This window comes from Petromyzon marinus, chromosome 67 (genome assembly GCF_048934315.1).
Source record: "Petromyzon marinus isolate PM22_M1 ecotype Great Lakes invasive population chromosome 67, UKy_Petmar_22M1.pri1.0, whole genome shotgun sequence".
In the NCBI taxonomy this organism is placed as follows: domain Eukaryota; kingdom Metazoa; phylum Chordata; class Hyperoartia; order Petromyzontiformes; family Petromyzontidae; genus Petromyzon; species Petromyzon marinus.
Window position 1 is genome coordinate 874,971 of NC_133733.1, and position 129,793 is coordinate 1,004,763.

Sequence of the window (129,793 nt, forward strand, 5' to 3'; positions counted from 1 at the left end):
GTCGTAGTGCGTCTTTAACGTGCTTAATCTCTCTCACTAGACTCTCACCATCTGACACTGTTTTAGCCCGGACAGAATGGCTACAATAATGCTCAAATTAACAGAGCACTGAATGCCAAATCACGATCGCAAAGCAATACTGCTGAAAGCGACCAGATTGTTAAAACAATAAAAATTCCGTATATCTCAGGAGAAACTGACAAATTAGCCCGTGTTTTGCAAAAGCAAAACATTACAGTAAGATTTGGTACAGTACACAAAATTCAAAAACTAGTATCTTGCACTAAAGACTCATTACCTAAATTATCAACAGAAGGTGTATATCGGATTAATTGTTTATGTGGCAGCTGCTACATTGTGCAGACGGGACGTAACATCAGTGTAAGACTAAAAGAACATCAGAGAAATATTTAATTATCTCAAACACAACTGTCGGCAGTGGCAGAACATGCTTGTCAACAAGGACACTCAATTGATTTTGACAATGTTGCAGTGGTGTGTAAAACTAATTATTACTGGCAAAGACTAATTAGAGAATCCATTGAAATTGAGAGGAACAAGAATAACTTTAATCGCTCTGACAGCTACAGGCTTAGTGCGGCCTGGAAGCGTATTATTAAATAATACACATTACATTTTGATTAAAGAATTACTAATCTACAACTCATTACTAATCATAACCAATGACTGATTACTAATCGATTATATAATTACAATACCCCCCCCCCTCCGCCTCTAATCACTGCACCTGATATGAGTTAAGTGATGACGTCACCCTGCTGCTCTATATAAAACCGGGAGCAAGCGAGGGCTTTACCATTCTGGCGAATTGCCCGATGATGCTGGATGTATTTACCAGCGAAACGTCGTACTCAAACTGTAAATGTTGTGGATTCACTCTTCAACACACCGGTGGGCTAAAGTAGTGAATTATTTGTCTTTTGTCAACGTGACACTTTTTTTGCTGATTGGCCGTGTCAGGTGGTGGAGGGTTACGACACATTTATAAATAAACGCGATCTAACCCAAAAACCTTTATTATGAATAATATTGGTCGCGAAAGCCTACGTGTTAAATTGTGCCATGATGTTTTCCTGGCTGAGGGATTTTCCCTCCCCCAGGACCTCACAGAAATGCTCAACAAATCTGCAAAACCTGTTCCTGGGGGTCGGAGATTGGATCACCGTTTTTTCCTCTAATGATGGTAATAGGTGTGGCGCTGTAGGTTACTTTTTTAATGGAGTTAAATAGAGATTTGTGATCACGGGCCACTGAGGCAGACTCCATCCCCTCAGCAACCCGCGACCACCAACCATCCTTGCAGCGCCTCACGGCTCTCCGAACCTCCGAGCGAAGGCTGCGGTAAGCCTCCTCATTCTCTGACGTGGGATTCTGTAGCCGATGACAGTGGGCCTGTCGCTTTTTCTCAACCATCCTGAACACCTCCTCTGTCAGCCAGGGTCTCTGGGGAGGTCTGGACCGCGTACCTAAAGCAGCCATTGCAGCTGCATGAGTCACAGTCCTAAACCTCGCCCATTTACCCTCGACATCAGGAGGAGTCGGGGACGATGCCAATTCCAGCCGCAAGCGATGATGAAATTCTCGCTTGCAACTTTCATCAGATAACTGAGACCAGGCCACTTTAGGTCGGAATGGGGTCCTGGGTGTACACCCACCACCGGAGTGGAAGAATGGCAGGCGCATCGTACAGATGACTAGTCGATGGTCAGAGGGCAGATCAGCTCCACGGTAGGTCCTGGTGTCAAGGACATGGGCTCGCATCTGCTGGTCCGTCACTATGTAGTCCAACAGATGTTTTTGCTTGGACCCGGCATGCATCCATGATGTTGTGTGGATGCGCCGATGCCGGAACAGCGTGTTGGTAATTACAAGCCCATTGGCGGCACAAAAATATTGCAGCCTCCTACCGTTGTTATTGAGCTGATCTGGCCCATGCCCTCCAATCACTCCAGACCAGGTGCCAGTATCATGACCAACTCGGGCATTGAAGTCACCCAACATGATGACTCTATCCCGAGGGGCCACTTTAGCCAGCACCTGTGATAGGAGGTTATAGAAGGCATCTGACTCATCGGCTTTACCTGCATCCCTCCACGGATGTTCATCTTCGGTGGGGGCATAAGTAACCATGACCACTATTCCTCGCCTCCGGTTGATGGGAAGGCGAGCCCAAAGTAGCCTGGGGCTTACAGCTTCCCACACCTCACCGCCACGCTCCCACGCCCCCTTCATTCTTTTGTTCAAAAGAAGAGCCACACCCTGTTGTTTGGCAGTCTGCTGCCCCGAGTAGAGGACTGTCCACCCCTCATGGTGGCAGGAGCCAGAGCCAGTCCACCGGACCTCCTGAATGCCGCATAGTTCCAGGCGGTACCTATCCAGCTCCCGACAGAGGAGTGGCAGCCTCTCCTCCGCAGTGAGCGTTCGAACATTCCACGTAGCCACCCGTAGTGGCTTTTCGTTGTTTCTGGAGTAGGTATTCAATCTCCTGGCTCCGCAAATTGGGGTTTGGCCCGGAGACGTCATAGACGCCTGGCCCCCCGGGGCCTCCGGCACAAGCTTATTAGTTGCATATTTCAGTTTAACTCGTGGTTTCGTGGTAATTAATTGAAGGTGGAGGGGTTACCAGCCCCTCGCACCCGTCCAGAGCCCCCGTTTAGCCCCTGTGGTGGACACATATGCCATGAGGGGAGGAGCCAATCAAAATTGGATCTCGCCCCACAGCACTGTCCACGACAGAGTTGCCCATCCGGCACCGCGAGGAGGTAGGGGGTTGTTTTGCCGGACACACTAAAACACACACACACACCCACTAAAACACACACACACACACCTGCAATGCTTACAACTCTGCCGCATGCAACGGAGTCATTTATATTTGGGGCAGTCCATAAATGACGTCACGCACCTAGGGGTGGTGGGGGCGGGTTTGAGAAACGTGACGTCACATCAAAATGCGCAACTTTATAAATAAATATAGACACAACACGTTCTAACTTAATTAAACAGACTTTGTAATAAATGTTCTCTCCTACAACATCAAAGTGCAGCAGCGCCGCATTAAACACGCGACTACAACGACAACAATAGTTTAAAGCGATTTGAAGCAAGTTTTATTCATTTTTTTTGGGGGGAGGGGGCGGAGCTTTGTGACGTCATATGTGAGGGGGGTCTGGCTGTGACATCATGTGACTAAGAGGGAGGGGGGAAGGGTCAAAAATCATCCAAACTCGCGTGACGTCATTTATGTACGACCCCAAAGACAAAGACTCCCCTCCCCCCCCAGTGTAGCCTCTAGCTGTAGGCGGGGCAAGTGCTGTTAGCGAGCGGCACGGTACACGATGGGGGTGGGCGGGTGGCTACCAGCACCACGCCCGGACACAGTTCCATAGTTTTATTTATTTATGTTGGTAGAGCCCCTGTGAGCCATTCGGCTCTTGAATCGGGTGCAACCGCAACAAACACAAAAACGACAAAAACACGAACAATAAGAAACACCTTAAAGTGACTTTGTGTGTGACTGTGTGACCGTGCAAACAGAAAATCCAGGGGGGAAAAAAGAAACCAGCAAAAATATTCCTGGAAAAAAATCACCGTACACCACTAACGCTGTGTGCAAAAAAATCCCAGTGGGATGCAAGTCAAACAATAACCACAACAAGAACCACAAGACAACCAAGATTAACTCCGTACTACAATAAACAAAAACACGGCCAAAAACCCCAAAAAACGTTTTCGAAATCACCAAAATAAAAGCCGTAAATGCAACGTAGCAGTGATCACAGGGACCGTGACCGAATTTTTAAACAATAAACTACGTAAATAAATAATAACACCAAAATCTAGAGCCATATTTCAGGCCACTGAATAGCGGCGGCAGCTAGGTGTGTAACAACTCCTCTAGAGCAGTTTTGAGTGAAGATCTCTCATAGGTATTTACATTATGAGACCTCCTTTGCCAGAAACAAGATATAGGAATAGGTTTTACCCTTTTAACTGGCACAAAAACTGACACCTTTATTCAAGGCATCATGTCTGCAATAACCACAACACAAGCAGTCAAAATGCAAACAAAAAAGACAACTCTGATAATGATATTGGCACTGTCCTTGAATTTGATTGGTCCACACCAGAGACGGCTTTTCTTAGAGCCCTTAAGTCTCCACTGGTGTTGGACCAGAAGACGCCAAAAGGCGTACAACTCAAAAACAGCGCACTATCAGAGTATTGAGGGCTCGGGGTGAGCATTTACATTATGAGACCTCCTTTGCCAGTAACAATATATAGGAATAGGTTTTACCCTTTTAACTGGCACAAAAATCTAATTCAAGGACAGTGCCAATATTATTATCAGAGTTGTCTCTTTTTTGTTTGCATTTTGACTGCTTGTGTTGTGGTTATTCCAGACATGATGCCTTGAATAAAGGTGTCAGTTTTTTGTGCCAGTTAAAAAGGTAAAAACCTAATACTATCTCATAGGTAGCGATTCAAGTTGCAGTTTATTGGCGATAGCATTCCAGACCCTGGGGGCATCAATAGCAAAGGCCCTTCCTCCGGTTTTTGTACGGCAATAGGGAATGTGAAGCTGGTAAATGAGCGAAGACCCGAGGTCAAATTTGCCTCCCACGTGACTCATTTGAGGCTGAGTCCACCTTGGAGGAGGCCCAGGACCGGTGCAGATTTTTCCTCGGGCTCACGGGCAGCAATTCGACAGGAATCGATTAACCGGTGACTCCAAATGAGTCACCGATTAATCGACAATTCAGTTCGAAGCGAACAAATGGAGCGATTAATCGGCGATCCGATAGGAATCTATTCATCGGCGAATCGACAGGAATCGAATTTTCTAGCAACGCAGTGTGGAGAATCGAGTCGCGCGGCGATCGATTTCCGCCCGCGCGCTGTCGTGGATCGATTCGCGCGGATCGATTGCAGGGGTTGCGTTCGGTTGTCCTGAATCGAATCGAGACGCGCGATGGCATCGACGCACCCGGTTTAGTGATTTTGGAATCGATAGTCTGCCAGCACAATGAGTTCAGCGCAGTGAAGAATGGGCATGGCCCGAAACGTCGCCTATCGCATTCGTTTTGTTCATAATGACTGAGCACGGAGCGCGTCGAGGAGTTATTTTCAGTGCAGCTGCAGCGGGTTGGAGACAAAGCAACCCTCGGGGAATCGAAAACCTGAGCAGATTTTATATAAGGCATCGGAGTCGACGAATCGATACGTGGGTCATTTGCATAAACTACGCAACTTCCGGGGAGCTCGTGCGCTCGCTCCACGTGTGGGGAGAGAGCGGAGAGAGTGGAGAGTGGGGAGTGTGGGGAGAGTGGAGAGTGTGAGGAGTGTGGGGAGAGTGGAGAGTGTGAGGAGAGTGGGGAGAGTGGAGAGTGTGAGGAGTGTGGGGAGAGTGGAGAGTGTGAGGAGAGTGGGGAGAGAGAGGAGAGAGTGAGAGGAGAGAGACTGGGGAGAGAGCGGGGAGAGTGGAGAGAGCGGGGAGAGAGAGGAGAGTGAGGAGTGTGAGGGGAGTGGGGAGAGGAGTGTGAGGAGTGTGAGGGGAGTGTAAGGAGTGTGAGGGGAGCGTGAGGAGTGTGAGGTCTTTAGAAATGCGCCGCACGGTGCCCGGGACGCGACGCGGGGCCCGAGGGAAGCCGCGTGAGTGAAACACTCTCACAGTGAAACACTCTCACAGTGAAACACTCCCACAGTGAAACACTCCCACAGTGAAACACTCGCACAGTGAAACACTCTCACAGTGAAACAATCCCACAGTGAAACACTCCCACAGTGAAACACTCTCACAGTGAAACACTCTCACAGTGAAACACTCTCACAGTGAAACACTCTCACAGTGAAACACTCTCACAGTGAACACTCCTAGTGTAACACTCTCACAGTGAAACACTCTCACAGTGAAACACTCTCACAGACTAACGCTGAGCCCTGTGTGAGCCTCACAGACTAACACTGAGCCTCACAGACTAACATTGAGCCTCACAGACTAACACTGAGCCTCACAGACTAACATTGAGCCTCACAGACTAACACTGAGCCTCACAGACTAACACTGAGCCTCACAGACTAACACTGAGCCCTGTGTGAGCCTCACAGACTAACGCTGAGCCCTGTGGGAGCCTCACAGACTAACACTGAGCCCTGTGTGAGCCTCACAGACTAACACTGAGCCCTGTGGGAGCCTCACAGACTAACGCTGAGCCCTGTGTGAGCCTCACAGACTAACACTGAGCCCTGTGTGAGCCTCGGACTAACGCTGAGCCCTGTGTGAGCCTCACATACTAACACTGAGCCCTGTGGGAGCCTCAGAGTCTTGCTCTATGAGCCCCTGTGATGAAGAGATCCTCGCTAACCCTGGACACTGTTTTCCTGCAGTGAGTTCCCGTCATGGGAATGTGGACAGCTCAGAAGAGGACGACTCAAGCTCCGAGAGTGAGGAGGAAAATGTGGTAAGAGCTTCGTTGGGATTTCTGTCGGATGGCCAATCCCACTGCCTGAATGCATAAGGGTGGGTGAGTGGGTGATTGGGTGGGTGGGTGAGCAAATGTGTGGGTGAATTGGTGAGTAGATGAGTGGTTGAGTGAGTGATTGGGTAAGTGTGTGGGTGAATGGGTGAGTGGGTGAGTGAGTGATTGGGTAAGTGTGTGAGTGAATGGATGAGTGGGTGAGTGAGTGATTGGGTAAGTGTGTGGGTGAATGGGTGAGTGGGTGAGTGAGTGAGTGATTGGGTAAGTGTGTGAGTGAGTGATTGGGTGTGTGGGTGAATGGGTGAGTGGGTGAGTGAGTGATTGGGTAAGTGTGTGGGTGAGTGAGTGATTGGGTAAGTGTGTGGGTGAGTGGGTGAGTGAGCTACTGAGTGGTTGAGTGAATGATTGGGTAAGTGTGTGGGTGAATGGGTGAGTGGGTGAGTGAGTGAGTGATTGGGTAAGTGCTTGGGTGAATGGGTGAGTGAGTGATTGGGTAAGTATGTGGGTGAATGGGTGAGTGGGTGAGTGAGCTACTGAGTGGTTGAGTGAGTGATTGGGTAAGTGTGTGGGTGAATGGGTGAGTGAGTGATTGGGTAAGTGTGTGGGTGAATGGGTGAGTGAGTGATTGGGTAAGTGTGTGGGTGAGTGATTGGGTAAGTGTGTGGGTGAATGGGTGAGTGGGTTGCGGCATTGGTGAGTGGGTGGTTCAGTCATTGGGTTAGGTTAGGGAGCTGGGTGAGTGGGTGATTTAGTGAGTTTGTGTGGTTGTAATAGTGAGTGGCTGAGTCGGTGAATGAGTGGTTGATTTGGTGAGTGGGTGAGCGAGAGGGTGGGTGAGCGATTGGGTAGGTGAGCGAGTGGATCATGGGTGGGTGAGTTAGCGGGTGGGTGAGCAGGTAGGTGAGTGGATGAGTAAGTCGTTGATTGAGTGACAGGGTGGGTGAGCGAGTGGGTGGACGTGTGGTTGAATGCGAGTGGGTGAGTGAGCTGGTGAGTGGCTGGTCGATCGAGTGGGTGAGTGGGTGGGCGTGTGGTTGAGTGGATGGACGTGTGGTTGAGTGAATGGGTGGGTGTGTGGTTGAGTGTGAGTGGGTGAGTGAGCTGGTGAGTGGCTGGGTGATCGATTGGGTGGACGTGTGGGTGAGTGTAAGTGGGTGAGCGAGCTGGTGAGTGGCTGGGTGATCGAGTGGGTGAGTGGGTGGACGTGTGGGTGAGTGGGTGGACATGTGGTTGAGTGTGAGTGGGTGAGCGAGCTGGTGAGTGGCTGGGTGATCGAGTGGATGAGTGGGTGGACGTGTGGTTGAGTGGATGGACGTGTGGGTGAGTGGGTGGACGTCTAGTTGAGTGTGAGTGGGTGGCTGAGTGAGTGGCTGGGTGATCGAGTGGATGAGTGGGTGGACGTGTGGTTGAGTGGATGGACGTGTGGGTCAGTGGGTGGAGTCTAGTTGAGTGTGAGTGGGTGGCTGGGTGATCGAGTGGATGAGTGGGTGGACGTGTGGGTGATTGGGTGGACGTGTGGTTGAGTGTGAGTGGGTGGCTGAGTGTGAGTGGGTGAGTGAGCTGGTGAGTGGCTGGGTGATTGAGTGGGTGAGTGGGTGGACGTGTGGTTGAGTGTGAGTGAGTGGCTGGGTGATCGAGTGGGTGAGTGGGTGAACGTGTGGGTGAGTGGGTGGACATGTGGTTGAGTGTGAGTGGGTGGCTGAGTGAGTGGCTGGGTGATCGAGTGTTTGAGTGGATGGACGTGTGGTTGAGTGGGTGGGTGTGTGGTTGAGTGTGAGTGGGTGAGCGAGCTGGTGAGTGGCTGAGTGATCGAGTGGGTGAGTGGGTGGACGTGTGGTTGAGTGTGAGTGGGTGGCTGAGTGATCGAGTGGGTGAGTGGATGGACGTGTGGTTGAGCGTGAGTGAGTGGCTGGGTGTGAGTGGGTGAGTGGGTGGACGTGCGGTTGAGCGTGAGTGGGTGGCTGGGTGATCGAGTGGGTGGCTGGGTGATCGAGTGGGTGAGTGGGTGGACGTGTGGTTGAGTGTGAGTGGGTGGCTGGGTGGGTGGCTGGGTGATCGAGTGGGTGAGTGGGTGGACGTGCGGTTGAGCGTGAGTGGGTGGCTGAGTGAGTGGCTGGCTGGGTGATCGAGTGGGTGAGTGGATGGACGTGTGGCTGAGTGCGAGTGGCTGGCTCAGTGAGTCTCCCTCTGCCCCAGGTTTTCTCACCCAAGGTGGAGCGACAGTTTTACCGAACTCTGTCCCTGCTGAAGAAGCGAGACCCCCGAGTCTACGAGCAGAGCGAGCGCTTCTACGATGACGAGGCCGAGGATGAGGGTGGGTTGAGTCTGCGTGCACGTGCGCGTGCACCCACACTAAAACTCGCCTCATGAAACTATTTTGTTCTTATGCGGTTTTATTTAACTAACTCACTCTCTATGAGACCTCCTTTGCCAGTAACAAGATATAGTAATAGGTTTTACCCTTTTAACTGGCACAAAAAACTGACACCTTTATTCAAGGCATCATGTCTGCAATAACCACAACACAAGCAGTCAAAATGCAAACTAATAAAGACAACTCTGATAATAATATTGGCACTGTCCTTGAATTTGATTGGTCCACACCCGAGACAGCTTTTCTTAGAGCCTAGTCTCCATTGGTGTTGGACCAGAAGACGCCAAAAGGCGTACAACTCAAAAACAGCGCACCATCAGAGTATTGAGGGCTCGGGGTGAGCATTAACATTATGAGACCTCCTTTGCCAGTAACAAGATATAGGAATAGGTTTTACCCTTTTAACTGGCACAAAAAACTGACACCTTTATTCAAGAAAAGCCGTCTCGGGTGTGGACCCATCAAATTCAAGGACAGTGCATATTATTATTATCAGAGTTGTCTTTTTTGTTTGCATTTTGACTGCTTGTGTTGTGGTTATTGCAGACATGATGCCTTAAATAAAGGTGTCAGTTTTTGTGCCAGGTAAAAGGGTAAAACCTATTCCTAACTCACTCTCTTGGTATACTTATGTCATGCTGATGATGACAATAACTATATTATATCATTAAAAATAAAAAAAATACATTTAAACATTATTTTGTATACATTATGTCCACGCTCAACTGACGTTGGCTTTAAATGACCACGGTCCCCTTACGTCGTGGCGAGCTTCGGAGTCACTTCCTGGAGTCGTGGAGGTCGCCATTACTCGTACGGTACATTTCATTAAGGCGTGTTTTTAATGAATAATTTCTAAATAATACTTTTTTTTTTACCATACAAGTTCCTCCACTACGACCTGTCACATCGCAAACGATAGCTGCTTAACGAAGTGGCGGCGTATCATCATCAGCATCATCAGCATCATCGTCGTCGTCGCGTGGAAATTCACATCAGCTGCCGAATACTCTTGAACGGGTGGCAAATGTTGATTTTAAATGTGGAGGGGACAACCCAGAGGGACCCGGAAGACCATTTACGACCTCCTGCGCACCAGGCGAAGGAGTTAACATATCCTAGCCACCGTGATGATGATGATGATGAGAATCACAGACTCCACATAGACCTCCTGTAGACCAGGCGAGGTAGTTAACATCTCCTAGCCACCGTGATGATAATGAGAGAGGCACAGACTCCACATAGACCTCCTGTAGACCAGGCGAGGGAGTTAACATCTCCTAGCCACCGTGATGATGATGATGTTTGGAGTCACAGCGCTGCGTTTAGGGTGCCGGGCAGTGAACCCGGCAGACACCTGAGTTCGATTCCCACTCGCGGCCACCGCCAAAACGAGCGCTTGCCCCCAACAGTAGTGGAGGCTACACGGTTGGTCTTTGTGTGAGCATTACCGTCAGAACTTCGATCCATTGTCGATTTTCTGGGTTAGACCATGTGACACTGACCTGGCCGCATTTGTGTTGCAAGACCTCCACCACACGACACAGCCATACAAATCGCAGCGCACGAAGCGTTTTAAACGGCTCGGTGATGGAGAGGAACTCGCAGATTTATTAGTGAACAATCCCTCACCCATTCAACCATTCACTCACCCAATCACACAGTCACCCACTCAACCACTCGCTGTTGTGTCTGTGTGTGCGTGTGTCTGCGTGTGTCTGTGTGTGCGTGTCTGTGTGTGCGTGTCTGTGTGTGCGTGCGTTGCAGACAATGACATGAAGGCCGATAGCGAAAAGAGGAATTCCAGGCGTGCAGAGCGAACTCCCCTGTACATCCACGATTACGAGAGGAAAATCATCCTGGAGCAAGAGGGGTGAGTCCTTTATTTAGCCAGGTGGAGCGGCTCCCACTGAGATTCACTGTCTCTAGTGACTGACGTCCTTTATTTAGCCAGGTGATAGCCCACTAAGATTCACCGTCTCTAGTGACTGACGTCCTTTATTTAGCCAGGTGATAGCCCACTAAGATTCACCGTCTCTAGTGACTGACGTCCTTTATTTAGCCAGGTGATAGCCCACTGAGATTCACCGTCTCTAGTGACTGACGTCCTTTATTTAGCCAGGTGATAGCCCACTAAGATTCACCGTCTCTAGTGACTGACGTCCTTTATTTAGCCAGGTGATAGCCCACTAAGATTCACCGTCTCTAGTGACTGACGTCCTTTATTTAGCCAGGTGAGAGCCCACTGAGATTCACCATCTCTAGTGACCGACGTCCTTTATTTAGCCAGGTGAGAGCCCACTAAGATTCACCGTCTCTAGTGACTGACGTCCTTTATTTAGCCAGGTGATAGCCCACTAAGATTCACCGTCTCTAGTGACTGACGTCCTTTATTTAGCCAGGTGAGAGCCCACTAAGATTCACCGTCTCTGGTGACTGACGTCCTTTATTTAGCCAGGTGAGAGCCCACTAAGATTCACCGTCTCTAGTGACTGATAATCCTTTATTTAGCCAGGTGATAGCCCACTAAGATTCACCGTCTCTGGTGACTGACGTCCTTTATTTAGCCAGGTGATAGCCCACTAAGATTCACCGTCTCTAGTGACTGATGTCCTTTATTTAGCCAGGTGATAGCCTACTAAGATTCACCGTCTCTAGTGACTGACGTCCTTTATTTAGCCAGGTGATAGTCCACTAAGATTCACCGTCTCTAGTGACTGATGTCCTTTATTTAGCCAGGTGAGAGCCTCCCACTAAGATTCACCGTCTCTAGTGACTGACGTCCTTTATTTAGCCAGGCGATAGCCCACTAAGATTCACCGTCTCTAGTGACTGACGTCCTTTATTTAGCCAGGTGATAGCCCACTGAGATTCACCGTCTCTAGTGACTGACGTCCTTTATTTAGCCAGGTGATAGCCCACTAAGATTCACCGTCTCTAGTGACTGACGTCCTTTATTTAGCCAGGTGAGAGCCTCCCACTAAGATTCACCGTCTCTAGTGACTGACGTCCTTTATTTAGCCAGGGGATAGCCCACTAAGATTCACCGTCTCTAGTGACTGACATCCTTTATTTAGCCAGGTGATAGCCCACTGAGATTCACCGTCTCTAGTGACTGACGTCCTTTATTTAGCCAGGTGATAGCCCACTAAGATTCATCGTCTCTAGTGACTGACGTCCTTTATTTAGCCAGGTGATAGCCCACTAAGATTCACCGTCTCTAGTGACTGACGTCCTTTATTTAGCCAGGTGAGAGCCCACTGAGATTCACCGTCTCTAGTGACCGACGTCCTTTATTTAGCCAGGTGAGAGCCCACTAAGATTCACCGTCTCTAGTGACTGACGTCCTTTATTTAGCCAGGTGATAGCCCACTAAGATTCACCGTCTCTAGTGACTGACGTCCTTTATTTTGCAAGGTGATAGCCCACTAAGATTCACCGTCTCTGGTGACTGACGTCCTTTATTTAGCCAGGTGATAGCCCACTAAGATTCACCGTCTCTGGTGACTGACATCCTTTATTTAGCCAGGTGATAGCTCACTAAGATTCACCGTCTCTAGTGACTGACATCCTTTATTTAGCCAGGTGATAGCCCACTAAGATTCACCGTCTCTAGTGACTGACGTCCTTTATTTTGCAAGGTGATGGCCCACTAAGATTCACCGTCTCTGGTGACTGACGTCCTTTATTTAGCCAGGTGATAGCCCACTAAGATTCACCGTCTCTAGTGACTGACATCCTTTATTTAGCCAGGTGATAGCCCACTAAGATTCACCGTCTCTAGTGACTGACGTCCTTTATTTAGCCAGGTGATAGCCCACTAAGATTCACCGTCTCTAGTGACTGACGTCCTTTATTTAGCCAGGTGATAGCCCACTAAGATTCACCGTCTCTAGTGACTGACGTCCTTGATTTAGCCAGGTGATAGTCCACTAAGATTCACCGTCTCTAGTGACTGACGTCCTTTATTTAGCCAGGTGAGAGCCTCCCACTAAGATTCACCGTCTCTAGTGACTGACGTCCTTTATTTAGCCAGGTGATAGTCCACTAAGATTCACTGTTTATCTTGTTAGTAATTGGCGATGTTTATTGAACTGGGTTTGTCATCTCAGGAAATACAAAGATGAAGAAGATGAGGATGACGATGTTGATGAAGTCATGAAGCAGGTAATTGGGTGAATGGATGACCGTGTCTCTGGGTTCATAATGACCGTGTCTCTGGGTTCACAATGGCCGTGTCTCTGGGTTCACGATGGCCGTGTCATTCGTCCTGGGTCTGCCCACCCACCCCCACATAGTTGCTATTCGCCGACAGCACTTCCCCAACAGCCTTGATACGTGGCTGCATAGGCGATGTTCTGTACATGTTCTGGACCTGTGCGTGTACGTGTTTGCGTGCGTGTTCGTGTGTGCTTGCAGAGGAGCGCCTCGCCCACCTACATCGAGGAACAGAAGCAGCTGAAAGCCAGGTGAGGCTCCCCCGCTACCCCCACAGACTCGTTAAATCCGCCAATTCGTTACTAGTTCAGCACGCCGGTGGTGTTGGAGAATCCAGGATTCTCACGCGAAGAAAAAACACGGCGTGGACAAAGGGTACGCGCAAATTAAAAAAACCACGCGCGTTAAATAAATCGTCATCATCATGGGATATTGTTGCCGGCATCAAAGGGTGTCCAATAGGAATAGGTTTTACACTTCCTGGCGATTAAAACAGGTGTTACGGTGTTCAAACGGCAACCTTTTGCAACCTATTCGTGTTTTTCATTCCTTTATAATGGCAAAAAGATATCTGCTCGACCTGAGCTAAACGTGTTCTGATACTTGCATGGTCTTTGTAGGTTTCACCCTTCAGCGTTATCTGGTCTGACACTGGTAGTGAGACACTAGTCCAACAAAGAAGGTTGTCTGGTGTAGGACAATCAGTTTAAAAGATGATGCATATCTTATTGGACCATACATTTAGATTCAAAGCTTTCGTGACTGCAGGGATTCATATTCTTGGTTTTATCGATAAAGTCACCACCACGTAGAAGGGAAACAATAAAATAATGAAACAATACAATTATCACAACGTTTCGATTGCAACACAAGCGCAATCCTCATCAAGTGTGAAAACCACAGCAATATTTTTTTAAAGAAAGTACTTTTTTTTTTCTTAACGTTAGCACCACGGACAGCAACTGGCGGTTGTTCAGGACGGACGAGTCCATCTATGAACGGAGGAGGGGGGGGGGCTATAAAGAGAATGGAATGTGGTCTGAAAGTCACCGTGAGCATGAAGACAATCAATTAAGAACCCCAGACCATGTTTGTTTGCATGTTCACTTCAAGTACGTGTGGTTAATGCTGACTTGATGAAGGTATCGATTTTGGTGTTAAAACAACTCCTGTTTATATTGCCAGAAAGGGTGAAATCTGTTATTATTATTATTATTATTTTCCCCTCTAAAGTATTTTATTCACAACGATTCAGGTACAAGCAGAGGACATGAAATGGGGGTTAAAATCTAATCTAATTTTTCATCATTTTTGGATACTGCGAGCATAATTCTCATATATCAAAGTACTCGTATATCAGTTGTGATCACGTGACGCTCGTCAGTACAAAGCGTGTACACGCACTACTACTCGTATTGCAAGACCTCGCTCGTATATCAGTTGTGATCACGTGACGCTCGTCAGTACAAAGCGTGTACACGTACACTACTAGTATTGCAAGACCTCGCTCGTACATCAGTTGTGATCACGTGACGCTCGGCAGTACAAAGCGTGTACACGTACTACTACTCGTATTGCAAGATCTCGCTCGTATATCAAATTAATATTTAATTAACATTTTTGCTCCTCTGGCAAAACACTCGCAGGCCAAGTTACTCGCAATCCAAGGTTTTTACTGTATGCCAATTCAGCCGTAAATAATAGTACAGGGACTCCTCAACTTACGAATGAGTTAGTTTCCAGAGGTCTCTGTTCATAAGTCGATTTGTTCATGAGACCAACTTTACTCCCGTCGATTCCAAACATGTTGTACGACATGTACACTAAACACGGGGAATGGCTTTAAAAGTTGTATAATAGCCTGCATATGTAGATGCCACTGGTTCTTCACGTTCTGTAGATGTAGATGCCACCGATTCTTCATGTTCTGTAGATGTAGATGCCACTGGTTCTTCACGTTCTGCAGATGTAGATGCCACTGGTTCTTCGTGTTCTGAAGATGTAGATGCCACTGGTTCTTCGTGTTCTGCAGATGTAGATGCCACTGGTTCTTCATGTTCTGTAGATGTAGATGCCACTAGGTCTTCATGTTCTGCAGATGTAGATGCCACTGGTTCTTCGTGTTCTGCAGATGTAGATGCCACTGGTTCTTCACGTTCTGCAGATGTAGATGCCACTGGTTCTTCACGTTCTGCAGATGTACATGCCACTGGTTCTTCACGTTCTGCAGATGTAGATGCCACTGGTTCTTCACGTTCTGCAGATGTAGATGCCACTGGTTCTTCACGTTCTGCAGATGTATATGCCACTGGTTCATCACGTTCTGCAAATGTAGATGCCACTGGTTCTTCACGTTCTGTAGATGTAGATGCCACTTGTTCTTCACGTTCTGCAGATGTAGATGCCACTGGTTCTTCACGTTCTGCAGATGTAGATGCCACTGGTTCTTTGTGTTCTGCAGATGTAGATGCCACTGGTTTTTCACGTTCTGCAGATGTAGATGCCACTGGCTCTTCACGTTCTGTAGATGTAGATGCCACTGGTTCTTCACGTTCTGCAGATGTAGATGCCACTGGTTCTTCACGTTCTGTAGATGTAGATGCCACTGGTTCTTCACGTTCTGCAGATGTAGATGCCACTGGTTCTTCACGTTCTGCAGATGTAGATGCCACTGGTTCTTCACGTTCTGTAGATGTAGATGCCACTGGTTCTTCACGTTCTGTAGATGTAGATGCCACTGGTTCTTCATGTTCTGTAGATGCCACTGGTTCTTCACGTTCTGCAGATGTAGATGCCACTGGTTCTTCACGTACTGTAAACGTAGATGCCACTGGTTCTTCACGTTCTGCAGATGTAGATGCCACTGGTTCTTCACGTTCTGCAGATGTAGATGCCACTGGTTCTTCACGTTCTGCATATGTAGATGCCACCACCGCCATCTACCGCACGATGGCTGAACTTACGATTCTCGGTTTAATCGGGCAACTGGACATACGGGCAAGTGTCTTCATGTTTCTTCAAGTTCGTGAGTCGAACGTTCCTAAGTCGAGGAGTCCCTGTAATTGAGAGTGGACCGCAGGCCGATGAAGCTGTGCGTCGACTTTGGCGACCGAGAGGAGGAGCCTTGTTGCATGCTCAGTGCTCTGCCTGTGGCCGTTTGCCAAAATCTACCGCTGCCTCTTCCGCTTGCGACAGCTTCAAGAAGTTCATAGATGGCAGCGATGACGACGACGATGCCAGTGGAGGTGGAGCTGATGAAGAAGCAGGAGGAGGAGATGGTGGATTCCTGAAGAAACGCGTCAAGAGCAACGAGGAGAAGGTGAGAAGGTCAGAGGCTCGGAGCCCCGTGTCGTTCCTCCCCACTCCCAGCACCGTCCCCGCCACTCCGTCTCCCTCTCGGTCGCTCTCTGCCGCTGGTTGCCATTCCCCTGTGGTTGCCGTTGAGCTTGACCCGATGTACGTTGGGCTTCTGTCGCACGGTACACAGCCATCCGTGCTAATTGGAGTGTGGGTGAGTGGCTATGTGAGTGGGTGAGTGGGTGAGTGACTATGTGAGTGGGTGAGTGGCTGTGTGAGTGTGTGTGTGTTGAACGTCTATCGCACCATATATGTCTATGGGTCACTATGTGTCTCTAAGGATCTCTATATGTCTGTGTGTCTCTATGTATCTCTATGGGTCTCTATGTATCTCTATGGGTCTCTATGTATCTCTATGGGTCTCTATGTATCTCTATGGGTCTCTATGTATCTCTATGGGTCTCTATGTATCTCTATGGGTCTCTATGTATGTCTATGGGTCTCTATGTATCTCTATGGGTCTCTATGTATCTCTATTGGTCACTGTTCTGCTATCATCCAATCAGTGGGCAGAGTTTGATTGATGTTGATTGGCTGTGGCTCTACGATCACCCAATCAGTGGGCTGAGTTTGATTGATGCTGTTTGGCTGTGGCTCTGCTATCACCCAATCAGTGGGCTGAGTTTGGTTGATGCTGATTGGCTGTGGCTCTGCTATCACCCAATCAGCGGACTGAGTTTGATTGATGTTGATTGGCTGTGGCTCTTCGATCACGGGGTTTGGGGTGGATCTTTGTGTGTTCACGTGTGCAGGAGGAAGAGGAGCTTGATTACCGATTATGGCTGAAAGGCCAAGCTGAGCAGGCGGAAGGAGTGGAGGACATGGTGACTTGCACACAACAACAACAACAACCGCCATTCGCCATTAATTGGCGGTGACGTCACCACCACCACCAGGCCACGTGAAGTGTCGAATGCCCGCTGGCAGGAGGTCACGGGGCAGACCTAGATGCCACGGGTCGACTGACTGAGATGACTGAGATGACCGGCTGATGCACCACCTTTGCCCCCTATTGTGCCAGCCTGCTGTGCTTTAGCCACCCGGCGCTCCGCTCGTTGTGAGCGTCGCTCCTCCGCCCTCCGTTGTTGTTGGAGGGCGACTGCCTCCAACTGCCCAATAGCAGCGTCCTTCACGAGCCTCCTCCACAGAGGCCGATCTTGACACCGCTGGTACCGGTCATCGGCAAGTCCACTCAGCTCCACGTCCTGTACCACGTCACTCCATCTCTTCTCTAGCCCGTGCCACGCCCGTTTAGCCCCCTTGATCTGGCCGAACAAAAGCTGTTTCGGCATGCGGTGGCTGGGCATGCGGGCTACATGACCCAGCCAATGCAGCCTTGCCTACCGGAGGAGCTAACCGATGGGACCTTGCCCAGATCTTTCAAGGATTTGTGAGCTCCTTACACAATCCAGCCTGGTTAAACCCAGGATGGATCATAGGCAGGCCAGCCTAAATGTTTCTAACCGGCGAAGATGTTCCATTATGGAGGTCCACGTTTCGCAAGCGTAGAGAAGGGAGGGAATGACTGTGGCCGAGAAGACCTGAAGCTTCGTGCGGAGCGACAGACCAGGTAGCTTCCATGCAGCGTTATGCAACCGATAAAAAGATATTGCCGCTCGACTGATTCGGAGTGAGACCTCTGCTGTTAAACTGGAGCCGGTCATGAGCACACTGCCCAGGTATGGGAAACTCTCCACTCTCTCCACAACTGCCCCATCACCGATTGGGAGTTGTGGGGGTGGAGTTCCCGATGGTACGAAATACCCAGGCAGGTGCTTCGTTTTAGTGGGGCTGATGGTAAGGCCCCACTTCTTAGTGGCATACTCCAGTTTCAGCAGCAGCGCCTCCAACTCCTCTGAGTGAGCCGCAATTACCAAATCATCGGCATATCTAACGTGGTTTAGCAATAGGGAGCCATCCCTTGACCGCACCCGGGCATCGATCAGCCTCCCATTATATCTGTACCATATGGAAATTCCTCCAGTACAGCTATTGAAGGCTTCACAAACTACGTGGTCGAAATAGATGTTAAATAATGTGGGAGCCAGAGGACATCCCTGTCGCACCCAAAGGTGAACAGGGAATGGCTCCGACTCCCGGCCATGTAGTTTTACCCGGGCTTGCTCACCATCATGAAGGTCCTTAATGATCGTGAGCAGAGAGTCAGGGACTGAAAGCACGAAGAACAACCCAGAGCCCAAGCTTACTGATGGTATCAGGCCTTGACCAGGTCAATAAAGCAGAGATGTAGGTCTTGTTGGAATTCCCTACACCTCTGCTGTAGCAGATGGACAGAAAATATGGCATCTGTGCAGGACCGCCCTTTCCTGAAACCGCATTGGGGCTCCGCAAGCCTCTCCTCAGCGTGCCTGGCAAGGCGATGTTGAATAATCCTTGCCAGGACCTTTCCCGGCACACTGAGGAGTGAGATGCCCCTGTAGTTGTTACAGTCTATGCGGTCCCCCTTCTTAAAGAGGGGGACCACCAGGGCATCCTTCTAATCCTGCGGAACCCGTCCAGTGGTCCAGACTGTTATGATGTCATTTAGGGCAGTCTGTGCACAAACGCCACCCTCCCTCAGCATTTCGCTTGGGAGATCATCTCTGCCCGGTGCCTTTCCTGGTCTCAGACTCTGGATCGCCTTTAGTACTTCCTCAAAAGATGGCACCTCAGCCAGCCACTCACAGGGGGTGACTTCTTCCAAGATTTGAGGCACCGCAGCCTCAGCAGGGTCATCCTCACGTTGTGCCACGATGTTTTCCTGGCTGTGGGATTTCCCCTCCCCCAGGACCTCACAGAAATGCTCAGCAAATCTGCAAACCTGTTCCTGGGGGTCGGAGATTGGATCACCGTTCTTTCCCCTAATGATGGTAATAGGTGTGGCACTGCAGGTTACTTTTTTAATGGAATTAAAGAGCGATTTGTGATCGTGGGCCACTGAAGTAGACTCCATCCCCTCAGCAACCCCCGACCACCACCCATACTTGCAGCGCCTCACGGCTCTCCGAACCCCCGAGCGAAGGCTGCGGTAAGCCTCCTCATTCTCTGACGTGGTATGCTGTAGCCGCTGAGAGTGGGCCTGTCGCTTTTTCTCAACCAGCCTGAACACCTCCTCTGTCAGTCAGGGTCTCTGGGCAGGTCTGGACCGCGTACCCAAAGCAGCCATTGCAACTGCATGAGTCACAGTCCTAAACCTTGCCCCTTTCCCCTCGACATCAGGGGGAGTGGGGGACGATGCCAATCCCAGCCGCAAGCGATGATGAAATTCTCGCTTGCAACTTTCATCAGATAACTGAAACCAGGCCACTTTAGGTTGGAATGGGGTCCTGGGTGTACACCCACCACTGGAGTGGAAGAATGGCAGGCGCATCTTACAGATGACAAGTCGATGGTCAGTAGGCAGATCAGCTCCACGGTAGGTCCTGGTGTCAAGGACATGGGCCCGCATCCGCTGTTCCGTCACTATGTAGTCCAGCAGATGTTCTTGCTTGGACCCGGCATGCATCCATGATGTTGTGTGGATGCGCTGATGCCGGAACAGTGTGTTGGTGATTATAAGCCCATGGGCTGCACAAAAATCTAGCAGCCTCCTGCCGTTGTTATTGAGCTGATCTGGTCCATGTCTTCTAATCACTCCAGACCAGGTGCCAGCAGACCAACTCGGGCATTGAAGTCACCCAACATAATGACTCTATCCCGAGGGGCCACTTTAGCCAGCACCTGTGACAGGAGGTCATAGAAGGCATCTGACTCAGCGGCTTTGCCTGCATCCCTCCACGAATGTTCATCTTCGGTGGGGGCATAAGTAACCACGACCACCATTCCTCGCCTCCGGTTGATAGGAAGGCGAGCCCAAAGTAGCCTGGGGCTTACAGCTTCCCACACCTCACCGCCACGCTCCCACGCCCCCTTCATTATTTTGTTCAAAAGAAGAGCCACACCCTGTTGTTTGGCAGTCTGCTGCCCCGAGTAGAGGACTGTCCACCCCTCATGATGGCAGGAGCCAGAACAGGTCCACCGGACCTCCTGAATGCCACAGAGATCCAGGCGGTACCGGTCCAGCTCCCGACAGAGGAGTGGCAGCCTCTCCTCCGCAGTGAGCGTTCGAACATTCCACGTGGCCATCCGTAATGGCTTTTCGTTGTTTCTGGAGGAGCCCCGAGGGTAGAGATTCAATCTCCTGGCTCCGCCAATTGGGGTTTGGCCAGGAGACGTCATAGACGCCTGTCCCCCCGGGGCCTCCGGCACAAGCTTATTAATGAAAAATTTCTGTCGTGGTTTAGCGGTAATTAATTGAAGGTGGAGGTGTTACCAGCCCCTCGCGTCCGTCCAGAGCCCCCATTTAGCCATTGTGGTGGTCACAAACGCCATGAGGGGAAAGGCCAAACACAGACAGACACACACACAGACAAAGATCCCCATTATAGCCTGTAACAGACTGTAGGGGCAAGTGCTGTTAGCGAGCACCTATGAAGGCCGGAACGGTACACGAGGGGGTGGGTGGCCAGCACCACGCCCGACCGCCTTTGTCTCCCCAGTGGCGATGTTTACACACCGCACCAGGTACTCATTTGAGGCTGAGTCGACACACAGACACACACAGATACACACACTCGCGTGCAACAGTGCGTGCACACAAGTGATCCGGCCATGTTGAACTCTGCCCAGGACTTCCTGCACACCTACTGGAATGACCCGAGTCTGGACGAGGGCGAGAGATTCCTCAAGGACTACGTTCTCAACCGCAAGTACATCGACCGCGGCAGCCGTGGCGACGAAGATGGTGATGACGGTGATGACGGTGATGGTGACAGTCAGCAAGGGTAAGGTGGCAGTGACGATGATGGTGGTGGTGGTGACGATGATGGTGGTGATGGTGATGGTGGTGATGGTGACGATGATGGTGGTGATGGTGACGATGATGGTGGTGATGGTGACGATGATGGTGGTGATGGTGACGATGATGGTGGTGGCGACGATGGTGGTGGTGGCGACGACGACGATGATGATGGTGGTGGTGGTGATGATGACGATGGTGGTGGTGACGATGATGGTGGTTGTAATGATGGTGGTTGTGACAATGGTGATGGTGGTGACGATGATGGTGGTGGCGACGATGATGGTGGTGATGATGGTGGTGGTGGTGATGATGGTGGTGGTGGTGACGACGTTGATGGTGATGATGATGACGATGGTGGTGGTGACGATGGTGAGGATGATGACGATGGTGGTGGTGACGATGGTGGTGGTGACGATGATGGTGGTGGTGGTGACGATGCATTCTCCAGAACACGCAAGAAGCAGCAGCAGGAGCAGCAGCAGCAGGAGGAGGAGGATGGTGCCGACTCTGAGTGTGAGGAGGAGGGAGAGGAGGAGGGAGAGGAGGAGGCCTTCCTCAAGAAGCAGGAGGAGTTTGAGAGGAAGTTCAACTTCCGCTTCGAGGAGCCTGACGCTCACCTGGTGAGCAGCTAGCACCAAGCGGCCAGCAATGAGCAGCATTGCCACATGATGACTGCTAAACTTTAAACTATTTTAGATTTGCCAGGTAAGGCCCAATTGAGCTCTTTTTCACAAGCGACCTGGCTAATCACAACCGATAGCTCAACTTAGAGGCTCATCATAGAGACCCGTAGAGATACATAGACACATAGAGACACATAGAGACATACAGAGACACATAGAGACACATAGAGACACATATAGACACATAAAGACACATAGAGACACGCAGAGGGACTTAGATACATAGAGACACACAGAGATACACATAGACACACATAGAGACACAGAGACACATAGAGATGCATAGGGACCCATAGAAACCTGTAGAGATACATAGAGACACATACAGTGAGGGAAAAAAGTACTTGATCACCTGCTGATTTTGTACGTTTGCCCACTGACGAAGAAATGATCAGTCTATAATGTTAATGGTAGGTTTATTTGAACAGTGAGAGACAGAATAACAACAAAAAAATCCATAAAAACGCATGTCAAAAATGTTATAAAATTGATTTGCATTTTAATGAGGGAAATAAGTATTTGACCTCCTCTCAATCAGAAAGATTTCTGGCTCCCAGGTGTCTTTTATACAGGTAACGAGCTGAGATTAGGAGCACACTCTTAAAGGGAGTGCTCCTAATCTCAGCTTGTTACCTGTATAAAAGACACCTGTCCACAGAAGCAATCAATCAATCAGATTCCAAACTTTCCACCATGGCCAAGACCAAAGAGCTCTCCAAGGATGTCAGGGACAAGATTGTAGACCTACACAAGGCTGGAATGGGCTACAAGACCATTGCCAAGCAGCTTGGTGAGAAGGTGACAACAGTTGGTGCGATTATTCGCAAATGGAAGAAACACAAAAGAACTGTCAATCTCCCTCGGCCTGGGGCTCCATGCAAGATCTCACCTCGTGGAGTTGCAATGATCATGAGAACGGTGAGGAATCAGCCCAGAACTACACAGGAGGATCTTGTCAATGATCTCAAGGCAGCTGAGACCATAGTCACCAAGAAAACAATTGGTAACACACTACTACCTGCGTCTGCCCCGTGACCTCCTGCCAGTGGGCGTTCGACAATTCACGTGGCCTTAACGTGCACCTAGCCTGGCACAAGCGCCGTGATAACGTGACCGCCACTTAGTGGCGAATGGCAGTTGTTGGTGCGTGTATGTGTGTGTACGTGTGTGTGTATGTATGTGTGTGTGTGTGTACGTGTGTGTGTGTATGTGTGTGTACATGCTTTCTATGACCTCCTGTCACAGGTGCTAGCTAATGTGGCCCCTTGGGATAGAGTCATCTTGTTGGGTGACTTCAATGCCCGAGTTGGTCATGATGCTGGCACCTGGTCTGGAGTGATTGGAGGGCATTGGCCAGATCAGCGCAATAACAACGGTAGGAGGCTGCTAGATTTTTGTGCAGCCCATGGGCTTGTAATTACCAACACGCTGTTCCGGCATCGGCACATCCACGCAACATCATGGATGCATGCCGGGTCCAAGCAAGAACATCTGCTGGACTACATAGTGATGGACCAGCGGATGCGAGCCCATGTCCTTGACACCAGGACCTACCGTGGAGCTGATCTGCCCTCTGACCATCGACTAGTCATCTGTAAGATGCGCCTGCCATTCTTCCACTCCGGTGGTGGGTGTACACCCAGGACCCCATTCTGACCTAAAGTGGCCTGGTCTCAGTTATCTGATGAAAGTTGCAAGCGAGAATTTCATCATCGCTTGCGGCTGGTGTTGGCATCGTCCCCCACTCCTCCTGATGTCGAGGGTAAATGGGCGAGGTTTAGAACTGTGATTCATGCAGCTGCAATGGCTGCTTTGGGTACGCGGTCCAGACCTCCCCAGAGACCCTGGCTGACAGAGGAGGTGTTGAGGATGGTTGAGAGAAAGCGACAGGCCCACTGTCATCGGCTACAGAATCCCACGTCAGAGAATGAGGACGCTTACCGCAGCCTTCGCTCGGAGGTTCGGAGAGCCGTGAGGCGCTGCAAGGATGGGTGGTGGTCGCGGGTTGCTGAGGAGTCTGCCTCAGTGGCCCGTGATCACAAATCTCTATTTAACTCCATCAAAAAAGTAACCTGCAGCGCCACACCTATTACCATCATTAGGGAAAAAAACGGTGATCCAATCTCTGACCCCCAGGAACAGGTTTGCAGATTTGCTGAGCATTTCTGTGAGGTCCTGGGGGAGGGGAAATCCCTCTGCCAGGAAAACATCGTGGCACAAAGTGGGGATGACCCTGCTGAGGCTGCGGTGCCTCAAATATTGGAAGAAGTCACCCCCTGTGACTGGCTGGCTGAGGTGCCATCTGTTGAGGAAGTAATGAAGGCGATCCGGAGTCTGAGACGAGGAAAGGCACCGGGTAGAGACGATCTCCCAAGCGAAATGCTGAGGGAGGGTGGCGTTTGTGCACAGACTGCCCTATATGACATCATAACGATTGGAAGGATGCCCTGGTGGTTCCCCTCTTTAAGAAGGGGGACCGCACAGACTGTAACAACTACAGGGGCATCTCACTCCTCGGTGTGCCGGGAAAGGTCCTGGCAAGGATTATTCAACATCGCCTTGCCAGGCACGCTGAGGAGAGGCTTGCGGAGCCCCAATGCGGTTTCAGGAAAGGGCGGTCCTGCACAGATGCCATATTTTCTGTCCGTCTGCTACAGCAGAGGTGTAGGGAATTCCAACAAGACCCACATCTCTGCTTTATTGACCTGGTCAAGGCCTATGATACCATCAGTAGGCCTGGGCTCTGGGCTGTTCTTCGTGCTTTTGGAGTCCCTGACCCTCTGCTCACGATCATTAAGGACCTTCATGATGGTGAGCGGGCCCGGATAAAACTACGTGGCCGGGAGTCAGAGCCATTCCCTGTACACCTTGGGGTGCGACAGGGATGTCCTCTGGCTCCCACATTATTTAACATCTATTTTGACCACGTAGTTCGTGAAGCCTTCAATAGCTGTAACGGGGGAATCTCCATATGGTACAGATATAATGGGAGGCTGATCGATGCCCGGGTGCGGTCAAGGGATGGCTCCCTATTGCTCAACCACATTATGTATGCCAATGATTTGGTAATAGCTGCTCATTCAGAGGAAGAGTTGAAGACGCTGCTGCTGGGACTGGAGCGTGCCACGAAGAGATGGGGCCTTACCATCAGCCCCACCAAAACTAAGCACCAGCCTGGGTATTTTGTACCATCGGACACTCCACCCCCACAACTCCCAATCGGTGATTGGGCAATTGTGGAGAGAGTGGAGAGTTTCCCATACCTGGGCAGTGTGCTTATGACCGGCTCCAGTTTAACAGCAGAGGTCTCACTCCGAATCAGTCGAGCGGCAATAACTTTTCATCGGTTGCGTAACACTGTGTGGAAGCTACCTGGTCTGTCTCTCCGCACTAAGCTTCAGGTCTTCTCGGCCACGGTCATTCCCTCCCTTCTCTACACTTGCGAAACGTGGACCCCCCTAATGGAACATCTTCGCCGGTTAGAAACATTTAGGCTAGCCTGCCTACGATCCATCCTGGGTTTAACCAAGCTGGATTGTGTGGGAGCTCACAAATTCTTGAAAGATCTGGGCAAGGTCCCATCGGTGAGCTCCTCCGACAGGCAAGGCTGCGTTGGCTGGGTCATGTAGCCCGCATGCCCAGCCACCGCATGCCGAAACAGCTTTTGTTCGGCCGGATCGAGGGGGCTAAACGGGCACGGCACGGGCTAGAGAAGAGATGGAGTGACGTGGTACAGGAGGACGTGGAGCTGAGTGGACTTGCCGATGACCGGTACCAGCGGTGTCAAGATCGGCCTCTGTGGAGGAGGCTCGTGAAGGACGCTACTGGGCAGTTGGAGGCAGTCGCCCTCCAACAACAATGGAGTGCGGAGGAGCGACGCTCACAACAACGAGCGGAGCGCCGGGTGGCTAAAGCACAGCAGGTTGGCACAGTAGGGGGCACAGGTGGTGCACCAGCCAGTCATCTCAGTCATCTCAGTCAGTCGACCCGTGGCACCTGGGTCTGCCCCGTGACCTCCTGCTCGCGGGCGTTCGACACTTCACGTGGCCTGAAGGTGCACATGGCCTGGCACAAGCGTCGTGGTGACGTCACCGCCACTTAGTGGCGAATGGCGGTTGTTGTTGTGTACATGTGTATGTGTGTATTTGTGGGTGTGTGTGTACGTGTGTGTGTACGTGTGTACGTGTGTGTATGTGTGTGTACGTGTGTATGTGTAGGTGTGTAGGTGTGTGTGTGTGTGTGGCGAATACCGGTTGTTGTTGAAGCATCTGAAAGCGCGCAATGCGGTGACCGTCTTTGTTCGACGGTTTGCAAACGGCCGCCGCTGCTGCGTTGAGTTGGCGTGGTGATGACGGTGTCTCACGAGAATCACAGGCAGCTGGTCCTCTCCACAGGTGATTCACCTGTGGAGAGGACAGTTGTCGTTTGTTAGGTTTGTGCCGTGCGATGAGCGCCACTTGACAAACAAATCGAACAACACGCTCATGTCCAAGCAGGCCGTTTGATTAACCGTCGCCCTCCATCCCCCGTGACCAGATCAAGTCCCACCCACGTGCCGTCGCTGCTTCTGTGCGTCGCGCCGACGAGCGTCGCAAGGAGCGCCGGGCCACCGTGAAGGCACGCAAGGAGGAGGTCGGTGCCCCTTCGGCTATGAATTCAACCATACTTATAAACTATAACTAAGCTGTGAAACATAACCATGAACGATAACTTTCAACTATAAATGAAGGGACCTTTTTTGCCAGTATCAAGAATGGATCTCCCCGTGTCTCCCTGCATCTCCCTGAATCTCCCCGTGTCTCCCTGCATCTCTCCTTGTCTCCCCACGTCTCCCGGTGTCTTCTCGTGTCAACCTGCATCTCCCTGAATCTCCCCGTGTCTCCCTGAATCTCCCCGTGTCTCCCTGAATCTCCCCGTGTCTCCGTGCATATCCCCGTGTCTCTCCGCATTTCCCCCGTAACTCTCTGTGTCTTCCCGTGCTTCCCCGCATCTCTCCATGTCTCCCCACATCTCTCCGTGTCTACCCATGTCTCCCTGGGTCTCCCCGTGTCTCCCCACATCTCCGTTTCTCCCTATCCCCCTTGTCTCCCCGTGTCTCCGCCCATCTCCCCACGTCTCCCCACATCTCCCCGTGCATCCCTGTGTGTGCCCGTGTCTCCCCGCGTCTCTCTGTCTCCCCACATCTCCCCGTGTCTCCCCGCATCTCCACGCGTCTCCCCGCGTCTCCCCGCGTCTCCCCGCGTCTCCCCGTGTCTCCCTGCATCCCCCCGTGTCTCCCCGCATCCCCCCATGTCTCCCCGCATCCCCCCGTGTCTCCCCGCATCTCCCCCGTGTCTCCCCGTGTCTCCCCGCGTCTCCCTGCGTCTCCCCGCGCGTGCCAGGAGAGACGCCGCAGGCTGGGGGAGGTGGTGCGTCTGCGCTCACTCAAGCGGCGAGCCGTGGAGGATCGCCTCCGCACGATCCACGCGGCGTCGGCGAACGCACGGCTCGGCTCGGAAGGGAATGCGTTGCTCCACGGGGACTTTGACCCGGAGGCCCACGACGCCATCATGGCGGTGGGTTTCACAATTGCCGTGTCGGTTTATTTACAAAGCAATGGCCGTGTCTCTGGGTTCACCGTGTCTCTGGGTTCATAATGACCGTGTCTCTGGGTTCATAATGGCCGTGTCTCTGGGTTCACAATGACCGTGTCTCTGGGTTCATAATGACCGTGTCTCTGGGTTCATAATGACCGTGTCTCTGGGTTCACAATGACCGTGTCACCTGGTTCATAATGACCGTGTCTCTGGGTTTATAATGGCCGTGTCTCTGGGTTCACCGTGTCTCTGGGTTCATAATGACCGTGTCTCTGGGTTCATAATGACCGTGTCTCTGGGTTCACAATGACCGTGTCTCTGGGTTCATGATGACCGTGTCTCTGGGTTCATAATGACCGTGTCTCTGGGTTCATAATGACCGTGTCTCTGGGTTTATAATGACCGTGTCTCTGGGTTCACAGTGACCGTGTCTCTGGGTTCACCGTGTCTCTGGGTTCATAATGACCGTGTCTCTGGGTTCATAATGACCGTGTCTCTGGGTTCACAATGACCGTGTCTCTGGGTTTATAATGACCGTGTCTCTGGGTTTATAATGACCGTGTCTCTGGGTTCATGATGACCGTGTCTCTGGGTTCATAATGACCGTGTCTCTGGGTTCATAATGACCGTGTCACCTGGTTCATAATGACCGTGTCTCTGGGTTCATAATGACCGTGTCTCTGGGTTCATAATGACCGTGTCACCTGGTTCATAATGACCGTGTCTCTGGGTTCATAATGACCGTGTCACCTGGTTCATAATGACCGTGTCTCTGGGTTCATAATGACCGTGTCTCTGGGTTCATAATGACCGTGTCTCTGGGCTCATAATGACCGTGTCTCTGGGTTCATAATGACTGTGTCTCTGGGTTCACCGTGTCTCTGGGTTCACAATGACCGTGTCTCTGGGTTCATAATGACCGTGACTCTGGGTTCATAATGACCGTGTCTCTGGGTTTATAATGACCGTGTCTCTGGGTTCATAATGACCATGTCTCTGGGTTCATAATGGCCGTGTCTCTGGGTTCATAATGGCCGTGTCTCTAGGTTCATAATGACCGTGTCTCTGGGTTCATAATGACCGTGTCTCTGGGTTCACCGTGTCTCTGGGTTCATAATGACCGTGTCTCTGGGTTCATAATGACCGTGTCTCTGGGTTCACAATGACCGTGTCACCTGGTTCACAATGACCGTGTCTCTGGGTTTATAATGACCGTGTCTCTGGGTTCATAATGACCGTGTCTCTGGGTTCATAATGACCGTGTCTCTAGGTTCATAATGACCGTGTCTCTGGGTTCATAATGACCGTGTCTCTGGGTTCATAATGACCGTGTCTCTGGGTTCATAATGACCGTGTCTCTGGGCTCATAATGACCGTGTCTCTGGGTTCACAATGACCGTGTCTCTGGGTTCACCGTGTCTCTGGTTCACAATGACCGTGTCTCTGGGTTCATAATGACCTTGTCTCTGGGTTGATAATGACCGTGTCTCTGGGTTCATGATGACCGTGTCTCTGGGTTCATAATGACCGTGTCTCTGGGTTCATAATGACCGTGTCTCTGTGTTCATAATGACCGTGTCTCTGGGTTCATAATGACCGTGTCTCTGGGTTCATAATGACCGTGTCTCTGGGTTCATAATGACCGTGTCTCTGGGTTCATGATGACCGTGTCTCTGGGTTCATAATGACCGTGTCACCTGGTTCATAATGACCGTGTCACCAGGTTCATAATGACCGTGTCTCTGGGTTTATAATGACCGTGTCTCTGGGTTCACAATGACCGTGTCTCTGGGTTCATAATGACCGTGTCTCTGGTTCATAATGACCGTGTCTCTGGGTTCATAATGACCGTGTCTCTGGGTTCATAATGACCGTGTCACCTGGTTCATAATGACCGTGTCTCTGGGTTCATAATGACCGTGTCACCTGGTTCATAATGACCGTGTCACCTGGTTCATAATGACCGTGTCTCTGGGTTTATAATGACCGTGTCTCTGGGTTCACAATGACCGTGTCTCTGGGTTCATAATGACCGTGTCTCTGGTTCATAATGACCGTGTCTCTGGGTTCATAATGACCGTGTCACCTGGTTCATAATGACCGTGTCACCTGGTTCATAATGACCGTGTCTCTGGGTTTATAATGACCGTGTCTCTGGGTTCACAATGACCGTGTCTCTGGGTTCATAATGACCGTGTCTCTGGTTCATAATGACCGTGTCTCTGGGTTCACAATGACCGTGTCACCTGGTTCACAATGACCGTGTCTCTGGGTTCATAATGACCGTGTCTCTGGTTCATAATGACCGTGTCTCTGGGTTCATAATGACCGTGTCTCTGGGTTCATAATGACCGTGTCTCTGGGTTCACAATGACCGTGTCACCTGGTTCATAATGACCGTGTCTCTGGGTTCATAATGACCGTGTCTCTGGTTCATAATGACCGTGTCTCTGGGTTTATAATGACCGTGTCTCTGGGTTCATAATGACCGTGTCTCTGGGTTCATAATGACCGTGTCTCTGGGTTCATAATGGCCGTGTCTCTGGGTTCATAATGACCGTGTCTCTGGGTTCATAATGACCGTGTCTCTGGGTTCATAATGGCCGTGTCTCTGGGTTCATAATGACCGTGTCTCTGGGTTCATAATGACCGTGTCTCTGGGTTTATAATGACCGTGTCTCTGGGTTCATAATGACCGTGTCTCTGGGTTCACCGTGTCTCTGGGTTCATAATGACCGTGTCTCTGGGTTCATAATGACCGTGTCTCTGGGTTCACCGTGTCTCTGGGTTCATAATGACCGTGTCTCTGGGTTCACCGTGTCTCTGGGTTCATGATGACCGTGTCTCTGGGTTCATGATGACCGTGTCTCTGGGTTCACAATGACCGTGTCTCTGGGTTCATGATGACCGTGTCTCTGGGTTCATGATGACCGTGTCTCTGGGTTCATAATGACCGTGTCTCTGGGTTCATGATGACCGTGTCTCTGGGTTCATGATGACCGTGTCTCTGGGTTCATAATGACCGTGTCTCTGGGTTCATAATGACCGTGTCTCTGGGTTCATAATGACCGTGTCTCTGGTTCATAATGACCGTGTCTCTGGGTTCATAATGACCGTGTCTCTGGGTTCATAATGACCGTGTCTCTGGGTTCATAATGACCGTGTCTCTGGGTTCATAATGACCGTGTCTCTGGGTTCACAATGACCGTGTTTCTGGGTTCACAATGACCGTGTCTCTGGGTTCGCAATGACCGTGTCTCTGGGTTCATAATGACCGTGTCTCTGGGTTCATAATGACCGTGTCTCTGGGTTCATAATGACCGTGTCTCTGGTTCATAATGACCGTGTCTCTGGGTTCATAATGGTCGTGTCTCTGGGTTCATGATGACCGTGTCTCTGGGTTCATGATGACCGTGTCTCTGGGTTCATGATGACCGTGTCTCTGGGTTCATGATGACCGTGTCTCTGGGTTCATGATGACCGTGTCTCTGGGTTCATGATGACCGTGTCTCTGGGTTCATAATGACCGTGTCTCTGGGTTCATAATGACCGTGTCTCTGGGTTCATAATGGCCGTGTCTCTGGGTTCATAATGACCGTGTCTCTGGGTTCATAATGACCGTGTCTCTGGGTTCATAATTACCGTGTCTCTGGGTTCATAATGACCGTGTCACCTGGTTCATAATGACCGTGTCTCTGGGTTTATAATGGCCGTGTCTCTGGGTTCACCGTGTCTCTGGGTTCACAATGACCGTGTCTCTGGGTTCACAATGACCGTGTCTCTGGGTTTATAATGACCGTGTCTCTGGGTTTATAATGACCGTGTCTCTGGGTTCATGATGACCGTGTCTCTGGGTTCATAATGACCGTGTCTCTGGGTTCATAATGACCGTGACACCTGGTTCATAATGACCGTGTCTCTGGGTTCATAATGACCGTGTCTCTGGGTTCATAATGACTGTGTCACCTGGTTCATAATGACCGTGTCTCTGGGTTCATAATGACCGTGTCACCTGGTTCATAATGACCGTGTCTCTGGGTTCATAATGACCGTGTCACCTGGTTCATAATGACCGTGTCTCTGGTTCACAATGACCGTGTCTCTGGGTTCATGATGACCGTGTCTCTGGTTCATAATGACCGTGTCTCTGGGTTCATAATGACCGTGTCTCTGGGTTCATAATGACCGTGTCTCTGGGTTCATAATGACCGTGTCTCTGGGTTCATAATGACCGTGTCTCTGGGTTCACAATGACCGTGTCTCTGGGTTCATAATGACCGTGTCTCTGGGTTCACAATTACCGTGTCTCTGGGTTCATAATGACCGTGTCTCTGGGTTCATAATGACCGTGTCTCTGGGTTCATAATGACCGTGTCTCTGGGTTCATAATGACCGTGTCTCTGGGTTCATAATGACCGTATCTCTGGGTTCATAATGACCGTGTCTCTGGGTTCACAATGACCGTGTCTCTGGGTTCATAATGACCGTGTCTCTGGGTTCATAATGACCGTGTCTCTGGGTTCATAATGACTGTGTCTCTGGGTTCATAATGACCGTGTCACCTGGTTCATAATGACCGTGTCTCTGGGTTCACAATGACCGTGTCTCTGGGTTCATAATGACCGTGTCTCTGGGTTCACAATGACCGTGTCTCTGGGTTTATAATGACCGTGTCTCTGGGTTCATAATGACCGTGTCTCTGGGTTCATAATGACCGTGTCTCTGGGTTCATAATGACCATGTCTCTGGGTTCATAATGACCGTGTCTCTGGGTTCACAATGACCGTGTCTCTGGGTTTATAATGACCGTGTCTCTGGGTTCATAATGACCGTGTCTCTGGGTTCATAATGACCGTGTCTCTGGGTTCATAATGACTGTGTCTCTGGGTTCACAATGACCGTGTCTTTGGGTTCATAATGACCGTGTCTCTGGGTTCATAATGACTGTGTCTCTGGGTTCATAATGACCGTGTCTCTGGGTTCACAATGACCGTGTCTCTGGGTTTATAATGACCGTGTCTCTGGGTTCATAATGACCGTGTCTCTGGGTTCATAATGACCGTGTCTCTGGGTTCATAATGACCGTGTCTCTGGGTTCACAATGACCGTGTCTTTGGGTTCATAATGACCGTGTCTCTGGGTTCATAATGACTGTGTCTCTGGGTTCATAATGACCGTGTCTCTGGGTTCACAATGACCGTGTCTCTGGGTTTATAATGACCGTGTCTCTGGGTTCACAATGACCGTGTCTCTGGGTTTATAATGACTGTATAATCTGGTTCATGATGGCCGTGTTTTGTCCGCTTTCAGAAATTCTTCGATGATGAATATTACGGAGAAGCTGACGCAGTGAAGCCAGAAGGTCTCAGCAATACAGGGACACTGAGACACTGGGACACGGGGACACGGGGACACTGGGACACTGGGACACTGAGACACTGGGACACTGAGACACTGGGACACGGGGACACGGGGACACTGAGACACTGGGACACTGGGACACTGAGACACTGGGACACTGGGACACTGGGACACCTGGACACGGGGGCACGGGGACACGGGGACACTGAGACACGGGGACACGGGGACACTGGGACACTGGGACACGGCGACACTGGGACACTGAGACACGGGGACACGGGGACACTGAGACACGGGGACACTGGGACACTGAGACACTGGGACACTGGGACACGGCGACACTGGGACACTGAGACACGGGGACACGGGGACACTGAGACACGGGGACACTGGGACACTGAGACACTGAGACACTGAGACACTGAGACACTGGGACACGGGGACACGGGGACACTGAGACACGGGGACACTGGGACACTGGGACACTGAGACACTGGGACACTGTGACACTGAGACACTGGGACACTGGGACACTGGGACACTGAGACACTTGGACACTGGGACACTGGGACACTGAGACACTGGGACACTGGGACACTGGGACACTAAGACACTGAGACACTGGGACACTGGGACACTGGGACACTGAGACACTGGGACACTGAGACACGGGGACACGGGGACACTGAGACACTGGGACACTGGGACACTGGGACACTGAGACACTGGGACACTGGGACACTGAGACACTGAGCCACTGGGACACTGGGACACTGGGATACTGGGACACTGAGACACTGGGACACTGGGACACTGAGACACTGGGACACTGGGACACTGGGATACTGGGACACTGAGACACTGGGACACTGGGACACTGAGATACTGGGACACTGAGACACTGGGACACTGAGACACTGGGACACTGGGACACTGGGACACTGAGACACTGGGACACTGAGACACTGAGACACTGAGACACTGGGACACTAAGACACTGGGACACTGGGACACTGAGACACTGGGACACTGAGACACTGAGACACTGGGATACTGAGACACTGGGACACTGAGACACTGAGACACTGGGACACTGGGACACTGAGACACTGGTACACTGGGACACTGAGACACTGAGACACTGAGACACTGGGACATTGAGACACTGAGACACTGAGACACTGAGACACTGGGACACTAAGACACTGGGACACTGGTACACTGAGACACTGGGACACTGGGACACTGAGACACTGGGACATTGAGACACTGAGACACTGGGACACTGAGACACTGAGACACTGGGACACTGGGACACTGGGACACTGAGACACGGAGACACTGGGACACTGAGACACTGGGACACTGGGACACTGAGATACTGGGACACTGAGACACTGGGACACTGAGACACTGGGACACTGGGACACTGAGACACTGAGACACTGAGACACCACTGAGACACTGGGACACTGGGACACTGAGACACTGAGACACTGAGCCACTGGGACACTGAGACACTGGGACACTGGGACACTGGGATACTGGGACACTGAGACACTGGGACACTGGGACACTGGGACACTAGGATACTGGGACACTGAGACACTGGGACACTGGGACACTGAGACACTGAGACACTGGGACACTAAGACACTGGGACACTGGGACACTGGGACACTGGGATACTGGGACACTGAGATACTGAGACACTGAGACACTGGGACACTAAGACACTGGGACACTGGGACACTGGGATACTGGGATACTGGGACACTGGGACACGGGGACACTGAGACACTGAGATACTGAGACACTGGGACACTGGGACACTGAGACACTGGGACACTGAGACACTGATACACTGAGCCACTGGGACACTGGGACACTGGGACACTGGGACACTGATACACTGAGACACTGAGACACTGGGACACTAAGACACTGAGACACTGGGACACTGAGACACTGGGACACTGGGACACTGAGACACTGAGACACTGGGATACTGAGACACTGGGACACTGAGACACTGAGACACTGGGACACTGGGACACTGAGACACTGGGACACTGGGACACTGAGACACTGGGACACTGAGACTCTGGGACACTGGGACACTGAGACACTGGGACACTGGGACACTGAGACACTGGGACACTGGGACACTGAGACACTTGGACACTGGGACACTGGGACACTGGGACACTGAGACACGGAGACACTGGGACACTGAGACACTGAGACACTGGGACACTGAGACACTGGGACACTGAGACACTGGGACACTGAGACACTGGGACACTGGGACACTTGAGACACTGAGACACTGGGACACTGAGACACTGGGACACTGAGACACTGGGACACTGAGACACTGGGACACTGGGACACTTGAGACACTGAGACACTGGGACACTGAGACACTGGGACACTGAGACACTAAGACACTGAGACACTGGGATACTGAGACACTGGGACACTGGGACACTGAGACACTGGGACACTGAGACACTGGGACACTGAGACACTGAGACACTGAGACACTGGGACACTGAGACACTGGGACACTGGGACACTGGGACACTGAGACACTGGGACACTGAGACACTGAGACACTGAGACACTGAGACACTGAGACACTGGGACACTGAGACACTGGGACACTGAGACACTGGGACAGAGACACTGGGACGCTGGGGCGCTGGGACACTGGGACACTGGGACACTGGGACACTGGGACACTGAGACACGGAGACACTGGGACACTGAGACACTGAGACACTGGGACACTGAGACACTGGGACACTGAGACACTGGGACACTGAGACACTGGGACAGAGACACTGGGACACTTAGACACTGGGACATGGGGACACTGGGACACAGAGACACTGAGACACTGGGACACTGAGACACTGGGATACTGGGACACTGAGACACTGGGATACTGGGACACTGAGACACGGGGATACGGGGTTGTGGCGTTGATGGTAGTGGTGGCGAGGACGGTAGTGGTGATGATGGTGGTGGTGACAATGATGATTGTGGTGGTGACGATGATGGTGGTTGTGGTGACGATGACGACGGTTGTGGTGGTGTTAGTTGTGGTGGTGATGATGGTAGTGGTGATGGTGATAGTGGTTGTGGTGTTGGTTGTGGTGGTGATGATGGTGATGATGGTTGTGGTGGTGATGATGGTGATGGTGATGATGGTGGTGATGGTGATGATGGTTGTGGTGTTGGTTGTGATGGTGATGATGGTTGAGATGATGGTTGTGGTGGTGATGATGGTGATGATGGTTGTGGTGGTGATGATGGTGATGGTGACCTGGGCCTGCTTGTTCACGCAGGTGACTGGAGTTTGGATGAAGAGGAGATTTCCGACGGAGCAGACCTAGGGTTGGACGAGCCACATTGTGAAGATCCAGATTTTGTGGTGCGGACATCTCTGTCTCTGTGTGTCTCTGTGTGTCTCTGTGTCTCTCTGTGTGTCTCTGTGTCTGTCTCTGTGTGTCTGTGTGTCTGTGTGTCTCTGTGTGTGTGTGTCTCTGTGTCTGTCTCTGTCTCCTTGTGTCTCTGTGTCTGTGTCACTCTGTGTCTCCCTGTGTCTCTCTGTGTGTCTCTGTGTCTGTGTCTGTGTCACTCTGTGTCTGTGTCTCTCTGTGTCTGTGTATCTCTGTGTCTGTGTCTCTCTGTGTCTGTGTCACTGTGTCTGTGTCACTCTGTGTCTGTGTCTCTCTGTGTCACTCTGTGTCTGTGTCACTCTCTTTCTGTGTCACTCTGTGTCTGTGTCTCTATGTGTCTGTGTCTCTATGTGTCTGTGTCACTCTGTGTCTGTGCCACTCTGTGGCTGTGTCTCTTTGTGTCACTCTGTGTCTGTGTCTCTCTGTGTCTCTTTGTGTCACTCTGTGTCTGTGTCACTCTCTGTCTGTGTCACTCTGTGTCTGTGTCTCTCTGTGTCTGTGTCTCTCTGTGTCTGTGTCTCTCTGTGTCACTCTGTGTCTGTGTCTCTCTGTGTCACTCTGTGTCTTTGTGTCTGTGTCTCTCTCTGTCTCTCTGTGTCTGTGTCTCTCTGTGTCTCTCTGTGTCTGCGTCTCTCTGTGTCTGTGTCTCTCTCTGTCTCTCTGTGTCTGTGTCTCTCTGTGTCTCTCTGTGTCTGTGTCTCTCTGTGTCTGTGTCTCTCTGTGTCTGTGTCTCTCTGTGTCTGTCTGTGTCTCTCTGTGTTTGTGTCTCTCTTTGTCTCTCTGTGTCTGTGTTACTCTGTGTCTGTGTCTCTCTGTGTCTGTGTCTCTATGTGTCTCCCTGTGTCTGTGTCTCTATGTGTCTGTGTCTCCCTGTGTCTGTGTCACTCTGTGTCTGTGTCTCTCTGTGTCTGTGTCTCTCTGTGTCTGTGTCTCCCTGTGTCTGTGTCTATATGTGTCTGTGTCTCCCTGTGTCTCCCTGTGTCTTCCCGTATTTCAGATGGATGCAGATTATGTACCGGGCGGACATGGGGGACAGAATTTAGACACCGAGGACACGGGGACACGGAAACGCAAAGGCAAGCGGCGGAAATACGTGGAGCTCCCTGCGGATGATTCAGGTGAGACGCGAAGACACGGAGACACTGAGACACGGAGACACAGAGACACGGAGACACATGGAGACACGGTGGACATAGAAACACGGAGACACGGAGACACTGAGACACTGAGACACATGGAGACACGGTGGACATGGAAACACGGAGACACTGAGACACTGAGACACATGGAGACACGGTGGACATGGAAACACGGAGACACGGAGACACTGAGACACAGAGACACTGAGACACATGGAGACACGGTGGACATGGAAACACGGAGACATGGTGGACATGGAAACACGGAGACACGGAGACACTGAGACACATGGAGACACGGTGGACATGGAAACACGGAGACACGGAGACACGGAGACACTGAGACACAGAGACACTGAGACACATGGAGACACGGTGGACATAGAAACATGGAGACACGGAGACAGTGAGACTCTGAGACACAGAGACTCTGAGACACAGAGACACTGAGACACCGAGACACCGAGACACAGAGACACTGAGACACAGAGACACATGGAGACACGGTGGACATGGAAACATGGAGACACAGGAACGGGGAGAAACGGGGACACGCGGACACGCGGACACAGGGACACAGAGACACAGAGACACGGGACACGGGGACACGGGAACACAGGAACGAGGAGATGGAGACACAGAAACACGGAGACACTGGGACACGTAGATACGGAGACATGGAGACACCGGGACAGAGAGACACGGGGACACGGAGACACGGGGACACGGGGACATGGAGACACGTAGACACGTAGATACGGAGACACGAATGCTGCTGCTCTCTTCCGGGCACCTCCAGCAAAACAAAGAACCCGCATGGGGTCTTAAAGTCATAAAACTTCACACCTCCTCAATAACCCATGGACAGTGGGGCTGTTGTGGGTAGCGCATGTCCAGCCACCTCATGCCCAGCCTCATGTCCAGCCACCTCATGTCCTGCCACCTCATGCCCAGCCAACGCATGTCCAGCCACCGCATGCCCAGCCACCGCATGCCCAGCCACCGCATGCCCAGCCACCGCATGCCCAGCCACCTCATGTCCAGCCACCGCATGCCCAGCCACCGCATGCCCAGCCACCGCATGCCCAGCCACCTCATGCCCAGCCACCGCATGCCCAGCCACCTCATGCCCAGCCACCTCATGCCCAGCCTCCTCATGCCCAGCCACCGCATGCCCAGCCACGTCATGCCCAGCCACCTCATGTCCAGCCACCTCATGCCCAGCCACCGCATGCCCAGCCACGTCATGCCCAGCCACGTCATGCCCAGCCACCTCATGTCCAGCCACCTCATGCCCAGCCACCGCATGCCCAGCCTCGTCATGCCCAGCCTCCTCATGCCCAGCCACCTCATGCCCAGCCACCGCATGCCCAGCCACGTCATGCCCAGCCACCTCATGTCCAGCCACCGCATGCCCAGCCACCTCATGCCCAGCCACCTCATGCCCAGCCACCTCATGCCCAGCCTTCTCATGCCCAGCCACCTCATGCCCAGCCACCTCATGCCCAGCCTCCTCATGCCCAGCCACCTCATGCCCAGCCACCGCATGCCCAGCCACCTCATGCCCAGCCACCGCATGCCCAGCCACGTCATGCCCAGCCACGTCATGTCCAGCCACCGCATGCCCAGCCACCTCATGCCCAGCCACCTCATGCCCAGCCACCTCATGCCCAGCCTTCTCATGCCCAGCCACCTCATGCCCAGCCACCTCATGCCCAGCCTCCTCATGCCCAGCCACCTCATGCCCAGCCACCGCATGCCCAGCCACCTCATGCCCAGCCACCGCATGCCCAGCCACCTCATGCCCAGCCACCTCATGCCCAGCCACGTCATGTTCAGCCACCTCATGTCCAGCCACCTCATGCCCAGCCACCGCATGCCCAGCCACCTCATGCCCAGCCACCGCATGCCCAGCCACCTCATGCCCAGCCACCTCATGCCCAGCCACCTCATGCCCAGCCACCTCATGCCCAGCCTTCTCATGCCCAGCCACCTCATGCCCAGCCACCTCATGCCCAGCCTCCTCATGCCCAGCCACCTCATGCCCAGCCACCGCATGCCCAGCCACCTCATGCCCAGCCACCGCATGCCCAGCCACCTCATGCCCAGCCACCTCATGCCCAGCCACGTCATGTCCAGCCACCTCATGTCCAGCCACCTCATGCCCAGCCACCGCATGCCCAGCCACCGCATGCCTGAGCAGCTTCTGTTTGGCGAGTTAAACGAGCACAGCATGGGCTAGAGAATTGACGGACCGATGGGTGAGTGAGTGAGTGAGTGGATGAGATCGTGAATGAGTGACACGGGCTAGAGAAGAGATGGAGTGACGTGGTACAGGAGGACGTGGAGCTGAGTGGACTTGCCGATGACTGGTACCAGCGGTGTCAAGATCGGCCTCTGTGGAGGAGGCTCGTGAAGGACGCTACTGGACAGTTGGAGGCAGTCGCCCTCCAACAACAACGGAGGGCAGAGGAGCGACGCTCACAACAACGAGCGGAGCGCCGGGTGGCTAAAACACAGCAAGTTGGCACAGTAGGGGGCCAGTCAGCCAACCCATGTCACCCCCTATCAGCGAGCCTACGACACTTCACGTGGCCTCAAAGTGCACCTAGCCTGGCACAGGCGCCGTGGTGACGTCACTGTCGCTTAGTGGCGAATGGCGGGTAATGGTGTGTATCTGTGTGTGTGTGTATCTCTGTGGGTGTGTGAATCTTTGTGGGTGTGTGTGTATCTTTGTGGGTGTGTGTGTGTGTATCTCTCTGTGGGTGTGTGTGTATCTCTCTGTGAGTGTGTGTGTGTATCTCTCTGTGTGTGTGTATCTGTGTGTGTGTGTGTATATATATATCTCTGTGTGTGTGTATATATCTCTGTGTATATCTGTGTGTGTATCTCTGTGTGTGTGTATATATCTGTGTGTGTGTGTGTGTATCTCTCTGTGGGTACTGCCAACAGAGCTGCACTTTGAGTCTCTGGTGGGGGACCTGCCGTGCCGTTTCCGGTACCGAGAAGTCCTCCCCAACGACTTCGGACTCACCACAGACGAGGTCAGAATCCCCACTACACACAGACACCCAGCGTCACAATCCCCACTACACACAGACACCCAGCATCACAATCCCCACTACACACAGACACCCAGCGTCACAATCCCCACTACACACAGACACCCAGCATCACAATCCCCACTACACACAGACACCCAGCGTCACAATCCCCACTACACACAGACACCCAGCGTCACAATCCCCACTACACACAGACACCCAGCGTCACAGTCCCCACTACACACAGACACCCAGCGTCACAATCCCCACTACACACAGACACCCAGCATCACAATCCCCACTACACACAGACACCCAGCATCACAATCCCCACTACACACAGACACCCAGCGTCACAATCCCCACTACACACAGACACCCAGCATCACAATCCCCACTACACACAGACACCCAGCGTCACAATCCCCACTACACACAGACACCCAGCATCACAATCCCCACTACACACAGACACCCAGCATCACAATCCCCACTACACACAGACACCCAGCATCACAATCCCCACTACACACAGACACCCAGCGTCACAATCCCCACTACACACAGACACCCAGCGTCACAATCCCCACTACACACAGACACCCAGCGTCACAATCCCCACTACACACAGACACCCAGCGTCACAATCCCCACTACACACAGACACACAGCGTCACAGTCCCCACTACACACAGACACCCAGCGTCACAATCCCCACTACACACAGACACCCAGCGTCACAATCCCCACTACACACAGACACCCAGCGTCACAATCCCCACTACACACAGACACTAGCGTCACAATCCCCACTACACACAGACACCCAGCATCACAATCCCCACTACACACAGACACCCAGCGTCACAATCCCCACTACACACAGACACCCAGCGTCACAATCCCCACTACACACAGACACCCAGCGTCACAATCCCCACTACACACAGACACCCAGCGTCACAATCCCCACTACACACAGACACCCAGCGTCACAATCCCCACTACACACAGACACCCAGCGTCACAATCCCCACTACACACAGACACCCAGCGTCACAGTCCCCACTACACACAGACACCCAGCGTCACAGTCTCCACTACACACAGACACCCAGCGTCACAATCCCCACTACACACAGACACCCAGCGTCACAATCCCCACTACACACAGACACCCAGCGTCACAATCCCCACTACACACAGACACCCAGCGTCACAGTCCCCACTACACACAGACACACAGCGTCACAGTCTCCACTACACACAGACACCCAGCATCACAGTCCCCACTACACACAGACACACAGCGTCACAATCCCCACTACACACAGACACCCAGCGTCACAATCCCCACTACACACAGACACCCAGCGTGACAGTCCCCACTACACACAGACACCCAGCGTCACAGTCCCCACTACACACAGACACCCAGCGTCACAGTCTCCACTACACACAGACACCCAGCGTCACAATCCCCACTACACACAGACACCCAGCGTCACAATCCCCACTACACACAGACACCCAGCGTCACAATCCCCACTACACACAGACACCCAGCGTCACAGTCCCCACTACACACAGACACACAGCGTCACAGTCTCCACTACACACAGACACCCAGCATCACAGTCCCCACTACACACAGACACCCAGCGTGACGAGGGTAGTTGGTGGCTGTGGTGTTCCAGCCAGCAGTGGATCGACCCTGGCTGCTGCTGTTTGCGATGTGTACGAGCGTAGATCCTCATGGCGGAGGATCGGGAGCTGAACCAGTGGAGCTCACTCAAGAAGACCTGCATGTACCGGTGAGTCCTCACCCTCACGCTCACCTTCACCTGCATGTACCGGTGAGTCCTCACACTCACCCTCACGCTCACCCTCACGCTCACCCTCACACTCACCCTCACGCTCACACTCACACTCACTCACCCTCACGCTCACCCTCACACTCACCCTCACGCTCACACTCACTCACGCTCACCCTCACCTGCATGTACCGGTGAGTCCTCACCCTCACGCTCACCCTCACGCTCACGCTCACCCTCACCCTCACCCCCACCCCCACCCCCACCCTCACCTGCATGTACCGGTGAGCCCCACCCCCACCCCCACCTGTGTGTACCCGTGAGCCCCCACCCCTACCCTCACCCCCACCTGCGTGTACCGGTGAGTCCTCACACTCACCCCCACCTGTGTGTACCGGTGAGCCCCCACGCTGCCCGTTTGATGCTGAGCGCACCTAGCTGTGGCCCACGCCACACACGGCACACGCACGCAGCCTGCCACCTGACCGTTGTCAACCCGGCGGTGATCATCACGCTCACGCGATCATCACGCTCACGCGATCATCACGCTCACGCGATCATCACGCTCACGCGATCATCACGCTCACGCGATCATCACGCTCACGCGATCATCACGCTCACGCGATCATCACGCTCACGCGATCATCACGCTCACGCGATCATCACGCTCATGTAGGCGACGCTGTTGATGTAGGCGACGCTGATGTAGGCAACGCTGCTGATGCTGCTGCTGCGATGACGATGGCGCTGATGGCGATGGTGTTGATTGCCGTGCGATGCACGCTGCTGTGATGACGTTACTGGTAACGTCGCTGCTGATGGCGCTGATGGCGATGGTGTTGATGGCGTGCGATGCACGCTGCTGTGATGACGTTACTGGTAACGACGCTGCTGATGGTGCTGATGGTGCTGATGATGATGGTGCTGATGACGATGGTGTTGATGACGATGGTGTTGATGACGATGGTGTTGATGATGATGGTGTTGATGACGATGGTGTTGATGATGATGGTGTTGATGATGATGGTGTTGATGATGATGGTGTTGATGACGATGGTGTTGATGACGATGGTGTTGATGACGATGGTGTTGATGATGATGGTGTTGATGACGATGGCGCTGATGACGATGGTGTTGATGACGATGGTGTTGATGATGATGGTGTTGATGACGATGGTGTTGATGACGATGGTGTTGATGACGATGGTGTTGATGATGATGGTGTTGATGACGATGGCGCTGATGACGATGGTGTTGATTGCCGTGCGATGTCCGCTGCTGTGATGCCGTTTAGCTCGGAGGAGGAGGAGCTCCGTGATTTGAGGGTGGCTCGCAAGCGCGCTCACGACTGGCGGAGAAAGCAGAGAATCCTCAAGTCCCTCACGCAGAGGTGAGGTCACCTCTACCGTGGGGCCCAGTCCATCCTCCGCCCTGGGACCCAGTCTCTCCTCCGCCCTGGGACCCAGTCTCTCCTCCGCCCTGAGACCCAGTCTCTCCTCCACCCTGGGACCCAGTCTCTCCTCCACCCTGGGACCCAGTCTCTCCTCGCCCTGGGACCCAGTCTCTCCTCCGCCCTGGGACCCAGTCTCTCCTCCGCCCTGGGACCCAGTCTCTCCTCCGCCCTGGGACCCAGTCTCTCCTCCGCCCTGGGACCCAGTCTCTCCTCCGCCCTGGGACCCAGTCTCTCCTCGCCCTGGGACCCAGTCTCTCCTCCGCCCTGGGACCCAGTCTCTCCTCCGCCCTGGGACCCAGTCTCTCCTCCGCCCTGGGACCCAGTCTCTCCTCCGCCCTGGGATCCAGTCTCTCCTCCGCCCTGGGACCCAGTCTCTCCTCCGCCCTGGGACCCAGTCTCTCCTCCGCCCTGGAACCCAGTCTCTCCTCCGCCCTGGGACCCAGTCTCTCCTCCGCCCTGGGACCCAGTCTCTCCTCTGCCCTGGGATCCAGTCTCTCCTCCGCCCTGGGACCCAGTCTCTCCTCCGCCCTGGGACCCAGTCTCTCCTCCGCCCTGGGACCCAGTCTCTCCTCCACCCTGGGACCCATTCTCTCCTCCACCCTGGGACCCAGTCTCTCCTCCACCCTGGGACCCAGTCTCTCCTCCACCCTGGGACCCAGTCTCTCCTCCGCCCTGGGACCCAGTCTCTCCTCCACCCTGGGACCCAGTCTCTCCTCCACCCTGGGACCCAGTCTCTCCTCCGCCCTGGGATCCAGTCTCTCCTTCGCCCTGGGACCCAGTCTCTCTTCCACCCTGGGACCCATTCTCTCCTCCACCCTGGGACCCAGTCTCTCCTCCACCCTGGGACCCAGTCTCTCCTCCACCCTGGGACCCAGTCTCTCCTCCGCCCTGGGACCCAGTCTCTCCTCCGCCCTGGGACCCAGTCTCTCTTCCACCCTGGGACCCAGTCTCTCCTCCGCCCTGGGACCCAGTCTCTCCTCCGCCCTGGGACCCAGTCTCTCCTCCACCCTGGGACCCAGTCTCTCCTCCACCCTGGGACCCAGTCTCTCCTCCGCCCTGGGACCCAGTCTCTCCTCCACCCTGGGACCCAGTCTCTCCTCCACCCTGGGACCCAGTCTCTCCTCCGCCCTGGGATCCAGTCTCTCCTCCGCCCTGGGACCCAGTCTCTCCTCCGCCCTGGGACCCAGTCTCTCCTCCACCCTGGGACCCATTCTCTCCTCCACCCTGGGACCCAGTCTCTCCTCCACCCTGGGACCCAGTCTCTCCTCCACCCTGGGACCCAGTCTCTCCTCCGCCCTGGGACCCAGTCTCTCCTCCGCCCTGGGACCCAGTCTCTCCTCCGCCCTGGGACCCAGTCTCTCCTCCACCCTGGGACCCAGTCTCTCCTCCGCCCTGGGACCCAGTCTCTCCTCCACCCTGGGACCCAGTCTCTCCTCCACCCTGGGACCCAGTCTCTCCTCCGCCCTGGGACCCAGTCTCTCCTCCGCCCTGGGACCCAGTCTCTCCTCCGCCCTGGGACCCAGTCTCTCCTCCACCCTGGGACCCAGTCTCTCCTCCGCCCTGGGACCCAGTCTCTCCTCCACCCTGGGACCCAGTCTCTTTTCTTCCACAGTTTAAGTTTCATTGAATGTGTCCACTCGTATTGCAGGAACATGCATAGCCACAATCATGACGACGATCATCATCATAATCTTCACCACAATCACCCAAAATACGAAACTAAAACTATTTTTTTATTTTACAAGGTAAGGCCCCCCCGCTGAGTATGTGTAGCTTTTTACCAGAAGCGGACTGCCTGCCACAAACAATAGCTCAATGAAGCGGCTTATTGCGTGTGCACATGTTGAAATTCCTTCGCACTGTACATCGCCAACCGTTGCTAATCGCGTGGAAATCTATCGCAGCAGGCAAATACCCTGAACGCGTTGACGTCCTTGCTATAGATGTGGAGGAAGGGAGAAACTGGAGGACCCTGAGAAACATCCACGAGAGAGAGACGCAGACTCCAAATATACAGCAGCAGCAAGCAAGCACCAGGGTTGGGATCGAACCCACGACCTCCTGTAGACCAGGCGAGGTAGTCAACATCTCATAGCCACCGTGGTGATGATGAGAGAGAGACGCAGACTCCACATATACAGCAGCAGCAGGCATCGTCAGGGCCGGGAGCGAACCCACGACCTCCTGTAGCCTAGGCGAGGTATTTAACATCTCATAGCCACCGTGATGATGATGAGAGAGAGAGAGACGCAGACTCCAAATATACAGCAACAGCAGCAGCAAGCACCAGGGTCGGGATCGAACCCACGACCTCCTGTAGACCAGGCGAGGTAGTTAACATCTCCTAGCCACCGCAGCCCCACCTATCTTCACCACTCCCTACCCCCCACCACTCCCCACCTATCTTCACCACTCCCTACCCCCCACCACCCACCACCCACCACCAACCACCACCACCGTCGTCGTCATAATCATCCTCTTTGAATTAGAAATGAACACGACAATCTAAAGTCTTTCCCCTTAATTTGCGTTTGTGACTGCAGTGCCGAGCAGGGAGATGGCGGTAGCGGCGGCAAGGGCGGCGGCGAGGAGAGGGGCGAGCAGAGGGGCGACCGTCGCGCCCTCGTCGCTCCGTCGCCGTCCAAGCAGGCGGGAAGTAAAGTTTGCAAGAGGCCGGCACCGGGCAAGGAGAAAACGACTTCCCACGCGAAGCGTCCGGAGCGTCACGGCCGGAGGAGCAAACGCAGCGAGGAGGAGGAGGAGGAGGAGGAGGCGGCGGCAGGCAGCGCGGACGACGAAGAATGCGAGGACGGCGGAGAGGACGGCAACGAGGCCGAGGGCGGCGAGCATCGGCGCGGGAAGAACGTGAAGGCCGACGGTTCGGCCTTCACGCCTCGTCCTGCTGCTGCTGCTGCCGCCCCCGTCAAGAGGAAGAATCTCGCTGTGGCAAGGAGCGGAGGCAACAACGCCGCCGCTCCGTCGCCCGTTAAGAAACGTCGCCCGATGAATCGGTTGGAGATGCGCGGGGCGGCGAGGGGGGCGGTGAGGGGGGCGGTGAGGGGGGCGGTGAGGGGGGCGGTGAGGGGGGCGGTGAGGGGTGCGGTGAGGGGGGCCCACCGCCACCACCACCAAGGGCAGTCCCGGCGGGCGCTGCTGTCTCGTGTGGAGGTGGGCGGCACGGAATTCTGCGGCGCTCGCCTGCGAGCCTACGGCCTGGACGTGCGCCGGCTCAAGTTCAAGAGGCTCACGAAGGACGGGGCGGGGAGACGGCGCGGGGGAGGGCGGCGGCAGAAAGGAGGAGGCGGAGCGGGAGGGCAGCAGGAGGGGATGGGAGGAGACAGTGGGCAGCCGGAGAGCGAGGGGGGGGGAGCAGGAGGGCAGCAGGAGACACCGGGCAAAGCCGCACGGAGGAGGAGGAAGAAGAAGAAGAGCCGAAGGGAGGAGAGTCACGGGGACGGTGCTGGCGGCAACGCATGAAGAGATCACCACCCCCCTCCCACCCCACCCCCCTCCCACCCCACCCCACCCCCCCACCCCACTCCACCCCACCCCCCACCCCCATCACCCCGGTATTGTTAGTCGTGGCCCAGGTCATTCTCGGCTGTGGCTCTCAAAAGAATCCAGCTTCAAGCCCCGTGCGCTGCTTCTGTGGAGCGTTGGTCCCAGCCTCAGCCGAGCCGCGGCTCATCCCCCCGCTCAGCTGTGACTGGGCTGGGTGAGCGAAGCGCTCCCCGGGGATCATCGCTCTGTCGCTTTGTCACCTTGGTGGGGAGCCGGCCGGCCACCCTTGGGTCTGCTCGGACGTCGCTTATCGTGGGGAAGCGCCGGGCTGTGAAAAATAAATCCCTTGCTTCCTACTAGCGCCGCGGTTATTGACAGATTCCTGGAGTTTCCATTGGCTAAGGTGGTGGTGGGGTCGGGGACAGATGGAGTGTTTTGTGGGCGGCGTTGATCCGTTTCGGCCTCTTGCTCTTCGAGAGAGGAAGGTTCACAGCCTTGATGCGTTTTAATAAAATTGTGTGAACAAAATGTGCGTGCGTGATTGTGTGAACCAAACCCTGGTGGCGGGGGGGTGTAGGGCATGCTTTGTGAGAAAAACCCCGGGGAGAGGGAATCCGTGCCAGGTGGAACCCAGTTGGGGTTGGAGAATTGGCCTGTCAAAAAAAACCTGGCCAGTCAACTCGTCACCGGTCACAGTGGATCTTCAAGGGCCTCTCCAAATTGGTCTCTACACAAAGTGGTCTGTCTAAAGTAGTGGCCTCTCACAAAAGTAGTCGGTGAAAGTGTCCAGTCCAAAAAGTACCGTAAAGAAAATGTATTTAAATATCAGTGGCCTGTCAGGTGACCTATAAAACAGGTGACCCGTCAAAATCGTGGTCTGTCAAGTGACTTATAAAACACGTGACCCGTCAGAATCGTGGCCTGTCAAGTGACCTATAAAACAAGTGACCTGTCAAGTGACCTATAAAACACGTGACACGTCATAATCGTGGCCTATCAAGTGGCCTATAAAACACGTGACCTGTCAAAATCGTGACCTTTCAAGTGACCTATAAAACAAGTGACCTGTCAAGTGACCTATAAAACACGTGACCCGTCAAAATCGTGACCTGTCAAGTGACCTATAAAACACGTGACCCGTCAAAATCGTGGCCTGTCAAGTGACCTATAAAACACGTGACCCGTCAAAATCGTGGCCTGTCAAGTGACCTATAAAACACGTGACCCGTCAAAATCGTGGCTTGTCAAGTGACCTATAAAACACGTGGCCTGTCAAGTGACCTATAAAACACGTGACCCGTCAAAATCGTGGCCTGTCAGGTGACCTATAAAACAAGTGACCCGTCAAAATCGTGGCCTGTCAAGTGACCTATAAAACACGTGACCCGTCAAAATCGTGGCCTGTCAAGTGACCTATAAAACACGTGTCCCGTCAAAATCGTGGCTTGTCAAGTGACCTATAAAACACGTGGCCTGTCAAGTGACCTATAAAACACGTGACCCGTCAAAATCGTGGCCTGTCAAGTGACCTATAAAACACGTGACCCGTCAAAATCGTGGCCTGTCAAGTGACCTATAAAACACGTGACCTGTCAAGTGACCTATAAAACACGTGACCCGTCAAAATCGTGGCCTGTCAAGTGACCTATAAAACACGTGACCCGTCAAAATCGTGCCTTGTCAAGTGACCTATAAAACACGTGACCCGTCAAAATCGTGGCCTATCAAGTGACCTATAAAACAAGTGACCCGTCAAAATCGTGGCCTGTCAAGTGACCTATAAAACACGTGACCCGTCAAAATCGTGGGTCAAGTGACCTATAAAACACGTGGCCTGTCAAGTGACCTATAAAACACGTGACATGTCAAACTCGTGGCCTGTCAAGTGACCTATAAAACACGTGACCCGTCAAAATCGTGGCCTGTCAGGCGACCTATAAAACACGTGACCCGTCAAAATCGTGGCCTGTCAAGTGACCTATAAAACACGTGACCCGTCAAAATCGTGGCCTGTCAAGTGACCTATAAAACAAGTGACCCGTCAAAATCGTGGCCTGTCAGGTGACCTATAAAACACGTGACCCGTCAAAATCGTGGCCTGTCAGGTGACCTATAAAACACGTGACCCGTCAAAATCGTGGCCTGTCAGGTGACCTATAAAACACGTGACCCGTCAAAATCGTGGCCTGTCAGGTGACCTATAAAACACGTGACCCGTCAAAATCGTGGCCTGTCAAGTGACCTATAAAACACGTGACCCGTCAAAATCGTGGTCTGTCAAGTGACCTATAAAACACGTGACCCGTCAGAATCGTGGCCTGTCAGGTGACCTATAAAACACGTGACCCGTCAAAATCGTGGCCTGTCAGGTGACCTATAAAACACGTGACCCGTCAAAATCGTGGCCTGTCAGGTGACCTATAAAACACATGACCCGTCAAAATCGTGGCCCGTCAGGTGACCTATAAAACACGTGACCCGTCAAAATCGTGGCCTGTCAGGTGACCTATAAAAGTGTCCTGTTAACAAAAATCCTGTCCAAGGGACCTGTCAAAAAAGTGGCCTGTCACACTCTACCACGGTTACCTCGCAGGCTGCTATGGTTACCGCTTCTCGTTGCCATGGTTACCACCACACGCTACCACGGTTACCTCCCAGGCTGCTATGGTTACCGCTTCTCGTTGCCATGGTTACCACCACACGCTACCACGGTTACCTCACAGGCTGCTGTGGTTACCGTTTCTCGTTGCCATGGTTACCGCCACACGCTACCACGGTTGCCTCACAGGCTGCTGTGGTTACCGCTTCTCGTTGCCAAGGTTACCGCCACACTCTACCACGATTGCCTCACAGGCTGCTGTGGTTACCGCTTCTCGTTGCCATGGTTACCCCCACACGTTACCTCACAGGCTACCATGGTTACCGCTTCTCGTTGCTATGGTTACCGCCACACGCTTCCACGGTTACCTGGCAGGCTGCCATGTTTGTTGAACTTCTTTCGCGCCGTACGTAGCCACCCGTGCTAATCGTAGATGCCATGGTTACCCCCAAACTCCCATTGGTCTCCATGGTTACGGCTACTCGTTGCCAAGGAAACCGCCGCGTTGCCATTGTTACCGGAGCCGCGTTTCCAACGCCCGCGGGAATCGGCGCGAAAGGCTTTGATAAAGTTATACAAACGTTCAATTAACTTTATATTTTAGTTTTTTTATATATAATACGCAACTTTTAACGAGCACGATGGCATCAACACCGCGCACGGAGTGTTTATTTTTTTATTTGTACACAAGCCGGCAGCTTCAACGGGGAAATTACATTTTTAAAATGTAGTAAAAAAATAAAATATTTTATTGCCGTGACAGTGTGGCCGGCGGCGTTGGGGTTACCATGGCGACGCGTTGCTCTAATAAAGTTGTTGTGGAAGCCGCAGGTAAGATGGCGGCACACGCGCGCGCTCTGTGTCTCTGTCTGTGTGTCTGTGTCTCTCTGTGTCTGTGTCTCTGTGTCTCTCTGTGTCTCTGTCTGTCTGTGTCTCTGTGTCTGTCTGTCTGTGTGTCTCTGTCTGTCTCTGTGTCTGTCTGTGTGTCTGTGTCTCTGTCTGTCTGTCTCTGTGTCTCTGTCTGTCTGTCTCTCTCTGTGTCTCTCTGTCTCTGTGTCTCTGTCTGTCTGTCTCTGTGTCTCTCTCGGTCTGTCTGTCTCTCTCTGGGTCTCTCTGTCTGTGTGTCTGTGTCTCTGTCTGTCTCTGTGTCTCTCTGTCTGTGTCTGTGTCTCTCTCTGTCTGTGTCTCTATCTGTCTGTGTCTTTCTCTGTCTGTGTCTATCTGTCTGTGTCTCTGTGTCTCTCTCTGTCTGTGTCTCTCTCTGTGTCTGTGTCTCTGTGTGTCTGTGTCTCTCTCTGTGTGTCTCTCTCTGTGTCTGTGTGTCTGTGTCTCTGTGTCTGTGTCTACCTTCACAGGTGCTGCTGCTGCTACTCGCTACTCACAGCACTTGCCCCTACAGTCTGTTAGAGGCTGCACGGGGGATCTTTGTCTGTGTCTACCTTCACAGGTGCTGCTGCTACTCGCTACTCACAGCACTTGCCCCTGCAGTCTGTTAGAGGCTGCACGGGGGATCTTTGTCTGTGTCTACCTTCACAGGTGCTGCTGCTACTCGCTACTCACAGCACTTGCCCCTACAAGTGCGGCAGCTGCCTAAAAGCTAAACTATATTTGACGTTACCAGGTAAAGAAGGCCCCCGCCAACCTGGCTCTCACAATTTATCACTCAACCAAGTTGCGGCTTCTCATCCTCATCACGTGGAAGTTCATAGCAGTAGCCAAAGCCTCTAATCGCCAGGGAGATGCATCGAGACTCGTAGACAAATGGAAATGCATCGAGACTTCTAGCGATCCATAGGGATGCATAGACCAACAGAGACCCATAGAGACACACAGTGACCCATAGACATGCATAGACCAACAGAGACCCATAGAGACACACACTGACCCATAGAGACACACAGTGATCCATACACTAAATTATTTTATTGTTTATAGTCAAGGCAGTAGCCTTGACTAAATCTGCCAGAGGGTCTGGGGGTACCCCCCCCCCAGAAAAAAAAATTAAAACGAATTTCCTGCCTGAAATATTTTTTTTTTAAATTCTCTAACACATAGGATGGACTTTTTACGTATTTTTAACAATAATGTCTAATAGTGTTATTGTAAAGTCACGTAGAATGAGAATAAAAATGTTAAATTAAATAAGACAATACAATTCTCACGACGTTTCGGCCACAACACAAGTAGCCTTCATCAGGTGAAAGAACAGATCTGTCGGGACGACATCACCTGATGAAGGCTACTTGTGTTGTGGCCGAAACGTCGTGAGAATTTTATTGTCTTATTTTATTGTATTGTATTATTTTATTCTCATTCTACGTGGTGGTGACTTTACCGAAAGAACCAAAGAGGATGAATCCTTGCAGTCACGAAAGCTTTAAATCGAAATTTAAAGTGTTATTGTATTTACACTGCTGTGTTTTTACTTTTTTTTTACCATTTCTTCTTTCGTTGTATGTAATGGCAGAGATTAGGGATGAATAAATTAACAACCATAGCCACAATCATATAAACAGAAATCTATTTTATAGCGATGTATTGGGGATACAGTTTGAGCATATTTGTTATAATTACTGCCTTGGTAGCAGGTAGGGACCACCACTGAGCTACTGTACGTAGCTCTTGTTCATCCGAGTGGCTCATCATCATCATCATCGACGCGTGAAATGTGACGACGATTCTAACGTGGAGGGCAAAAACCGGAGGAGCCGGAGAATAATCCACGCAGCGACCACAGAGAGAGAGAGACGCAGACTCCAAATATACAGCAGCAGTAGTAGCAGCAGCAGTAGTAGTAGCAGCAGTAGTAGCAGCAGCAGTAGAAGCAGCAGTAGTAGCAGTAGCAGCAGTAGTAGTAGCAGCAGTAGTAGTAGTAGCAGCAGTAGTAGCAGCAGTAGTAGTAGCAGCAGTAGTAGCAGCAGCAGTAGTAGCAGCAGCAGTAGTAGCAGAAGCAGCAGTAGTAGTAGTAGCAGCAGTAGTAGCAGCAGTAACAGTAGTAGCAGCAGTAGTATTAGCAGCAGTAGTAACAGCAGCAGTAGCAGCAGTAGCAGCAGCAGTAGTAGCAGCAGTAGCAGCAGCAGGCATCGTCAGGGTCAGAACCCACGACCTCCTGTAGACCAGGTGAGGTCGTTAACATCTCATAGCCACCGTGAAGATGATAAGAGAGACACAGACTCCAAATATACAGCAGCAGGCATTGGCAGGGTCGGGATCGACCCCACGATCTCCTGTAGACCAGGCGAGGTCGTTAACATCTCCTAGTTACCGTGATGATGATGAGAGAGAGACGCAGACTCCAAATACACAGCAGCAGCAGGCATCGTCAGGGTCAGGGATCGACCCCACGACTTCCTGCGTACCAGGCGAGGTAGTTAACATCTCATAGCCACCGTCGATTGTGAACTTTCCCGACTGGTGAGAAATCTTCCTCGGGCTCGCTTTGTGCTCGACTCCCCAGGGCGTGGAGAGTGGAGCCGGCGGCGAGGATGAGCGGAGACCGCTGGGCTCGGCTCTCGGAGGACAACTTGGAGCTGCGTGCCGAGCTGAGCAGCGTGCAGAGAGAGAAGGATGGCCTGGCCGGTAGGGACTCACTACCACCGCAACCACCACCGCAACCACCACCACAACCACCACTGCAATCACACTCCATCCACCACCATGACCGCCACCACCGCCACCACCGCAACCACCACTGCAACCACCACCGCAACCACACTCCATCCACCACCATGACCGCCACAACCGCCACCACCACCGCAACCACCACCGCAACCACACTCCATCCACCACCATGACCGCCACCACCACCGCAACCACCACCACTACTACACTCCATCCACCACCATGACCGCCACAACCGCCACCACCACCACAACCACCACCACAACCACCACCGCAACCACCACCGCTACCACACTCCATCCACCACCATGACCGCCACAACCGCCACCACCACCGTAACCACCACCACTACCACACTCCATCATCACCACCACCGCTACCACCACACTCCATCATCACCACCACCACTACGACCGCACTCCATCCACCAGCCGGGTGAGTGTAGGAGTGAGGTGGTGTCTGTTGTTGTTGTGTCTCAGCCCAGCTGGGTGAGTGTAGGAGTGAGGTGGTGTCTGCTGTTGTTGTTGTTGTGTCTCAGCCCAGCTGGGTGAGTGTAGGAGTGAGATGGTGTCTGTTGTTGTTGTTGTGTCTCAGCCCAGCTGGGTGAGTGTAGGAGTGAGATGGTGTCTGTTGTTGTTGTTGTGTCTCAGCCCAGCTGGGTGAGTGTAGGAGTGAGGTGGTGTCTGTTGTTGTTGTTGTGTCTCAGCCCAGCTGGGTGAGTGTAGGAGTGAGGTGGTGTCTGTTGTTGTTGTTGTGTCTCAGCCCAGCTGGGTGAGTGTAGGAGTGAGGTGGAGACGTTGAGGCTCCGTGTGCGGTCTCTGGAGCGGGACGCCACTAGCAAGGTCTCCTCACCCACACACTCACCCCCACGCTCACCCACACGCTCACTCACCCACACGCTCACTCACCCACACTCTCGCTCACCCACACTCTCGCTCACCCACACGCTCACTCATCCACACACTCACCCACACGCTTACTCACCCACACACTCGCTCACCCGCACGCTCGCTCACCCACACTCTCGCTCACCCACACACTCAAACACACGCTCACTCACCCACACACTCGCTCACCCACACGCTCGCTCACCCACACACTCGCTCACCCACACGCTCACTCACCCACACGCTCGCTCACCCACACACTCACCCACACGCTCGCTCACCCACATGCTCGCTCACCCACACACTCGCTCACCCACACACTCACTCACCCACACACTCACCCACACACTCGCTCACCCACATGCTCGCTCACCCACACACTCACTCACCTACACACTCACCCACACACTCGCTCACCCACACACTCGCTCACCCACACACTCGCTCACCCACACACTCACTCACCCACACACTCACCCACACACTCACTCACCCACACGCTCACCCACACACTCACCCACACACTCAACCACATGCTCACCCACAACTTCACCTGCCCACGCCCCCTGCGTGTGCCACAGTTCCGCCCTTCGTCGGTGCCACTCTCTTGGCAGTCCCGAGGAGTCTGTGATGGCTACACGGAGTAACTTTGTCTCACCCACGACCCCCACCTCGTGTGGGCGGTGCAGTCCCAGGCGGTGCGGGGCGAGGAGGAGAGGCGGCGACGACTGACGGAGCGCAGCCTGGCGCTGCGGACGCGCGCACTCACGGACGCGCTGCACCTGGTACGCACGCAACGGAGACACAAACAACAACAACAACTACAACAACAACAACCACCGGTAGCCACTGAGTGGCGGTGACGTCACCGCGATGCTAGGCTAGGTGCAGGAGGAGGAGGTCACGGGACAGACCCAGCAGGTGCCATGGGTTGTACTGCTGTTGTGCCAGGCTAGGTGCATGAGGAGGTCACGGAACAGACCCAGCAGGTGCCATGGGTTGTACTGCTGTGCCAGGCTAGGTGCAGGAGGAGGTCACGGGGACAGACCCAGCAGGTGCCATGGGTTGACTGCTGTGCCAGGCTAGGTGCATGAGGAGGTCACGGCACAGACCTAGCAGGTGCCATGGGTTGACTGCTGAGCCAGGCTAGGTGCAGGTAAAGGTCTTGGGACAGACCCAGGTGCCATGGGTTGACTGCGGTGCCAGGCTAGGTGCAGGAGGAGCTCACGGAACAGACCCTAGCTGCCATGGGTTGGCTGACTGAGACGACTGGCAGATGCACCACCTGTGCCCCCTACTGTGCCGACTTTTAGCCACCCAGCGCTCCGCTCGTTATTATGAGCGTTGCTCCTCTGCCCTCTGTTGTTGCTGGAGGGCTTCTGCCTCCGACTGCCCAGTAGCAGTGGCTGGGCATGCTGCCTACCTACTTGACCCAACCAATGAGGCCTTGCCTGCCGGAGGAGCTCGCTGATGGTTCTATGTCCTGGCCAAACCCAGGATGGATAAGTGGGCAGGGCAGCCTAACTGTGGCCAAGAAGACCCGAAGCTTCATGTGGAGCTACAGACCGGGTAGCTTCCGCACAGCACCGTTACGCAGCCGATGGAAAGATCATGCCGCCCGACTGATTCGGGAGTGAGACTTCTGGTGCCAAACACTTCCCAGGTATGGGAAGCTCTCCACTCTGTCCGCAACTGCTCCATCACCAATGGGGTGCTGAGGGGGTGGAGCGTTTGGGGGGGGGGGGGTACAAGATACCCAGGCAGCTGCTTCGTTTCGGTGGGGCTGATGGAATGACCCCACCTCCTAGTGGCACGCTCCAGGTTCAACAGCAAGCATCTCCAACTCCTCCTCTTAGCGAGCAGCAATCACCAGATCATCAGCATGCACAGCATGATTGACCAACAGGGAACCAATCCCTTGACAGCACCCGCGCATCGATCAATCTCACCATTGTTATCTGTCACCAGATGCAAATGCATCCGGTGTGGCCATGCAGAGCTTCCCGAACGACGCGGTCGAAGGTGACGCTACGTAGTGTCGGTGCACAGTGACATTACCTCCGCCTCATCCAACCGGCTGCGGGCCCTCCCGAGGCCGACCCGGCCCCAACCGAGTGGCCCGTGGGGAACGACAGCACTGGTGGGGAGAGTCAAGGGCTGTCGTGGTTGCTGGCCGCATCGTCCCGCTCCTCCTTTTCCCCTCACCTCTTCACCCCTACCTCGTCCTCGCCTCCCCCTCCTCCTCCTCCCCCCGTCACGTGCCGTGACCGAACACTCCGTAGCCGCTGCTGCTCGTCACTAACAGCAACTTGGCCCCCCAGTGCGTAGGCTCTATACTCTTTGGTTTTATTCGGTAAAGTCACGTAGTAGGTAAAAAATAAAATGACAAAAATCACGACATTATGAGACCTCCTTTGCCAGTAACAAGATATAGTAATAGGTTTTTACCCTTTTAACTGGCACAAAAAACTGACACCTTTATTCAAGGCATCATGTCTGCAATAACCACAACACAAGCGTCTTCTGGTCCAACACCAGTGGAGACTAGGGTCTAAAGAAAGCCGTCTCAGGTGTGGACCAATCAAATTCAAGGACAGTGCATATTATTATCAGAGTTGTCTTTTTGTTTGCATTTTGACTGCTTGTGTTGTGGTTATTGCAGACATGATGCCTTGAATAAAGGTGTCAGTTTTTTGTGCCAGTTAAAAGGGTAAAACCTATTGCAAAAATCACGACGTTTCGGCCACAACACAAGCGCCCTTCATCAGGTGAAGGGACCGGACTGTCCAGAGGACAGCGTTGGAGTGAAGACAGCCAAGCCCAGGTCGCGTCCTTTTAAGCTGTGTGGGAGGAAACAAAAAACGCCTAGGATGGTTTCAAATTGAGCAATCATTGGAAAGATGTTCTCAATCAAACCAAACATTAAACTAATTCATATTCTTAGCTCTTTCGGTAAAGTCACGTTGAAGGGAAACAATAAAATAACAAAATATATATGAGACAATAAAAATTCTCACGACGTTTCGACCATAACACAAACGGTCGTCATCAGGTCTTTTATATATTTTTTTTATTTTATTGTTTCCCTTCAACGTGACTTTACCGAAAGAGCTAAGAATATGAATTACTGCAGTCACGAAAGCTTTAAATCAAAAGCTAATTCCTTTGCTTAAAGGACGCGACCTGGGGGCTTGACTGTCTTCACTCCAATGCTGTCCTCTGGACAGCGCGGTCCCCTTTACCTGATGAAGGCCGCTTGTGCTGTGGCCGAAACGTCGTGATATTTTTTTCGTTATTTTATTTTTTTTACCCACGTGACTTTACCGAATAGAACCAAAGGGTATGGAGCCTTGCAGTCAGGATTATCTTCAAATCTCGAAGTGCGTAGGCTACACGGGGCGCCTGTGTCTGTGTGCAGGCCGTGAGCCAGCTGTCCGAGTGCCGCTTTACCGTGCAGCGTCAGCAGCAGGATCTGGCTCGCCTCAAGCTGCGGCTCGCTCTGCACACCAAGGTGCGAGCCGAGGAGATGGACACACAACACCGCGGAAGGGAAAGTGTTCCCCCGTGTAGCCTGCAACAGACTGTTGGGGGCAAAGTGGTGTTAGTAGCGAGGAGCACTCACACACACTCACTCACACACTCACTCACACACACACACTCACTCGTGCACTCACTCGCACACTCACTCGTACACTCACTCGTACACTCACTCACTCACTCATACACTCACTCACTTGTACACTCACTCATACACTCACTCACTCATACACTCACTCACTCACTCATACACTCACTCACTCACACACACACTCACTCGTACACTCACTCGTACACTCACTCGCACACTCACTCATACACTCACTCACTCGTACACTCACTCACTTGTACGCTCACTCACTCATACACTCACTCACACACTCACTCGTACACTCACTCACTCATACACTCACTCGCTTGTACACTCACTCACTCATACACTCACTCACTCATACACTCACTCGCTTGTACACTCACTCACTCGTACACTCACTCACTTGTACACTCACTCACTTGTACACTCACTCACTCACTCATACACTCACTCACTTGTACACTCACTCACTCATACACTCACTCACTTGTACACTCACTCACTCATACACTCACTCACTCATACACTCACTCACTCATACACTCACTCACTTGTACACTCACTCATACACTCACTCACTCATATACTCACTCACTCATACACTCACTCACACACTCACTCACTCACTCATACACTCACTCACACATCCACCGACTCACACACACTCACTCACACTCTCACACAGACACTCACCCACCCACTCACCCACCCACTCACTCACCCACTCACTCAGTGACATGTCCACTCGCTCACCCACACACTCACCCACTCACACATCTACTCGCTCACCCACACACTCATCCACGAACACATACACTCGCTCACCCACACACCCACTCGCTCACCCACACACTCGCTCACCCACACTCACCCACTCACACATTCACTTACTCACTCAAACATTCACTCACTCACATATCCACTAACATATCCACTCGCTCGCCCGCACACCCACCCGCACACCCACACACTCACCCACACACTCACACGTTCACTCACCCACTCAATCTCTCACCCACTCACTGACAAAAAGACAAAGATCCCCCGTGTAGCCTTAAACAGATTTCTGGGGGCAAGTGCAGTGAGCGAGCTGCACCTATGAAGGCCCGCACGGTACAATGGTAGCGATGCTTCGTGTGAATGCCAGTTGCGTGATGTAAGCATGTATGTTGAACTTCTTTCGCCCCGTACGTAGCCAACCGTGCTGATTGGAGGGTGGGTGAGTGTGTAGTTGAGTGAGTGACTATGTGAGTTACTGTGTGTATGTGTGTTGAACTTCTTTCGCACCGTACGTAGCCAACCGTGCTGATCGGAGAACCCGGGGGAGGTGAGGTAATAGAACAAACTAACACATTCTATAAACACATTCTATAAACACATTCTATAAACACATTCTATAAACACATTCTATAAACACATTCTATAAACACATTCTATAAACACATTCTATAAACACATTCTATAAACACATTCTATAATCACATTCTATAAACACATTCTATAAACACATTCTATAAACACATTCTATAAACACATTCTATAAACACATTCCATAAACACATTCTATAAACACATTCTATAAACACATTCTATAAACACATTCTATAAACACATTCTATAAACACATTCTATAAACACATTCTATAAACACATTCTATAAACACATTCTATAATCACATTCTATAAACACATTCTATAAACACATTCTATAAACACATTCTATAAACACATTCTATAAACACATTCTATAAACACATTCTATCAACACATTCTATAAACACATTCTATAAACACATTCTATAAACACATTCTATAAACACATTCTATAAACACATTCTATAAACACATTCTATAAACACATTCTATAAACACATTCTATAAACACATTCTATAAACACATTCTATAAACACATTCTATAAACACATTCTATAAACACATTCTATAAACACATTCTAATAACACATTCTATAAACACGTTCTATAAACACGTTCTATAAACACATTCTATAAACACATTCTATAATCACATTCTATAAACACATTCTATAAACACATTCTATAAACACATTCTATAATCACATTCTATAATCACATTCTATAAACACATTCTATAAACACATTCTATAAACACATTCTATAAACACATTCTATAAACACATTCTATAAACACATTCTATAAACACATTCTATAAACACATTCTAATAACACATTCTATAAACACGTTCTATAAACACATTCTATAAACACATTCTATAAACACATTCTATAATCACATTCTATAATCACATTCTATAAACACATTCTATAAACACATTCTATAAACACATTCTATAATCACATTCTATAATCACATTCTATAAACACATTCTATAAACACATTCTATAAACACATTCTATAATCACATTCTATAATCACATTCTATAAACACATTCTATAAACACATTCTATAATCACATTCTATAAACACATTCTATAATCACATTCTATAAACACATTCTATAAACACATTCTATAATCACATTCTATAATCACATTCTATAAACACATTCTATAAACACATTCTATAAACACATTCTATAAACACATTCTATAAACACATTCTATAATCACATTCTATAAACACATTCTATAAACACATTCTATAAACACATTCTATAATCACATTCTATAAACACATTCTATAAACACATTCTATAAACACATTCTATAAACACATTCTATAAACACATTCTATAAACACATTCTATAAACACATTCTATAAACACATTCTATAAACACATTCTATAAACACATTCTATAAACACATTCTATAAACACATTCTATAAACACATTCTATTAACACATTCTATAAACACATTCTATAAACACATTCTATAAACACATTATATTAACACATTCTATAAACACATTCTATAAACACATTCTATAAACACATTCTATTAACACATTCTATAAACACATTCTATAAACACATTCTATTAACACATTCTATTAACACATTCTATTAACACATTCTATAAACACATTCTATTAACACATTCTATTAACACATTCTATAAACACATTCTATAAACACATTCTATAAGCACATTCTATAAACACATTCTATAAACACATTCTATAAACACATTCTACAAACACGTTCTATAAACACATTCTATAAACACATTCTATAAACACATTCTATAAACACATTCTATAAACACATTCTATAAACACATTCTATAAACACATTCTATAAACACATTCTATAAACACATTCTAATAACACATTCTATAAACACGTTCTATAAACACATTCTATAAACACATTCTATAATCACATTCTATAAACACATTCTATAAACACATTCTATAAACACATTCTATAATCACATTCTATAAACACATTCTATAAACACATTCTATAAACACATTCTATAAACACATTCTATTAACACATTCTATAAACACATTCTATAAACACATTCTATAAACACATTCTATAACCACCTTCTATAAACACATTCTATAAACACATTCTATTAACACATTCTATAAACACATTCTATAAACACATTCTATTAACACATTCTATTAACACATTCTATAAACACATTCTATAAACACATTCTATAAACACATTCTATAAACACATTCTATTAACACATTCTATAAACACATTCTATAATCACATTCTATAAACACATTCTATAAACACATTCTATAAACACATTCTATTAACACATTCTATAAACACATTCTATAATCACATTCTATAAACACATTCTATAAACACATTCTATAAACACATTCTATAAACACATTCTATAAACACATTCTATAACCACATTCTATAAACACATTCTATAAACACATTCTATAACCACATTCTATAAACACATTCTATAAACACATTCTATAAACACATTCTATAAACACATTCTATAAACACATTCTACAAACACGTTCTACAAACACGTTCTATAAACACATTCTATAAACACATTCTATAGCCACATTCTATAAACACATTATATAAACACATTCTATAAACACATTCTATAAACACATTCTATAAACACATTCTATAAACACATTCTATAAACACATTCTATAAACACATTCTATTAACACATTCTATAAACACATTCTATAAACACATTCTATAGCCACATTCTATAAACACATTCTATAATCACATTCTATAAACACATTCTATAAACACATTCTATTAACACATTCTATAAATGCATTCTATAAACGCATTCTATAAACACATTCTATAAACACATTCTATAAACACATTCTATAAACACATTCTATAATCACATTCTATAAACACATTCTATAAAACATTCTATAAACACATTCTATAAACACATTCTATTAACACATTCTATAAACACATTCTATAAACACATTCTATAGCCACATTCTATAAACACATTCTATAATCACATTCTATAAACACATTCTATAAACACATTCTATAAACACATTCTATTAACGCATTCTATAAACGCATTCTATAAACACATTCTATAAACACATTCTATAAACACATTCTATAAACACATTCTATAAACACATTCTATAAACACATTCTATAAACACATTCTATAAACACATTCTATAAAACATTCTATAAACACATTCTATAAACACATTCTATAAACACATTCTATAATCACATTCTATAATCACATTCTATAAACACATTCTATAAACACATTCTATAATCACATTCTATAAACACATTCTATAAAACATTCTATTAACACATTCTATAAACACATTCTATAATCACATTCTATAATCACATTCTATAAACACATTCTATAAACACATTCTATAAACACATTCTATTAACACATTCTATAAACGCATTCTATAAACACATTCTATAAACACATTCTATAAACACATTCTATAAACACATTCTATAATCACATTCTATAAACACATTATATAAACACATTCTATAAACACATTCTATAATCACATTCTATAAACACATTCTATAAACACATTCTAGAAACACATTCTATAATCACATTCTATAAACACATTCTATAAACACATTCTATAAACACATTCTATTAACACATTCTATAAACGCATTCTATAAACACATTCTATAAACACATTCTATAATCACATTCTATAATCACATTCTATAAACACATTCTATAAAACATTCTATAAACACATTCTATAAACACATTCTATTAACACATTCTATAAACACATTCTATAAACACATTCTATAGCCACATTCTATAAACACATTCTATAAACACATTCTATAAACACATTCTATAACCACATTCTATAAACACATTCTATTAACGCATTCTATAACCACATTCTATAAACACATTCTATAAACACATTCTATAAACACATTCTATAAACACATTCTATAAACACATTCTACAAACACGTTCTACAAGCACGTTCTATAAACACATTCTATAAACACATTCTATAGCCACATTCTATAAACACATTATATAAACACATTCTATAAACACATTCTATAAACACATTCTATAAACACATTCTATAAACACATTCTATAATCACATTCTATAAACACATTCTATAAAACATTCTATTAACACATTCTATAAACACATTCTATAGCCACATTCTATAAACACATTCTATAATTACATTCTATAAACACATTCTATAAACACATTCTATTAACACATTCTATAAATGCATTCTATAAACGCATTCTATAAACACATTCTATAAACACATTCTATAAACACATTCTATAAACACATTCTATAATCACATTCTATAAACACATTCTATAAAACATTCTATAAACACATTCTATAAACACATTCTATTAACACATTCTATAAACACATTCTATAAACACATTCTATAGCCACATTCTATAAACACATTCTATAATCACATTCTATAAACACATTCTATAAACACATTCTATAAACACATTCTATTAACGCATTCTATAAACGCATTCTATAAACACATTCTATAAACACATTCTATAAACACATTCTATAAACACATTCTATAAACACATTCTATAAACACATTCTATAAACACATTCTATAAACACATTCTATAAAACATTCTATAAACACATTCTATAAACACATTCTATAAACACATTCTATAATCACATTCTATAATCACATTCTATAAACACATTCTATAAACACATTCTATAATCACATTCTATAAACACATTCTATAAAACATTCTATTAACACATTCTATAAACACATTCTATAATCACATTCTATAATCACATTCTATAAACACATTCTATAAACACATTCTATAAACACATTCTATTAACACATTCTATAAACGCATTCTATAAACACATTCTATAAACACATTCTATAAACACATTCTATAAACACATTCTATAATCACATTCTATAAACACATTATATAAACACATTCTATAAACACATTCTATAATCACATTCTATAAACACATTCTATAAACACATTCTAGAAACACATTCTATAATCACATTCTATAAACACATTCTATAAACACATTCTATAAACACATTCTATTAACACATTCTATAAACGCATTCTATAAACACATTCTATAAACACATTCTATAATCACATTCTATAAACACATTCTATAAACACATTCTATAAACACATTCTATAAAACATTCTATTAACACATTCTATAAACACATTCTATAATCACATTCTATAAACACATTCTATAAACACATTCTATTAACACATTCTATAATCACATTCTATAAACACATTCTCCTGCGGAGGGATGAGCTGGTAGGAATGTTGGGTTGCTGGTCGGTCAATGGCCAGGGTCAACAACAACGGCGGCACCACGTGGTGGTGCGTTCCGCACAATACGCCCCACTGTGAGGGCGGGCACAAGCCGGCGTGAGTTGGTGAAACGTTGAGTTTTATAAGGGGGGCACCACGGGGTGACCAGCCCCTCCCCGCCCAGCCCCACCCCACCCAGCCCCACGCCCCATCCTCCCCTCCCCACCCAGCCCCTCCCCACTCAGCCCCACCCAGCCCCTCCCCTCCCCACCCAGCCCCTCCCTCCCATTTGTGGATGCACGACGGACGGACGGACACAATAATCCCCTGTGGGCTGGTGGTGGTGTAGTGAACCCAGGAGGTTCCTACACAGTAACACAACAACAACAAACAGCAGCAGCAGTTCTAAGGGAACGACTTTGTCGATCTATCTGATGATGATGTAAAAGTGCAGCATAGCTCCAGTGCCTTCCTAATATCGAAAGGGAAGAGCGTTCCAGACGGCCGCCTGAAAGCGCCGCGCGTTGATGCGGTGTGACCACTGTGTGTGTTCGATGGCGAGCCAAAAGTGTCATGTAAAGTGTAAGGTATAGCAGTTTATCGTGTAGTGTATAGTGTAGTGTATTGTATGATGTAATGTGTATTGTAGTGTATAGTAGTGTGTAGTCGTGTATACTGTAATGTATAGTGTAGTGTATAGTAGTGTATAGTGTAGTGGAGAGTAGTGTATAGTATAATTTATAGTAGTGGGTAGTGTAGTGTATATAGTAGTGTATAGTAGTGTGTAGTGTAGTGGGTAGTGTAGTGTAGTGGGTAGTGTGTACAGTAGTGTATAGTAGTGTAGTGGGTAGTGTAGTGGGTAGTGTATTGTATAGTAGTGTGTAGTGTAGTGGGTAGTGTAGTGTATATAGTAGTGTATAGTAGTGGCTAGTGTAGTGTGTAGTGTAGTGTATATAGTAGTGTGTAGTGTAGTGGGTAGTGTATATAGTAGTGTAGTGTATAGTAGTGTAGTGGGTAGTGTAGTGTAGTGGGTAGTGTATATAGTAGTGTGTAGTGTATATAGTTGTGTGTAGTGTAGTGTATATAGTAGTGTAGTGGGTAGTGTAGTGTATATAGTAGTGTGTAGTGTAGTGTATATAGTAGTGTAGTGGGTAGTGTAGTGTATATAGTAGTGTAGTGGGTAGTGTAGTGTATATAGTAGTGTGTAGTGTAGTGTATATAGTAGTCTGTAGTGTAGTGGGTAATGTAGTGTATATAGTAGTGTGTATTGTAGTGTGTAGTGTAGTGTATATAGTAGTGTGTAGCGTAGTGTAGTGGGTAGTGTAGTGTATATAGTAGTGTGTAGTGTAGTGTATATAGTAGTGTAGTGGGTAGTGTAGTGTATATAGTAGTGTGTATAGTAGTGTATATAGTAGTGTAGTGTAGTGGGTAGTATAGTGTGTATAGTAGTGTGTAGTGTAGTGGGTAGTGTAGTGTATATAGTAGTGTGTAGTGTAGTGTGTAGAGTAGTGGGTAAGGTAGTGGGTAGTGTAGTGTATATAGTAGTGTGTAGTGTAGTATGTAGTGTAGTGGGTAGTGTAGTGTATATAACATCTGAAAGCGCGCGATGCGGTGACCACTGTCTTTGTACGACGGTTCACCACAAGCCGCCTCCACCGCTGCTGCTGCTCCTGCTGCTGCTACTGCTGCTACTGCTGCTGCTACTACTACTACTGCTGCTACTACTGCTGCTGCTGCTGCTACTGCTGCTGCTACTACTGCTGCTACTGCTGCTGCTACTACTGCTGCTGCTGCTCCTGCTGCCGCCGCTGCTGCTGCCGATGCTGCTGCCGCTGCTGCCGCCGCTGCTGCTGATGCTACTGCTGCTGCTGATGCCGCTGCTGCCGCCGCTCCGGTTTGACAGTGCGTGCATGTGCACGCCGGCCCCCCCCCTCCCTGCCAGGCGCCGTTCCAGGATGCCCCGGCGCCAGACTTGGACGGGGGCCGTGGCAAGCAGCAACGTCTGGGGTGGCAGGGCCGCCTCGGAGAGAAACCGGCGCTGTGGTCGCCTCCCCGTGCCGGCGCCAGCTCCCCACGCAGGTGGACGGGCGTGCCGATGGCGAGCGTGGAGCGAGCCATCGTCACCATCGTCACCATCATCATCGTCGCCATCGTCGACATCGTCACCATCGTCACCATCGGCACCGTCGTCACCACCATCGTCGTCGCCATCGGCGCCATCATATTGGCGTTGTCATCATCACCATCACCATCATTATTATATTCGCTGTCGTCACCATAATCACCGTCGCCATGATCCCCATTATCATCGTCATTATTATCATCGTCGCCATCATCGTCGCCATCGTCATCATCGTCACCGTCGTCACCATCGTCACGATCATCACAGCCATCATCACCATCATCACCATCGTCACGATCATCACAGCCACCGTCACCATCATCACCATCATCATCGTCGCCATCATCGCCATCGGCGCCATCATATTGGCGTTGTCATCATCACCGTTACCATCATTATTATATTCGCTGTCGTCACCATAATCACCGTCGTCACCATCGTCATTACCATCGTCATCATTATCATCGTCGCCATCATCGTCGCCATCGTCGTCATCATCGTCACCATCATCGTTATCATCGTCACCTTCGTCACCATCGTCACCATCGTCACGATCATCACAGCCATCGTCACCATCGTTACCATCGTAAGCATCGTCAGCATCGTCACGATGATGACAGCCATCGTCACCATCGTCACGATGATCACAGCCATCGTCACCATCGTCACCATCATCACCATCATCACGATCATCACAGCCATCGTCACCTTCGTCACCATCGTCACCATCATCACCATCATCACCATCATCACCATCGTCACCATCATCACCATCATCACCATCGTCACCATCATCACCATCGTCACCATCATCACCATCGCCACCATCATCACCATCGTCACCATCGTCACCATCATCACCATCGTCACCATCGTCACCATCATCACCATCGTCACCATCGTCACCATCGTCACCATCGTCACCATCGTCACCATCGCCACCATCATCACCATCGTCACCATCATCACCATCGTCACCATCGTCACCATCATCACCATCATCACCATCGTCACCATCATCACCATCGTCACCATCGTCAACATCGTCACCATCGTCACCATCATCATCATCATCACCATCGTCACCATCATCACCATCGTCACCATCATCACCATCATCACCATCGTCACCATCATCACCATCGTCACCATCATCACCATCGTCACCATCGTCACCATCATCACCATCATCACCATCGTCACCATCGTCACCATCATCACCTTCGCCACCATCATCACCATCGTCACCATCATCACCATCATCATTATCGCCACCATCGTCACCATCGCCACCATCATCACCATCATCACCATCGTCACCATCGTCACCATCGTCACCATCGCCACCATCATCACCATCGTCACCATCGCCACCATCGTCACCATCATCACCATCGTCACCATCGTCACCATCATCATTATCGCCACCATCGTCACCATCGTCACCATCGTCACCATCATCATCATCGCCACCATCCTCACCATCGTCACCATCCTCACCATCGTCACCATAATCACCATCATCATTATCGCCACCATCCTCACCATCGTCATCATTATCGTCACCTTCATCACCATCGTCACCATCATCACCATCATCTTCGCCATCGTCGCCATCAGCACCATCATTGGCGTTGTCATCATCACTGTCACCATCATTATTATTTTCGCTGTCGTCACCATAATCACCGTCGCCATGATCACCATTATCATCATCATCATCATCGTCGCCATCATCACCATAATCGTTATCATCGTCACCTTCGTCACCGTCGTCACCATCGTCACCATCATCACCATCATCACAGCCATCATCACAGCCATCGTCGTCACCATCATCACCATCGTCACAGCCATCGTCACCATCGTAACCATCATCACAGCCATCATCACAGCCACCGTCGTCACCATCATCACCATCGTCACCATCATCACCATCATCATTATCGTCACCATCATCACCATCGTCACCATCATCACCATCATCACCATCATCACCATCGTCACCATCATCACCATCGTCACCATCATCACCATTGTCACCATCGTCACCATCATCACCATCATCACCATCGTCACCATCGTCACCATCATCACCATCATCACCATCGTCACCATCGTCGCCATCGTCACCATCATCACCATCATCACCATCGTCACCATCATCATTATCGTCACCATCATCACCATCATCACCATCATCACCATCGTCACCATCATCATTATCATCACCATCGTCACCATCATCATTATCGTCACCATCGTCACCATCATCACCATCGTCACCATCGTCACCATCATCACCATCATCACCATCATCGTCACAGCCATCATCACAGCCACCGTCGTCACCATCGTCACCATCATCACCATCGTCACCATCATCACCATCATCACCATCATCGTCACAGCCATCATCACAGCCACCGTCGTCACCGTCGTCAGCTATCGCTGGGTGTTTGTGCCGCGTGGTGTTTCACGCTGTGTCACCGCACCCCGCTGACGCAGCTTCCTTCTTGCTGTTCGGCTTTCCGCAGCTTCGCGTCGCCGGCGCACGCGAACGCACGGACCGCACCGCCACACGCAGGTCAGGGCCGCCGCCGCTGCTGCACATTCGGAGTTTGCGTCTCTCTGTCTCTCATCATCATCATCGTCGTCAAGGTGGCCTAGGGGATGTTGGCTACCTCGCCCGGTACGCAGGAGGTCGTGGCTTCGTTCCCGAGTACTTGGCTGCCTGTACGTTCCCACGTGACGATGAGCCACTTCGCTGGGCTGAGACATGTGGCCTGGTTGCTTCTGAAAGAGTTATTTATATATATATATTTACATAATAAAGGTTTTTGGGTTAGATCGCGTTATTTATAAATGTGTCGTAACCCTCCACCACCCGACACGGCCAATCAGCAAAAAAAGTGTCACGTTGACAAAAGACAAAATTAGTTCACTACTTTAGCCCACCGGTGTGTTGAAGAGTGAATCTACAACATTTACAGTTTGAGTACGACGTTTCGCTGGTTAATTCTTGCGAATTGCCCGATGATGCTGGATGTATTTGCCAGCGAAACGTCGTACTACTCAAACTGTAAATGTTGTGGATTCACTTTTCAACACACCGGTGTGAGGCTAAAGTAGTGAACTAATTTTGTCTTTTGTCAACGTGACACTTTGTTTTGCTGATTGGCCGTGTCGGGTGGTGGAGGGTTACGACACATTTATAAATAACGCGATCTAACCCAAAAACCTTTATTATGAACATATTTATATAGCTCGGTGAAGGGGGCCTCCTTACGTCGTGAAAATCAAAATCAATGCGCAGTGACGGCGCACCGTGGTGAATTGTCAGGAGCCTCTTACTCGGACACGGCGCCAGCGATGGCCAGGCTTGGTTCTAGAGTCTCGGGCTCTGTCTTCTCTCTCCTCGTGCCGTCTCCCTTCATAGCTCCCGGGCCACCCTCGCTGGAGGGCCTCGCATCATCCCCCACTCCGTTCGGGCCAATCCTGAGCCCCACCAACGTCTCTCAGCCCCCTCTCTCGGCAGTCCACCCCTCGCTTGTCGCACTTTTACCCTGCGAGTATTTCCTCCAATCCCCTTTCAGTGTTGCCACCGGGCCCCGGTCTCCATGGAGGCCTCTCGGTGCCAACGGGAGGCCTTGGCCTGCCACCCTCATTGTTTGTCTGTCTGACCGCACGCCCGCCCGCCCGCCCGCCCGCGTCGGCTAAGCGGTCTGCTGCCCTCGGTCGTTTTAATATTTTGATTTAAAGCTTTCGTGGCCGCAGGGATTCGTATTCTTGGTTCTTTCGGTAAATACTCTTTGGTTCTATTCGGTAAAGTCACCACGTAGGTAAAAAATAAAACAACAAAAATCACGACGTTTCGGCCACAACACAAGCGGCCTTCATCAGGTTGAAGGGACCAGGCTGTCTCGAGGACAGCGCTGGAGTGAACACAGCCACGCTCAGACCGCGGATCTTTAAGCTGTGTGAGAGGAATTAAGGTGCCTTGACAAAGGAATTAGCATAAAAATGTAGCATTTGATTGGCTGACTTAGCATAGAGGTGGTGTACATGCGGGTGCACATGCCGGTTGGTGCGGGGGGGGGAGGGGGAGTTTACCTATTGATGGTGTGAAAAGGGAATTTAAGAGCTGCGAAAGTTTGGGGTACCACTACTTGAAACTCCCCCTCCCCCCCCCGCTCCAACCGGCAAGTGCACCCGCATGTACACCACCTCTATGCTAAGTCGGCCAATCAAATGCTAATTTTTATTCTAATTCCTTTGTCAAGGCACCTTGTTTCCTCGCACACAGCTTAAAGGTCGCGGTCTGAGCGTGGCTGTGTTCACTCCAGCGCTGTCTTCGAGACAGTCCGATCCCTTCACCTGATGAAGGCCGCTTGTGTTGTGGCCGAAACGTCGTGATTTTTGTTGTTTTATTTTTTACCTACGTTGGTGACTTTACCGAATAGAACCAAAGAGTATGGATCCTTGCAGTCACGAAAGCTTTAAATCTTTCGGTAAAGTCACCGCCGCGTAGAAGGGAGACACTGAAATAATAAAAAATATGAAACAATAAAAAATTCTCACGGCGTTTCGACTGCAGCACAAGAATCAGCAATCATCATCAGGTGTGAAAACCACGGCAATAATTTTTTTTTTCAAATTTTCTTGTTTTTCAAATGTTCTTGCTGTGGTTTTTCACACCTGATGATGGCTGCTTGCGCTGCAGTCGAAACGTCGTGAGAATTTTATTGGTTTTATATTTTTATTATTTTGTTTTCCTTTCTACGTGGTGGTGACTTTTGCGAAAGAAGCAAGAATGTGATGTTTTAATAGTTTAGACCCATCGGGTGCTGTCGGCTGCGCTTTGTGCTCCGCTCGGCGTTTCCCGAACGCTTTGGAATGGCATTTACATTATGAGACCTCCTGTGCCAGTAACAAGATATAGTAATAGGTTTTTACCCTTTTAACTGGCACAAAAAACTGACACCCTTATTCAAGGCATCATGTCTGCAATAACCACAACACAAGCGTCTTCTGGTTCAACACCAGCGGAGACTAGGCTCTAAAGAAAGCCGTCTCGGGTGTGGACCAATCAAATTCAAGGACAGTGCCAATATTATTTTCAGAGTTGTCTTTTTTGTTTGCATTTTGACTGCTTGCGTTGTGGTTATTGCAGACATGATGCCTTGAATAAAGGTGTCAGTTTTTTGTGCCAGTTAAAAGGGTAAAACCTATTACTACGCTTTGGAATGGCTCCGTTGTTTCAGGTGGGCCCTCGCCGCCGCCGCCGCTGCTGCCGGCGGCCACGGAACCCCGGTTCATGTCACCGACCAGGGACACCGGCGATGATGCTGGCGGCGTTGATGATGACCACGATGGCAGCGATGGTGAATATCGTGACGACGACGATGATGACGACGCTGGCAATGCCGGCGACGACGATAATGATGATGATGATGCTGGTCGCGACGGCGATGAAGATCGTGGTGACGACGACGATGATGACGGCGATGGTGACGATGATGAAGATTGTGAGAACGATGGCGACAACGGTGGCGATGCTGGCGATGACGATGATCGTGATGACGGTGGGCATGATGGTGGCGATGAAGATGGCGATGGCGGCGGCGGCGACGCAGACAGCGAGCGAGAGGAGGAGCAGTGTGGAGGTAAATGTGCAGCTCCCCGCAAGGTGCCACTCACGCCACCGCTGGCAGGAGGGGCCCTTGCCCTCTGGAGGGTGTTTGGCCTACTCTTCCACACACCTCTCCCCCCCCCACCCCCACCCCCACCCAATGATGACTGGTAATATTGTTATTATAACGGTTGCTGAGCGTAGGCAAAACCAACTGCAAGCGGCTAGCAACAAGCAGCACTTAGAGCAGGAGTGATGGATGAGAGTGTAATGCGTGTGGCGATGATGGTGGTGGGGGTTGTGATGATGATGGTGGTGGTGGGGATGGTGGTGATGGGGATGATGGTGGTGGCGATGATGGTGGTGGTGGTGGCGATGGTGGTGATGGTGGATTGCAGAGTGGAGCGGTGCAGAGGGAAGGAGCAGAGAGGGAAATGAGGAGGCCGGCAGTCTGGTGACTGGGTGGGTGAGTGAGTGACTGGGTGGGTGAGTGAGTGGGTGAGTGGGTGAGTGAGTGGGTGAGTGGGTGGTGGTTGAGTGACTGAGTGGGTGAGTGACTGGGTGGGTGGGTGAGTGAGTGAGTGGGTGGGTGGGTGACTGGGTGACTGAGTGGGTGAGTGAGTGGGTGGGTGAGTGACTGGGTGGGTGAGTGACTGAGTGGGTGAGCGAGCGACTGGGTGAATGGCTGGGTGAGTGAGTGGGTGATTGACTGGTTGAGTGAGTGGGTGATTGACTGGTTGAGTGAGTGGGTGAGTGACTGGTTGAGCGAGTGGGTGAGTGACTGGTTGAGTGAGTGGGTGATTGACTGGTTGAGTGAGTGGGTGAGTGACTGGTTGAGCGAGTGGGTGAGTGACTGCGTGAGTGACTGATTGAGTTATTAGGCGAGTTGGGGGTTGCTGATGTTGCTGATAACGATGCTGTTACTGAGGACGATGTTGCTGATAATGATGCTGCTGATGACGATGCTGTTACTGATGATAATGCTGCTTCTGCTGCTGATGACGCTGCTGCTGCTGTGTGTCGAGCAGGAGCGACGCTGCACCTGGCCGTGACGGGGGAGGCGCTGAGCACCCTGCAGAGGAAGATCGACTCCCTGCAGGCCCTGGTGGAGGAGCTTCAGAGCTCAAACCAAGGTGGCAGCTTGTCTGTCCGTACGTGTGTCCGTCTGTACTTGTCCGTCCATCTGTCCGTCTGTCCGTACGTAGAGTTCGTCTCTCCGTACGTGTGTCCGTCCATACGTGTGTCCGCCTGTACGTCTGTCCGTACATAGAGTCCGTCTGTCCGTGTGTCCGTCTGTCCGTATATGTGTCCGTCTGTAGGTGTGTCCGTCCATTCGTACATATGTCCGTATGTATATCTGGCCGTACGTGCGTCTGTCCGTGTGTCCGTCCGTACCTGCATCTGTCCGTGCGTGTGTCCGTCCGTACGTGTCCATACGTGCATCCATCTGTACGTGTGGCCGTCCGTGTGTGTGTGTCCGTCCGTGTGTCTGTCTGTGCGCGTGTCTGTAGCGTGCGTGTATGCGTGCGTCTATCCGTGCGTACATCCGTGTGTCCGTAGCGTGTGTGCGTGTCCATCGGTGTGTTCGTGTGTCCGTAGCGTGTGTGTGTGTCCATCGGTGTGTTCGTGTGTCCGCAGCGTGTGTGCGTGTCCATCGGTGTGTTCGTGTGTCCGTAGCGTGTGTGCGTGAATGCGTGTGTCTCGTGCATGTGTCCCGTCCGTGTGTGCGTGTGTCGCGTTCGCGTGTCCATAGCGTGTGTCCGTAGCGTGTGTCCGTAGCGTGTGTCCGTAGCGTGTGTGCGTGCGTCCCGTCCGTGTGTGCGTGTGTCCGTAGCGTGTGTCCGTAGCGTGTGTCCGTAGCGTGTGTCCGTAGCGTGTGTCCATAACGTGTGTCCGTAGCGTGTGTGCGTGTGTCTGTGTGTGTGTGCGTGTGTCTGTGTGTGCATGTGTCTGTGTTTCTGTGTGTGTCTGTCCGTCTGTGTGTGCATGTGTCTGTGTGTGCGTGTGTCTGTGTGTCCATCTATGTGTCTGCGTGTGTCTGTGTGTGCGTGTGTCTGTGTGTCTTTGTGTGTGTGTCTGTGTGTCTGTCCGTCTGTGTGTGCGTGTGTCTGTGTGTGCGTGTGTCTGTGTGTCTGTGTGTCTGTGTGTGCGTGTGTCTGTGTGTCTGTGTGTCTGTCCGTCTGTGTGTGCGTGTGTCTGTGTGTCCGTGTGTTTGCTTTATTGACCTGGTCAAGGCCTATGATACCATCAGTAGGCCAGGGCTCTGGGTTGTTCTTCGTGCTTTTGGAGTCCCTGACCCTCTTCTCACGATCATTAAGGACCTTCATGATGGTGAGCGAGCCCGGGTAAAACTACGTGGCCGGGAGTCAGAGCCATTCCCTGTACACCTTGGGGTGCGACAGGGATGTCCTCTGGCTCCCACATTATTTAACATCTATTTTGACCACGTAGTTCGTGAAGCCTTCAACAGCTGTACCGGGGGAATCTCCATATGGTACAGATATAATGGTAGGCTGATCGATGCCCGGGTGCGGTCAAGGGATGGCTCCCTATTGCTCAACCACGTTATGTATGCTGATTTGGTAATAGCTGCTCATTCAGAGGAGGAGTTGGAGACGCTGCTGCTGAGACTGGAGCATGCCACTAAGAGGTGGGGCCTTACCATCAGCCCCACCAAAACTAAGCACCTGCCTGGGTATTTTGTACCTTCGGACACTCCACCCCCACAACTCCAATCGGTGATGGGGCAGTTGTGGAGAGAGTGGAGAGTTTCCCATACCTGGGCAGTGTGCTTATGACCGGCTCCAGTTTAACAGCAGAGGTCTCACTCCGAATCAATCGAGCGGCAATATCTTTTCATCGGTTGCGTAACGCTGTGTGGAAGCTACCTGGTCTGTCGCTCCACACTAAGCTTCAGGTCTTCTCGGCCATGGTCATTCCCTCCCTTCTCTACGCTTGCGAAACGTGGACCCCCCTAATGGAACATCTTCGCCGGTTAGAAACATTTAGGCTGGCCTGCCTACGATCCATCCTGGGTTTAACCAGACTGGATTGTGTGAGGAGCTCACAAATCCTTGAAAGATCTGGGTGGGGTCCCATCGGTGGGCTCCTCCGGCGGGCAAGGCTGCGTTGGCTGGGTCATGTAGCCCGCATGCCCAGCCACCGCATGCCTAAACAGCTTTTGTTCGGCCGGATCGAGGGGGCTAAACGGGTGCGGCACGGGCTAGAGAAGAGATGGAGTGATGTGGTACAAGAGGACGTGGAGCTGAGTGGACTTGCCGATGACTGGTACCAGCGGTGTCAAGATCGGCCTCTGTGGAGGAGGCTCATGAAGGACGCTACTGGACAGTTGGAGGTAGTCGCCCTCCAACAACAACGGAGGGCGGAGGAGCGATGCTCAGAACAACGAGCGGAGCGGCGGGTGGCTAAAGTACAGCAGGTTGGCACAGTAGGGGGCTCAGGTGGTGCATCAGCCAGTGATCTCAGTCAGTCGACCCGTGGCACCTGGGTCTGCCCCGTGACCTCCTGCCGGCGGGCGTTCGACACTTCACGTGGCCTCAGGGTGCACATAGCCTGGCACAAGCGTCGTGGTGACGTCACCGCCACTTAGTGGCGAATGGCGGTTGTTGTTGTGTCTGTGTCTGTGTGTGTGTCTGTCCGTCTGTGTGATTCTCTCTCCCTGCTTCTGCTCATCTCCCTCCGCCCAGCCCTGGCCCACACGGTGCGGTGGGCCCAGCCGCGTCCGGCCCCGGCTGTTGCCTGGAGGAGCTGAAGGCCCCAGACGGAGCGTGGAGGAGCTGAAGGCCCCAGACGGAGCGTGGAGGAGCTGAAGGCCCCAGGCGGAGCGTGGAGGAGCTGAAGGCCCCAGACGGAGCGTGGAGGAGCTGAAGGCCCCAGGCGGAGCGTGGAGGAGATGAAGGCCCCAGGCGGAGCGTGGAGGAGCTGAAGGCCCCAGGCGGAGCGTGGAGGAGCTGAAGGCCCCAGGCGGAGCGTGGAGGAGCTGAAGGCCCCAGGCGGAGCGTGGAGGAGCTGAAGGCCCCAGGCGGAGCGTGGAGGAGCTGAAGGCCCCAGACGGAGCGTGGAGAAGCTGAAGGCCCCAGACGGAGCGTGGAGGAGCTGAAGGCCCCAGGCGGAGCACCAGGGCCGCACGGTGTCTGGGGCTCGGATCGGGGCCACTATGTGGCAGGCGACATCACCGCGGCGCTCGTGCCAGGCTAGGTGCACTTTTGAGACCATCACGTGAAGTTTGGAAGGCTCTCCCACCCGCTGGCGGGAGGTCACGGGACAGAGCCCGGTGTTGTTGGTTCACTGCTGTGCCAGGCTAGGTGCAGGAGGAGGTCACGGGGACAGACCCAGCAGGTGCCATGGGATGCACCGTCTAAACTATTTTATTTTACCAGGTAAGGCCTCACTGAGCTACGTATCTCGTTTTCAAAAGGGACCTGGCCATCACAGATGATGGCTCAACAAAGTGGCTGATGTCGTCGTCGTCATCATCATCGTCATCGTGTGGAGATGCACAGCGGTCAAATGCTCTAAACGCGTGGCGATGTTGATTCTAAATGTGCAGGGAATAACCGGGGAGAGAAAGAGAGGGAGAGACGCAGACTCCAAATATACAGCAGCAGCAGCAGCAGGCATCGTCAGGGTCAGGGATCGAACCCACGACCTCCTGCGTACCTGGCGAGGTAGTTAACATCTCCTAGTCACCTATGCTGCCCACTGCACCAACTCGCCGTGTTTTATAAACCCCAGCGCTCCGCTCATTATTGTGAGCGTCACTCCTCCACCCTCTTCATATGTACGTTGAACTCCATCGTACGTAGCCAACGGTGTTGATCGGAGGGTGGGTGAGTGGCTATGTGAGTGGGGAGAGTGACTATGTGAGTGTATGTATGTATGTTTAACTTCTTTCGTACTGGGTGAGTGTGTGTGTGTGGGTTGAGTGACTGTGTGCGTGACTGCGAGTCGGTGTGTGTGTGTACGTGATGTTTAACTCCTTTCTGCGCTAACAGGAGGTGCGCGGGAAGGACAACAAACTAAACACAGCAACAAGAAACGATATTCTTAGCTCTTTCGGTAAAGTCACGTTGAAGGGAAACAATAAATAATAATAAAATATATATAAAACAATAAAACAAATTCTCACGACGTTTCGACCATAACACAAACGGTCGAAACGTCGTGAGAATTTTTTTTATTGTTTTATATATATTTTATTGTTTCCCTTCAACGTGATTTTACCGAAAGAGCTAAGAATATGAATCAATGCAGTCACGAAAGCTTTAAATCAACAAGAAACGAGTTTGTCAATCGAGATGATTGCGGTGTGAAAGTGCGGCAGAGCTCCCAGTGGCTTCCTAATATCGGAAGAACGTTCCAGACGGCCGCAGATGCGGCGGCTGAAAGCGCCGCGTGATGATGCGAAAGCTGCGCGGAGTTGTGCACGCACAGACACACGTGACACTCACGTGTGTCTCACCGTTACAGACACTAGTGACACGCGTGTGTCTCACCGTTACAGACACACGTGACACTCGCGTGTGTCTCACCGTTAACACCGCAGTGAGACACACACAGACACTAGTGACACTCGCGTGTGTCTCACCGTTAACACTGCGGTGAGACACACACAGACACACGTGACACTCGCGTGTGTCTCACCGTTAACACTGCGGTGCAGACACTAGTGACACTCGCGCGTGTCTCACCGTTAACACTGTGGTGAGACACACACAGACACACGTGACACGTGTGTCTCACCGTTAACACCGCGGTGAGACACAGACACTAATGACACTCACGTGTGTCTCACCGTTACAGACACTAGTGACACTCACGCGTGTCTCACCGTTAACACCGTGGTGAGACACAGACACACGTGACACTCACGTGTGACACTCACGTGTGTCTCACCGTTAACACCGCGGTGTTCTGTACGCTTCATCGCGGCCGGCCTGTAAAGCTCTATGCCCCCTTTTTTTTTGGGGGGGTGGGGGGCGCCATGTAATCCGGTCTGGGGGGCTCAGCCAATCTCCTGGTCCCGCGGGAAACCGTGGGACGTCCCTGCTAGCGGGGTCCTCGGGTGAAAACCCATCGTACCGGGCGATCCCTCCTCGAGACCCTACGGGGGTGCATGCGAGTGTCTCGTGGGGCTGTGCGTTGCGTTCGTGGGGGGGTGCGAGGGGGTGGAGAGGGAAGCGCCGGCCGAGCTGCTGCGGTGGCACCACAGGGGCCTGCGCTAGGCCTCGGCATCAACTCCATGCTGCTCTGCGCCACCCCCCCCCCCCACCGGGCCGAGCGAGCAAGCGGGGAAGATGGAGACTCGGACTTGGCTGGGGAAAGGATTGAATTGAGGGGCGTCGTGCCAGCGACGGTTCGTCGCGGTTTTTTTTCCAAGCAGAAACTTTTGTCATGAACACGCTGACACGAAGTGCATTGCGTGAGGTGTGGGTGAGTGACTGTGTGAGTGGGTGAGTGACTGTGTGAGTGGGTGAGTGACTGTGTGAGTGGGTGAGTGACTGTATGAGTGGGTGAGTGACTGTGTGAGTGGGTGAGTGACTGTGTGAGTGGGTGAGTGACTGTATGAGTGGGTGAGTGGCTGAGAGAGTGGGTGAGTGACTGTGTGAGTGGGTGAGTGGCTGTGTGAGTGGGTGGGTGATTGTGTGAGTGGGTGAGTCACTGTGAGTGGGTGAGTGACTGTGTGAGTGGGTGAGTGACTATGTGAGTGGGTGAGTGACTGTGTGAGTGGGTGAGTGACTGTATGAGTGGGTGAGTGGCTGTGAGAGTGTGTGAGTCACTGTGTGAGTGGGTGAGTGACTGTGTGAGTGGGTGAGTGACTGTGTGAGTGGGTGAGTGGCTGTGTGAGTGGGTGAGTGACTGTGTGAGTGGGTGAGTGGCTGTGAGAGTGGGTGAGTGACTGTGTGAGTGGGTGAGTCACTGTGAGTGGGTGAGTGGGTGAGTGACTGTGTGAGTGGGTGAATTACTGTGTGAGTGGGTAAGTCACTGTGTGAGTGGGTGAGTGACTGTGTGAGTGGGTGAATGACTGTGTGAGTGACTGTGAGTGGGTGAGTGACTATGTGAGTGGGTGAGTGACTGTGTGAGTGGGTGAGTGACTGTGTGAGTGGGTGAGTGACTATGTGAGTGACTGTGTGAGTGGGTGAGTGACTGTGTGAGTGGGTGAGTGACTGTGTGAGTGGGTGAGTGACTGTGTGACTGGATGAGTGACTGTGTGAGTGGGTGAGTAACTATTTGAGTGGGTGAGTGACTGTGTGGGTGAGTGAGTGGGTGAGTGGCTATGTGAGTGGGTGAGTGACTGTGTGAGTGGGTGAGTGACTGTGTGAGTGGGTGAGTGGGTGGGTGACTGTGTGAGTGGGTGAGTGACTGTGTGACTGGATGAGTGACTGTGTGAGTGGGTGAGTAACTATGTGAGTGGGTGAGTGACTGTGTGAGTGAGTGGGTGAGTGGCTATGTGAGTGGGTGAGTGACTGTGTGAGCGGGTGAGTGACTGTGTGAGTGGGTGAGTGGCTGTGTGAGTGGGTGAGTGACTGTGTGAGTGGGTGAGTGACTGTGTTAGAGGGTGAGTGACTGTGTGAGTGGGTGAGTGACTGTGTGAGCGGGTGAGTGACTGTGTGAGTGGGTGAGTGACTGTGTTAGAGGGTGAGTGACTGTGTGAGTTGGTGAGTGGCTGTGTGAGTGGGTGAGTGGCTGTGTGAGTGGGTGAGTGACTGTGTGAGTGGGTGAGTGACTGTGTGAGTGGGTGAGTGACTGTGTGAGTGGGTGGGTGAGTGGCTGTGTGAGTGGGTGAGTGGCTGTGTGAGTGGGTGAGTGGGTGAGTGGCTGTGTGAGTGGGTGAGTGACTGTGTGAGTGGGTGAGTGGCTGTGTGAATGGGTGAGTGACTGTGTGAGTAGTGTAGCCCGTGGGTGTGCTAGCGATCTCACAGTACCCCTAGTCCAACCCCATCACTCACAATGGTTTAGTCCAACCCCGTCACCCACAATGGTCTAGTCCAACCCCGTTACTCACAATGGTCTAGTCCAACCCCGTCACTCACAATGGTCTCGTCCAACCCCGTCACTCACAATGGCCTAGTCCAAACCCATCACTCGCAATGGTTTAGTCCAACCCCATCACTCGCAATGGCCTAGCCCAACCCCGTCACCCACAATGGTCTAGTCCAACTCCGTCACTCACAATGGTCTAGTCCAACCCCGTCACTCACAATGGTCTAGTCCAACCCCGTCACTCACAATGGTCTAGTCCAACCCCATCACTCCCGTCACTCACAATGGCCTAGTCCAACTCCCATCACTCACAATGGTTTAGTCCAACCACATCACTCACAATGGTCTAGTCCAACCCCGTCACTCACAATGGCCTAGTCCAACCCCATCACTCATAATGGTTTAGTCCAACCTCATCACTCGCAATGGTCTAGTCCAAACCCCTTCACTCCCAATGGTCTAGCCCAACCCCATCACTCACAATGGTCTAGCCCAACCCCGTCACTCACAATGGCCTAGTCCAACCAATATCACTCACAATGGTCTAGCCCAACCCCGTCACTCACAATGGTCTATTCCAACCCCGTCACTCACAATGGTCTAGCCCAACCCCATCACTCACAATGGTCTAGCCCAACCCCGTCACAATGGTCTAGTCCAACCCCGTCACTCACAATGGTCTAGCCCAACCCCATCACTCACAATGGTTTAGTCCAACCCCATAGCTCACAATGGTCTAGTCCAACCCCATCACTCACAATGGTCTAGTCCAACCCCATCACTCACAATGGTCTAGCCCAACCCCGTCACTCACAATGGCCTAGTCCAACCCCATCACTCACAATGGTCTAGTCCAACCCCATCACTCATAATGGCATCGTCCAACCCCATCACTCACAATGGTCTAGCCCAACCCCGTCACTCACAATGGCCTAGTCCAACCAATATCACTCACAATGGTCTAGTCCAAACCCCTTCACTCCCAATGGTCTAGCCCCAACCCCGTCACTCACAATGGTCTAGTCCAAACCCCGTCACTCACAATGGTCTAGTCCAAACCCCGTCCCTCACAATGGTCTAGTCCAACCCCATCACTGACAATGGTCTAGTCCAACCCCGTCACTCACAATGGTCTAGTCCAACCCCGTCACTCACAAAGGTCTAGTCCAAACCCCGTCACTCACAATGTTCTAGCCCCAACCCCGTCACTCACAATGGTCTAGTCCAATCCCGTCACTCACAATGGTCTAGTTCAACCCCCGTCACCCACAATGGTCTAGTCTAACCCCGTCACTCACAATGGTCTAGCCCCAACCCCGTCACTCACAATGGTCTAGCCCCAACCCCGTCACTCACAATGGTCAAGTCCAAACCCCGTCACTCACAATGGTCTAGTCCAAACCCCGTCACTCACAATGGTCTAGTCCAACCCCATCACTGACAATGGTCTAGTCCAACCCCGTCACTCACAATGGTCTAGTCCAACCTCGTCACTCACAAAGGTCTAGTCCAAACCCCGTCACTCACAATGTTCTAGCCCCAACCCCGTCACCCACAATGGTCTAGTCCAACCCCGTCACTCACAATGGTCTAGTCCAACCCCCGTCACCCACAATGGTCTAGTCCAACCCCGTCACTCACAATGGCCTAGCCCCAACCCCGTCACTCACAATGGTCTAGCCCCAACCCCGTCACTCACAATGGTCTAGTCCAAACCCCGTCACTCACAATGGTCTCGACCGGCGGTTTTTTTTTGCTGTTGTCGTCGTCGTCGCTCTCGTTGCAACCAATGAGCGCGCGCCCGGCTGTCACGTGACGCGCACATCCGGGAACCGCCGCTGAGTCTTCGTCGAGGCGGCAGTTTGCCCGCGGCCGCCTCCCTCGTCCGCGTTGCCATGGGTGCGATTTTTGAGGTAAATTTTTTTTTAATTTTTTAATTAAATCTTAATTTTTTTAAATTAACTCAATCCCACTTTGAGATCTCTCTCGAGTTGACATTGTCGACATTAGCCTACAACCCCCTCCCCCCACCCTTGCCCGCGCGCCGAGTGAGTTGCTACCGGGATGAGGTGTTTTTTTTTACGCCTCACTTGAAGCTTCTGGAAAGTGGATTTTGTCAGCCGTGGGTGGGTGTGGGGAGAGGGACGATTATCGCGATACGATATCAACCAAGTCGAGATACGATATCAAACACTTCGCGATACGTTATCAAACACTTCGCGATTATCGCGATACGATGCTGAACGAGTCAAGATATCGCAAGGCGATGTCAAACAAGTCGCGATACGATGCCAAACAAGTCGAGATATCGCGATGGGATGTCAAACACTTCGCGATACGATATCAAACACTTCGCGATTATCGCGATACGATACCGAACGAGTCGAGATATCGCGATGGGATGTCAAACACTTCGCGATACGATATCAAACACTTCGCGATTATCGCGATACGATGCCAAACAAGTCGAGATATCGCGATGGGATGTCAAACACTTCGCGATACGATATCAAACACTTAGCGATTATCGCGATACGATAGCGAACGAGTCGAGATATCGCGATACGATATCAAAGAAATCGCGATACGATAGCAAACACTTCGCGATTATCGCGACACGATATCAATCGAGTCGCGATTCATCGCGATACTGTGCCGAAGATCCCGCGATTATCGCGATACGGCATCAACCGAGTCGCGATTATCGCGATACGATGCCAATGAAGCCGCGATTATCGCGATACGATATAGTTCGAGTCGAGATATCGCGATACGATATCCGTGACGTCACATCGACACAACACGTTCTGCTTAATTAAACAGACTTTGTAATAAATGTGTTCTCTCCTACAACATCAGAGTGCAGCGTCACATTAAATACGCAACTACAATGACAACAATAGTTTAAAGCGATACTCTTTGGTTCTATTGGGTAAAGTTACGTAGGTGAAAAAAGCGATTTGAAGCGTGTTTTATTGGTTTTTTTGGGGGGGGGGGGGCAGAGCTTCGTGACGTCATATTTGAGGGGGGGTCTGCCGTTTTGTGACGTCATGTGACGATTGGGGGAGGTGGGTCAAAAAGTGTCCAAAATCACGTGACGTCATTTATGGACGGCCCCAAAACCAATTGGCACGTTCTGTTTACGCGACAAACCTCTTACTATATATATCCTTAGCTCTCAAGAATATGAATCACTGCAGTCACGAAAGCTTTAAATAAAATTAAAAAAAAAACCCTTACCGATTGGCCGTCGGGTGGTGGCGGGTTTGACGACACAATATTTATATTAACGCGACGACCTGAATCCTAAACAAACCCTCTTGGGGGTCATATTGGTCGCTCCACCACGCGTCGAGCTAACACGGCCATGCGATGTGTTATGGTCCAACGCACACAACTACAGTATAAACGGGAGCATCGCACTGTGTAACCAAAAAAAATTTTTTTTGTTCCTGGGTAGTAAGTTATTGGGGCCGTCCATAAATGACGTCACGCACCTAAGGGGGGGGGGGGGGGTGACGATGTGTGACGTGGGGAGGGGGGTCAAAAATCGTCCAAAATTGCGTGACGTCATTTATGGACGGCGACTATTTTCCAATTGCCTCAAAAGTACGTAAATTGGTTTTTATTATTCCCCACGAAGTTTGCTTTTGTGACCAGGGCGGTGATATTCTGAAATGCGCCTATTGTGAATGAGAACACGTGGTGTGTGTTTGTGTCGTTACTTTGTAATGTGCCTATTGTGAATGAGAACACGTGGTGTATCGTTACTGTGTTGTTACTTTGTAATGTGCCTATTGTGAATGAGAACACGTGGTGTGTGTTTGTGTCGTTACTTTGTAATGTGCCTGTTGTGAATGAGAACACGTGGTGTATCGTTACTGTGTCGTTACTTTGTAATGTGCCTGTTGTGAATGAGAACACGTGGTGTGTCGTTACTGTGTCGTTACTTTGTAATGTGCCTGTTGTGAATGAGAACACGTGGTGTGTTTGTGTTGTTACTTTGTAATGTGCCTATTGTGAATGAGAACACGTGGTGTGTGTTTGTGTTGTTACTTTGTAATGCGCCTATTGTGAATGAGAGCACGTGGTGTGTCGTTACTTTGTAATGTGCCTATTGTGAATGAGAACACGTGGTGTGTCGTTACTGTGTCGTTACTTTGTAATGTGTCTATTGTGAATGAGAACACGTGGTGTGTGTTTGTGTCGTTACTTTGTAATGTGCCTATTGTGAATGAGAACACGTGGTGTGTGTTGTGTCGTTACTTTGTAATGTACCTATTGTGAATGAGAACACGTGGTGTGTCGTTACTGTGTCGTTACTTTGTAATGTGCCTGTTGTGAATGAGAACACGTGGTGTGTCGTTTGTGTCGTTACTTTGTAATGTGCCTATTGTGAATGAGAACACGTGGTGTGTGTTTGTGTTACTTTGTAATGTGCCTATTGTGAATGAGAACACGTGGTGTGTCGTTACTTTGTAATGTGCCTCTTGTGAATGAGAACACGTGGTGTGTGTTTGTGTTGTTACTTTGTAATGTGCCTATTGTGAATGAGAACACGTGGTGTGTGTTTGTGTTGTTACTTTGTAATGTGCCTGTTGTGAATGAGAACACGTGGTGTGTCGTTACTTTGTAATGTGCCTGTTGTGAATGAGAACACGTGGTGTGTGTTTGTGTTGTTACTTTGTAATGTGCCTATTGTGAATGAGAACACGTGGTGTGTGTTTGTGTCGTTACTTTGTAATGTGCCTGTTGTGAATGAGAACACGTGGTGTGTCGTTACTTTGTAATGTGCCTATTGTGAATGAGAACACGTGGTGTGTGTTTGTGTTGTTACTTTGTAATGTACCTATTGTGAATGAGAACACGTGGTGTGTGTTTGTGTTGTTACTTTGTAATGTGCCTGTTGTGAATGAGAACACGTGGTGTGTCATTTGTGTCGTTACTTTGTAATGTGCCTATTGTGAATGAGAACACGTGGTGTGTCGTTACTTTGTAATGTGCCTGTTGTGAATGAGAACACGTGGTGTGTGTTTGTGTCGTTACTTTGTAATGTGCCTGTTGTGAATGAGAACACGTGGTGTGTCGTTACTTTGTAATGTGCCTGTTGTGAATGAGAACACGTGGTGTGTCGTTACTTTGTAATGTGCCTATTGTGAATGAGAACACGTGGTGTGTGTTTGTGTTGTTACTTTTTAATGTGCCTATTGTGAATGAGAACACGTGGTGTGTCGTTACTATGTAATGTGCCTATTGTGAATGAGAACACGTGGTGTGTGTTTGTGTTGTTACTTTGTAATGTGCCTATTGTGAATTAGAACACGTGGTGTGTCGTTTGTGTTGTTACTTTTACTAAAATCCTGGTCACAAAAGCAAAGTTTGTGGGGAGTCATAATAATAGCCACTTTCTATACTTTAGAGGCATAAGCAATTAGAAAAAATAACACTTTACTACCCAGGAACAAAAGTCGTGTTGCATATCTACGGGACGCCCCCTTCTTTTTTCCGCCGGTGTTAAAGATAAAAAGCGTTGGCATGTCTTGCCACGCGTGATGTTCGTGGGTGAACGCGGACGCGATGATGATCTTGAATTGGCTGCCGTAACGACGTCTCTTTGGCGTTTTGAACATCTTGGCGCACGCGCCAATTTTATTTAATCCGAGTGAAGCATTGTTATTAAACTGGTGCGTAAGAAGACGCGTTGGTTTAATACGCAGGAGAAATAATAATTCCATCATCAAGGATCTCAGAGCGCTGTGCAGGACGCAGCAGCGGCAGACTCTCGGCATAAAAAAATACATTTGAGAAATCATTTAGTAAATGAACTAAAAGTTTAATAAGCGGAAGCATATGGATAGGTTTTAAGACGCATTTTTTAAAATGTCCACGGACTCGGAGGGATCCCTCCTGATGTCTTCGGGGCTACACGGTTCAGATAATCGTCATTTGGTGTTGGTCATTAGCGCAGCGTAGCGCTAACCGCTACACTACCACTCCCCACACGCAAAGACACACAACAACAACAACTGCCATTCGCCACTAAGTGGCAGAGTCATCACCATGGCGCTTGTGCCAGGCTATGTGCATTTTAAGGCCACGTGAAGTGTTGAATGCCCACTGGCAGGCTACAGGACAGACCCATATGCCATGGGTTGACTGACTGTTGGGGTAAGTGCTGTTAGCGAGCGGGGTGGGGGGATCTGACTGGCCGATGCACCACCTGTGCTCCTACTGTGTCAACTTGCTGTGTTTAGCCACCCGGCACTCCGCCCGTTGTTGCGAGCGTCGCTCCTCTGCCCTCCGTTGTTGCTGGAGGGTAACTGCCTCCAACTACACAGTAGCGTCCTTCACGAGCCCCAACCACAGAGTCCAATCTTGACACCGCTGGTACCGATCATCGGCAAGTCCACTCAGCTCCACGTCCTCCTGTACCACATCACTCCATCTCTTCTCTAGTCTGTGCCGTGCCCATTTAGCCCCTTATATCCGGCCGAACAAAAGCTGTTTAGGCATGCGGTGACTGGGCATGCGGGCTACGTGACCCAGCCAATGCAGCCTTGCCTGCCGGAGGAGCTCACCGATGGGACTTTGTCCACATATTTCAAGGATTTGTGAGCTCCTCACACAATCCAGCCTGGTTAAACCCAGGATTTGATCGTAGGCAGGCCAGCCTAAATGTTCCATTAGGGGGGTCCACGTTTCGCAAGCATAGAGAAAGGGAGGGAATGACCGTAGCCAAGAAGACCCGAAGCTTCGTGCGGAGCAACAGACCAGGTATCTTGCACACAGCATTGCACAGCCGATGAAAAGTAAATGCCGCATGCCTGATTCGGAGTGAGACATCTGCTGTCAAACTGGAGCTGGTCATAAGCACACTGCCTAGGTATGGAAAACTCTCCACTCTCTCCACAACTGCTCCATCACCAATGGGGAGCTGAGGGGGTGGAGTATTTGATTACGCAAAATACCCAGTCAGGTGCTTAGTTTTGGTGGGGCTGATGGTAAGGCCCCACCTCTTAGTGGCACGCTCTAGTTTCAGCAGCAGCGCCTCCAACTCCTCAGAATGAGCAGCAACTACCAGATCATCAGCATACATAACATGGTTGACCAATAGGGAGCCATCCCTCTACTTCCTCCGGTACAGCCATGGAAAGCTTCAAGAACTTGGTGGTCAAGGAAGATGTTAAATAATGTTAGGGCCAGAGGACATCCCTGTCGCACCCCAAGGTGTACAGGGAATGGCTCTGACTCTCGGCCACGTAGTTTTACCCGGGCCCGCTCACCATCATGAAGGCCCTTAATGATTGTGAGCAGAGGGTCAGGTACTCTAAAAGCACGAAGAACAACCCAGAGCCCAGGCCTACTGATGGTATCATAGGCCTTGACCAGGTCAATAAAGCAGAGATATAGGTCTTGCTGGAATTCCCTACACCTCTGCTGTAGCAGACGGACAGAAAATATGGCATCTGTGCAGGACCGCCCTTTCTTGAAACCGCATTGGGGGTCTGCAAGCCTCTCCTCAGCGTGCCTGGCAAGGCGATGTTGAATAATCCTTGCCAGGACCTTTCCTGGCACACTGAGGAGTGAGATGCCCCTGTAGTTACAGTCTGTGCGGTCCCCCTTCTTAAAGAGGGGGACCACCAGGGCATCCTTCTAATCCTGCGGAACCCGTCCAGTGGTCCAGACTGTTGTTATGATCCATAATAAAGGTTTTTGGGTTAGATCGCGTTTATTTATAAATGTGTCGTAACCCTCCACCACCCGACACGGCCAATCAGCAAAAAAAGTGTCACGTTGACAAAAAGACAAATAATTCACTACTTTAGCCCACCGGTGTGTTGAAGAGTGAATCCACATTTACAGTTTGAGTACGACGTTTCGCTAGTAAATACATCCAGCATCATCGGGCAATTCGCCAGAATGGTAAAGCCCTCGCTTGCTCCCGGTTTTATATAGAGCAGCAGGGTGACGTCATCACTTAACTCATATCAGGTGCAGTGATTAGAGGCGGGGGGGGGGGGGTATTGTAATTATATAATCGATTAGTAATCAGTCATTGGTTATGATTAGTAATGAGTTGTAGATTAGTAATTTTTTAAATCAAAATGTAATGTGCTGCATGAGTGACAGTCCTAAACCTCGCCCATTTACCCTCGACATCAGGAGGAGTAGGGGACGATGCCAACCCCAGCCGCAGGCGATGATGAAATTCTCACTTGCAACTTTCATCAGATAACTGAGACCAGGCCACTTTAGGTTGGAATGGGGTCCTGGGTGTACACCCACCACAGGAGCGGAATAATGGCAGGCGCATCTTACAGATGACTAGTCAATGGTCAGAGGACAGATCAGCTCCACAGTAGGTCCTGGTGTCAAGGACATGGGCTCGCATCCGCTGGTCCGTCACTATGTAGTCCAGCAGATGTTCTTGCTTGGACCCGGCATGCATCCATGATGTTGTGTGGATGCGCTGATGCCGGAACAGCGTGTTGGTAATTACAAGCCCATGGGCTGCACAAAAATCTAGCAGCCTCCTACCGTTGTTATTGAGCTGATCTGGCCCATGCCCTCCAATCACTCCAGACCAGGTGCCAGCATCATGACCAACTTGGGCATTGAAGTCACCCAACAAGATGACTCTATCCCGAGGGGTCACTTTAGCCAGCACCTGTGACAGGAGGTCATAGAAGGCATCTGACTCATCGGCTTTGCCTGCATCCCTCCACGGATGTTCGTCTTCGGTTGGGGCATAAGTAACCACGACCACCACTCCTCGCCTCCGATTGATGGGAAGGCAAGCCCAAAGTAGCCTGGGGCTTACAGCTTCCCACACCTCACCGCCACGCTCCCATGCCCCCTTCATTCTTTTGTTCAAAAGAAGAGCCACACCCTGTTGTTTGGCAGTCTGCTGCCCCGAGTAGAGGACTGTCCACCCCTCATGGTGGCAGGAGCCAGAACCGGTCCACCAGACCTCCTGAATGCCACAGAGATCCAGGCGGTACCGGTCCAGCTCCCGACAGAGGAGTGGCAGCCTCTCCTCCGCAGTGAGCGTTCTAACATTCCACGTGGTCACACGAAGTGGCTTTTCGTTGTTTCTGGAGGAGCCCCGAGGGTAGAGATACAATCTCCTGGCTCCGCCAATTGGGGTTTGGCCAGGAGACGTCATAGACGCCTGTCCCCCCGGGGCCTCTGGCACAAGCTTATTAGTTACATATTTTAGACGTGGTTTAGTGGTGAGTTTTTGAAGGTGGAGGGGTTACCAGCCCCTCGCACCCGTCCAGAAGCCCCCATTTAGCCGCTGTGGTGGTCACAGACACCATGAGGGGAGGAGCCAATCGAAATTGGCCCTTTCCCCACAGCACTGTCCACGATAGAGTTGCCCGTCCGGCACCGCGAGGAGGTAGGGGGTTGTTTTGCCGGACTCTCACACACAGACACTCGCACACACACTCTCACACTCTCACACACTCTCACACACAGACACTCGCACACACACTCTCACACTCTCACACACAGACACTCGCACACTCTCACACACAGACACACTCTCACACACAGACACTCGCACACACACTCCCACACTCTCACACACAGACACTCGCACACTCTCACACTCTCTCACACAGACACACTCTCACACACAGACACTCTCACACTCTCACACACAGACACTCGCACACACACTCTCACACTCTCTCACACAGACACTCGCACACACACTCTCACACTCTCTCACACAGACACTCGCATACACACTCTCACACACAGACACACTCTCACACACAGACACTGGCACACACACTTTCACACACAGACACTGGCACACACACTTTCACACACAGACACTCGCACACACACTCTCACACTCTCACACACAGACACTCTCACACTCTCACACACAGACACACACACTCTCACACACAGACACTCGCACTCTCACACACAGACACTCGCACACACACTCTCACACTCTCACACACAGACACATTCTCACACACACACACTCTCACACTCTCACACACAGACACATTCTCACACACACACACTCTCACACTCTCTCACACAGACACACACACACTCACACTCTCTCACACAGACACACACACTCTCACACTCTCTCACACTCTTGCACTCTCAACGCTCTCTGTGTGTGTGTGGCTCAGGAGAAGAGCAGCACCTCGTGTGAGCGCTCCATGGCTGGAGGCTGCCGGGGCCCCGAGCAGTCGCTCCCAGCGCAAGCACCGCACAACGGCACCACTGGCTGCTACAACAGGTGCCGGCACACACACACGCACGTGTGCAGTGGGCACACACGTGTGCAGTGGGCACACACACACACACACGGGTGCAGTGGGCACACACACACGTGTGCAGTGGGCGCACACACACACACGTGTGCAGTGGGCACACACACACACACGTGTGCAGTGGGCGCACACACACACACGTGTGCAGTGGGCACACACACACACACGGGTGCAGTGGGCACACACACACGTGTGCAGTGGGCGCACACACACACACGTGTGCAGTGGGCGCACACACACACACGTGTGCAGTGGGCACACACACACACATGTGTGCAGCGGGCATACACACATGCAGCGGGCACACACGTGCAGCAGGTGACGTGGGTACACTCACAGGTTGTGGGTGTTACGGAAGTAAGTTGTGGTGGTGGTTGTTACCATGCATGTTGCAGTGCGTGTGTGTTACCGTGTGTGTGTGTTACCGTGCGTGTGTTGTTGCCGTACGTGTGTGTTACCGTGTGTGTTGTTGCCGTGTGTGTGTGTGTTACCGTGTGTGTTACCGTGTGTGTTACCGTGTGTGTGTGTTACCGTGCGTGTGTGTTACCATGCGTGTGTGTTACCGTGTGTGTGTGTGTTACCGTGTATGTGTGTTACCGTGTGTGCGTGTGTTACCGTGTGTGTTACCGTGTGTGTGTGTTACCGTGCGTGTGTGTTACCGTGTGTGTTGTTGCCGTGCGTGTGTGTTACCATGTGTGTGTGTTACCGTGTGTGTTACCGTGCGTGTGTATTACCGTGTGTGTTGTTGCCGTGCGTGTGTTACCGTGTGTGTGTGTCTTACCGTGTGTGTTGTTGCCGTGCGTGTGTGTTACCGTGCGTGTGTGTTACCGTGCATGTGTTACCGTGTGTGTGTGTTACCGTGTGTCTTACCGTGCGTGTGTGTGTGTTACCGTGTGTGTTGTTGCCGTGTGTGTGTGTTACCGTGTGTGTTGTTGCCGTGCGTGTGTGTTACCGTGCGTGTGTGTTACCGTGTGTGTTACCGTGTGTGTGTATTACCGTGCGTGTGTTACCGTGTGTGTTGTTGCCATGTGTGTGTGTTACCGTGTGTCTTACCGTGCGTGTGTGTTACCGTGTGTGTGTGTTACCGTGTGTGTGTTGTTGCCGTGCGTGTGTGTTACCGTGTGTGTGCTACCGTGTGTCTTACCGTGCGTGTGTGTTACCGTGCGTGTGTGTTACCGTGTGTGTTGTTGCCGTGCGTGTGTTACCGTGTGTGTGTTACCGTGTGTCTTACCGTGCGTGTGTGTTACCGTGTGTGTGTGTTACCGTGTGTGTGTGTGTGTTTGTTACCGTGTGTGTGTGTTACCGTGTGTGTTGTTACCGTGTGTGTGTCTTACCGTGTGTGTTGTTGCCGTGCGTGTGTGTTACCGTGTGTGTGTCTTACCGTGTGTGTTGTTGCCGTGCGTGTGTGTTACCGTGTGTGTGTGTTACCGTGTGTGTGTGTTACCGTGTGTGTGTGTGTTACCGTGTGTGTGTGTGTTACCATGTGTGTGTGTATTACCGTGTGTGTTACCGTGTGTGTGTGTGTGTGTTACCGTGTGTGTGTGTTACCGTGTGTGCTGGCTAAAGTGGCCCCTCGGGATAGAGTCATCATGTTGGGACTTCAATGCCCGAGTTGGTCATGATACTGGCACCTGGTCTGGAGTGATTGGAGGGCATGGGCCAGATCAGCTCAATAACAACGGTAGGAGGCTGCTAGATTTTTGTGCAGCCCATGGGCTTGTAATTACCAACACGCTGTTCCGGCATCGGCGCATCCACACAACATCATGCATGCATGCCGGGTCCAAGCAAGAACATCTGCTTGACTACATAGTGAAGGACCAGCGGATGCGAGCCCATGTCCTTGACACCAGGACCTACCGTGGAGCTGATCTGCCCTCTGACCATCGACTAGTCATCTGTAAGATGCGCCTGCCATTCTTCCACTCCGGTGGTGGGTGTACACCCAGGACCCCATTCCAACCTAAAGTGGCCTGGTCTCAGTTATCTGATGAAAGTTGCAGGCCAGAATTTCATCATCGTTTGCGGCTGGGATTGGCATCGTCCCCGACTCCTCCTGATTTCGAGGGTAAATGGGCGAGGTTTAGGTCTGTGACTCATGCAGCTGCAATGGCTGCTTTGGGTACGCGGTCCAGACCTCCCCAGAGACCCTGGCTGACAGAGGAGGTGTTCAGGATGGTTGAGAAAAAGCGACAGGCCCATTGTCATCGGCTACAGAATCCCACGTCAGAGAATGAGGAGGCTTACCGCAGCCTTCGCTCGGAGGTTCGGAGAGCCGTGAGGCGCTGCAAGGATGGGTGGTGGTCGCGGGTTGCTGAGAAGACGGAGTCTGTCTCAGTGGCCCGTGATCACAAATCTCTATTTAACTCCATCAAAAAAGTAATCTGCAGCGCCACACCTATTACCATCATTAGGGGAAAAAACGGTGATCCAATCTCCGACCCCCAGGAACAGGTTTGCAGATTTGCTGAGCATTTCTGTGAGGTCCTGGGGGAGGGAAAATCCCTCAGCCAGGAAAACAACGTGGCACAAAGTGAGGATGACCCTGCTGAGGCTGCGGTGCCTCAAATATTGGAAGAAGTCACCCCCTGTGAGTGCCTGGCTGAGGTGCCATCTGTTGAGGAAGTACTGAAGGCGATCCGGAGTCTGAGACCAGGAAAGGCAGCGGGCAGAGATGATCTCCCAAGCGAAATGCTGAGGGAGGGCGGCATTTGTGCACAGACTGCCCTATATGACATAACAACAGTTTGGACCACTGGACGGGTTCCGCAGGATTGGAAGGATGCCCTGGTGGTCCCCCTTTTTAAGAAGGGGGACCGCACAGACTGTAACAACTACAGGGGCATCTCACTCCTCAGTGTGCCGGGAAAGGTCCTGGCAAGGATTATTCAACATCGCCTTGCCAGGCACGCTGAGGAGAGGCTTGCGGAGCCCCAATGCGGTTTCAGGAAAGGGCGGTCCTGCACAGATGCCATATTTTCTGTCCGTCTGCTACAGCAGAGGTGTAGGGAATTCCAACAAGACCTACATCTCTGCTTTATTGACCTGGTCAAGGCCTATGATACCATCAGTAGGCCTGGACTCTGGGTTGTTCTTCGTCCTTTTGGAGTACCTGACCCTCTGCTCATGATCATTAAGGACCTTCATGATGGTGAGCGGGCCCGGGTAAAACTACGTGGCCGGGAGTCAGAGCCATTCCCTGTTAACCTTGGGGTGCGACAGGGATGTCTTCTGGCTCCCACATTATTTAACATTTATTTGACCACGTAGTTCGTGAAGCCTTCAATAGCTATACCGGGGGAATCTCCATATGGTACAGATATAATGGGAGGCTGATCGACGCCCGGGTGCGGTCAAGGGATGGCTCCCTATTGCTCAACCACGTTATGTATGCTGATGATTTGGTAATAGCTACTCATTCAGAGGAGGAGTTGGAGACGCTGCTGCTGAGACTGGAGCATACCACTAAGAGGTGGGGCCTTACCATCAGCCCCACCAAAACTAAGCACCTGCCTGGGTATTTTGTACCATCGGACACTCCACCCCCACAACTCCCAATCGGTGATGGGGCAGTTGTGGAGAGAGTGGAGAGTTTCCCATACCTGGGCAGTGTGCTTATGACTGGCTCCAGTTTAACAGCAGAGGTCTCACTCCGAATCAGTCGAGCGGCAATATCTTTTCATCGGTTGCGTAACGCTGTGTGGAAGCTACCTGGTCTGTCGCTCCACACTAAGCTTCAGGTCTTCTCGGCCACAGTCATTCCCTCCCTTCTCTACGCTTGCGAAACGTGGACCCCCCTAATGGAACATCTTCGCCGGTTAGAAACATTTAGGCTGGCCTGCCTACGATCCATCCTGAGTTTAACCAGACTGGATTGTGTGACGAGCTCACAAATCCTTGAAAGATCTGGGCAAGGTCCCATCGGTGAGCTCCTCCGGCGGGGAAGGCTGCGATGGCTTGGTCATGTAGCCCGCATGCCCAGCCACCGCATGCCAAAACAGCTTTTGTTCGGCCGGATCGAGGGGGCTAAGCGGGCGCGGCACGGGTTAGAGAAGAGATGGAGTGATGTGGTACAGGAGGACGTGGAGCTGAGTGGACTTGCCGATGACTGGTACCAGCGGTGTCAAGATCGGCCTTTGTGGAGGAGGCTCGTGAAGGACGCTACTGGGCAGTTGGAGGTAGTCGCCCTCCAACAACAACGGAGGGCGGAGGAGCGATGCTCACAACAACGAGCGGAGCGCCGGGTGGCTAAAGCACAGCAGGTTGGCACAGTAGGGATCACAGGTGGTGCATCAGCCAGTCATCTCAGTCAGTCGACCCGTGGCACCTGGGTCTGCCCCGTGACCTCCTGCCAGCGGGCGTTTGACACTTCACGTGGCCTCAGGGTGCACATAGCCTGGCACAAGCGTCGTGGTGACGTCACCGCCACTTAGTGGCGAATGGCGATTGTTGTTGTTGTTGTGTGTTACCGTGTGTGTGTGTTACCGTGTGTGTGTGTGTTACCGTGTGTGTGTGTGTCACCGTGCGTGCTGTAGGAATGACGGCGCCAGTCTCCGGCGCTCTTCCTCTCACCGGGTTCCTGCCAAGAGCCGCTCCACCTCCTCTTCCTCCTCCACCTCTTCCTCCTCCACTTCCTCCACTTCCTCCTCCTCCTCCACTTCCTCCACTTCCTCATCAGCGTCATCGCGCTCGGTGCAGCGTGGCCACCACCGCCACCACCACCGCCGACGCTCGTGTGGCAGCCGCAGTCGGCGCCGTTCCCGCCGGTGCAGCTGCTCACCGTCGCCACGCCGCTCGCGAGCCGCTCACCCCGCTCACCGCTACCGGCACTCGCCCGGTCGCTCGCGCAGCCCGCGCCGGAGCCACCGCCGCCACCGGAGCCACCGCCGCCGCCGCTCGCCGTCACGCTCACCGTCACGCTCACCGTCACGCTCACCGTCACGCTCAACGTCGCACCGGTGAGCGCCAGCGTCGGCACCGGGGCGTGGTAATGTCGCGGGAGTGGTGAGGGTGGAGAGGGTGGCGAGGGTGATGAGGGTGGTGAGGGTGATGAGGGTGGTGAGGGTGGAGAGGGTGGTGAGGGTGGCGAGGGTGGTGAGCGTGGCGAGGGTGGCGAGGGTGATGAGGGTGGCGAGGGTGATGAGGGTGGTGAGGGTGGAGAGGGTGGTGAGCGTGGCGAGGGTGGCGAGGGTGATGAGGGTGGCGAGGGTGATGAGGGTGGTGAGGGTGGAGAGGGTGGTGAGGGTGGCGAGGGTGGTGAGCGTGGCGAGGGTGGTGATGGTGGTGAGGGTGGCGAGGGTGGTGAGCGTGGCGAGGGTGGCGAGGGTGATGAGGGTGATGAGGGTGGTGAGGGTGGAGAGGGTGGTGAGGGTGGCGAGGGTGGTGAGCGTGGCGAGGGTGGTGATGGTGGTGAGGGTGGCGAGGGTGGCGAGGGTGGCGAGCGTGGCGAGCGTGGCGAGGGTGGTGAGCGTGGCGAGCGTGGCGAGGGTGGCGAGGGTGGTGAGGGTGGTGGCGAGGGTGGCGAGGGGGATGAGGATGGCGAGGGTGGCGAGCGTGGCGAGGGTGGTGAGGGTGGTGGCGAGGGTGGCGAGGGTGGCAAGCGTGATGTGTGATAAACATCATCACTGGGGAGACAAAGGCGGCCGGGCAGGCGTGGTGCTGGTAGCCACCCACCCCCTCGTGTGCCACAGCGCTGCCCTTCATAAGGGCCGTCCATAAATGACCTCACGCGATTTTGGACGATTTTTTACCCCCCCCCGTCACAAAAAGTCAGACCCCCCTCCTCAAATATGATGTCACAAAGCTCTGCCCCCCCCCCCCCCAAAAATAAAACATGCTACAAATCGCTTTAAACTATTGTTGTCATTGTAGTTGCGTATTTAATGTGGCGCTGCACTTGCCCCTACAGTCTGTTAGAGGCTACACGGGGGACCTTTGTCTGTGTCTACCTTCATAGGTGCTGCTGCTACTCGCTACTCACAGCACTTGCCCCTAAAGTCTGTTATAGGCTACACGGGGGACCTTTGTCTTTGTGTTCCAGCCACGGTCGTAGCCGAAAGCGCTACCGCCACCACCACCACTACGACCACCACCACGACCACCACCACCAGGACCAGGACCACTACCACCACCACCACGACCACCACCACGACCACCACCACCAGGACCACGACCACCACCACCACGACCGGCATCGCAGCTCCAGCCGGGGCTACCGCAACTCAGCCATGGAAGCTCAGGAGGCGCTGGCTCGCCGGTATTCTTCACCACTAACCACTCACCACGCACCACTCACCAGTACTCACCACTCACTACGCATGTGTGTGTCTGTGTGTATGCGCCTGTGTGCCTGTGCATGTGTGTGTGCATGCATGTGTGTGTGCCTGTGTGCATGCATGTGTGTGTGCCTGTGTGTGTACACGTGTGTGTACACGTGTGTGTGCACGTGTGTGTACACGTGTGTGTGCCTGTGCATGTGCACGTGTGTGTGCCTGTGTGTGTGCCTGTGTGAGAGGCTGGTAACCCCTCCACCTTCAATAAATTACCATGAAACCACGAATTAAATATCTAACTAATAAGCTTGTGCCGGAGGCCCTGGGGGGACAGGCGTCTATGACGTCTCCTGGCCAAACCCCAATTGGCAGAGCCAGGAGATTGAATCTCTACCCTCGGGGCTCCTCCAGAAACAACGAAAAGCCACTTCGTGTGGCCACGTGGAATGTTCGAACGCTCACTGCGGAGGAGAGGCTGCCACTCCTCTGTCGGGAGCTGGACCGGTACCGCCTGGATCTCTGTGGCATTCAGGAGGTCTGGTGGACCGGTTCTGGCTCCTGCCACCATGAGGGGTGGACAGTCCTCTACTCGGGGCAGCAGACTGCCAAACAACAGGGTGTGGCTCTTCTTTTGAACAAAAGAATGAAGGGGGCGTGGGAGCGTGGCGGTGAGGTGTGGGAAGCTGTAAGCCCCAGGCTACTTTGGGCTCGCCTTCCCATCAACCAGAGGCAAGGAGTGGTGGTCGTGATTACTTATGCCCCTACCGAAGACGAACATCCGTGGAGGGATGCAGGCAAAGCCGATGAGTCAGATGCCTTCTATGACCTTCTGTCATATGTGCTGGCTAAAGTGGCCCCTTGGGATAGAGTCGTCTTTGTTAGGTGACTTCAATGCCCGAGTTGGTCATGATGCTGGCACCTGGTCTGGAGTGATTGGAGGGCATGGGCCAGATCAGCTTAATAACAACGTAGGAGGCTGCTAGATTTTTGTGCAGCCCATGGGCTTGTAATTACAGTGAGGGAAAAAAGTATTTGATCCCCTGCTGATTTTGTACGTTTGCCCACTGACAAAGAAATGATCAGTCTATATTTTTATGGTAGGTTTATTTGAACAGTGAAAGACAGAATAACAACAAAATAATCCAGAAAAACGGATGTCAAAAATGTTATAAGTTGATTTGCATTTTAATGAGGGAAGTAAGTATTTGACCCCTCTGCAAAACATGACTTAGTACTTGGTGGCAAAACCCTTGTTGGCAATCACAGAGGTCAGACATTTCTTGTAGTTGGCCACCAGGTTTGCACAAATCTCAGAAGGGATTTTGTCCCACTCCTCTTTGCAGATCTTCAAGTCATTAAGGTTTCGAGGCTGACGTTTGGCAACTCGAACCTTCAGCTCCCTCCACAGATTTTCTATGGGATTAAGGTCTGGAGACTGGCTAGGCCACTCCAGGACCTTAATGTGCTTCTTCTTGAGCCACTCCTTTGTTGCCTTGGCCGTGTGTTTTGGGTCATTGTCATGCTGGAATACCCATCCATGACCCATTTTCAATGCCCTGGCTGAGGGAAGGAGGTTCTCACCCAAGATTTGACGGTACATGGCCCCGTCCATCGTCCCTTTGATGCGGTGAAGTTGTCCTGTCCCCTTAGCAGAAAAACACCCCCAAAGCATAATGTTTCCACCTCCATGTTTGACGGTGGGGATGGTGTTCTTGGGGTCATAGGCAGCATTCTTCCTCCAAACACGGCGAGTTGAGTTGATGCCAAAGAGCTCCATTTTGGTCTCATCTGACCACAATACTTTCACCCAGTTGTCCTCTGAATTATTCAGATGTTCATTGGCAAACTTCAGACGGGCATGTATATGTGCTTTCTTAGGCAGGGGGAACTTGCGGGCGCTGCAGGATTTCAGTCCTTCACGGCGTAGTGTGTTACCAATTGTTTTCTTGGTGACTATGGTCTCAGCTGCCTTGAGATCATTGACAAGATCCTCCCGTGTAGTTCTGGGCTGATTCCTCACCGTTCTCATGATCATTGCAACTCCACGAGGTGAGATCTTGCATGGAGCCCCTGGCTGAGGGAGATTGACAGTTATTTTGTGTTTCTTCCATTTGCGAATAATCGCACCAACTGTTGTCACCTTCTCACCAAGCTGCTTGGCAATTGTCTTGTAGCCCATTCCAGCCTTGTGTAGGTCTACAATCTTGTCCCTGACATCCTTGGAGAGCTCTTTGGTCTTCGCCATGGTGGAGAGTTTGGAATCTGATTGATTGATTGCTTCTGTGGACAGGTGTCTTTTATACAGGTAACAAGCTGAGATTAGGAGCACTCCTTTTAAGAGTGTGCTCCTAATCTCAGCTCGTTACCTTTATAAAAGACACCTGGGAGCCAGAACTCTTTCTGATTGAGAGGGGGTCAAATACTTATTTCCTTCATTAAAATGCAAATCAATTTATAACATTTTTGACATGCGTTTTTCTGGATTTTGTTGTTGTTATTCTGTCTCTCACTGTTCAAATAAACCTACCATTAAAATTATAGACTGATCATTTCTTTGTCAGTGAGCAAACGTACAAAATCAGCAGGGGATCAAATACTCTTTTTTCCTCACTGTATCAACACGCTGTTCCGGCATCGGTGTATCCACACGTCATGGATGCATGCCAGGTCCAAGCAAGAACATCTGCTGGACTACATAGTGACGGACCAGCGGATGCGAGCCCATGTCCTTGACACCAGGACCTACCGTGGAGCTGATCTGTCCTCTGACCTATTGACTAGTCATCTGTAAGATACGCCTGCCATTCTTCCACCCCGGTGGTGGGTGTACACCCAAGACCCCATTCCAACCTAAAGTGGCCTGGTCTCAGCTGATGAAAGTTGCAAGCGAGAATTTAATCATCGCTTGCGGCTGGGGTTGGCATCATCTCCCAATCCTCTTGATGTCGACGGTAAATGGGCGAGGTTTAGGACTGTAACTCATGCAGCTGCAATGGCTGCTTTGGATACGCGATCCAGACCTCCCCATAGACCCTGGCTGACAGAGGAGGTGTTCAGGATAGTTGCGATAAAGTGACAGGCCCACTCTAATTGGCTACAGCATCCCACGTCAGAGAATGAGGAGGCTTACCGCAGCTTTCGCTCGGAGGTTCGGAGAGCCGTGAGGTGCTGCAAGGATGGATGGTGGTCGCGGGTTGCTGAGGAGATGGAGTCTGCCTCAGTGGCCTGCGATCACAAATCTCTATTTAACTCCATCAAAAAAGTAACCTGCAGTGACACACCTATTACCATCATTAGGGGAAAAAACGGTGATCCAATCTCCGACCCCCAGGAACAGGTTTGCAGATTTGATGAGCATTTCTGTGAGGTCCTGGGGGAGGGGAAATCTTTCAACCAGGAAAACATCGTGGCACAAAGTGGGGATGACCCTGCTGAGGCTGCGGTGCCTCAAATATTGGAAGAAGTCACCCCCTATGAGTGGCTGGCAGAGGTACCATCTGTTGAGGTACTGAGGGCGATCCGGAGTCTGAAACCAGGAAAGGCACCGGGCAGAGATGATCTTACAAGCGAAATGCTGAGGGAGGGTGGTGTTTGTTCACAGACTGCCCTATATGACATCATAACAACAGTCTGGACCACTGGACGGGTTCCGCAGGATTAGAAGGTTGCCCTGGTGGTCCCCTTCTTTAAGAAGGGGGACCGCACAGACTGTAACAACTACAGGGACATCTCACTCCTCTTTGTGCCGGGAAAGGTCCTGGCAAGGATTATTCAACATCGCGTTGCCAGGCACTTTGAGGAGAGGCTTGCAGAGCCCCAATGCGGTTTCAGGAAAGGGCGGTCCTGCACAGATGCCATATTTTCTGTCCGTCTGCTACAGCAGAGGTGTAGGGAATTCCAACAAGACCTACATCTCTGCTTTATTGACCTGGTCAAGGCCTATGATACCATCAGTAGGCCTGGACTCTGGGTTGTTCTTCGTCCTTTTGGAGTACCTGACCCTCTGCTCACGATCATTAAGGACCTTCATGATGGTGAGCAGGCCCCGGGTAAAACTACGTGGCCAGTCGTCAGAACCATTCCCTGTACACCTTGGGGTGTGACAGGGATGTCCTCTGGCTCCCACATTATTTAACATCTATTTTTACCACGTAGTTCGTTAAGCCTTCAGTAGCTGTACCGGGGGAATCTCCATTTGGTACAGATATAAGGGGAGGCTGATCGATGCCCGGGTGTGGTCAAGGGATGGCTCCCTATTGCTCAACCACATTATGTATGCCGATGATTTGGTAATAGCTGCTCATTCAGAGGAGGAGTTGGAGATGCTGCTGCTGGGACTGGAGCATGCCACTAAGAGATGGGGCCTTACCATCAGCCCCACCAAAACTAAGCACCTGCCTGGGTATTTTGTACCATTGGACACTCCACCCCCACAACTCCCAATCTGTGATAGGGCAGTTGTGGAGAGAGTGGAGTTTCCCATACCTGGGCAGTGTGCATATGACCGGCTTCAGTTTAACAGCAGAGGTCTCACTCCGAATCAGTCGAGCGGCAATATCTCTTCATCGGTTGTGTAACGCTGTGTGGAAGCTACCTGGTCTGTCGCTCCGCACTAAGCTTCAGGTCTTCTCGGCCACGGTCATTCCCTCCCTTCTCTACGCTTGCGAAACGTTAACCCCCTAATGGAACATCTTTGCCAGTTAGAAACATTTAGGCTAGCCTGCCTACGATCCATCCTGGATTTAACCAGGCTGGATTGTGTGAGGAGCTCACAAATCCTTGAAAGATCTGGACAAGGTCCCATCGGTGAGCTCCTCCGGCAGGCATGGCTGCTTTGGCTGGGTCATGTAGCCCGCATGCCCAGCCTCCGAATGCTTAAACAGCTTTTGTTCGGCCGGATCGAGGGGGCTAAACAGGCGCGGCACGGGCTAGAGAAGAGATGGAGTGATGTGGTACAGGAGGACTTGGAGCTGAGTGGACTTGCCGATGACTGGTACCAGCGGTGTCAAGATTGGCCTTTGTTGAGGAGGCTCGTAAAGGATGCTACTGGGCAGTTGGAGGCATTCGCCCTCCAACAACAATGGAGGGCGGAGGAGCGACGCTCACAACAACGAGCGGAGCGCCGGGTGGCTAAAGCACAGCAGGTTGGCACAGTAGGGGGCACAGGTGGTGCATCAGCCAGTCATCAGTCATCTCAGTCGACCCGTGGCACCTGGGTCTGCCCCGTGACCTCCTGCCCGCGGGCGTTCGACACTTCACGTGGCCTCAAGGTGCACATAGCCTGGCACAAGCGTCGTGGTGACGTCACCGCCACTTAGTGGTGAATGGCGGTTGTTGTTGTGCCTGTGTGTGTGTCTCTGTGTGAGGCTGGAGCGAGCCAAGAAGATCCAGGAGCAGCGGGAGAAGGAGGCGAGGAAGCAGCAGCTGAAGGAGGCAGCCGGTGAGTGCAGCGCTGCTCACCACCACCGCTCACCACCGCTCACCATCGCTCACCACGCTCACCATCGCTCACCATCACTCACCACCACCACTTCACCATCGCTCACCACCACCGCTCACCACCGCTCACCATCGTTCACCACCGCTCACCACCACCGCTCACCACCGCTCACCATCGCTCACCATCACCACCACCGCTCACCACCACCGCTCACCACCGCTCACCATCGCTCACCATCGCTCACCATCACTCACCACCACCACCGCTCACCTAGGCCTCGGCAAGGTAAGGTAATTTACCTTTTTTACCGGGTAAAAGGGTAAAGGTGTCGACATGCCAAGGGGTAAAGTAAAGGGTAAGGTAAAGGGTAAGGTAAAGGGTAGGGTAAAGGCTAGGGTAAAGGGTAAGGTAAAGGGTAAGGTAAAGGTAGCTCAGAAGAATTACCCGGTAGGGTAAAGGTAGCGCGAAGTATTAACCCGGTAAATACGGTGCCTTGTTTACCGCTAAAATAGCGCGAAGTATTAACCCGGTAAATACGGTGCCTTGTTTACCACTAAAATAGCGCGAAGTGTTAACCCGGTAAATACGGTGACTTGTTTACCACTAAAATAGCGCGAAGTGTTAACCCGGTAAATACGGTGACTTGTTTACCGCTAAAATAGCGCGAAGTGTTAACCCGGTAAATACGGTGCCTTGTTTACCGCTAAAATAGCGCGAAGCATTAACCTGGTAAATACGGTGCGCTTGTTTACCGCTAAAATAGCGCGAAGTGTTAACCTGGTAAATACGGTGCCCTTGTTTACCGCTAAAATAGCACAAAGCGTTAACCCGGTAAATACGGTGCCCTTGTTTACCGCTAAAATAGCGCGAAGTGTTAACCCGGTACATACGGTGCCCTTGTTTACCGCTAAAATAGCACAAAGTGTTAACCCGGTACATACGGTGCCCTTGTTTACCGCTAAAATAGCGCGAAGTGTTAACCCGGTAAATACGGTGCCCTTGTTTACCGCTAAAATAGCACGAAGTGTTAACCCGGTACATACGGTGCCCTTGTTTACCGCTAAAATAGCACGAAGTGTTAACCCGGTAAATACGGTGCCTTGTTTACCACTAAAATAGCGCCAAGTATTAACCCGGTAAATACGGTGCCCTTGTTTACCGCTAAAATAGCGTGAAGTATTAACCCGGTAAATACGGTGCCCTTGTTTACCGCTAAAATAGCACAAAGTGTTAACCCGGTAAATACGGTGCCTTGTTTACCACTAAAATAGCGCGAAGTATTAACCCGGTAAATATGGTGCCCTGTTTACCGCTGAAATAGCGCGAAGTGTTAACCCGGTAAATACGGTGCCTTGTTTACCGCTTAAATAGCGCGAAGTATTAACCCGGTAAATACGGTGCCCTTGTTTACCGCTAAAATAGCACGAAGTATTAACCCGGTAAATACGGTGCCTTGTTTACCGCTAAAATAGCGCGAAGCGTTAACCCGGTAAATACGGTGCCCTTGTTTACCGCTAAAAGCGCCGTGGTGCAGTCCGTGGCCTCCATTTAACAAGTAATATTTTTAAAAACAACTTCTTTTTTAAAACTCGCTTTAATGAAATGTACGAGTAATGGCAGAACTCCTCGACTCCAGGAAGTGGCCACTACGTAAGGGGACCGTGAGCAATTACAGCCAACGTCAGTTGACAGTGGACAATTAGACCCGAGCGGAAACATAACATAAAAAATAACGTTTAAAAAATATTTGTATATTATTTTTAATGATATAATATAGTTATTGTCATCAGTATGACGTAAGTATATCAAGTTCGCAGTCGATACCGCATTGGGAAGCGGGTTAAAATTGAGTCACAAGATTTGAAGATGCAACGACAACAACAACAGAGTGAGTTTAAAGAAAGCGTGTAAAATTGGAATGATCGAGAGTATTCTATAGATGAATAAAGCACTCTACCTAGCATTTACCTGTTACAAACCTTGTTCATGTGTAGAAGTATCCCAGTAATTACCCTGTAATTGGGTAATTTGTATGGGGTAAGGGTAAAAGGTAGGCTCGTTGCTTTTAACCTTTTACCTTACCTTGCCGACGCCTACTTTCACCACCGCTCACCACCGCTCACCACCGCTCACCACCACCATTGCTCACTATCACTCACCACCGCTCTCCACCGCTCACAACTGCTCACCACCACCACCGCTCACCACCTCCAAAGCTCACCACCACCACCGCTCACCACCACAGACAAACGTCCCCCGTGTAGCCTCTAACAGTCTGTAGGGGCAAGTGCTGTTAGCAAGCAGCAGCTATGAAGGCTACCGGCACTCTGACCCACGCTTGGCCGCCTTTGTCTCCCCAGTGCTAGCGATGTTCACTACACACCGCACCAGGCACTCATTTTAGGCTGAGTCAACCTAAGGGAGGTCCAGGGCTGATTCAGTTAATCGCCACCGGTGTTGTTACCGTCCCACCACCGTTACCACCCCCACCGTTACCACCCCCACCGTTACCACCGTTACCACCCCCATTGTTACCACCCCCACCGTTACCACCCCCACCGTTACCACCGTTACCACCCCCACCGTTACCACCCCCACCGTTACCACCCCCACCGTTACCACCCCCACCATTACCACCTCCACTGTTGCCACCGTTACCACCCCCACCGTTACCACCCCCACCGTTACCACCGTTACCACCCCCACCGTTACCACCCCCACCGTTACCACCCCCACCGTTACCACCCCCACCGTTACCACCCCCACCGTTACCACCGTTACCACCCCCACCGTTACCACCCCCACCGTTACCACCCCCACCGTTACCACCGTTACCACCCCCACCGTTACCACCCCCACCGTTACCACCCCCACCGTTACCGCCCCCACCGTTACCACCCCCACCGTTACCACCTCCACTGTTGCCACCGTTACCACCCCCACCGTTACCACCCCCACCGTTGCCACCGTTACCACCCCCACCGTTACCACCGTTACCACCCCCACCGTTACCACCCCCACCGTTACCACCCCCACCGTTACCATCCCCACCGTTACCACCGTTACCACCCCCACCGTTACCACCGTTACCACCCCCACCGTTACCACCCCCACCGTTACCACCCCCACCGTTGCCACCGTTACCACCCCCACCGTTACCACCCCCACCGTTACCACCCCCACCGTTACCACCCCCACCGTTACCACCCCCACTGTTATCACCGTTACCACCCCCACCGTTACCACCGTTACCACCCCCACCGTTACCACCCCCACCGTTACCACCGTTACCACCCCGCTGTGCCCCCCCACCCAGTGCTAGCGGCAGCATCGGCGGCGTTGCTGGGCGCCGACTCGGCATCGCCTATCGACCCCCGGATCGCCGTGGCCACCCTGCGGGCGCTCGCCGGATCCCTGGCCGGTGCCGGATCCCTGGCCGGTGCCGGACCCCTGGCCGGTGCCGGACCCCTGGCCGGCGCCGGATCCCTGGCCGGTGCCGGATCCCTGGCCGGTGCCGGACCCCTGGCCGGTGCCGGATCCCTGGCCGGTGCCGGACCCCTCGCCGGCGCCGGATCAGCGGGCAGCGCCGGATCAGCGGGCAGCGCCACCACCTCTTCGTCGTCAGCGTCGTTGTGAAGGGGGGAGGGAGGAGACAGGAGGGAGAGGGGCAGGGGGGGGGAGTGGAGGCAGGAGGAGAGCCAACACGGGGGATGGGAGCAGGTAGGAGGGAGGGGGAGGAGAGGGGGGAGCAGGTTGCGGGGTCGAGGCGAGGCGACGTGGAGCTGCTGGCCGTGCGAGAAGACCGCCGCCTGCAGCTCGATTCCAACGTAATCGAGCGTCTGTCCCTGCGCCTACCGTCGTTCATGCGGGGGGGGGGGGCGCGTGGGTTTGCAGCGCCCCCTGCATGAAAACGACAAAGCGCAGCGTTCATTCATCTCCACATATATAAAAGGCAAAGTTGTGATTGTGTCTGTTCGAAATGTTTATCCTACTTTCCCTACATGCAACAAACTGCAAATTTGCCGTGTGGGTACTTTCCAGACTGTACACCATGCAAAAATTATTTTAAAAAATACACTTTTGGTGGGGTTTTTTTTTGGGGGGGGGGAGCTCAATAATGCATGTATTTTTTGCACGGCAAGTGAGCTGTGACGTCAAATCTGTCACGTGACCCGCGCATGTGGAAGTGTAACGCATTGTAGTGTAGTGGTTAGCACGCTGTGTGTGTGTGTATATCTGTGTGTGTATCTGTGTGGGGAGCAATAGTGTAGCGGTTAGCGCTACGCTGCGCTATGAACCTGGCGACCCGGGTTCGATTCCCGCTCACGGCCAACACCAATGACGATTATCTGAACCGGTCCCGGGCCTCCCCTAGGTCGACTCAGCCTCAAATGAGTACCTGGTGCGGTGTGTAAACATTGCCACTAGGGAGACAAAGGCGGTCGGGCGTGGTGCTGGCCACCCACCCCCTCGTGTACCGTTCCGGCCTTCATAGGTGCTCGCTAACAGCACTTGCCCCTACAGTTTGTTAAGGCTATATGGGGGATCTTTGTATGTGTGTGTATCTGTGTGTGTATCTGTGTGTGTATCTGTGTGTGTGTCTGTGTGTGTGTCTGTGTGTGTATCTGTGTGTATCTGTGTGTGTATCTGTGTGTGTGTGAGTAGCGGTAGTGTAGTGGTTAGCGCTACGCTGCGCTACGAACCCGGCGACCCGAGTTCGATTCCCGCTCACGGCCACCACCGGTGTGTGTGAACATCGCCATTGGGGAGTCAAAGGCGGCCGGGCGTGGTGAATCCAAGTCCCGGGCGAAGCCGGGTAGTTAAGCTCGTCACGGATAAAGTTGGGCGTTTATATTATTAATGGCAGGTCAGTTAGTGGGCCGCCTTTTCCCCGTCAACAATAGATACTGTAGTTTAGAGGTTACCAAGCCACACTTCGGTCGGGTTTTTGACCATTTTCGTGGTTTTTTTTCCCCCGGTTCCTGCCACCTTTCATCACGAACCCGCGTGCCCGGCACCGACTGTGGACACGCGGCGGCGAGGGGGAGTTGGTGGCTCACCACACAGATGGGGTTGTGGAACTCTTGTCGTCTCTCTGGAGCGGCCTCTAGCGGAGAGGTTGCCACCCATTGACAGCCAGCAGTAGAGAAAGACTGGGGTACTCTTAGCACGGGGCTGCCTGGCGCCTTCTGCTGACATAATAAACCCGTTGCGGTGAGTCACTCTGTGTCTTGTATATTTGTGTCTGTGTGTTGGCGTGGTGCTGGCCACCGATTTCATCGCGTGCCACAGTACCAGCGGTCACAGGTGCTGCTTGCTACTCTGCACTCACAGCACTTGCCCCGACAGTCTGTTAGAGGCTACACGGGGGATCTTTGTCTTCCTTCATAGGTGCTGCTACTCTGCACTCACAGCACTTGCCCCGACAGTCTGTTAGAGGCTACACGGGGGATCTTTGTCTGTGTCTACCTTCATAGGTGCTGCTGCTACTCGCTACTAACAGCACTTGCCCCTACAGTCTGTTAGAGGCTACACGGGGGACCTTTGTGTCTACCTTCACAGGTGCTGCTGCTACTCGCTACTCACAGCACTTGCCCCTACAGTCTGTTAGAGACTACACGGGGGATCTTTATGTCTATCTTCATAGGTGCTGCTGCTACTCGCTATCAACAGGACTTGCCCCTACAGTCTGTTAGAGGCTACACGGGGGGCCTTTGTCTGTGTCTACCTTCACAGGTGCTGCTGCTACTCGCTACTCACAGCACTTGCCCCTACAGTCTGTTAGAGGCTACACGGGGGATCTTTGTCTGTGTCTACCTTCACAGGTGCTGCTGCTACTCTCGGTAAGCCAGACAGGATGTTGCTAGGTAGACTTTGTTTAGGGCACCTTTTATAGCCCCTTTCCCCCGTTTGGGGTGAGCAGAGTGGATCCTTGTGGGCTGTTCAGTCACAGCTGTCGGGATGCACTCCTGCCTAATCCGAGTGCGTGACGACGTTCTAATAGCCCCCGCCTTGGTGCTGGGTTGTGACTCGGAGCGTCTCGCTGCATAGGCCTCGCCACCTGCCAGTCGCCCAAGGACTTTGTAGCGCGGTGGTGAGACGGCACAGTTCCTGAAGAGTGCCGGTGCGTGATGGAATTTGCATGCAGTGTCCGTTGTACACCAGGCTACCTCACGGGGCTTAGCCGTGAGCCAACCCTGGGTCCAGTGGCAAGGCAGGAAACCAAGACGATGGGAAGGTGCTGGACATCCAGTTGCTCCTCCGCCATGTGCTGTTGGCCATCAGGACCACAGCTCGCACGCCCCATCGGGGTGGGCCGTTGGCCACTTCGTATCCACCCGGGATGATGTCCGGGTTTACACCCCTAGCCCAAGTGGCTTACCAGAGCCACCGTTGGCCACTTGGTATCCACCCGGGATGTTGACCGGGTTACTCCCCTAGCCTAAGTGGCTTACCGGAGCCCCCGTTGGCCACTTGGTGTCCATCCGGGATGATGTCCGGGTTTACTCCCCTAGCCTAAGTGGCTTACCGGAGCCCCCGTTGGCCACTTGGTATCCACCCGGGATGTTGTCCGGGTTTACTCCCCTAGCCTAAGTGGCTTACCAGTGCCCCCGTTGGCCACTTGGTATCCACCCGGGATGATGTCCGGGTTAATCCCCTAGCCTAAGTGGCTTACCGGAGCCCCCGTTGGCCAGCGCGTTTGCAGGTGAGTCCAGGCAGGCCTTCATGGCTATTGGTCGGACCGCCCACCATACTTCGCCCTGTCCGGCACTTCTGTATTGTACCTGTTAGCACCTCCCACGACACGGACGAGGGGTTGGTTTGGGGCCACCCATAAATGACGTCACGCGATTTTGGGCGATTTTTTATCCCCCCCCCCTCGTCACACGGCGTCACCAAAAGTCAGACCCCCCCCCCTCAAATATGACGTCACAAAGCTCTGCCCCCCCCCCCCAAACCATATTTCCATTTTGAAAATAAAACATGCTTCAAATCGCACTGCAGTGACTATTGTCATTGTAGTGTATTTAATGTGGCGCTGCACTGTGATGTAGGAGAAAACATTTATTAAAAAGGAAGCGTTGGAAAGCTTACATTTAGCACAAAATTCACTTGAAAATATTCAACGTCTAACTAAAACTGCAGATGTTCAGAATATTATATTGAAATTATATAATTATAAAATATTAAAAGTAATTATAACTATAAAAAATACATGAAACTTCGTAGTAGAACGAAGCAAAATGGAGAGTACAATTATAACAAACACATTCATTCCACAGAATGAAAAGCCCTGGTAGAATCATTAAATAAAAATGTTTAATAACAATCATTAAAAAAACGTTCAAAATGTATACGTCTCCATTCTCCCACGGAGAAGCAAAATGCTCCTTCATGGAATAAATAAAAGATGACCTTAGTAAATTTAAATAATCAAATAGTTAATAATGAAAATTAATCAAAATTAGTGTTATAACAATTCTATATTTAAAGTTGCGCAATTTGATGTGACGTCACATATCTCAACCCTCCCCCACTCGTCACATATCGTCACAAATGTCTGCCCCCCCCCGCCCTAGTTGCGTGACGTCATTTATGGACGGCCCCTCTCACGCATCACACGCGCGCGCGGTGACGTCACCGATCAGGCTCCGCCCCTTGTACTAGCCCCTCCCTCAAATATCAACCCTCCCGCTAATGGTAGCCCCTCTGCCCTTAAATAGCGGCCCCGCCCCCTCATCGCAGCTCCTCCGCCCTTAAATAGCGGCCCCGCCCCTCACCTCCGTCTCTTTCTCACTCCGGCGGCGTCGTCTGCTGCTGTCCCGCTCACCTCGTCGCCATCCGCCGCCATCCTCGCTGCCCGCGCGGCCGAGCGAGGCGAGTTGCGGCGCGGCGCGAAGGGGAGAGGCCGCGCGACGCGATGGAGCCTCTCGCTCGGTCTCAAGACCCTCCCGCTCGATTGGAAAGGCCCGATGGAGGAGGAAGAGGCGGACCGGGAGCGCGGTTGAACGACAAGGACGGCGGCCATTGATCGTCGCAGGGTAAGGTTTAGGAGGAAATCGGCGATTTTTTTTGATGGCTTGGATCGCTGTTTGCGGGGACGCTGTTTGCCTTTGAAAGGGCGCAGTGGGGGAGGGGGTTTGCGCGGGTAACGTTGTGATAACCCTCGCCGATGTTTACCTCGGCCAAGTCGAAGCGATTTGTTACAGCAGGAGAGAGTCCCGCGTTTGAGCGCTTCGCGCCACGTGCTCGTGAGGGAGGCCCATGCACCGAAACGTCGCGTGCTGGTTTTTCTGTCGTCTTACCCCGTAAGGTTCGCGCGGCGTTCTTTGACGCGGTTTTGCGATTTAATCGGATTTAAAAAAAAAAGTTCTCATAAATCTGTTCAAAATCTTCATAATTACCGCGTCTTTTAATAGTTTTATATATTTTTTTATTAGCTTCATACAATTGTCCATCGAAGGTTCGGCGATTTGCAAGCGGCACGAGTTTGCTGTGACTGTTTTAAGAGACCCATCGTCGTGATTAACCGGCTCGATTAACGTCGCGTATGAGGTAATGTTACTATGGGCGCCGATGTGCTATGAACCAGGTCTATTGCCCGAAACGTCGTCTCGTAATATAATGTACACCCGTGTATTTAATACTGGGTTCGATCCCGACCCTGACGATGCCTGCTGCTGCTGTATATTTGGCGTCTGCGTCTCTCCGGAGTTTACCCCTCCACATGTAGTCAACATCACGCGTTTTTAAGAGTTATTTGGCAATGACGATGAGAATCCGCCACTTTGTTGAGCTTTCATTTGTGATGGCCAGGTCCGCTTGTGGAAATCGGCTGCATAGCAGCTCGGTGGGGCCGTACATCTTGTTAAATACACACATTTTTTAAGTTAAAACTAAAACCATTATTGTTTAAATGGAATTATGCGGCCGCACGCACGGTCTCGTCAATTAACACGGATCGCGTCGAGAGGTTCGTTGCCCGAAACGTCGTCGTCGCAATGACCACGTGGTGGTGGTACGTCCGTGGACTTATTTTAATATTTCGAGAGTCTTAATATTCTTCACAGCTGGAGTGAAACCTCGTGTGACCTTCGCGACCACGCGCGCCCCGTACTGGGCACCTGTGTTGAAAGAGCTTCGTGGCTTATCGGATTTCTCCCAGGATACGACCCCCCCCCCCTCCCGATTGGTAACGGAACGCAGCGACCGTTGTTGGGGTCCCGTGTCGAGTAACCGCAGCGTAATGATGGACGATGGAGACGACGTTTCGAGCAGTGACCCTCGTGCAGAAGCGCACATGAATTATGGGTGGGGGGGAGCCTTTTGTTCTCCTTTCTAAGCCCTTAATCCAGCGGTGGGTTGACGGTTCTCGGGAGTTCGACGCGTTTTGTTCCGCCCGGTTAAAATAAAAATCGTTTGGCTGTCCGCTATTTTTAGTGACGCGTGTTTAATTTACCAGGTAGGGGTGTGGGCACTGGGCTACCGTGTGGCCCTTTGCAGGAAGCGAACCCAGCCGTTTAGTCTTCGTGGTTATTTCGGTTAAGTCACGTAGGTGAATAAAACAAATTGAAACAAATTAAATCACGACGTTTCGGAAGCAACGGGAGCTTCCGTCATAAGGGGGGGACAAACGCAGCTAAATAAATAACTGTAGTGGGCAAAGAGCTGTTTGTGACGAGCGATTATATAGGGTAAGAGGGGGGAGGTGGGAGCCAGGGTTGAGAGATTTCTATTTTATTTTTTCACCTACGTAACTTTACCAAAAGAATCGGAGAATATGGATCCTTGCAGTCACGGAAACTTCAACGACCCAGCAGCCTTCACAAATGTAACAGGCAGCTCGACAAAGTGGCCGTCCGTCATCGCGCGGAAAGTTATCGTGGTCAAATAACTACGAACGTGAAATGTGGAGGCTGAAAATCCGCGCGCGAGACACCGCAAACTTCAAATATCCAGCAGCAGCAGGCAATCGTCAGGGCCGGGGATCGAACCCACGATCTCCTGTATACCTGGCGAGGTAGTTAACATCTCCTAGCCACCGTGATCGGAGAGACGCGGACTCCAAATATACAGCAACAGGCATCGTCGGGATCGAATCTACGACCTCCTGTAGAAGAGTCCACGGCCGTGCTCGCTCAGCTGCTGGATGAATGTCCCCCCCCCAGCGTCACGTAGGGTCTGGTGCTTGTTTAGCTCCCTCACGGCCACCGCCAGGTGCTGCTGCTCCTCCTCCGCTAGCGTCGAGTGATGAGAACAAGATGACCAGTTCTGCTACCGAGTGACAGTGACGATGATCGGCTCTGACGACGTCGAGGAGGAGGGTGATGGGCAGGAGGATGTGAGGGAGAAGTGCCGTGAGGCCCAGGGGAAGCGTGGTGGGGGAGGGTGAGTGAGTGAGTGTTAGGCGCGGTGCGAGTAGTGAGTGTACGTAAACGGCATTGCCAGCCTGTAGACAATCTGCCTGTGCTGCGTGGACTCGCCTGTAACGGCACGCGTGGCGTGTAGGGTGACCTGGCGCTGGCCAGCGTGAAGGGACTGGCGGTGCCGATGGGGAGGCGGCGGCGGTGGACGTCTGGGATTTGACCGGCTCTGTCACCGGCTCTTTGACACCGAGGTGAGTGGCGTGAAAGGTGGAAGCCGCCGGGGTAAGGCGAGGGTGAGGAAGGGTGGAGTTGGGTGATAGTGGTGGAGTGTGGTGATGGTGGAGTGAGTGAGGCACCGTGTGTGTGACGGCACTCGTGATGATTGTGACGCTGCTTTTCCGATTTAATTGCTGAGGAAATGTCGTTACCTTGGAGATCTGAGCCGTCACTCTGTGCCCGTTACAGGGGGTAGGGGTGTAGTGTGTAGTACTGTAGTGTGTAGGGCTGTAGCAGGTAGGGGTGTAGTGGGGTAGTGTGTAGTACTGTAGTGGGGTAGTGTGTAGTACTGTAGTGTGTAGTGGGGTAGTGTGTAGTACTGTAGTGTGTAGGGCTGTAGCAGGTAGTGGGGTAGGGTATAGTACTGTAGCAGGTAGGGGTGTAGTGGGGTAGGGTATAGTACTGTAGCATGTAGGGGTGTAGTGGGGTAGGGGTGTAGTGGGGTAGGGTATAGTACTGTAGTGTGTAGGGTATAGTACTGTAGTGTGTAGGGTATAGTACTGTAGTGTGTAGGGTATAGTACTGTAGTGTGTAGGGGGTGTGGTAGGGTATAGTACTGTAGTGTGTAGGGGTGGGGTAGGGTATAGTACTGTAGTGTGTAGTGGGGTAGGGTATAGTACTGTAGTGTGTAGGGCTGTGGCATTGAGGTGTTTGGTGGTCTGGTTTTCGTGTTGGCACGAGGGATGTTGGTGTCTGTCCATGCTCCGCTGCTCCGCTCCGTGTTGCTCAGATCCACCGCTCTGCGTTGTCCCCACAGGTGGCTCCGTCTCCACACGGCGGTGGTGGCGGTGACGAGGAGGAGGGAGCCGCAGATTCCCCCGGAGGTGAGCCCACGGCCGTGCTCGCTCCGCTGCTGGTTGCGAGAGGTCCGCGTTGCTTAGGACGTGGCGTTTGCTTAGCCATACTTCACCACGCCGGTCGGTGAAGGAGGATGTGTCCCTTCCCACGGGGACTAGCCGTGGGTTGATGGCGGGGTGCCGACCGCTGTCCCGCCACTCGCTGGCTCCCTCGCAGCTCCCCCCCCCCCCACTCCTCCGCTAGCGTCGAGTGATGAGAACAAGATGACCAGTTCTGCTACCGAGTGACAGTGACGATGATCGGCTCTGACGACGTCGGGGAGGAGGGTGATGGACAGGAGATGTGAGGGAGAAGTGCCGTGAGGCCCAGGGGAAGCGTGATGGGGGGGTGAGCGAGTGAGTGTTAAGCGCGGTGCGAGTAGTGAGTGTACGTAAACGGCATTGCCAGCCTGTAGACAATCTGCCTGTGCTGCGTGGACTCGCCTGTAACGGCACGCGTGGCGTGTAGGGTGACCTGGCGCTGGCCAGCGTGAAGGGACTGGCGGTGCCGAGGAGGCGGCGGCGGTGGACGTCTGGAACTTGACCGGCTCTGTCACCGGCTCTGACACCGAGGTGAGCGGCGTGAAAGGTGGAAGCCGCCGGGGTAAGGTGAGGGTGAGGAAGGGTGGAGTTGGGTGATAGTGGTGGAGCGTGGTGATGGTGGAGTGAGCCCTGCCGTGAGGCACCGTGTGTGTGACGGCACTCGTGATGATTGTGACGCTGCTTTTCCGATTTAATTGCTGAGGAAATGTCGTTACCTTGGAGATCTGAGCCGTCACTCCGTGCCTGTTACAGGGGGTAGGGGGGTAGTGTGTAGTACTGTAGTGTGTAGTACTGTAGTGTGTAGTACTGTAGTGTGTAGTACTGTAGTGTGTAGGGGTGTAGTGTGTAGTACTTTAGTGTGTAGGGCTGTAGTGGGGTAGTGTGTAGTACTGTAGTGTGTAGGGCTGTAGGAGGTAGGGGGGTAGTGTGTAGTACTGTAGTGTGTAGGGGTGTAGTACTGTAGTGTATAGTACTGTAGTGTGTAGGGGTGTAGTGTGGTAGTGTGTAGTACTGTAGTGTGGTAGTGTGTAGTACTGTAGTGTGTAGGGGTGTAGTGGGGTAGTGTGTAGGGCTGTAGCAGGTAGGGGTGTAGTGGGGTAGTGTGTAGTACTGTAGTGTGTAGGGCTGTAGCAGGTAGGGGTGTAGTGGGGGTAGTGTGTGGTACTGTAGTGTGTAGGGCTGTAGCAGGTAGGGGTGTAGTGGGGTAGTGTGTAGTGCTGTAGTGTGTAGGGGTGTAGTGTGGTAGTGTGTAGTACTGTAGTGGGGTAGTGTGTAGTACTGTAGTGTGTAGGGGTGTAGTGTGTAGTACTTTAGTGTGTAGGGCTGTAGTGGGGTAGTGTGTAGTACTGTAGTGTGTAGGGCTGTAGGAGGTAGGGGGGTAGTGTGTAGTACTGTAGTGTGTAGGGGTGTAGCAGGTAGTGGGGTAGGGTATAGTACTGTAGTGTGTAGTACTGTAGTGTGTAGGGGTGTAGTACTGTAGTGTATAGTACTGTAGTGTGTAGGGGTGTAGTACTGTAGTGTGTAGGGGTGTAGTGTGGTAGTGTGTAGTGTGTAGGGGTGTAGTGGGGTAGTGTGTAGTAGTGTGTAGGGCTGTAGCAGGTAGGGGTGTAGTGGGGTAGTGTGTAGTGCTGTAGTGTGTAGGGGTGTAGTGTGGTAGTGTGTAGTACTGTAGTGGGGTAGTGTGTAGTACTGTAGTGTGTAGTGGGGTAGTGTGTAGTACTGTAGTGTGTAGGGCTGTAGTGGGGTAGTGTGTAGTACTGTAGTGTGTAGGGCTGTAGTGGGGTAGTGTGTAGTACTGTAGTGTGTAGGGCTGTAGTGGGGTAGTGTGTAGTACTGTAGTGTGTAGGGCTGTAGTGGGGTAGTGTGTAGTACTGTAGTGGGGTAGTGTGTAGTACTGTAGTGTGTAGGGCTGTAGCAGGTAGGGGTGTAGTGGGGTAGTGTGTAGTACTGTAGTGTGTAGGGGTGTAGTGTGGTAGTGTGTAGTACTGTAGTGTGTAGTACTGTAGTGTGTAGGGGTGTAGTGGGGTAGTGTGTAGTACGGTAGTGTGTAGGGCTGTAGTGGGGTAGTGTGTAGTACTGTAGTGTGTAGGGCTGTAGCAGGTAGGGGTGTAGTGGGGTAGTGTGTAGTACTGTAGTGTGTAGGGGTGTAGTGTGGTAGTGTGTAGTACTGTAGTGGGGTAGTGTATACTACTGTAGTGTGTAGGGGTATAGTGGGGTAGGTTATAGTACTGTAGTGTGTAGTGAGGTAGGGTATAGTACTGTAGTGGGGTAGTGTGTAGTATTGTAGTGTGTAGTGGGGTAGTGTGTAGTACTGTAGTGTGTAGGGCTGTTGCAGGTAGGGGTGTAGTGGGGTAGGGTATAGTACTGTGGTGGGGTATAGTACTGTAGTGTGTGGTGGGGTAGGGTATAGTACTGTAGTGTGTAGTGGGGTAGGGTATAGTACTGTGGTGGGGTATAGTACTGTAGTGTGTGGTGGGGTAGGGTATAGTACTGTAGTGTGTAGTGGGGTAGGGTATAGTACTGTGGTGGGGTATAGTACTGTAGTGTGTGGTGGGGTAGGGTATAGTACTGTAGTGTGTGGTGGGGTAGGGTATAGTACTGTAGTGTGTAGTGGGGTAGGGTATAGTACTGTAGTGGGTAGGGTATAGTACTGTAGTGTGTAGGGCTGTAGCATTGAGAGGGGTTTGCTGGTCTGGTTTTCGTGTTGGCACGAGGGATGTTGGTGTCTGTCCATGCTCCGCTCCGTGTTGCTCAGATCCACCGCTCTGCGTTGTCCCCACAGGTGGCTCCGTCTCCACACGGCGGTGGTGGCGGTGACGAGGAGGAGGGAGCCGCAGATTCCCCCGGAGGTGAGCCCACGGCCGTGCTCGCTCCGCTGCTGGTTGCGAGGGGTCCACGTTACGTAAGACGTGGCGCTTGGTTAGCCATACTTCACCCCGATCGGTGAAGGAGGATGTGTCCCTTCCCACGGGGACTAGCCGTGGGTTGATGGCGGGGTGCCGACCGCTGTCCCGCCACTCGCTGGCTCCCTCGCAGCTCCCCCCCCCCTACTCCTCCTCCGCTAGCGTCGAGTGATGAGAACAAGATGACCAGTTCTGCTACCGAGTGACAGTGACGATGATCAGCTCTGACGACGTCGATGAGGAGGGAGAGGCCCTGTGGGGCCGAGGGGGAGCGTGGGGGGAGTGGGGTGTGCGTTAGGCCAAGTGAGGTGTGTGGTGAGTGAGTTGTGTGTGTTAGGCCGAGGTTTAGGTGGTGTGTGTGTGTACACCGCGTTGCCAGCGTGTAGTCAATCGGCCTGCACTGCCAGTCCCCACCGCGTGGACTCGTCTGTAACGGTACGCGTGGCGTGGTGTGTAGGGTGACCTGGCGCCGGACACCGTGCAGGGACTGGCGGTGCCGATGGGGACAAGGCGGTGGTGGTGGTGGTTGACGTCCGGAACTTGACCGGCTCTGCCACCGGCTCGTTGACACCGAGGTGAGGGAGGGAATGGTGAAGCGGGGTGACGGTGAGGAGGAAGGTTGGCGTGCGGTGAGGGTGCAGGGTGGAGCGAGGGGAGGGTGGAATGAGGTGAGGCAGTGTGGAGGGTGGAGTGAGGGTGGAGCCAGGTGAGGAGGTGGAGCGGGGTGGAGTGAGTGAGGCACCGTGTGTGTGACGGCACTCGTGATGATTGTGACGCTGCTTTTCCGATTTAATTGCTGAGGAAATGTCGTTACCTTGGAGATCTGAGCCGTCACGCCGTGCCTGTTACTGGGGGTAGGGGTGTAGTGGGGTAGGGTATAGGGCTGTAGCAGGTAGGGGTGTAGTGGGGTAGGGTGTAGTACTGTAGTGTGTAGGGGTGTAGTGGGGTAGGGTATAGTACTGTAGGGGTGTAGTGGGGTAGGGTATAGTACTGTAGGGGTGTAGTGGGGTAGGGTATAGTTCTGTAGTGTGTAGTACTGTAGTGTGTAGTGGGGTAGTGTGTAGTACTGTAGCAGGTAGGGGTGTAGAGGGGTAGGGTTATAGTACTGTAGTGTGTAGGGGGTGTGGTGTCTAGGGCTGTAGCAGGTAGGGGGTGTGGTGTGTAGGGCTGTCGCGAGTGGATGCTGTTGGGTGGTCAGGTTTTCATGTTGACGTGAGAGGCGCTTGACGTTGTGTTTCCGTGTTGGAGTCTGGAGTCTGCGTGTGTGTGTGCGCGTGTGTGTGTGTCTCGCTAACAGCACTTGCCCCTACAGTCTGTTCAGGCTATACGGGGGATCTTTGTTTTTTTTGTGTGTGTCTGCGTGTGTGTGTGTCTGCGTGTCTGTGTGTGCGCGTTCCGCTCCTCTGCTCCGCGTTGCTCAGATTTGCTTCTCCGCGTCTCCTCCGCAGGTGGCTCCGTCTCCGCGTGGCGGCGACGTGGAGGATCTGCGGGGTCCCCCCGAGGTGAGTTGACGGCCGTGCTCGCTCCGCTGCTGGACGCGAGGTCTGCGTAGCGTGGGACGTGCGGCGCCTGCTTAGCCGTACTTCACCACGCCAGTCGATGTAGTGGGGGGGGGGGGGGGGACGACCTGTCCCAGCCATGGGTGGGGTTGATGGCGGGGTGCCGACCTCCGCCGCTCACCCCACCACTCTCCCCGCTAGCGTCGAGTGATGAGAACAACGATGACCAGTTCTGCTTCCGAGTGACGGTGACGATGCTCAGCTCTGACGACGATGAGGAGGAGGAGGGAGAGGCCCCTTGGACCCTGTGGGGGGGGAGCGTGGTGTGGGGAGTGGGTCTCTGTGTGTGCGAGCGTGTGGGGAGCACGGTGATCTAGTGGTGAGGCGCAGCACGCTAACCCGGCGAGTTTTGATTCCCGCCCACGGCAACCAACACCGGTGGCGGTTATCTGAACCCGGTCCCCTTTGGCCCTTCCCTAGGTCGACTCGGCCTCAAATAAATAACCCGGTGCGGTGTGTGATCAACATCGCCGCTCTGTACAGACAGCGGTGTGTCATCAACATCGCCGCTCTGTACAGACAGCTGTGTGTAATCAACTCAACATCGCCGCTCTGTACAGACAGCTGTGTGTAATCAACATCGCCGCTCTGTACGGACAGCTGTGTCATCAACTCAACATCGCCGCTCTGTACAGACAGCTGTGTGTAATCAACATCGCCGCTCTGTACAGACAGTGGTGTGTCATCAACATCGCCGCTCTGTACAAACAGCTGTGTCAACTCAACATCGCCGCTCTGTACAGACAGCTGTGGTGGTGGTGGCGTGGTGGCGGCTACAACGCCAACTGGCGTCTGTGCGGCGTGAGTGCAGCAGCAGCAAGAGGCGGCGATGGGTTCCGGTGCTCGTGGACAACCCTGACGGGTGAAGCTCTACCGGCTACACGACTCCAATCACCGCTTGCCGCGTGGTGCCACGGTGAGTGATGGTGGTGGCTCTGTGGCAGGGTGTCTGCGGCTATGCGCGGTCGCTTAACGCGGTGGTGGTGGTTGAACACGTGTGATGGAAACGCGGCGTTGTAACAAATAATAATATAACGTAGGGGGTGAAGCAGAGTCTGTCGTGATCACGCGCGAGACCATAATGTGTTGTTGGGTGTGAGAACGTCTTAACACAACCCCTGCTTTTATTGCCAGAAAGGGTAAAAACCTATTCTGATTTTGATGCTGGCAAAAGCGGGATCCATTTTGTACGCGCAGTGCACGTTGAACTTGTGTTGCACGGTGCGTAGCCAAACCGCGCTAATGGTAAGGGTGCGGGGGGGGGGGGGACTACAAACTAAACACAAAGCAGTTTGATGGATGAGCGTGCGGGGTGGGGGGCGATGGCGGTGTGGGATGATGATAACCCAGAGTCGCTAGGTGGGCGTGGGCCGTCACGGTCAAATGGCGCCCTCCCATGATGCCACTTTGTCATAGTTACACTGACCACAGTGCCACGCCTCGTGACCCCGAGGTGACCCCGGGGTGACCCGTGGGGGTGTGGTTTGGGAGAGGCGGCTACCTCCCGGCGGATCGGCAGTAGGTGTGAGGGTGGCGGCGCTGACCAAGTTTGGGCTTTGTGTCGTTACTCGGCAGGAGGTGACGCCGGTGGTGATGACGACACGGGCGGTGATGCCGACAACGATGGCGGCGCCGCCGATGGAGGTGATGGAGACTGCCGCTTATCACTAAGGGGGGCGGGGGGGGAGGGAGCCTGTGTTGGCTGATGAAATGTAAAAAATAAAATAACCTGTCATGGACTGCCGCTGTGTGAAGCCCTACGGTTTATTTATTTCTCTCATTGCGACGCTCTGTGACGACCTGCACGTGTGGGTCGCTGCTGCTGCGAGCTCGACTATCAATAAAGGTGACACCCACTAAAGCTGGGCCCGACTGGGGTGTCTACTCAGCACCATCGCACGCACGCGGACACACCGGGCACAACCACCACATGACTACACGGCCTTGACGGCTCGTCCACTCGCTCGTCCACCTGCCCACCCACTCGTCCACTCTCCCACCCACTCGTCCACTCTCCCACCCACTCCACTCTCCCACCTGCTCATCCCCTTGTCCACGAACCCACCCCTTCACCCATTCATCCATTTGGTGGTCACCAACTCATCCAACCAGCCACTCGCCCACGCGCCCCTTCGCCCCTTAGGAAATAAAGGAACACGTTTTAAAGTGTACAGGGCTGCTGCGAAATACTCAAAAGTTTTAAATAAATTTATTGAGTACGAGCTTTAACCCGGCTTTGCCCGAGACTTGGATTTTTGTCTTTGATTAATTCGTGGAGTGGGGGGGGGAGGGGATGCGTGACGTCAGGCACACTGCGTGACGTTGCCGCATGCAAGTGACATCACAGACGTGACGTCACCACTCGCCGTGCAAAATAAATTCATTGCCCTTACCCCAAATACAAAAGTCTATTTTTGTACTTCGTGCATTGTGTACAGTCTGGAAGCTACCCACGTGCCACATTTAAGGTTTGTTGCATGTTGGGAAGTAATGCTAAACAGTTCGAACGGACACACATTCACAAATTTCCCTTGTACATATGGAGCTTGATTAAAGTTATTTGAACTCCGGGTATTGCTGATAAATACACGCACGTGGTGGTGTACAGTCGGGGCACAAGTGCACGTGTGCTTGGGTATGAAGCGCAGAATCTTTACTCCATGGTAAAAGTTTGCTCTGGGTTACACGGTGTGAGTTTAAGTGTGTCGTGAAACCCGCCACCACCCAGCCAATCGGTGGAGCTTCGTGGTGTAAGCAAGAACTGTCCAGCAAGAACCGCTTGCGAGTTAGACCCACGACTACGACAGTTACTTGGTAAGGGGCCGTCCGTAAATGACGTCACGCGATTTGACGTTTTTTTAACCCCCCCTCGTCACATGACGTCACAGACCCCCCTCTCAAATATGACGTCACAGCTCCGCCCACCCCCCCAAAACCATAAAACATGCGACAAATCGCTTTCAACTATTGTCATTGTAGTTGCGTATTTAATATGGAGCTGCATTCTAATGTAGGAGAAAACATTTATTACAAAGTCTGTTTAATTAAGTAGAACGTGTTGTTTATATTTATTTATAAAGTTGCGCATTTTGATGTGACGTCACATTTCTCAACCCCCCACCATCGTCACACATCGTCACAAATGTCTGACCCCACCCCCCCCCCTAGGTGTGACGTCATTTATGGACGGCCCCGAACTAGTTGGGTGCGTTTTGGGTTTTTGACGACAACATTTTATACCAAAAAAAAACACATTTTTGAATAATATTAACGTTGGTTGTGGTAATGCGACGACTCTTGTCTAAACAGCTTCCGTCACTGACCCCGTTTCGTTATTTGTGTCGCCTAGGCACGAACTGGTACACCTATAACCTCCACCAATATCCCATTTCTCTTATGGGAGGGGGAACCTCATACTGATGACATTTCCCCTATAACCCCCGCCAGTTTCCCCGTTATATGGGTGGGGTGACGTCATCTCGTCCTGGTGCCCTGTCCCCTATAACGTCCGCCAGTTTCCCCGTTATATGGGTGGGGTGACGTCATCTCGTCCTGGTGCCCTGTCCCCTATAACCCCCGCCGATATCACGTGACCCATGTGGGGGACATCGTTTCGTTATAAGTCGACCAAGTTTCCACTCCCGAACCTCCCCCACCAACCCCAACGTATAGAGGGGGGGGACACTCCACCCCACCCACTCACCTCACCTCACCCACTCACCTCACCCACTCACCCCACTCACCCACCCACTCACCTCACCCACTCACCCCACCCACCCACTCACCCCACCCACTCACCTCACCTCACCCCACCCACTCACCTCACCCACTCACCCCACCTACTCACCCCCAGGGGCTGTGCGCTTTGTCATAGAGGATTTACCTCCGTAGAGTATCGGGTGGAAGGGGCCCTTGTCCCTTCGTGTGAAGGTCTATTATTGTTGTAATGAACGTGTTGCCTCGAGTGAAGTCTCGCTCTCCCTTCTACCCACCACACAAGTGTAGCGGGTTAAATTCGGGCTCACACTGGAACTTTGGAGACAGCACTGTTTATTAGCTAAACCACGACGGGTAACTCTTAACATTCACAGGATAACTGCATGGGGTGGTGGTGGTAACCGCCGTTCCTAACTTGGCTAACACACGGGGATACTACTACATCACTGGACCAGAGACCGAGGATCGTAGATGTTGGCTTCATCCCAGAGTTGACCCAGCAGAACAGCCCAGAACAGTACAGTACAGCCCAGCACAGTCCAGAACAGAACAGCCCAGAACAGTACAGTCCAGAACAGTACAGTACAGCCCAGAACAGCACAGCACAGTCCAGAACAGCACAGAACAGCCCGGAACAGCCCAGAACAGCACAGAACAGCCCAGAACAGCACAGTCCAGCACAGAACAGTCCAGAACAGCGCAGAACAGCCCAGAAAAGCACAGAACAGCCCAGAACAGCCCCCGGGCTCTCCGTCCGCACCCCGCTAGTAACGCCTCCGGCGTGGCCGGCTTCGCCCCAGGCCACGCCCCCCCCCCTTCCCGATCCTTCGGGAAGGCCCGAACCCCCAACCACGTGACCCCTCCCCCCTGGGGGCCCTGGTCCCCCTTTATCCGGTCACGTGTCCTGTTGGGTTCACCCCATACCGAGCCAATAGAGGTAGTGTCCTCGTACGACACGACTACACAAGTCAAAGTGAAGAACCACAGCGCTACTCGCTTACCCCGTCGCCTCTGGCGAGCGTTTCACTACGGGGCGGGCGAGTGAGAGACGCAGAGAGACGGACGGTGAACGGTGGAGCGCGCGGTGGTGATTGTGGTGGTGGTGATGGTGGTGGTGGTGATTGTGGTGGTGGTGATTGTGGTGGTGATTGTGGTGGTGGTGGTGATTATGGTGGTGGTGGTAATTGTGGTGGTGGTGATTGTGGTGGTGGTGATTGTGGTGGTGGTGATTGTGGTGGTGGTGATTGTGGTGGTGGTGATTGTGGTGGTGATTGTGGTGGTGGTGATGGTGGTGATTGTGGTGGTGGTGGTAATTGTGGTGGTGGTGGTAATTGTGGTGGTGGTGATTGTGGTGGTGGTGATTGTGGTGGTGATTGTGGTGGTGGTGATTGTGGTGGTGGTGGTGGTGATTGTGGTGGTGGTGATTGTGGTGGTGGTGATTGTGGTGGTGGTGATTGTGGTGGTGGTGATTGTGGTGGTGGTGATTGTGGTGGTGGTGATTGTGGTGGTGGTGTTGGTGGTAGTGGTGATTGTGGTGATTGTGGTGGTGGTGATTGTGGTGGTGATTGTGGTGGTGGTGATTGTGGTTGTGGTGATAGTGGTGGTGGTAGTGGTGGTGGTTGTGGTGTTGGTGATTGTGGTGGTGGTGATTGTGGTGTTTGTGGTGTTTGTGGTGGTTGTGGTGGTGTTGGTGGTGGTGATTGTCGTGGTGATTGTGGTGGTGGTGATTGTGGTGGTGCTGATTGTGGTGGTGGTAATTTTGGTGGTGGTGATTGTGGTGGTGATTATGAACAGCACAGAACAGCCCAGAACAGCCCGGAACAGCCCAGAACAGCACAGAACAGCCCAGAACAGCACAGTCCAGCACAGAACAGCCCAGAACAGCGCAGAACAGCCCAGAAAAGCACAGAACAGCCCAGAACAGCCCCCGGGCTCTCCGTCCGCACCCCGCTAGTAACGCCTCCGGCGTGGCCGGCTTCGCCCCAGGCCACGCCCCCCCCCTTCCCGATCCTTCGGGAAGGCCCGAACCCCCAACCACGTGACCCCTCCCCCCTGGGGGCCCTGGTCCCCCTTTATCCGGTCACGTGTCCTGTTGGGTTCACCCCATACCGAGCCAATAGAGGTAGTGTCCTCGTACGACACGACTACACAAGTCAAAGTGAAGAACCACAGCGCTACTCGCTTACCCCGTCGCCTCTGGCGAGCGTTTCACTACGGGGCGGGCGAGTGAGAGACGCAGAGAGACGGACGGTGAACGGTGGAGCGCGCGGTGGTGATTGTGGTGGTGGTGATGGTGGTGGTGGTGATTGTGGTGGTGGTGATTGTGGTGGTGATTGTGGTGGTGGTGATGGTGGTGGTGGTGATTATGGTGGTGGTGGTAATTGTGGTGGTGGTGATTGTGGTGGTGGTGATTGTGGTGGTGGTGATGGTGGTGGTGGTGATTATGGTGGTGGTGGTAATTGTGGTGGTGGTGATTGTGGTGGTGGTGATTGTGGTGATTGTGGTGGTGGTGATTGTGGTGGTGGTGATTGTGGTGGTGGTGATTGTGGTGGTGGTGATTGTGGTGGTGGTGATTGTGGTGGTGGTGATTGTGGTGGTGGTGATTGTGGTGGTGGTAGTGGTGATTGTGGTGGTGGTGATTGTGGTGGTGATTGTGGTGGTGGTGATTGTGGTGGTGGTGATTGTGGTGGTGGTGGTGATTGTGGTGGTGGTGATTGTGGTGGTGGTGATTGTGGTGGTGGTGATTGTGGTGGTGGTGATTGTGGTGGTGATTGTGGTGGTGGTGATGGTGGTGATTGTGGTGGTGGTGGTGGTAATTGTGGTGGTAATTGTGGTGGTGGTGATTGTGGTGGTGGTGATTGTGGTGGTGATTGTGGTGGTGGTGGTGATTGTGGTGGTGGTGGTGATTGTGGTGGTGGTGATTGTGGTGGTGATTGTGGTGGTGGTGATTGTGGTGGTGGTGATTGTGGTGGTGGTGATTGTGGTGGTGATTGTGGTGGTGGTTATTGTGGTGGTGGTGATTGTGGTGGTGGTGGTGTTGGTGGTAGTGGTGATTGTGGTGATTGTGGTGGTGGTGATTGTGGTGGTGATTGTGGTGGTGATTGTGGTGGTGGTGATTGTGGTTGTGGTGGTAGTGGTGGTGGTAGTGGTGGTGATAGTGGTGGTGGTAGTGGTGGTGGTTGTGGTGTTGGTGATTGTGGTGGTGGTGATTGTGGTGTTTGTGGTGGTTGTGGTGGTGTTGGTGGTGGTGATTGTCGTGGTGATTGTGGTGGTGGTGATTGTGGTGGTGCTGATTGTGGTGGTGGTAATTTTGGTGGTGGTGATTGTGGTGGTGATTATGAACAGCACAGAACAGCCCAGAACAGCCCGGAACAGCCCAGAACAGCACAGAACAGCCCAGAACAGCACAGTCCAGCACAGAACAGCCCAGAACAGCGCAGAACAGCCCAGAAAAGCACAGAACAGCCCAGAACAGCCCCCGGGCTCTCCGTCCGCACCCCGCTAGTAACGCCTCCGGCGTGGCCGGCTTCGCCCCAGGCCACGCCCCCCCCCCTTCCCGATCCTTCGGGAAGGCCCGAACCCCCAACCACGTGACCCCTCCCCCCTGGGGGCCCTGGTCCCCCTTTATCCGGTCACGTGTCCTGTTGGGTTCACCCCATACCGAGCCAATAGAGGTAGTGTCCTCGTACGACACGACTACACAAGTCAAAGTGAAGAACCACAGCGCTACTCGCTTACCCCGTCGCCTCTGGCGAGCGTTTCACTACGGGGCGGGCGAGTGAGAGACGCAGAGAGACGGACGGTGAACGGTGGAGCGCGCGGTGGTGATTGTGGTGGTGGTGATGGTGGTGGTGGTGATTGTGGTGGTGATTGTGGTGGTGGTGATTGTGGTGGTGATTGTGGTGGTGGTGATGGTGGTGGTGGTGATTATGGTGGTGGTAATTGTGGTGGTGGTGATTGTGGTGGTGGTGATTGTGGTGGTGGTGATTGTGGTGGTGATTGTGGTGGTGGTGATTGTGGTGGTGATTGTGGTGGTGATTGTGGTGGTGGTGATTGTGGTGGTGATTGTGGTGGTGGTGATTGTGGTGGTGGTGATTGTGGTGGTGATTGTGGTGGTGGTGATGGTGGTGATTGTGGTGGTGGTGATTGTGGTGGTGATTGTGGTGGTGGTGATTGTGGTGGTGATTGTGGTGGTGGTGATTGTGGTGGTGGTGATTGTGGTGGTGGTGGTGATTGTGGTGGTGGTGGTGATTGTGGTGGTGGTGATTGTGGTGGTGGTGATTGTGGTGGTGGTGATTGTGGTGGTGATTGTGGTGGTGGTTATTGTGGTGGTGGTGATTGTGGTGGTGGTTATTGTGGTGGTGGTGATGTGGTGGTGGTGGTGGTGTTGGTGGTAGTGGTGATTGTGGTGATTGTGGTGGTGGTGATTGTGGTGATTGTGGTGGTGATTGTGGTGATTGTGGTGGTGGTGATTGTGGTGGTAGTGGTGGTGATAGTGGTGGTGGTAGTGGTGGTGGTGGTTGTGGTGTTGGTGATTGTGGTGATTGTGGTGGTGGTGATTGTGGTGTTTGTGGTGGTTGTGGTGGTGGTGGTGATTGTCGTGGTGATTGTGGTGGTGATTGTGGTGGTGGTGATTGTGGTGGTGGTGATTGTGGTGGTGGTGATTGTGGTGGTGGTGATTGTGGTGGTGATTATGGTGATTGTGGTAGTGGTTGTGGTGGTGGTGATTGTGGTTGTGGTGGTAGTGGTGGTGATAGTGGTGGTGATAGTGGTGGTGGTAGTGGTGGTAGTGGTGGTGGTTGTGGTGTTGGTGATTGTGGTGATTGTGGTGTTGGTGGTTGTGGTGGGTTGGTGGTGGTGATTGTGGTGGTGGTGATTGTGGTGGTGATGATTGTGGTGGTGATTGTGGTGGTGATGGTGGTGTTGATTGTGGTGGTGGTGATTGTGGTGGTGGTGATTCTGGTGGTGGTGATTGTGGTGGTGGTGATTGTGGTGGTGGTGATTGTGGTGGTGATGGTGGTTGTGATTGTGGTGGTGATTGTGGTGGTGGTGATTGTGGTGGTGGTGATTGTGGTGGTGGTGATTGTGGTGGTGATGGTGGTGGTGATTGTGGTGATGATGGTGGTTGTGATGGTGGTGGTGATTGTGGTGGTGGTGATTGTGGTGGTGATTGTGGTGGTGATGGTGGTTGTGATTGTGGTGGTGGTGATGTTGTGGTGTGGTGGTAGTGGTGGTGGTGTTGCTGCTGCTGCCGTGCGGCTGAACCCTCCCAGCGGCTGGCCGGAGCGAGGCTCGAAGTTGGCGTCTGCTTCTCCCGAGACGTGGGTGGCGACGTCAGCGGCCACCGTAGGGACAACGACGACGACGAGGGTGGTGGTGGTGGGCGCTGCCTGGGGTGGCCACTCGCTCGGCTGGGGCGGTGGTGGTGGCGGTGTTCCACGGTGGCCACGGTGGCGGTGGTGGTGGCGGTGGTGGCGGTGTGTCACGGTGGCCATGGTGGTGGTGGTGGCGGTGGTGGCGGTGTGCCACGGTGGTGGTGGTGGCGGTGTTCCACGGTGGTGGTGGTGGCGGTGGTGTGCCACGGTGGTGGTGGTGGCGGTGTGCCACGGTGGCCACGGTGGCGGTGGTGGTGGCGGTGGTGGCGGTGTTCCACGGTGGCCACGGTGGCGGTGGTGGTGGCGGTGGTGGCGGTGTGCCACGGTGGCCACGGTGGTGGCGGCGGTGTTCCACGGTGGCCACGGTGGTGGTGGTGGTGGTGGCGGTGTTCCACGGTGGCCACGGTGGTGGTGGTGGTGGTGTTCCACGGTGGCCACGGTGGTGGTGGTGGCCGCTGCTACACGGCGCTGTAGGCAGCGGAGCCCGGCAGTGGATACCTGCCGGGCTCCATCTCGTCACCGGCGTCCCGCTCCTCCTCACCCTCACGGTCGTCCTCCACGCTGGGGCCCAGCACCCAGTCTACGGCGTGGGGGATATGGGGGTGGGGGGGAGGGGTAGGGAGGAGGGGTAGGGGGGAGGGGTAGGGGGGAGGGGTCACGTTGCTTCAACTGCTCGCTCAGATGCTATGACGAGGTGTCCCACAATGGTGTACGTCACGTGGTGGTGGTGGTGACTCACCCACACAGTCGTGAACGAGGTCTATGACGAGGTGTCCCACAATGGAGTACGTCACGTGGTGGTGGTGACTCACCCACACAGTCGTGAACGAGGTCTATGACGAGGTGTCCCACAATGGAGTACGTCACGTGGTGGTGGTGGTGACTCACCCACACAGTCGTGAACGAGGTCTATGACGAGGTGTCCCACAATGGAGTACGTCACGTGGTGGTGGTGGTGACTCACCCACACAGTCGTGAACGAGGTTTATGACGAGGTGTCCCACAATGGAGTACGTCACGTGGTGGTGGTGGTGACTCACCCACACAGTCGTGAACGAGGTCTATGACGAGGTGTCCCACAATGGAGTACGTCACGTGGTGGTGGTGGTGACTCACCCACACAGTCGTGAACGAGGTCTATGACGAGGTGCCCCACAATGGAGTACGTCACGTGGTGGTGGTGGTGACTCACCCACACAGTCGTGAACGAGGTCTATGACGAGGTGCCCCACAATGGAGTACGTCACGTGGTGGTGGTGGTGACTCACCCACACAGTCGTGAACGAGGTCTATGACGAGGTGTCCCACAATGGAGTACGTCACGTGGTGGTGGTGGTGACTCACCCACACAGTCGTGAACGAGGTTTATGACGAGGTGTCCCACAATGGAGTACGTCACGTGGTGGTGGTGGTGACTCACCCACACAGTCGTGAACGAGGTCTATGACGAGGTGTCCCACAATGGAGTACGTCACGTGGTGGTGGTGGTGACTCACCCACACAGTCGTGAACGAGGTCTATGACGAGGTGTCCCACAATGGAGTACGTCACGTGGTGGTGGTGACTCACCCACACAGTCGTGAACGAGGTCTATGACGAGGTGTCCCACAATGGAGTACGTCACGTGGTGGTGGTGACTCACCCACACAGTCGTGAACGAGGTCTATGACGAGGTGTCCCACAATGGAGTACGTCACGTGGTGGTGTGGTGGTGACTCACCCACACAGTCGTGAACGAGGTCTATGACGAGGTGTCCCACAATGGAGTACGTCACGTGGTGGTGGTGGTGGTGACTCACCCACACAGTCGTGAACGAGGTCTATGACGAGGTGTCCCACAATGGAGTACGTCACGTGGTGGTGGTGACTCACCCACACAGTCGTGAACGAGGTCTATGACGAGGTGTCCCACAATGGAGTACGTCACTGGGTGGTGGTGGTGGTGACTCACCCACACAGTCGTGAACGAGGTCTATGACGAGGTGTCCCACAATGGAGTACGTCACGTGGTGGTGGTGGTGACTCACCCACACAGTCGTGAACGAGGTCTATGACGAGGTGTCCCACAATGGAGTACG

The 129,793-nt window shown here is 52.0% G+C and overlaps 3 protein-coding genes and 1 long non-coding RNA gene across 10 annotated transcripts; all 4 read left to right on the top strand.

Moving 5' to 3' along the window:
* Nucleotides 1-5,246: 5,246 nt before the first annotated feature.
* On the top strand, nucleotides 5,247-47,855 carry KRI1 (KRI1 homolog). The gene is made up of 19 exons (XM_032978494.2): nucleotides 5,247-5,673; nucleotides 6,409-6,482; nucleotides 8,697-8,814; nucleotides 10,642-10,747; nucleotides 12,987-13,041; nucleotides 13,294-13,343; nucleotides 16,288-16,411; nucleotides 17,202-17,273; nucleotides 21,118-21,272; nucleotides 21,738-21,909; nucleotides 26,509-26,604; nucleotides 27,354-27,527; nucleotides 32,859-32,910; nucleotides 36,263-36,348; nucleotides 37,374-37,494; nucleotides 40,468-40,559; nucleotides 42,309-42,373; nucleotides 43,668-43,763; nucleotides 46,370-47,855. The coding sequence occupies exons 1-19, from the start codon at nucleotides 5,625-5,627 to the stop codon at nucleotides 47,301-47,303; spliced, it is 2,691 nt and encodes an 896-aa protein (XP_032834385.2). The 5' UTR covers nucleotides 5,247-5,624; the 3' UTR covers nucleotides 47,304-47,855.
* Nucleotides 47,856-50,100: 2,245 nt separating this feature from the next.
* On the top strand, nucleotides 50,101-79,055 carry LOC116956774 (uncharacterized). Of its 3 annotated transcripts, none has more exons than XM_032978568.2 (10): nucleotides 50,104-50,757; nucleotides 53,384-53,505; nucleotides 54,310-54,389; nucleotides 55,124-55,219; nucleotides 57,853-57,945; nucleotides 66,806-66,942; nucleotides 69,523-69,572; nucleotides 72,250-72,651; nucleotides 73,646-73,750; nucleotides 76,325-79,055. In XM_032978568.2, exons 2-10 carry the CDS (start codon nucleotides 53,412-53,414, stop codon nucleotides 76,387-76,389), a joined length of 1,122 nt encoding a protein of 373 aa, XP_032834459.2. In that variant the 5' UTR covers nucleotides 50,104-50,757; nucleotides 53,384-53,411; the 3' UTR covers nucleotides 76,390-79,055. The 3 variants fall into 3 exon arrangements, with proteins under 3 accessions (XP_075910802.1, XP_032834459.2, XP_032834458.2); XM_032978567.2 differs by lacking the exon at nucleotides 50,104-50,757 and adding an exon at nucleotides 50,764-51,547; XM_076054687.1 differs by lacking the exon at nucleotides 54,310-54,389 and having other exon boundaries at nucleotides 50,101-50,757.
* A 1,396-nt stretch (nucleotides 79,056-80,451) lies between these two features.
* LOC116956763 (uncharacterized) lies at nucleotides 80,452-107,862 on the top strand. The gene is made up of 6 exons (XM_076054686.1): nucleotides 80,452-82,534; nucleotides 90,785-90,894; nucleotides 95,464-95,886; nucleotides 96,969-97,184; nucleotides 102,567-102,640; nucleotides 105,957-107,862. Exons 1-6 carry the CDS (start codon nucleotides 82,517-82,519, stop codon nucleotides 106,274-106,276), a joined length of 1,161 nt encoding a protein of 386 aa, XP_075910801.1. The 5' UTR covers nucleotides 80,452-82,516; the 3' UTR covers nucleotides 106,277-107,862.
* A 2,550-nt stretch (nucleotides 107,863-110,412) lies between these two features.
* LOC116956716 (uncharacterized) lies at nucleotides 110,413-120,852 on the top strand. Of its 5 annotated transcripts, none has more exons than XR_012930366.1 (9): nucleotides 110,413-110,682; nucleotides 113,150-113,258; nucleotides 114,041-114,107; nucleotides 114,589-114,728; nucleotides 116,944-117,010; nucleotides 117,522-117,639; nucleotides 118,513-118,566; nucleotides 119,367-119,539; nucleotides 120,199-120,852. It is a non-coding gene; the product is annotated as an uncharacterized LOC116956716 (long non-coding RNA). The 5 variants fall into 5 exon arrangements; XR_012930365.1 differs by having other exon boundaries at nucleotides 114,589-114,692; XR_012930368.1 differs by having other exon boundaries at nucleotides 114,589-114,692; nucleotides 119,435-119,539.
* Nucleotides 120,853-129,793: the final 8,941 nt, after the last annotated feature.

Bases quoted from the DNA above. Each gene is read 5' to 3' on its own strand.
- LOC116956774 (XM_032978568.2), top strand. From the start codon at position 53,412: ATGAGCGGAGACCGCTGGGCTCGGCTCTCGGAGGACAACTTGGAGCTG. The intron at 55,220-57,852 runs GTACGCACGCAA...GTCTGTGTGCAG, and splicing joins TCACGGACGCGCTGCACCTG to GCCGTGAGCCAGCTGTCCGA. The intron at 57,946-66,805 runs GTGCGAGCCGAG...CCTCCCTGCCAG, and splicing joins GGCTCGCTCTGCACACCAAG to GCGCCGTTCCAGGATGCCCC.
- LOC116956763 (XM_076054686.1), top strand. The intron at 95,887-96,968 runs GTGAGCGCCAGC...TTTGTGTTCCAG, and splicing joins TCACGCTCAACGTCGCACCG to CCACGGTCGTAGCCGAAAGC. The intron at 102,641-105,956 runs GTGAGTGCAGCG...CCCCCCACCCAG, and splicing joins GCAGCTGAAGGAGGCAGCCG to TGCTAGCGGCAGCATCGGCG.
- KRI1 (XM_032978494.2), top strand. From the start codon at position 5,625: ATGCGCCGCACGGTGCCCGGGACGCGACGCGGGGCCCGAGGGAAGCCG. The intron at 8,815-10,641 runs GTGGGTTGAGTC...CGTGCGTTGCAG, and splicing joins TGACGAGGCCGAGGATGAGG to ACAATGACATGAAGGCCGAT. The intron at 36,349-37,373 runs GTGCGGACATCT...CCCGTATTTCAG, and splicing joins GTGAAGATCCAGATTTTGTG to ATGGATGCAGATTATGTACC.